Source organism: Erythrolamprus reginae, chromosome 1 (assembly GCF_031021105.1).
Source record: "Erythrolamprus reginae isolate rEryReg1 chromosome 1, rEryReg1.hap1, whole genome shotgun sequence".
Classification (NCBI taxonomy): Eukaryota; Metazoa; Chordata; class Lepidosauria; order Squamata; family Dipsadidae; genus Erythrolamprus; species Erythrolamprus reginae.
Window position 1 is genome coordinate 229343425 of NC_091950.1, and position 128014 is coordinate 229471438.

General features: G+C 43.3%; 3 protein-coding genes across 4 annotated transcripts; all 3 read right to left on the reverse strand.

Annotated features, from left to right (window-relative positions):
* Window positions 1–466: 466 nt before the first annotated feature.
* On the reverse strand, window positions 467–35984 carry LOC139156615 (cytochrome P450 2K1-like). Of its 2 annotated transcripts, XM_070732469.1 has the most exons (9): window positions 35670–35984; window positions 32936–33098; window positions 24622–24771; window positions 22372–22532; window positions 17379–17552; window positions 12988–13132; window positions 6074–6258; window positions 1841–1982; window positions 467–1645 (listed from the first exon to the last, which is right to left on the reverse strand). In XM_070732469.1, the coding sequence occupies exons 1-9, from the start codon at window positions 35850–35852 to the stop codon at window positions 1461–1463; spliced, it is 1488 nt and encodes a 495-aa protein (XP_070588570.1). In that variant the 5' UTR covers window positions 35853–35984; the 3' UTR covers window positions 467–1460. The 2 variants fall into 2 exon arrangements, with proteins under 2 accessions (XP_070588570.1, XP_070588571.1); XM_070732470.1 differs by lacking the exons at window positions 32936–33098; window positions 35670–35984 and adding an exon at window positions 27098–28141.
* Window positions 35985–48283: 12299 nt separating this feature from the next.
* On the reverse strand, window positions 48284–88130 carry LOC139156625 (cytochrome P450 2K1-like). The gene is made up of 9 exons (XM_070732480.1): window positions 88080–88130; window positions 86445–86607; window positions 83007–83156; window positions 80520–80680; window positions 75608–75781; window positions 71350–71491; window positions 66616–66800; window positions 48661–48802; window positions 48284–48468 (listed from the first exon to the last, which is right to left on the reverse strand). Exons 1-9 carry the CDS (start codon window positions 88113–88115, stop codon window positions 48284–48286), a joined length of 1338 nt encoding a protein of 445 aa, XP_070588581.1. The 5' UTR covers window positions 88116–88130.
* A 5898-nt stretch (window positions 88131–94028) lies between these two features.
* Window positions 94029–118340, reverse strand: LOC139156619 (cytochrome P450 2K6-like). The gene is made up of 10 exons (XM_070732473.1): window positions 118310–118340; window positions 117735–117868; window positions 116319–116481; window positions 113381–113530; window positions 111523–111683; window positions 107350–107523; window positions 103050–103191; window positions 97577–97761; window positions 94496–94637; window positions 94029–94308 (listed from the first exon to the last, which is right to left on the reverse strand). The coding sequence occupies exons 2-10, from the start codon at window positions 117849–117851 to the stop codon at window positions 94124–94126; spliced, it is 1419 nt and encodes a 472-aa protein (XP_070588574.1). The 5' UTR covers window positions 117852–117868; window positions 118310–118340; the 3' UTR covers window positions 94029–94123.
* Between the last annotated feature and the right edge of the window lie 9674 nt (window positions 118341–128014).

The following is a 128014-nucleotide window of genomic DNA, read 5'->3' on the forward strand; positions in this document are numbered from 1 at the left end:
ATCGTTCAGGTCAGCGAATTCGCAATACAATGCCGCTCGGCGAAGGGCGGCCACATAGTCGTTTATAGACTCCCCCTCGGCTTGGTTCCGCTGATAAAATTTATAGCGCCGTGCACACCGTGAGGGAGCTGGGGCATAATGGTCCTGCAATGTTTTTAAAAAGTCATCCCACGAAATGTCGTGGATCGAAGTAGGGGCAAACAATGCGCGGGCAGTTTCAAACATCTCGGGGCCACAAAACCCCAGGAAATATGATCTTTTCCTATCACCGGAAATTTCCGTGTACCCATTGGAGATTAAGAAGCAATCGAAACGGGCGACATAGGAGTCTCACGTCTCCCCTTGGGGATTGAAGGGGGCGAAAGTAAGCTGCACTGACATCTTCACTTATTTATAGAGTCCGAGCATAGAATTCTCCGAAGAAATGGCTAGAATCCTCGTCGCCAGTGAAACAGAGGAGGCCTTAGATAGCTGATAGATTTAATACGGAATGCATGCCAGCAAGGCAGGTACAGGCTTAGAGAGAACATTCAAATACATACAGAGTTATATAGCACCGCAGGCTGAGGCAGGAACCAATCAATACACAGTAACTTTCCCGCTTACAAAGTAACTATGGAAAGCGCCCTATCAGAACCTTGGATAGGGACGCCAATCGCACGGCTCTAACCGGCCGGCTGTTTCTAAGTAAACACAGCATATGGCAAAAAACCTGCTTTTTAAAAAATTAATTAAAATACTCAAAAGTAAAAGAAACAACAATCTCTAAACAGAAATAGAAAGAAGAAAAGATAGTAAAAACCAAAGGAAACAAATACCCCCCCCCCAATAATTCAATAATAATGATACAAAGCAGTTTGTTTTTCATGTTTTCCCACTGTTCCTATTCATATCAGAACCTATATTTTTTGTTTCTATATATTATTACTATTTGTCCTCTAGGCCAGTGTTTCCCAACCTTGGCAACTTGAAGATATTTGGACTTCAACTCCCAGAATTCCCCAGCCAGTGAATGCTGGCTGGGGAATTCTGGGAGTTGAAGTCCAGATATCTTCAAGTTGCCAAGGTTGAGAAATACTGCTCTAGGCAATGCATGAAACCTAAATAATAGATAGATTTGTTTACTGGTTAAGACACTAGCCTTGAAAATAGGAGATTGTCAGTTCAGGTCCCACTTTAGCAATGAAATCCAGCTGGGTGACTTTGAGTTAATAACCAGGAAACTGGGCCAGTCTCTCTTTTTAGCCCAAGGAGCTTTGGGAAAATAAGGATAGAATAGTGTATTGGATATGTTCACTTCCTTGAGTTATTTGTAAAAATAATAAAGCTGGAATCCAAATAAAATAAAAATAATGAATATCATGTAATATGGAATCAGGTTGTCAGATTTTGCCTGTCTTTCAAAATAAAGCTATTTAAAAGATGAGAAAACAGCTTATTATGAGTTTTTTCCTGTCAGATCAAGATAACACAGCACAGGTCTTGTAAGGCAGTGGAGGGGTGGAAAGTCCAAGAACAGGAGTCAGGTCCAGATCATCTCTTGATGTTCCTGAAGGTGGCTGGAAGGTAAATCTCTGGAGGAGGTTGGTAAAGAAAAGGAAGAGCTCCATTTTGGCAAGGGTCAAACCAATACACACTCTCTGACCTGTAAGAAAGCAGAGATGGCAAAAAGGTGGATGTGGGTATTTTTGGCTTCTTAAATTACTTTACATGGCTTTCAGTAGTCACATTTCCTCAAAGGAATAATTATAATCTTAAAGAAATAATGTATCTTCCCAACTATCCCGTTGCACTGAAACTCTTTCCAGGACAGTTTTTCACACATACAGAGTGATTTTACCTGCAGAGAAAGGCATGAATGCATCCCTCTTCACAAATTTTCCTTCAGAGTCAAGAAAATGCTCAGGGTAGAATTCATGAGGTTTCTCCCACTGAGATTCATCATGGAGCACAGAGGTCAGCAATGGAAGTATGTACATACCCTAAACATTGAAATTACATAAAGAATAGTATTTGCCATTTAACACATTGTTGTAGAAAATATTATAAGGAAATTTTATACCATTGTTTTAAAGATAAATCAATTGACAACATCAGTATAGTTTGAAATAAAAATAACATCCTGAATTCATTTTAATAACAAAAAGTCTACTCAATAATGACAGAAATTTGTTTTGTAACATCATTCCTAGTTTAACACATTTTCTAAACCCTGGTCGCCAATGTTAGATTCAAAGAATTGGAAAGACACGTTGTAGCCAGCTTTGTTTTTATTAGGAATCAGCTAGACAGTAACAAACTTGCAACAATATATTTACATGGTGTGGTAAGGGAAAGTTGGTGCGGCATGGCTGTGCTGTCCTTTTTAAAATGTTTTCCGGCAGGGGCGAGGCTTTGACAGCCACTTGAATTTCTCAGCCACGGTAGATATGCTATATTTACATATACACTATTTACATACACAACAGCTAGTCTAGTGAAGAGAGGGACCAGGGAAGACATGATAGCAGTGTTCCAATATTTGAGGGGCTGCTACAGAGAGGAGGGGATCAAGCTATTTTTCAGATCAGGAATAATGGATGGAAATTGACCAAAGAGAGATTCAGCCTAGAAATAAAGAGGAACTTTCTGACAGTGAGAAAGTTGAACAATCACCAGTGGAACAGCTTGCCTTTGGAAGTAGTGAGAGCTTCATCACTTGAAACTTATAAGAAGAGATTGGATTGCCATTTGTCAGAAATGGTGTAGGGTCTCCTACTTGAATGGAGGGTTGGACTAGATGATGTATAAGATTCCTTCCAACTCTGTTAACCTGTTAACCTGTTAATAAATGCACTTAAACATACTATAGTATTATATACAGTGGTACCTCTACTTAAGAGGTTTTCTAGATAAGAACGGGGTGTTCAAGATTTTTTTGCCTCTTCTTAAGAACCATTTTTTACTTAAGAACCTAAGCCCAGAAAAATTTCCCAGGAAATTTGAGAGCGGCACGAAGGCCTGGCCAGTTTCTTGCCATTCCCCCTTTAATCCAGGCCATCTTGGGCTTTTCTGGGCCGCCAGAGGAGCATTTCGGTGGCAATTAAGGAGGCTTTGGCAGTCCAGAGAGAACAAAGAATTTTCCTTTCTCTGGGTGCTTGGACTTCTGCCAGCGCCCAGAGAAAAGAAATGCTCCCTTTGCTCTGGGCAGCCGAGGAGTCACAACAGCGAAGGAAAGGCGCCAGCCACAAAGCAATCAAGCGAGAGGAGAGGGCCGTTCAGCATGGGAGGGAAGAGGCACAGGTAGCAGCAGCAGAAGCCAGTGTATTGGAGGCAGTGTATGGGAGGCAGCCTCCCGCCTGGTATATGGGAGGCATGTGCTCCTTCTTGCCGCCTCAGAGTCCCTCTTTGATTTTTAAGCCTTAAAGTTTTGGATTTTTTTGATTCCCCTTACCTCACCTTCCTTCGGCAGTGACTCTTCTCTTCCTCTTCTTCCTTCTCCTCCTCCTCCCACCTAAATTCCGAGCTTTTATTTCTTTCCTAATGAGTTTTCACACATTATTTGTTTTTACATTGATTCTTATGGGAAAAATTGCTTCTTCTTAAGAACGTTTCTACTTAAGAACCTGGTCACAGAACAAATTAAGTTCTTAAGTAGAGGTACCACTGTACTTAACCCTGCTGTTCTGTTTAAGAAAAGTAACAAATCTTATGTTCCCGGGTCACCCTGACCCGGACCGAAAACTCTTCATTTGCAGTGCTTATGTTTGGTCAATTTGAATACTTTTTTCACTTGGAAAGTAGTCTGAACATTTCTGCACACAATGATATGAAAATTGAACTGAAGAAATTAATCCTTATTGGTTTATTTTGCACATAAATATGCCCCCCCCCATTTTTGTGAATTTTCTTTAGGTTTATTGATAATTATGCCTGCAAAATACATTCTATTTTACTAAAGTTGGTATGGGATTGGTAGCTTGAACATTTCTGAACATAATGATATGAAAATTGAACTGGAAAAATTGATGCATATTGGTTTATTTTGTTGATGAAATGCACGCCCCCCCGGTTTTTTTTAAATAGTCTTCACTTTATGGATAGTTTTGCTAGCAAAATACATTCTATTTTACTAAAGTTGGTGTGGGATTGGTAGCTTGAACATTTCTGAACATAATGATATGAAAATTGAACTGGAAAAATTGATGCATATTGGTTTATTTTGCACATAAAGTATGCCTCAATTATTTCAATTTATATAAAAATTATGCTGTTAATTTCAAACTTACATACTTTTTTTTAGTAAAATGGATTTGTTTCATAAAATTAGTTCTCTGGCTACAATGTGGTTGATTTTCAAAAGGATATTCCAAATATTTCTAGACAAATATGTATAAACAGTGACAATAATGGCACACAGCAAGGCCGAGGGGGGGTGGCTCTTTTGTGGCAAAAATAAACCAATAAGAACCATTTTGTTCAGTTCATTTATATTTTTCTTATATTCAGAAATGTTCAATTTAGTATATCAAACCTTTTGGGGGAAAATTCCTTAGGGATTTGTAGCCTTAAAAAATAGAAATTGACACAAAATTAAAAAAGGATGGGGGGAGGGGCTTTTTGATCAAAATAAAAATATAAGTCTCAATTTTTCCAGTTCAATTTTCATATCATTATGTTCATAAATGTTCAAACTAGTTTTCCAGTTGAAAAGGTTTTCAAAAAGACCAAATTCAAGTGCCTAAAAAAAATCATTTTGGTCCGGGTCTATATGACCCGAACAGACTAAGTGTGACTTTTTTTTTGCCCAGAAAAAAAAATTTTCCCCCACCCCCACAAATATTTTTTTGATGGTCAGCATTGTTAAATTGAGTAAATGAATGCCTAAGATTTTAAAGAATATTTCGGATTTGGAGCATAAAAAAATAAAAAGTGAAAATGGTTGCAAGCAGCTGAGGGGGGGGGAGGCCTTATTTCTGATGTTAAAAAACCAGTAAGAATCATTTTGTTCAGTTCCTTTATATTTTTCTTATATTCAGAAATGTTCAAGCTACCAATCCCACACCAACTTCAGTAAAATAGAATGCATTTTGCAAGCAAAACTATCCATAAATTGAAAAAACTTTCACAAAAATGGGGGGGGCGTGCATTATATCAGCAAAATAAACCAATAAGAATTACTTTTTTCATTTCAATTTTCATATCATTGTGTGCAGAAATGTTCAGACTACTTTCCAAGTGAAAAAAGCTTTCAAAAAGACCAAACATAAGCACTGCAAATGAAGAGTTTTCGGTCCGGGTCAGGGTGACCCGGGAACAGAAGATTTGTAACTTTTTTTGCCCAGCAAAAACTAAGCCCCCCACCCCCCAAAAAAAATTCTCATAGAGAGAACCCCTGAAATGATGAAACTACATGAAATTTCAAGTTTCAGATATGCAGGGAAAATTTTTTACAGGGACTCAAACTTGGCTTCGGGTCACATACGACCCGAACAGAACAGCAGGGTGTTAAATATACTAGTGTTAATAGTATGATAAATACTATGCATGGAGAAACATACCAGTTCAAAAAGGTTTCAAAAAAACCAGGCAAATCAATTACCAGCTACATTTAGGCTCCAACAGGATTTAAAACTGAATTCCACTTACTGAGAATCCTGGATTTACTAATGATCAGTTAGCAACTGGTTGCACTCACAACAGAGTGAAAAACAACCCAGATTTGAAGTTCCAATGTCCTGGGCTTCCCACCAGTATGGTCATGTAGCCATATTTGTCAACCAGCCCACATTTATGATTGTTTGCATCCTCCCAGGTTCATATGACTGCAATTTATGTTTTTGCTATAAATCAGCATTTAATTTCAATTTGTGGCCAAAAAGTGCTACAGTAAATACTGGGTTCACTTAATGACCACATCATTCACTTTATGACCTTAAAGTTTGGTCATACCTGTATACTGATGCACTTTAATTTTAATGATTAAAATTTAACTTAATGATTAAAATTATGAACTCAATTGTGGCCATAAATTGTTTATACTGTACAAAGAAGGATTGGAACATTAACAAAGGAATTATTTCACGGCAATCACCTTGGGAATGAAGAAGCTTTTGAAAATGATATCTTTGGTGGTTGCGTGGGGCAAATTGGTTGGAATAATATCAGCAAACCTTTGAATTTCATGAATTACTGCATTGGTGTAAGGCATTTTGACTCGGTCTTCTGTCCTTGGCTGACGAACCCCAATCTCTTTTGCAATTTCTTCTTGGACTTTCCCTGGGAGAATAGAATCACATCAAGATGATTCCAATTTTGCATTAAATGGAAGTACTGTATATGCAAAGGTTCCAAAGTTCATTTATAGTACAGATTTGTGATCTATGCTTGTAATTTTTTTCCAATACTTTCTCCCCATAATTATTCTATGATTATGCCCATGGAGAAAAATATTGATTATTCACTATTTATTTATATATTTATTTATTTATTTGTTTGTTTGATTTATATGCCACCCCTCTCCGAGGACTTGGGGTGGCTTACAACATATGAAAATAGCAAATCCAATTAAATTAAAACTATACAAACTATCTAAAATCCCCAGTTGTGTTAAAAATCAGTCATGCCCTTTCAAACAACAGCCATACAAACATTTTGTCGGCCAGAGGGCTGAGATCTAATCGCCCCAAGCCTGGTGGCTTAAATGAGTCTTAAGACACTTGCGAAAGGCGAGGAGGGTGGAGGCAGTGCAAATCTCTGGTTGGGGAGCTGATTCAGGAGGGCTGAGGGCCACACAGAGAAGGGTCTTCCTCTAGGCCCCACCAAGTGACATTGTCTAGTTGACGGGACCTGGAGAAGGCCAAATCTATGGGATCTCAACGGTCACTGGGATTCATGTGGCAGAAGGCGGTCCTGCAAGTAATCCAGCCCAATGCCATGTAGGTCATAGGTCATTACCAACACTTTGAATTGTGTCCAGAAACCAATCGGCAGCCAATGCAGTCCACGGAGTGTTGGAGAAAGATGGGCATGTCTAAGAAGGCCCATGACCACTCACGCAGCTGCATTTTGCATGATTTGAAATTTCTGAACACTCTTCAAAGGTAGCCTCATGTAGAGAGCATTGCAGTAGTCGAGGTGATAAGAGGTTGAGCAACTATAAGTAGAGACTCCCAGTCCAAATAGGGATGCAACTAGTGGAAAGTCGTGGAAATCCCCCCCCAGAGTAATGGATGGACAGATAGAAGTGTCCTTGGGAGGCAGAACCCACAGCCACTCCACCTTGTCAGTGTTGAGTCTGAGCCTGTTAACACCCATCCAGACCTTAACAGTCTCCAGACACCGGCACATTACTTCCACTGCTTCACTGAGTGGACACGGGGTGGAGATGTATAGCTGAGTATCATTAGTATACTGATGGTAACTCACCCCGTGCCTTCAGATGATCTCACCCAGCAGTTTCATGTAGTTATTAAACAATAGGGGGTAGAGGACCAAACCCTGAGGAACCCCACAAGGGAGGGACCTTGGAGTCGACTTCTGACCCCCTGCTAACATCAACTGCAACCAACTGGAGAGATTGCAGGTGACCAACCATAAAAGGGTGCCTACCACTCCCAATCACTCCAGCAGGTGCAGAAAGATACCATGGTATTGAAAGCTGCTGAGGGGATAGAGGATAAACCCCTATCCGGGGCCCACCAGAGATAAACCCCTATCGTGGATGCATCAGCGCGACCAAAGCAGTTTCCATGCTATAGCTGGGCCTGGATCCTGACTATTGAGGGCCCAGATAATCAGCTTCATCCAAGGACCGTTGGCGCTGGAGTGACACTACCTTCTCAACAACCTTCCCCATGAAGGGAAAGTTGGAGACTGGATGACAATTATTGAATACAACTGGGTCCAGGGAAGCCTTCTTGAGGCTTCTTGAGTGCCTCCTTGTAGGGAGCTGGAAAGGACCTCTCTCTCAAAGAAGCATTGACAATCTCTTGGACCCAGTTCTGTGTCACCTCCCTGCTGGCCAAGACCAGCCAGGAGGGACAGGGGTCCATCAAACAGGTGGTGGAACTCACAGCTCCCATGGCCTTGTCCGTTTCATCAGGTGTTACCAGGTCAAATTCCTCTCACACAATAGGACTAAGATGAGTCCCTGTCACCTGAACTGACTCGTTGCCAGTCGACACTACATTCCAATTAGAGTCAGTCTGTCCGAATCTGAACAATTTTATCTGAGAAAAACGTATTAAAGTCCTCAGCACTAACCTGCAAGGGTTCATCAACACCCCCCTCCGGATTAAGGAGGGAGCGAGTCACCCTAAACAGGGTGGCTGGGTGGGATTCCGTGGATCCAATCAGGGTGACATTATAGATGCATTTTGTTGCCCTGGGTGCCACTTTGTTAATCTCTATATGAGCTTTTATTTATTTATTTGACTTCTATGCTGCCCAATCCCGAACATTTTATAAGTTCGGTCAGATTCAGATTTACTTCTCCAACTTTTCTCTAGACATCTCTTCTGGCATTTAATCCCCCAGAGTTTCTCAGTGAACCAAGGAGTTCTCCAGTGTCGACTGCCACAGAGAGGTCACAAAGGCACAATCTGGTTAAGAGCCCCCGCTGCTGCCATATTCCAGGTTGCAGCAAGGGACTCTGCCGAACTGTGTACAAGTGAATCCAGCAAAACCCCAAGCACCCTCTGAAAGCCCTCTAGGTCTATCAGGCACCTGAGGCAGAACTGCCTAATCAGTTTTGCCTTCCTGTGGGGGACAATTGGAGCCTTGAAATCAAGCCATAGCAGAAAATGATCTGACCATGACAAAGGCAAGGTATCTAAGCCCCTTAATTTCAGATCATTGCTCAACTGCTCTGAGAGGAATACCATGTTGGGAGCATGACCCCCCCCCTCATGAGTTGGATCCTGAATTACTTGGGTCAGGTCCATGGTTGCCATGAACTCCTGCACCTGCACCAACCCAAAGGATTTGCTGAGCGATGGTAGGTTAAAGTCCCCCAAGACAATAAGCTTGGGGAACTCCACCGCCAGCCCGGTTATCTCAAGTAGTGCAGGCAGAGCTGTTGACATGCAGTTGGAAGGCAAGTATGTGAGGAACAAATCCACCTGAACCCCAAGATCCAACTTCACAAAGAGAGACTCACAACCTGCTATCTCAGGAGCAGCGAGCCTGCGTAGGCTGAAGGTCTTCTTGGCTATAATAGCCACTCCCCCCCTCTCTGGGGTCATGGCTAGTGCCACACCTGAAACCCAGCTGGGCACATTTCAGAGAGAGGAACGCCTCCCTCTGGGCCCAGCCGGGTCTAAGTCACACATGCCACGTCGGCCTCCTCATCCAGGAGTAAATCCTGGATGAGGGGAACTTTATTTACAACTGACCTGGCATTGAGTAGCAACAGCTTGAGTCCAGAGTCTGGGATTTGCTTGTCACCAGTACCCTGGGCTGAGCTAATGAGGCCAGAACAAGGGATCGCTTTCAAGCGGCAAGCTCTTGTTCCCCGACAGCAGCCTATGTTCCCTATGCCTCCCACCATATCTGTCTCTCTCCAGCAAAACCGGGATATTCATTTAATGGAGGATTGTGCTTGAAATGTATAATTCTTCAGAAAACTCTCTTCAGTCTTAGCTCATATTCAGCAGTAATGAGAGTTGATAGGTGCATAACAACATTCATCACACACACATTTTAGAAATCTCAGAAATTAAACATGTGAACCCTTCATATAGTGATCTTGTAATAACTCCCACAACACATTAATTCTTTCAAATATAAATAGATGGGGCAACCCTACTTCCGGTTCCGGTGAAAGCAGTGGCAGGATGGAGGTAGAGCTGCTGCTCTGCTGAACTACGGTTTAACATTAAAAAAAACATCAAAAAGTTCAATTCAGGTCAGAATTGTGCTACCCCCCTGACTAGCTGAAGCTTCCTTGCTTTTGGAGATCCCAATATGGTTGCTTTTTGTGACTTTTTGGGGGATCTGAGACAGTGACACAGAGAATCCAGATCAGCTAGAATGTGAAAGATGGCGGTTGCACTTGAGATTTAGCCCAACACTGGAGGTAAATGAGTCAGAGGTGACCAAGCGTTGGAGAACTGAATGTCCCTTGTGGCAGCAGTGGGTAAGAGCCACTGATGCCGAGGTGCCGGAGTAATGGGGAGCAGAGAGTGAAGGCCGGGACGAGCTGGAGCTGCTGAACAGTGCTGAGGATGCTAACTGGTCGGAGCGGCCGGCGCTGGAGGGAATGTTTGGCAGAGCGCCGAGTCAAGCAAGTAAAGGAAAGGAAGCAGAGGCTGGAGAAGGCTGGAGTTGCCAAATAGAGCCAAGAGTGCTGGCTGGTGAGACCGAGGACGTTATGAGGCAAGAGGCGGCACCAAAGGAAAGATACTAAGCTACTGAGACGCTGGGACACTTGGACATTTGAGGAATGTGAGGTGAACTGATTATACTAGGCAGAGGCCCCTGGCATGAAACCAGGCTTGGAGGCTGGTGAGAGAGGCTAACAACAGAGGGGATGTGAGAGAAGGCCTGAACTGCCTAGGATTAAACTTGGAGTTTGATCGAACTGTGTATGCTGGCCATGGGGGTGATCAGCAGAGAGGCATTCGTGTGCCCCCTCCTCAAGAAGCCTTCCCTGGATCCAGCTTCCTTGAGGGAGAGGTACTTTCCAGCTCCCTACAAGGAGGCACTCCTATGCCCCCTCCTCAAGAAGGCTTCCCTGGACCCAGTTGTATCCAATAATTATCATCCTGTCTCCAATCTTCCCTTTATGGGGAAGATTGTTGAGAAGGTGGTGTCGCTCCAGCTCCAACAGTCCATGGAGGAAAGCCGATTATCTAGGCCCTCAACTGTCAGGATTCAGGCCCTGCTACAACACAGAAACTGCTTTGGTCACGCTGATGGATGATCTCTGGCAGGCCTGGGATAGGGCTTTTGAGACCATCGACCATGGTATCCTTCTGCACTGACTGGAGGGGTTGGGAGTAGAAGGCACTGTTTTACAGTGGTTCTTCTACTATCTCTCTGGTCAGTCTCAGTTGGTGTTAGCAGGGGGTCAGAGGTCGACTCCGGGGTCCCTCCCTTATGGGGTTCCTCAGAGTTCGGTCCTCTCGCTCCTGCTGTTTAATATCTACATGACACCACTGGGTGAGATTATCCAAAGACATAAGGTGAATTACCATCAGTATGCTGATTCCACTCAGCTATACATCTCCACTCCAAGTCCACTCAGTGAAGCAGAGACAGAGACAAGACAGAGTGGCTCTGGGTTTTGCCTCCCAAGGACAATGGCATCTGTCCATCCCTCACCATAGGGGGCAGAGTCCTTACCCCTCTAAGAAAGGGTCTGAAACTTGGGTGTGCTCCTCGATCCACAGCTGACTTTAGAACATCATTTGTCAGCTGTAGCGTGGGGGGCATTTGCCCAGGTTTGTCTGGTGCACCAATTGTGGTCCTATCTGGACAGGGAGTCTCTACTCACAGTCACTCATGCCCTTATTACCTTGAGGTTCGGCTACTCTAATGCTCTTGAAATGAGGCTACATTTGAAGCATGTTCAAAAACTACAAATTGTGCAGAATGCAGCCATTTAGGCAGTCATGGGATTACTCAGACATGTCCACATCTCTCCAACACTCTGTGGTCTGCACTGGCTGTCAATTGGTTTTTGGACTCAATTCAAAGTTTTGGTTATTACCTATAAAGCCCTACATGGCATGAGACCAGATTACGTATGGGACCGCCTCCCGCCGCATGAATCCCAGCGACCAGTTAGGTCCCACAGGTGCTTTCTACAGATCCTGTCAACTAGACAATGCTGCTTGGTGGGACTTAGGGGAAGAGCCTTCTCTGTGGGGGCTCTGGCCCTCTGGAATCAATTCCCCCCGGGAATTTGTACTGCCCCCACCCTCTTCGCCTTTCGTAAGAGTGTGGTTCTGTCCCCTGGCCAATGAATGTATATTGGTTTAGTTGATTGAATGGATATGTGTGTATTTTAATTTGTTCTTTTGTTTTTAGATGTAACTTCTAATTTTAATTAATTGGATTTTGATGTATATTGCCTTTTTATATGTTATAAGTCACCCCGAGTCCTCTGAGAGGGGTGGCATATAAATCCAAACAAACAAACAAACTTATTCTTGCTTCTCCACCCACGGAGAGGGGCGGCATGCAAATATAATAATAATAATAATAATAATAATAATAATAATAATAATAATAATAATAACTCAGCTGCTGCAAAAAGATCGCACAGACTGACTACAAGCATAGACATGATGCTGTGGCACAGATGATCCACTGGAACTTGTGCTGGAACTACCATTTACCAGTGGCAAAGAACTGGTGGGATCATAAGCCCGAAAAAGTAGTTGGAAAAGAGGAAGCAAAACTACTGTGGGACTTCTGACTTCAGACTGGCCAAATTCGGAAGCATAACACACAAGACATCCTAATTGTGGAGAAAAAGAAAGGATGGATCATCGACATCGCAATCCCAGTGGACAGCAGAATTGAGGAGAAGCAGCTAGAGAAATTAGTGAAATACGAAGATCTAAAAATCGAGCTGCAACGACTCTGGCATAAGCCAGTGAAAGTGGTCCCAGTGGTACTTGGCACGCTGGGTGCAGTGCCAAAGGATCTCAGTGGACGTTTTAAAACCATCGGAATTGACAAAATATCCATCTGTCAATTGCAAAAGGCTGCTTTACTGGGATCGGCAAACATAATTTGCCGCTACATAATTCGCTGCTACATCACGCAGTCCTAGCTGCTTCGAAAGCGCCCGACTGGTGATGAAATATGAAATCCAGCATAGTGATCTCGTTTGCTGTGTTGCATTGACATAATAATAATAATAATAATAATAATAATAATAATAATAATAATAATAATAATTATTATTATTATTATTATTATCGTCATCCTACCCCTTGTTATTTGGCAGATAATTATATACTTTTATTGAAAAGCAATCAAATAAAAACTGCTTACTCTGAACTTCTGGATACTTCATCATTAGGAGTAAGGTCCAGTATAAAGTGTTTGAAGTTGTATCCATGCCAGCAATAAATAGGTTTTCCACAAGACCTATAAGATTATTATTATGGAAATAGCTATCTGTTGACTTCTTATTCTCCTGAAGAATATAAAGAAAATATATCAAGGACATTCAATGCATTTCTATAATCTACATACATGAACAGATGTTACAGTGGTCTCCAAATTTCCAGTGTCAGGAGACAGAGTTGTAGTTCAGAAGAAGAGGAGTATACTATGTGGTTTATCTGTAATAAATATTAGGATTAATATCTGCAGAGGGCTATCAAACTATATATTAATAGTGACCATGACTGATTATGACCATGATTAAATCCAGACTGTCAATTTCTGCTTATATAAAGCATTGGCCTCCAAATTTCCAATGTCAGGAGATTGTGAGAGTTGTACTTCACAAAACTGGAGTACAGTGTGTTGCTTATCTGTACTAAATCTTAGGAATATTATTTATAATGGGCTATCAAGAGATTTACAGCATTTATGAGCATGATTAAATCTAGACTGTAGATTGTTTGCTTATATAAAGCCTTATTAAACAAACTTAAGCAAAATGTAAGCATCCAGAATATGTCATTTATGTTCCTCCTAGAGATTGTCTTTAACTCATGACCATTCATTCTAGGAGAATTTCAAGTTAAAATGATAGCAAACTAACGGTGGTTGTAATCTATTCTTAGAGTTCCAATCATCTGAGCAGTTCTACAATTACAAGATCCTGCTTTGGGTGCTTGGTAACCATTTAGCACAGTGGTTCTCCACCTTTCTAATGCCTTGACTCCTTAATACAGTTCCTCATGTTGTGGTGACCCTCAACCAGAGCTTTAAGCTGATTGACAGGAAGTTTAGAGGGACACCCCCACTGTGAATGCCTGATTGGTTGAATTATAAAAATATGTTCCAAGGTGCCAGAATAGAAGCTTTAGTTCCTAATACTATGGGAAATTTGTCTTTTCCCATGGTCTTAGGCGACCTCTGTGAAATGGTCATTCGACCCCCAAAGTGGTCCTGACCCCCAGATTGAGAACCACTGCTCTAGCACTTATTATAGTTCAGTAGCTGTGATTACGTGCTTGCCTTTTGCAATCTTCCTTGCTGTTTCTTCCATAAAAATAGCGGGGAGCCAGCAGGCATTTTCTGGGGTAAATCTCTCCACTTGCCCCTCTGCGCAACACCACACTCCTTCCCAAGCCTTAATACCCCCTCCCTTGCACCCTTGTGCACCGTACAATTACATGCACACCTTCAGTCTCTCTCCATCTGGAAGCAATCATTCCAAGTCATTCTGTGCTATGCTGCTCCAGCCACTTACATACCCCTACACAGGGTTGGGCATTTCCACTGGTGGAAATGGACATGTGCATGTAGGTCCATCAGTGCCGGGCATGCATGCATATGCATATGTCGTGCACGTGAGATTCAGCATCTGCGCATGTGTAGACTCTGAATCTCGCCATCTCAGCTGTCAACAACAGTGCCCCTCTTATTCCCAGAGAGCGCAGCACTCGTCTAGCAAGTGTGAGGCACTGCTGCTGCTGCTGCTGGGGCCAGCCGGTGGCCGTAGGGTTAGGTCCTGCAAGGCGTGGTGGCTGTCAGTCCCAGCTGGCTAAAATGTGTCCAAAGTGCTGGGTTTTGTGTTCAATGTTTAGCAGGGAGCCCTAACATTCCTATCCTGCCACAAATACTCCATGTCAAGGTCTTAATTGACCAAAAAACTGATGGAGAGTAGGGTTTATGTAAGCATCTGTTTATAGCTAGGGCTAAAGAAGACTGTAATTTCTGATAGTGAGGAATATATGGTAAAGACCATGAATTACTGAATGAACTGAAATAAAGAAAAATAAAATGTTTTCTCCTTTGAAATTTAAGAGAAAATGGGAAAGGAATTTGATCTAAATGAAGACAGCTTGACCTTGTAGATTGGCATGCCCGGTCAATGCTTTCTTTCATAAAGAGTGTTTTTTTAAAAACTAACATGAAGAGTTCACCTCCACTTTTTCATGGATTTCCTTAGACTGCAATTTCTAAAAAAGGGGGGAATGGCTTTTCTCTTCTTCTGCACTAATCAGTTTCTAGACCAATAGGCTAAGCATTCACCACATATCCCACCACATATCATAATAATTGATATTCCAACGTTTATAAATAAAGATGAAAAGATTGCTTCCAAAGGGATCACCTAACCATCTCCCTACTAGAATTATCTCTCCATGAGAGACAACAGAAGTGGTACTACAGATAATTTTTGACTTATGACCATAATTGGACGTTGAGAAAAGTGGTTGTTAAGCAAGACTGCCTCACTGGACTGCTACAAAAAACAGTGTTGCTTTTCACAGGGAAAAATTATATTTAAAGGTGTACTGTACAAGCATTGCAGTAGCTTTAATAGATAAACAAAGAATAAAGACATCACATGAACAGTGAATTTGTTGGCCATCAATGATGCGCCTAGAAGACTTGCTGAGGGCCACCTCTCAGGAATTCAGGAAGATGTGGAGTTGCCAAATAATGGGAAATCTTATACCCTGGAGGTGCTTATGGCTCCTCTTTAATGTTGTCTCATAAGGTTTTAAATAAGGTCTCTGTTTTAATCAGCCTTGTTGGTGGAGGTTATTAAATTTTTTATTATTTTTGTTTCAAGTTTATATCCCCACAGAACCTTATAATGAGATTACACAAATTTCAGAATATACTCATGTATTCACTCCTTGCTTTTACTCCGATAAATTGTTTTCCTGGACATTTCTAAAGCAATGATTTCCCCCAGCTGCATGTATTCCGGAACCAGCCAGAATATTTTAAAAACGTGAAAACCCCCCCATCAATTACAGTTCCTCACATACTTAAAATGCTTTACAGTGATCCCCCGCTCGTTGCGAGGGTTCCGTTCCAGGACCCCCCGCAACGAGCGGGTTTTCGCGAAGTAGTGCTGCGGAAGTAAAAACACCATCTGTGCATGTGCAGATGGTGTTTTTACTTCCGCAGCGCTAGCGAGGAGCCGAAGATTGGGGGCGGCGCGGGTGTTTTAAAACGTCGCCGCCGACATGGGGGGCTCGCTAGCACCCCCCTAACCCGGGTTGGGGGTTGGGGGGGTGCTAGCGAGCCCCCCATGTCGGCGGCGACGTTTTAAAACACCCGCGCGGCTTTCCAATGAGTCCCGAAGACAAACGTCAAACTTCCGCGTTTGTCTTCGGGACTCATTGGAAAGTGGCGCGGGTGTTTTAAAACGTCCCCGCCGACATGGGGGGCTCGCTAGCACCCCCCCAAACCCGGGGGTTCGGGGGGGTGCTAGCGAGCCCCCCATGTCGGCGGGGACGTTTTAAAACACCCGCACGCCTTCCCAACTGAGCCCTCAAGCCAAGCGCAGAAGTTCGCCCTGGCGCTTGGCTTGAGGGCTCAGTTGGGAAGGCGCGCGGGTGTTTTAAAACGTCCCCGCCGACATGGGGGGCTCGCTAGCACCCCCCCGAACCCCCAACCCAGGTTTGGGGGGGTGCTAGCGAGCCCCCCATGTCGGTGGGGACGTTTTAAAACACCCGCGCCACTTTCCAATGAGTCCCGAAGACAAACGTCAAACTTCCGCGTTTGTCTTCGGGACTCATTGGAAAGCGGCGCGGGTGTTTTAAAACGTCCCCGCTGACATGGGGGGCTCGCTAGCACCCCCCCGAACCCCCAACCTGGGTTTGGGGGGGTGCTAGCGAGCCCCCCATGTCGGCGGCGACGTTTTAAAACACCCGCGCCGCTTCGCAGCTGTCTCCTGAAGCCGAACGCGGAAGTTAGCGTTCGGCTTCAGGAGACAGCTGCGAAGCGGCGCGCGTGTTTTAAAACATCGCAGCCGGCCTGGGGGGGCTTTCCAGCAACCCCCAAGCCCGGGTTGGGGGCTCGGGGGTTGCTGGAAAGCCCCCCCAGGCCGGCTCCGATCGTTTTAAAACAGGCGCGCCGTTCTCCGCTGACTCCTGGCGAACTTCTCCGCTTTAGGAGTCAGCGGAGAACGGCGTGCCTGTTTTAAAACGATCGGAGCCGGCCGGCTCCGATCGTTTTAAAACAGGCGCGCCGTTCTCCGCTGACTCCTGGCAAACTTCCCGGGTGAAGGGCGAAGGGCGGGCGAGCGGGTGCTGGGGGGGGGCTTCGCCCTTCCGCCAGCAAGAGGGGGAAGACCCAGGGAAGCCGCCCAGCAGCTGATCTGCCCGGCGCCATCTACGCATGCGTGCCCATAGAAAAAAAGGGCACGCATGCGCAGATGGTGTTTTGACTTCCGGGTTCAAAAATCGCAAATTACCCTGTTCACAATGGTTGGGGACGCAATAACCGGGGTATTACTGTATTACCTTTTTCTGCCGAACAAGAAATGTATCAATAAAAGTCATCTGGGTATTTTCATCAAACTCTTTGAGATTTTCAAGGAATGTGGCCTGTATGAATTCATGAAACTCTTTTCGGTTATTTATTATTTTTTTCCGAGCATCCAAAAAGAATCCCAACTTGGGAAACACATTGTATACCTGAAACGGTATGGAATAAGAGAAGTAGCATATAAGAGTGCTGAATGCTGGAAGCCATTGCTTAGAATTGTATAGATATGCATTCCATATTGAAAGATTAATGGAGCTGCAAGTATCTGAAATAAATGGATTAAGTTTGAAAGAGATTAATGGGATAAGGAATAGAGAGTTAATATTTACAAGCTGGAATAAAAGTGATTTGGATAAATTAATAGGCCCTCTGAAAGGCACCTTAGAAATTTGGAAAAAGTGGCAGGGAAAGTTAGGATTAAATAAATCAAAGCTGTCAACGTTGTATGTTATAAATAGAGACAATGAAACAAACCTAAACAAGATAATAGGTGAGCTAAAGAGCAGGGGGATAAATAGTATAGAACAGCTATAGGAGAACAATGGATAGTTAGTAGAAATCAAATAGAATGGTGGTTGCAAATAAATGCAATATGCACATACTGTACTTGAATGAAAGAGAAAATAAAGAAGCACTATTAAGGGAAGAGACAGAATTAGAGAAAAAAGTGACAGTACAAAGGAGCAGGCAGGTAATATATACAGGATGTTAACGCAGGCAGATGGGTGTGTGATCCAGGGACTAACCAGATGGTGGCAAAATGAATTGCAAAGAGCCAAGCATATAGTAGAGAATATAACGAAAATTAAGAATACAAGGGTTATAGAAATGAGGAGAAACATTTTACATAAGCAGTATCATACACCTGCACAACTTGCGTATATTTATCGGAATGTTAAGGGTGCCTGTTGACATGGATGTCAGGAGAGAGGGGTGTTCATGCATATGTTTTGGGAGTGTTTGATAGTGCAGAAATTCTGGAAAGAGTTTCCAAGACGAAATTAATAAGATGTTAAACATAAAATGGGTGATTACAAAAGAGATGGCAGTATTAGTAGTAAGAAGTAATATGGGTGAATTTAGAGAAATTAAAGAAGCAGCTATATAAAGTGCCCAAGCAGTAATAGTTTTAGGTTGGAAGGATGCAACAAAATGAACAATACAAAATTGGTACCGGTACATGATGGAAGACATTCAGTTTGAAATTATGGATACAAAGATGAATATGATTAATGAAAATAAAGTGAAAGAACTGATGGGAAGATGGGACAGGGTTAGAGATTTTATGGTTACTAGAATCAGAGACCAAATTATAAAGAATAAACTGAAATCACTCTATAATTTGTAAATATGGTAATGTTCTTGATTTAAAATAATATAAGAGTATACCCTTATTTTGGTGGAAGGATCCGAATGAATGATGTTGGGTGGTGGGAGCACAAATAACTGTGCACATTTATGTCTTTTATGTAGTGTATTTGTTGTTATAATTATTAAAAATTAATATATATATTTAAAAAAAAGAATGCTGAACACTATGAATATATTTTCTGGTATACCTATCAAAGCATTTTTATCCAAATAGGTTTGTTCCGTAGTCTCCAATCACCATTATTATCAATAATTATCCCTCTCTGAGGGGGTCAGTGATTTCCCCCCCAAGGGTAATGGATGGACAGATGGAATTGTCCTTGGGAGGCAAAACCCACAGCCACTCCGTCTTATCAGGGTTGAGTTTGAGCCTGTTGGCACCCATCCAGACCCTAAAAATAGTACAGGGTCCGACTCATGAAGGGGGGACACACCCGACATGGTATTCCTCTCTGGGCAATTGAGTAATGATCTGAGACTAAGGGGCTTAGAAGTGTTGCCTTTGTCATGGTCAGATCATTTTCTGCTGCAGCTTAACTTCCTGGCTCCAATCCTTCCCCGCAGGGAGGCGGAACCGATTAGGAGGTTTTGCCCCAGACCCCTGATGGATCCAAAGGGCTTTCAGAGGGCACTTGGGGTTATTCCAGATACACTCATCCACAGTTTGGCAGAGTCTCATGCTGAGGCCTGGAATAAGGCAGCAGCGGAGGCTCTTGACCGGATTGCGCCATTGCGACCTCTCCACGGCACTGGACCCCGTAGAGCTCCATGGTTCAACGAGGAGCTCCAGGAGTTGAAACGCCAGAAGAGACGTCTAGAGAAGCGATGGAGGAAGAGTAAGTCAGAATCCGATTGAACACTTGTAAGAGCTCATATTAAGACTTACAAAGTGGCGCTCAAGGCGGCAAGATGCGCGTACCATGCCGCCTGGATTGCATAAGTGGAATCTCGCCTGACTGCTCTGTTCAGGGTGACCCATTCCCTTCTTAACCAGGGGGGAGTTGGGGAGCCCTTGCAGAGTAGTGCCAAGGAATTTAATACATTTTTCGCTGATAAAGTCGACTCCGATTGGATCGCAGAGTTGACTGACAATGAGTCAGATGAGGGGACTTGGGACCGTACTTGTCCACCTGTCTTGGAAGAGTTTGATCTGGTGACACCTGATGAAGTGGACAAGGCCATTGGAGCTGTGAATTCCGCCACCTGTTTACTGGATCCGTGTCCCTCCTGGCTGGTTTCGGCCAGCAGGAAGGTGACACGGAGCTGGGTCCAGGAGATTGTCAATGCTTCTTTGGGGAGTGGATCCTTCCTGACTCCGTACAAGGAGGCACTTGTGCGCCCCCTCTTCAAGAATCCTTCCCTGGACCCAGCCGTACTTAATAACTATCGCCCAGTCTCCAACCTTCCCTTTATGGGGAAGGTTGTTGAGAAGGTGATGGCGCTCCAGCTCCAGTGGTCCTTGGAAGAAGCCGATTATCTAGGTCCTCAACAGTCGGGTTTCAGGCCCAGTTACAGCACAGAAATTGCTTTGGTCGGGTTGATGGATGATCTCTGGTGGGCCCAGGACAGGGGTTTATCCTCTGTCCTGGTGCTTCTTGACCTCTCAGGGGCTTTTGACACCATCGACCATGTATCCTTCTGTGCCGGCTGGAGGGGTTGGGAGTGGGAGGCACTGTTCTTCAGTGGTTCTCCTCCTACTTCTCTGGTCGATCACAGTTGGTGTTAGTGGGGGGGTCAGAGGTCGACCTCAAGGTCTCTCCCTTGTGGGGTGCCTCAGGGGTCGGTCCTCTCCTCCCTGCTATTTAATATCTACATGAAACCGCTGGGTGAGATCATCCAAGGACATGGGGTGAGGTATCATCAGTATGCAGATGATACCCAGCTTTACATCTCCACCCCATGTCCAGTCAATGAAACAGTGGAAGTGATGTGCCAGTGTCTGGAGGCTGTTGGGATCTGGATGGGTGTCAACAGACTCAAACTCAACCCTGATAAGACGGAGTGGCTGTGGATTTTGCCTCCCAAGGACAATTCTATTTGTCCGTCCATCACCCATTATTATTATTATTTATTAGATTTGTATGCCATAGACTCGGGGCAGCTCACAACAGTGATCAAAAACAATACATGGTAACAAATCTAATATTTAAAAAATGTAAAAATAACAATTTTACATTAAAAAGTCTAAAAAAACCCCAATATATAAAAACATACACCCAATCATATCATACAGAAAAACTACATGGGCAAGGGGGAGATGTTTCAGTTCCCCGATGCCTGACGACAGAGGTGGGTTTTAAGGAGTTTACGAAAGGCAAGGAGGCAATACATAGTACAAATCTAATGGTTAAAAAGGACAGCTTAAAACTTGTATTATAAAAACAGTCATGCATCCCAGACAAACCATACATAAAATGAAACAACCCGGGGGAATCAATTCCCCCATACCTGACGGCAGAGGTGGTTTTTTAGGAGTTTGCGAAAGGCAAGGAGGGTGGGGGCAATTCTGATCTCCGGAAGGAGTTGGTTCCAGAGGGTCGGGGCCGCCACAGAGAAGGTTCTCCCCCTGGGCTCTGCCAGACGACATTGTTTCGTCAACGGGACCCAGAGAAGGCCAACTCTGTGGGACCTAATCAGTCGCTGGGATTCATGCAGCAGAAGGCGGTCCCAGAGATATTCTGGTCCGATGCCATGAAGGGTTTTATAGGTCATAACCAACACTTTGAATTGTGACCGGAAACTGATTGGCAACCAATGCAGACTGCGGAGTGTTGGTGTGACATGGGCATACCTAGGGCAGCCCACGATTGCTCTCGTCACTGCATTCTGCACGATCTGTAGTTTCCGAACACAGATCTGTAGTTTCATCCAAGGACCTCTGGAGCTGGAGTGACACCAATTTCTCAGCAACCTTCCCCATGAATGGAAAGTTGGAGACCGGATGACAATTATTGAATACAACTGGGTCCAGGGAAGCCTTCTTGAGGAGAGGGCATATGAGTGCCTCCTTGTAGGGAGCTAGAAAGGTCTTCTCCCTCAAGGAAGCGTTGACAATCTCCTGGACCCAGCTCTGTGTCATCTCCCTGCTGGCCAAGACCAGCCAGGAGGGACATGGGTCCAGCAAACAGGTGGCAATGCTCACAGCTCCCATGGCCTTGTCCATTTCATCAGGTGTTACCAGGTCAAACTCCTCCCACACAATAGGACTAAGACAGGCCCCTGTCACCTTGACTGACTGATTGTTAGCCAACACTGCGTTCTAATTGGAGTCAAGGTCCGTCCAAATCTGAGCAATTTTATCAGCGAAAGGCTTATTGAAGTCCTTAGCACTATCCCGCAAAGGTTCCCAACTCCCCTTGATTAGGAAGGGAGCAGGTTACCCTAAACAGGGCTCCTGGGCAGGATTCCACTGATGCAATCAAGGCGGCATGATACGTGCATCTTGCTGCCTTGAGCACCACTTTATAACTATGAAATATGTGGGTGCTAAAGATATGATAAATCATGTTTACTAATTAATTAAGATCCAAATCTCACAAATTAAACCTTAATAAATTGTAGGGATGATGTTTTTGTTCATATGAAAGATTACATTACCAACACAGCAGGGGTTCCGAAAAGGTGTATAATTTCTTCAATTAATTCCAGTAGTCTTAGAAGTGTAGCATCTTCATATTCAAACCTCTTGCCAAGTAAAAAATAAACTATGATATTGACGGTTGCAGCTTTCAGAATTGTTGCTGGGTCAAATGGCTTTCCTGGCCGTGAGCAATAAATGTAAAACAGAATTGTGAAAGAATCCCAGATTTAAACATGTTCTCCATTACTTTAAGATTAGGGATAAGATTACATGCATTTATCATGGAAGCTAGTTTGTACTCTGGGTAGAAGATAGGAAGAGAACACAGGTTTATGAACTAAAAATCACTAACAATAAGACAAAGAATTATTCTATAACCCAGTGATGGCGAACCTTTTTTTTCCTTGGGTGCCAAAAAAGTGTGTGTGTGTGTGCACGCTCTCATGCATGTATGAGTGCTCATACCCATAATTCAATGCCTGGAGTGGGCGAAAATAGCTTCCCCAGCCCCCCAAAGGCCCTCTGGTGGCCAGAAGCAGCCTGTTTCCCAACTTCTGGTGGGCCCAGCAGGCTCGTGTTTCTCTCTCCCCAGGCTCCAAACACCCTCCCCCATCCCCCATCAGCTCTCTGGAAGCCAAAAACACCACCTCAGAGCTAAAAATCAGCTGGCCGGCACACACATGCACATTGGAGCTGAGCTAGGGCAAAACACAAGTGCTATATGTTCCCCATCACTGCTATAACCTATCCTACCAAAAGTAGTTACATGCCAATGTAGTACTAGAGACATGCATTATTTGGAGTGAGAAACAGTTACATTTCTGATGACAGGTAAAATGCAGCAGCAGCATTCTAGTCCCTGTGATCAGTATGGAAATGGAAGAACAGACCATGTTTCTGGCAGCATGAAAAATAAAATGAGCAACACAAAAGTTTTAATAAATAAACCTAAGGCTTCAGAGAGCAGTTTCCCTCTCTGTAGTGAAGGACAGAGTCCAATCTCTTTCTATTAGAGAGGAAGCTAACTTTTATCTACAATTTGTTTCTGATGTTATTTATGTTATTTGTAATGATTGCATTCCTTGCAAAATTTGAAACTGTTAGAATAAGATGTTTTAAGGACCAAATTTGATTCATTCCAGAATTGAGTTAACAGAGTGTCTTGTAATCTGGAATAGAGAGTACTGGACCATAAAGATAAGGTGAAATTATCAACAGAACTAACAGACATTAGACTATAAAACATGTACAGGCAGTTTGATAAGTTAAGTTTAATATATTCCTCAGAAGGTTTTGCATCCACTGTTTGTCACTCTTTCCTAATGCAGTCTCCACAACCTAATTCCTAAAGCAGATGGTGATCATGCCCAATGTACGGTATTTTCAAACATCATATGGAAATATTTTGGATTCCAGAAAGGTTTTGGCAAGTTTAATTCATCTTTGTCATTTCATATTTATTTATTGCAAGCAATGAATTGTTGATGAGAAAAAATGTAGTATTAAGGTGGAAGCTACCATAATAATTTAATTAAATATGGAGAAAGATGTTGATAATTTTTATTAGCCATATTCATTCTTAATTTTTTCAAATTTTGCTATGCTGATTGTGGGATCAAAATAGAAGTTTATATATTGGTGATAGTTGCAAATTATGTTCCAAGGAATGAAGATAATAGAATCCTGAGCCATGAGTTTAAGGTTAAATTGTGCAATAATCTCAATGTGATCTTGTGGTGATAGGGAGAGTGTTAAAGGACAGGAATGCTTGGGAGGGATTGGCTACAGGAAAGTGGGCCATTTGGAGAGCCAGGAATTGTGGTGAATGGTGTTGGTTTAGAGCTTAGGTTTTTAACATATTCTGCTTAATTTGATAACATGAATATTACTGACTCAAAGCCTGGAGGAAGTCCAATTCCTGACACTTTTTCATATACAAAAGCAATGTTCATATTGGAAATGATTTATCTTTCTATAAAATTCAATAGCTAATTTAATATAACAATTCCTCATAAATAACACTTATTGGCATATTTTTCTGAAAAGATTCTTCTAGATCTTCTATATATAGATTGCCTTGAAACAGCAGAGGGGTGCTACTGGTATGGTCCTATTCTACTAACCGCTAGCGGCTGCGGTGGAAGGCTCCGCCCACCCACCTTGGACACTTCTGCGTGCATGCAAGTGCGTGCATGAAACAGTAGCAATGGGATACAGAATGTTTTGAAAGATAACTGATAAATCTCTAGGACAGAATACCAACTCACCTTCATAAGTCTCACATATCTTTATCAAGACACTGCACTCTTCACTAATTTTGTCTTCAACAATCCTCTTGCCCATTCCATAATCCCGTAATGCAGATATTGAAAACTGCCGCATCTGTCTCCAGTTCTCACCATTAGTAAAAACAATACCTGGAGAGGTAATAAGAGTCAAATTAGACATAAGACTTCAAGTTGAAGATCAGTTTGAATCAGGAAAATTCCACCATTATAATGAATATGTCTGAAGAGTATAAAAATTGAAGGGCATAGAAAGAATTTATTTACTTCTAGCATAACAAATGCACTATTCATACTCTTATCAGATGGTTACTTAAGTGTGATGTTTAAAGTTTAAGCTGCCTGTGATAATTAAGAATTGCAGTTTAGCATCTAAAAATACCCCTGTTCAGCATGTTTACTGTATATGCAGTTCAGCATATAAAAATATCCCTGATGTCTCTTATAAGGAAAAATATTAGGAGATAATCCAAATTGAAGTCTGGGAGAACAGCCCTGCCTTCCTTCCTTAGACAGTGGGCCAGATAATTCCAACATTTAGTACTGACTTGGCTGTGCAAATTCTCAGGTACCATAATTTGGGGCAACTGAAGAACAATGCATGCACGATACTGGGGTTTCCTGGACCCCAAATGTGCAAACAAGTAAAATAAACATGTTCGAAGATTGGATTCTTACTGTTAGTACAATTAACAATTACAAATACCCCGAGTTTGCCGCCCCGAGTTTGCGGAGAGGGGCGGCATATAAATCCAATAAATCTAATCTAATCTAATATCTGTAAGGATATAGAGTTATCCTGTAGTAAGATGGGTGGCCATTAAATGTAATAAATAAAAATAATTGCTATATCTTTTGTTCTCTGGATGCCTCTGTTGGCACTGAGGGATTAAATCAAATCAATCTGTTGTGATTTCCAGAAGCTGCCCAAATTCTCTGATGTTACCCTCTATGAAAACTTTACATGAAACATTCCACATGTAATCCTTATTTATCAACTGTAAATAATTCTGGTGAAAAGGTTGTTGGCCTCCCCTCCCTCCTTTCATTTGCGTTGGACTGTTCCTGCGGCACTGCTGAGCAGCTCCTGGGATTGGGTTGTTCTCGGGAGCGGCTTGACTCATTTCTGGCTGCAGCGCGCCGCTTTGTAACCCCCGTGATCGGGCCATTCCCCGGGGGCGGCTTGTTTTGCTTTCATCTGGGGCTATGTGTTAGGGCCTCCGCTTGGCGGTCCCCTTCCCCCCCTTTTCTCCGTGGCGTGGTGCAGGCCTTTCTGCATCCCGAGCCTGTTCGTGGTTAAAGAGCGGTGCGAGGGCTGTGTGGCAAGTGTAGGAATCCCCCCTTCTGATACTCTGTCTCGTTACCTGGCCAAATTGGGGCCGTATTTCACTCGCCTTGGGCTTGGGCCTTGTTTAAGCTCGTACCTGGGCGTTAAATCCCTTCATGTTAAAACGATCTTTGCATTCCAACTGTTTCCTTCCCATTTTGAAACGCAATGCCCCACTGATTAAAACTGTCAGGTGTTACCTATTGTGGGATGGGGGATGGTATAGCTTGGCTGAATCTCATTGCCATCGTGAGGGGATCAGCGGCTTGAATGGGCCGGCCTCGCTCCCCGAGGAGGCACTGGCTCATTGTCCCTGAATATATTACATATAAGTCATTTTATACCTTGGATGATCAGTTCTGATAGATTATTTCCAGCTGCTGGAAGACCTAATCTATCTGGTGTTTTCAGCCCACATGAGTGGTTTGGTGTGGACGGGGAGCATGGATTGATTTAATGAGATCTATTTAATTAGTCTCCATTAATTATAATTGAGGGTGACAATTTGTAATTTATTTATTGCCAATAATGAACTATTCCTGATTTGTTCATGCATATACAGAACTGGAGAATTCAATTTATTTATCAACTATGCAATTTTAATTATAGATTATTTATTACACAATAATAAATTATGGGAATAATTAATTCATTGAGTTAAAATCAAGGGAGGTGGGTAGTAGGACTAACTAACTTTAAGGGGGAGGCCCACCTCTTATTTGTTTTAGGGATTGTGGTATTAGTAATACCACATACGCATACTATTGGATCATACAGGATTGAGGGATTTTGCTTATTTAGCACTCATTATCAAGCAGAATCATTACAGAGAGCTCTTTACATCAATTTAAGGTAACCTTTGGCTGGTCAAATGTTGGTTAATTATACCTCTGGGTTCAGTATTATTTAATCTATTATCAACCCATTTATGGGTATGTTCCTACAGGCGCATATGTGTGTGTATGCATGTGTGTGTATGTCCAGGGCCGCCGATAGGGCAGTATTACTGGGAGTGGCGTCACAGGCCTGGGGAATTTGGAAAATGGGGGGGCCCGGCGCCCGCCAAAAACTCCCCAACCCAGATTGCGATGGGGAAAAGCGCGCCAAGGAAAGCAAAAGGACCAGAGACACCTCGCCAAACTTCGCCTCTGCGGAGCTTCTCTGACCGCGGCCCGCACCTTCTTCCCACCCCCATGAGGAAAGAAGGCAGGGAGGCTGGCAGACAGGCAGGGAGCCCCGATCGCAGCCACGGAAGAAAGCGCAGGGGTGACTTGGCCCTACGGAAGCCAAGCTGCGCTGCTGGGGAAGCCGGGAAATGACTGAGCCTGGCCAGCTTCTCCGCCGGCCTTCTATGTCCCCCAAGGATTGTGAGGGCAAGAGAGCAGCGCCTTTCGGCCTCTGGAGGTGCTGGGCCGGGGATTCGGGGATTCCCCTCCTGGAAACCGGGCAGGGGGCGGAGTGGCTGTCTGAGCCCCCTTGGACTCTCTTGGGCTTTTTTCGGCCCCACTTGAGGGGAAAAGCGGTCCAGGCCCCGGGGCGTCCAGGGATGGAGGGCGCTTCATTCAGCCCGGAAGGGTTGCGGAGGTTTCCCAGGGAAAAGCTCTCTGCCCAGCGCGAGGAAAGAAGGGGCGCCTGTCTCGTTCTGCCACTCTAGGAAGGAGCAGTTGTTGGTCCAGACTCTCCAAGGCAGGTGGTGGAAATTGTGGCGGAGCGGTTTGCAGCTGGGCAGAAGGTCTGAAGCAGCCAAGGAGCCCCGTTTCTCCCCCCCTGGAAACTGGGGCAGTCGGGGTGGAGTGGCTATTTGGGACACCTTGGACTCCCTTAGGCCTGTTTCGCCTCCCCCCCCTCGAGCAGGGAAGCCATCCAGGCACCGGGGTCTCCCGGGATGGAGGGCGCTTCGTTCAGCCCGGAGATCCACTGGCGGTACTTCCGCGGTTTCGATGGCTTCTTTTGGGCGGGCGCTAGCTTATTCGCTCGCCTTCCTGCTGCTGGCGCTGGTGAGGGCTGGGTTCTTTTTCACTCTTTCTTTCTTTCTTTCATTTCTTTTTCTTTCTTTCTCTTTCTCTCTTTCTCTCTTGCTCTTTCATTCTTTTTTTCTTTCTCTTGCTTTCTCTCCTTCCTTCCCTCCTTCCATTTCTTTCATTCCCCCTCTCTATTTTTATTTCTCATTCATTCTCTTTCTTTCTTTTCTCTTTCTTTCTTTCTTTCCTTCTTTCTTTCTTTCTTTCTTTCTTTCTTTTGTTTCTTTTTCTTTCTTTCTCTCTTGCTCTTTCATTCTTTTTTCTTTCTCTTGCTTTCTTTCTTTCTCTTGCTTTCTCTCCTTCCTTCCCTCCTTCCATTTCTTTCATTCCCCCCCTCTCTTTTTATTTCTCTTTCATTCTCTCTCTTGCTTTCTTTCTTGCTCTTTTTCTTTCTCTCTTTTACCTTCCCTTCCTCTATTTCTTCTTTTCTTTCTCCTTCCTACCTTCTTCCCTCCCTCCCTTCCTTCAGTCCTTCCTCTCTTACTCTCCCCTTTCATAAGTTTCCTTGCTTCCTTCCTCTGTTCCTGTCCCTTCTCCCTTTCTTTCCTTCCTTCCCTCCCTCCATTTCTTGCTTTCCTTCTCCTTCCTCCCTTCTTTCACTCCTTCCTCTCTTACTCTCCCCTTTCACCTTTCCTTGCTTCCTTTGCACCCTTCCTCTGTTCCTGTCCCTTCCCTCTTTCCTTCCTTCCTTCCCACCCTCTGTCCATTCATTCACCCATTCCTCTCTTGCTCAACCCTTTTACCCTTCCTTCCTTCCTTCCTTCCTTCCTTCCTTCCTTCCTTCCTTCCTTCCTTCGTAGCTCTCCCTCGCCTTTCTTCCCTTCCTTCTAGATGGGAGTGCCCCCTCAAGACACCCGCCTGACTGCTGGTACCCTGCTTTTTCTCTCCCCTCGTCCTTTCCAGCTCCTCGCCGGTGGCTGCCGGGTGTGGGATCCCCCTCCCCTCTCCCCTCGCTAGAAAGCACATGTTTTTTTGTCAACAAGAAGGGAGAAGTGCCAAGGAGCCGTAAATAAGCCTCGCTCCGCCTGACCAATGCCAGGAGGATCTTTCTTTCCCTTGTCACTCCCGCTTCTTTCTTTCTCCTGGACGAGTCCACACAATCGGCTTAACCCAGTTCCTGAAATAACCTATGTCAGTGCTTCCCAACCTTGACAACTTGAAGATATCTGGACTTCAACTCCCAGAATTCCCCAGCCAGCATTTGCTGGCTGGAGAATTCTGGGAGTTAAAGTCCAGATATCTTCAAGTTGCCAAGGTTGGGAAACACGGGCCTATGGGACCGCCTCGCTTGGCGTGAAGCGGGAAATGATCCCCGGGGGATGGAGTGGCTTGGCGACTTAAAATAGTTTTAAAATGGCGGGGGGGGGGCAGACACTTAGGCTGTATGAGGCCCCAAAATTCCTGATGGTGGCCCTGCGTATGTCTATATATTTACGTATATATAATTTAATGTATACACTTACACATGTAAAGTTTCATAATACATGATAATGATATAGTTGTGATGGATGTGTGATTCTGTGTATGCTTCATTGTCTGTACATTTGTATGTGCGTATTGGTATATATGTACATATATGTATATTGCATAAATCAACATTCCGGTCAGGAGTTTAGCTACCCCCTTTTGCTCATATTTACTTTCGCTGGGCAGAAGTTGGCTTAATACAATATAAGATATAAGAATATAAGATAAAAGGTTTAACAATATGTCTAAAGTTATTTTAGAGGTGTTTGATTACAATAAAAGAAGGAATAAGAAAAAACAAATAGGGAGGAAGAGATTCAAGAAGGGAAGGAAGCAACAGGCCTAAAAATGAAAAGGCACAAGAAATAACTATTTTGGAAAACTATGGTATAGCAATTATATGAGGGATTAGAACAATGAAATAATGTGATAGAGAACTCAAAAGACAAAACTAGATTTTTTTACCAGAGGTAGTTTCTTTGTGTTTTGTCATATATACCTAGATTAAAGTTTTGGATTTTTTAACCCTGCTGTTCTGTTCGGGTCGTATGTGACCCGAAACCAAGTTTGAGTCCCCTGTAAAACATTTTCCCTGCATATCTGAAACTTGAAATTTCATGACTTTTCATCATTTCAGGGGTTCTCTCTATGAGAATTTTTTTTGGGGGGTGGGGGGCTTAGTTTTTGCTGGGCAAAAAAACTTCCTAATGTTATGTTCGGGTCACATACGACCCGGACCGAAAACTCTTCATTTGAAGTGCTTATGTTTGGTCAATTTGAAAACTGTTTTCACTTGGAAAGTAGTCTGAACATTTCTGCACACAATGCTATGAAAATTGAAAAGAAAAAAGTAAATCTTATTGGTTTATTTTGTGGATATAATGCACCCCCCCCCCATTTTTGTGAATTTTTTTCAATTTATGGATAGTTTTGCTTGCAAAATCCATTCTATTTTACTAAAGTTGGTGTGGGATTGGTAGCTTGAACATTTCTGAATATAAGAAAAATATAAAGGAACTGAAAAAAATGATTCTTACTGGTTTTTTAACATCAGAAATAAGCCCCCCCCCCTTCGGCTGCTTGCATCCATTTTCACTTTTTATTTTTTTATGCTCCAAATCCGAAATATTCTTTAAAATCTTAGGCATTCATTTACTCAATTTAACAATGCTGATCATCAAAGAAATATTTGTGGGGGTGGGGGGAAAATGTTTTTTCTGGGCAAAAAAAAAGTCATGTTTACTCTGTTCGGGTCATATAGACCCGGACCAAAATGATTTTTTTTAGGTACTTGAATTTGATCTTTTTGAAAACTTTTTCAACTGGAAAACTAATTTGAACATTTATGAACATAATGATATGAAAATTGAACTGGAAAAATTGAGACTTATATTTTTATTTTGATCAAAAAGCCCCTCCCCCCATCCTTTCTGAATTTCGTGTCAATTTCTACTTTTTAAGGCTACAAATCCCTAAGGAATTTTCCCCCAAAAGGTTTGATATACTAACTTGAACAGTCCTGAACATAAGAAAAATATAAATGAACTGAAAAAAATGGTTCTTATTGGTTTATTTTTGCCACAAAAGGGCCACCCCCCTCGGCCTTGCTGTGTGCCATTATTGTCACTTTTTATACATATTTGGCTAGAAATATTTGGAATATCCTTTTGAAACAATCCTGAACATAAGAAAAATAGAAATGAACTGAAAAAAAATGATTCTTATTGGTTTATTTTTGAATATAAGACCATATTGTTTTATACTCGAGTATAAGCCTACTCGAGTATAAGCCTATTTGAGTATAAGCATGGGGGCCCATTTATGTGCAAAATAAACCAATATGCATCAATTTTTCCAGTTCAATTTTCATATCATTATGTTCAGAAATGTTCAAGCTACCAATCCCACACCAACTTTAGTAAAATAGAATGGATTTTGCAAGCAAAACTATCCATAAATTGAAAAAAAAATCACAAAAACGGGGGGGGGCATGCAATATATCCGCAAAATAAACCAATAAGATTTACTTTTTTCATTTCAATTTTCATATCATTGTGTGCAGAAATGTTCAGACTACTTTCCAAGTGAAAAAAGTTTTCAAATTGACCAAACATAAGCACTTCAAATGAAGAGTTTTCGGTCCGGGTCGTATGTGACCCGAACATAATATTAGGAAGTTTTTCGAACAGAACAGCAGGGTTTTAATGAATGAATTTTATAAACAAATTTTCTTTTGGAAGAGTTAGGGGTAATTTTTAAATTTGAATATATACCATCAATCTGCTAATTATGAGTTGAGTTAGGATGGGAGAAACTCAGGAAAGGTTAAAGAGGGTAGAAGAGGAAGTAGAGGGGGAGGAAGAGAAGGAGAGAGAGGTGGTAGAGGAGGAGTGAAGAAGTTAATAGGGAGGAGGAAGAGATGGAGAAAGAGAGAGAGAGTGCAAGAAAAAACAAGAAGGGGGCAGATTGGTGATGGATTAAAAAAAATTGAATAAGAAGTGGATTCTGGAATAATAGACTAAATTGTGTAACTATATATGATGCTTGTAATATTGAAAGGTATGTATATAATGCAAATTTATTTGTGAGAAGATGGAGAAAAATAAAAAAAAATTGCAAAAAAGAGAATAAACTTTTGCTATAGAACAGGGGTCTGCAAACTTGGCAATTATAATACTTGTGGACTTCAACTCCCAGAATTCATCAGCCAACAAAGCAAAGGGAGTTGAAGTCTACAAGTTTTAAAGTTGCCAAGGTTGGAGATCTCTGCTCTAGTGGATCACAGCCACTGAGATGCACTGAAAATTTGCCTTCTGCAATCCCAGCTGGCTTCTAACACACACACACCCAAGAAAATTTCAAAGGAGGTTTTACCTGTTCCCACAGCTCTCAACCAGCATGCAACATGCTCTGCAGGGAGGCCCTTCAGCTCCAATGGCTGAACATTTGCATAGATATTGCCAAAGTTGCTCTGCACAGAGAGCAGCCATCAAGGTTGCTAAAGAGACCAATGCTGTGACGTTTATCTAAAACATCATCAATCAGCATTCTAAAGAATCAAAGCACAGTTTAGGAGGGAGGCTAGGCTTCTCCACAGGTAGCAAAGTCGGAGGAGCAGAAAGTTCCCAGATAAAGGGAACAGCTGAGGAGGAATTAGAGAGGAAACAATGGAGGTCTGCTTAGAGGGAACAGTGGAGGCAATCTGTTTATCTTTGTGTCAGATTTTCTGAGGTGGGAGGGAAGAGGAGGGGAGGGCAGAGAGAAGGTCGCGGGCTACCCACAAAATTGGGACTTTTTAAAAATGCCACAGGATGGGGGACAAATGATTAAAAATTGGGACTGTCCCGCCAAAAGCGGGAGGTCTAGTCACCTTAGTTTACTACCATTTATTACCATCATATTTTCATTGTATTTCTGAGTACATGATATTGATTAGAGTTTTGCAAGGAGTGTCAACTGCAATCCAGAACAAACAACTTACCAAACCCCTTTGAATAGTCCTTATAAATGGGGATGATGGGCCTCTCTGCAAATGCCTCTGCCTGGTTCACCAAAGCCTCTTTGACCGTCTCATATCCAGTCAGAACCACCATTTTCTGGCATCCCATTTGAAGACGGAAAACAGGACCATATTCTTTTGACAACTGGAATTCAGCCGATGAAAAATGAGAGGCAGATATATGATCAACAATTAGTCTCACATGAGGGAAATCATGCCTCACAAATCCAAGGCTGAAGTATTTCTTCCTATCTTTTCTGGTATAAACTAAGAATTTAAAGGCATCTAGTGCAAAACCCCATGTGTATATGTATATATATATATATACATATACACACATATATATATATATATATATATATATATATATATATATATATATATATATATATATATATGTTTTTTATGTCGGATCACCCTGGTATATTGAAGGAACTTCACAGCTCCTTTTTGCCTCTAGGCCCAACCCAGGGCCATTTCAAGGCAATTTCCGCAAAAAAACATGTGATACATACATACATATATACATACATACATACATACATACATACATACATACATACATACATATATATATGTGTGTGTGTGTGTGTGTGTGTGTGTGTGTGTTTTTGTAGATTTTCACGGGTACAGGTATGACGGTCTTGGCATATTCGGGTTTCTTCCCATGTAAGATTCAGAGATTTGTCATGAAATTTCGACGAGGTCACACTCGTCATCTTCAGGCTGGTGCTTCTGTCCTTGTTCTAGGGTGAACACAGCGAGACCTGAGCTGCCTTCCCTCTATGGTGGGTGGGTGTGGTTTGATGGCTCAGCAGCTGCATGCTGTGTTGAAACTTCCTGGTGAGTCATTGGGGTAACACCTGAGGTCGTTGATGTAACCAAGGTATGCTGATTAGTTAATGTTTGTGGATTGGGGGTGATATCCTGAGTAGTTGGAGCTTGCAGGCTACTTAGTTGTTTTGCAATGCTCCGCTTTCCTGCGCTGCTTTCCCGGGCAGCTGGCTTTACTGGCTGGCGCAAGGCAGCCACCGCGGCGACAACAACAACAGCACCGTGGCAGCTGCTGATGCCGAGAGCTCCAAGCCCACTCTCAAACATCAACGCCAGGCTTTGGGTGAGCAGAGCTGTGCGCCGTGGCAGGAGCCGGCGGGGAGGCAGATGTGGCACCTCTGCCGGAAAGGCTGTCAAAGAGGCCCTGAAGGGGGACAGGGCGGTCCTCAACGCCTGTGTCAGCGACAAGGTGGCTGTGCCGGCCGGGGCGGGAGAGGGCTGTAGTTGCACGGGAATGTGCCGCTGGTGGGGCCTGGTCCGAGAGGAGCTGCCACTATCGCTGCACCAATGGCAGCTGTCGGGGCAGAGCCAAGGGGAGGGTGCAGCAGTGGTGCCCACCGGAGAAGCGGAGAGAGAGAGAAGTGGACTGAAAGAAAGAAAAGGGAAAGAGAGGGAGTGAAAGAGAAGTGGACAGGAAGGAAGGAGGGAGAGAAGGAAGGAAGAGAGAGAAAGGGGGGAGAAAGGGAGAGAGAGAGAGAAAGGGGGGAGAGAGAAAGGGAGAGAGGGAGAGAGAAAGAAAAAGAGGGACAGAGAAAGAAAAATGAGAAAATAATGGAGGGAAAGAACAAGGGAGAGGAAAATGAAACAGAGAGAAGGAAAAAAAGGGAGAGGGAACAGAAGTGGAGAGGAAAGAGGGAGGGAACGAAGGAAGGAGAAATGGAGGGAGTTTATTGATTTAAGTTTAAATAAAGAAGTAAACATTACTTTATTACTTCTTTATTTTAAATATATTTTTCCCATTTTGTTTTTTTACTTTAAATAAGGTATGTGCAGTGTGCATAGGGATTTGTTCATATGTTTTTTTTATAGTCCGGCCCTCCAACAGTCTGAGGGACAGTGAACTGACCCCCTGTGTAAAAAGTTTTGGGACCCCTGCTCTATGGCCTCCCCAAGATACACAAAAAGGAACACCACTCAGACCCATAGTCAACTCCATAGGTTCACCCCTACAGAATCTTGCCAAACAACTCCAGCTCTATGCAGAATCCATCATGTCTCATGTACAAAACTCATTCCACTTCATAGAAATGATAAAGGAACAAAACCTACAACCCAGTGACCTTTGTAAGTTTCAATGTCATATCTCTCTTCACCCAAGTGTCTATTAAAGAAGCCCTTTAATATATAAGATATACTGTATATACATACTGCTCAACAAAATAACACATCCTAGATCTGAATGAATGAAATATTCTCATTAAATATTCCATTTGCACAACTATTCCATTTGCACAACAGCATGTGAAAAAGACTGCCAGTGTTACTTCCTAAGAGGACCATTTGATTTCACAGAAGTTTGATTTTCTTGAAGTTATATTCTGTTTTTTAAGTGTTGCATTTGTTTTTCTGAGCAGTGTGTGTGTGTGTGTGTGTGTGTGTAATTATTTCAGATAAACAATTAGAAAAATATACATCCTATTAACATCCTATTAATAAATGTACATTCTATTAATATTTTTGTTTGTATAATCCTTGCAGCATATATAAACAAATGCAAAAACAAAGTTAAAGTCATACATTTCCATAGACTCCTTAGAACCAACAGGGAGTGTATCAATCTTATTCCAGTTAACGGGATAACCTAATAAATTGCCAAACTTAATAGCAGCATCAGTACAAATTTGGCAAAGAACATTCATAGTTCTTAATGATTAGTTATTACCTTTAGCATTGTCTTATAAGGCCTCTTCCAATCCATTATGTGCAGATTTCCTAAAATGGGTATGGTCCTTGGTCCAGGTGGAAGGTTTTGGGAACTGTTACTCTGGAAACAACCCATTTTGAAAAGTAATAAAACTGTAAAAATAAATAATAGTAACAATAAAACAAGTCCTGTCCAAGCCATTTCCTTTCAGAAGGAGTTTTCAGTAAAAATTAAAATGAAATCTGCAAACAGAAATGATACGGACATGCATTTCAATCTATTGCACTAAGCAGAAGCTTAGCTAGTTTTTGTACTGAATCATCAGACTGCCCCTTATGCTAAATCCCTTTGAACCTTGCTCTATATTTGATTGTTTACCATTCACTGTGATACTTGTAAGGATTGTGCCCAGTGAAGGGCTACCAATTTTTTTACTACAACACTGTGGGCTTGGCTTATGCATAAGGTGACCAGACTGTAACATTGCTAAAGAGGGACACCATTGACCAGGGGCGGAGGGAGCGGGGAGGGGGCGTCTTGCTTATATTTTGCTTATAACCCAAGAATCTTCAGTTCTAATGATCAGCTTCTCATGCATGAGAAATGAAGCATTTCCAAAGGGAAAAAACCAAGAAAGTCACATTGTTGGGGTTTTTTTTTTGAAAAAGCAGCTTTGGCACAACAGTGTCACTTCTCTTGAATAGTAGGCAGAGTTCTGCTGGCTCTTAATGAATAGGCTCAACTTCAGAGGTTTCCAGTGTGGGAATAAAAGTATACGGTTCCCTTCTTCACAGAATCTTAAGCAGACCATGATTAATGCTATAATTTTGTCTGGGGTACCTGACAAACTAGCTCATTTCATAATTCATCAAACAGTCCATCCTTGAACTAGTCAATTACAGTAAGTCTCTTTCATTCCAATCAATAACTGAAATTTCGTAATTACTCTGACACCAAACACCCTGTCTTAGATGGTGGATCTCAAGGGCAATTGTTACCTGCCTGAAAGAATCCTTGAAATTAGTTTTGAGAGGGAGAGAGAGAGAAGAACAGAGGGAGGGAGGGAAGGAGAAGGAGAGAGGGAGGGAAGGAGGAAGGAAGGAAGAAAGGAAGGAAGGAAGGAAGGAAGGAAGGAAGGAAGGAAGGAAGGAAAGAAACCAAATCAGAATTGGTCAGAATCAGAAGTACACTTACTCTCATTGTAGCTCTCTTAGCTCATCAAAAATCCTACATGGGCATAATTGGGTTGTTCTTTGGTTTTCATATAATTTTGACAGTAAATTTGCTTGATTTCCCATTGTATTAGTCTGACATGAAAATTGAAGTCAGCATCATATGGCTATCATGATGGGAGCTAAAACAACTCATCATTTGCTCTCTCTTTCTCTCTCTCTTCCTCCCTCCCTCCTTCTCATTCTTTCTCTCCCTTCCTTCCTCTCTCTTTTTTCTCTCTCTTTTTCCCTCCATCTCTAATTCTCTTTCTTTCTCTCTCTCCCTCCTTCCTCCCCTCTTGCTCAGTTTCTTTCACCGGAATCTTGCCCAATATGCGGTTCAATTCTCGCCAGTTTAATTCTCAGCTAGTTCCAAGGAGGTGATTTAAATGCCCCAATTCCTGAGGCAAAACTCTGACCGGCCAGTACGGCCACCCGATGGCAGGCTTCACATGCAAGGAGGAGCAGCCCAAGCGCACATCCTCTTTCCCAAGACCAGCGACCGAGGAAAGGGCCCAGGTGCTACTTGAAGGCACTGCCCTATAGCCGCAAATGGGCAAGTGGTGGTGGCTGGGAAACAGGGGGCATGGCGACCCAGAGTTGGAGTCCCAGTCCCGGGAGGGAGGAGGAGGAGGCTGGCGGCATCAGCATCACACTGACCCCACTCCCATCTTCTCTTCCTCCCCCTGCCTCCATCTCCCCCTCCCTTTCCTTGTAGCCTGAGCGGTAGCGGGCGGCAATGCCAGTAGTAGCAGTATTGACCACAATAGCAGTAGCAGCACACAACGGGGAGTGTGGAGAGGCGAAGGAAGAAGGGGAACTTCCTGAGCTGCCGAGACTTATCAATAATAATAATAATAATAATAATAATAATAATAATAATAATTTATTAGATTTGTATGCCGCCCCTCTCCGAAGACTCGGGGCGGCTCACAACAAATGCCACTCTCTGTTAAAATTGGGACATCTTGGAAACCCGGTGGGATGCAGAACAAATGATTGAAAAGCGTGACTGTCCGGCTGAATGCGGGATGTCTGGTCACCTTACTAAAGTAACCAGATTTTAAGATTGGGAAAGAGGGGCACCATTGAGCGGGGGAGGGGGGCTCTCTTTCTCTCCCTCTTTCTCTCTCTCCATCCCTCTTTCTTCTTTCCTCTCTTTTTCCTCTCTCTTTCTCTCTCTCTTCCTTCTTCCCTCTATCTGTCTTTCTTTCTCTCTCCCTCCTCCCCTCCCCTCCTCTCTCCCCCTTTCTTTCTGTTTCTCTCTTCCTCTTTTCTCTCTTTCTCTCTTCATCCCTCTCTTTCCCTCTCTTTCTCTCTCCCTCCATCTTTCTTTCTCTCTCTCCCTCCCTCCCTCTTTATTTCTTTTCTTTCTTTCTCTTTCTTTCCCCCCCTCTTTCTTTTTCTCTCTCCCTCTTTCCCTCCCCCTCTTTCTTTCTCTCCCTTCCTTCCTCTTCTCCCCTCCCTCCTCCCCCCCACAAACCCAGCCCTTCCCTGGAGCTCACTAAGTGCTTCGGCCCAGGAGCAGCTTTACCTGGAGAGAGAGGGCAAGGGCTTCCATCCCTCCTTCTGGCTCAGAGGCCGATGGGTGGGATGTCTGCAGTGCAGGAGCGGCCTAGCTTCCCTGCCCCGATGGTGCCCGGGTGGAAGTGAAGGCGGGAGAAGAGGCAGAGTGGGGAAGCGGGCCCAAAGACTCAGCATGTGCTTCCCTTCTCCCACAAAGTTTCTGCCCATGGACCCGGACAGCCACCTGACTTGCACTCCAAGTTGTCACATCCACTGCCCATTCACCACCACCACCCCGCCCGGCTCAAGACCGAGATAGAAGGCCAGCTGTGGGGGGATCAAAGGATGACACCCCAGTTCTGATGCCCCATTACTTATGAACGCAGCCGGCATTCCTCTTTGGAGGGGGGGGGGGTTGGGAAGGAAGAGCCCGGCCAGCCCTCAAGCTCCTCCTGGGTCGCAGCAAATCCTCCTGCCTGCTGTTCCCTCTTCCACAGGAGTGCAACACTGGGACATGACTGGGCCTGTCTGGGGGTGGGGCAGGGGAAACGGGCAAGCAAAGACCCTGCACAGCTGGTCGGAAGTAAGCACAGAGACCTCCGGCAAAGCTGGGTTGGGGCAGGGGGGGCCAGGCAGCAGCGGAGAGCTCAGAATCCCCTCCCACCAGCCTCTTCCCAAGGGGGTTGGTTGGGAGAAAAAACAAAGTGGGACATTTTTCAAAGGGTGTGGGATGTGAGACAAATGATGAAAAAGTGTGACTGTCCTGCTGAAAGCGGGATGTCTGGTCACCTTATACTACTCAAAGAAAACCCAGAAGCTGGGCAGAAGCTAGGGAAATAACGGGAGCTCACCCCATTATGCAGCACTAAAAAATTGAATAGCTAAACTGCTGACCTTTCAGTCAACAAGCTTAGCCAATGAGCCACCCCATCCCTATATACTTGTACTATATAATAATTAATTATTCTGTGTGAGGTTTCAGTTTTATCTGAGTGTTATGCCAATGTAAACTGATGTATTGCAATGAGATTTGAATTACTATTTAGAAATCCAACTTTTCACATCTGATTAGATTTTAAAGAGAACTAGAAAAAATAGGTTTTAATCAAAGAAATGGTATAGTAGTTGCTGTAGTTACTTGGAAAGCAATCTCATTGTTTTCAGTTGAATATGATTGAATGTTTTAAAGTGTTTTAGGATTTTAATTTTTTAAAATTGTATTAATTGGATCAATTGTATTACTATGTTTTCTATATTTGCTGTGAGCCGCCCCGAGTCCACGGAGAGGGGCGGCATACAAATCCAATCAATCAATCAATCAATCAATCATTAAATGTGATGCAGGAAGCACTGGGAATAGCAATCAATTAACGAAAGCATCAAGGTAATGATACACTTTAATCTGTCCCAATATATTTGAACCAAATGGGATTATTAATGTTTTGAGTAAAATAAGTTATAGGCTAAATTAGTACAGCAGCGAAATATTTAGATTTTAGTAAGGCATTTCACAAAATAGATCACAACCGACTTCTTGGAGAGGCAAAGGAAGATTCCTTTGAAATTGCTTTCCTTCTGTCCTTGCCAAGTTCCCATGTGAACTCAGATTTCAAATACACAATGAAGGTAATGGAAGCAACAAGGAAGAAGAGGGGGAGAGAGCAGGTGGAGTGGGTGATGTAGGAGATTATCAGTCTGAGCCTAAGGGTGGGGTCAAATGAATCATCAGTCCCAAATCTCTTCATGCCCACAAGAGATTTAAACCCAGTCCACCTTTAACTCCTTTAACTCTTATCTATCACCAATTTGTTTTGACCATTAGTAGTTCAGAAACTTTTACAGAGCATAAGCTTGATAAACACCTTTATATTCATTTGAATTGCATGGACTTCTGATTTTTCTGTGGTTGACAGTTCTTCCTGTTAGCTATTTTGTCATATAGTTTAATAACTTGCAAATAGAATTATTATTTAATATAAATAATGAATAAATTCATAAAATAATAATAAATATTTTAAAATTTCGGGGACTGGTTTTGCAAGGGATAGGAAACTAATATGTTTTAATATATTAAGTATTCAATATACTTCATATAATTCATTCATTGCAGCAATGCAAAAATTTAAATGGATTTAAGTCCTGGAGAAAATGGTTAACATAGATATTATCTAATCTCCCTACAAATTTCTCTAATAGTAGGAGAATGTACATTGATCTGAGGTCCCTGTAGAACTTGCAGTGCAATAAGACACGTGAGATACATTCAGAAAGAAGAATAGAATAGAATTATTTATTGGCCAAGTGTAAGTGGACACACAAGTAAATTGTCTTGGTGCACATGCTCAGTGCACATAAAAGAAAAGATACGTTCATCAAGAATCATAAGGTACAACACTTAGTAATAGCCATAGGGTACAAATAAGGAATCAAATCAAATCAGGTTCCCCATTATCACATGTACATGTTCATTCGGCTAGTGGATTTTATCATAACCATCATGAGTGCTGAGGGGAGGATATTAAATCTGAGTCTAAAAATGTTTTTGTAATCTTAGGAAAGGTCAGGTCTTTCTGATACCTTGCTCCTTCCCACAGACTCCATTTAATCCAATTTCTGATGTGGAGAGGTATCCTTTTAACTTCTAGTTGGAATTCCATGACTCTTAATTTATTAGTAACCACTTGTTTGGCTTGATCATGACTTAAGGAGATTAAGAACAATGAAGAGTCCCTAGTGCTATCTGAACCTAATTGTTTTCTTGCAGAGGTTTTATTACCCAAATTAGGTAACATCATTGGTGGTAGTAAGATTAAGAACAATGGGGAAATCCCATAAAAGGCAAGCTTGTGCTCTATCCTTTGTTTCCAGGGAGACAAGTTACCTATCATTTCTAAAGGTATCAAGCCTTCTGGGGAAAATGGAATTTTCCACCAACAAATCATTATCATCTTCTTGATCCTAACCTGAATTTGAGGCATTCCTGTCTCAATTCTCAATTGAGCATTATTTGATATCCCAATAGGTATAGCTAAAATTGATCACAGGAATTTGTTTGTACAAATGTGAGATATCTTTCTTCGAAAAAAATATTGTTTCTCTCCTGTAAATAATTTGCATCAATGTTTTAGCCTCAAAATGTTTTAAGGCTGTGGAGACTAATTATCCTTTGCCTGTTTTTTTTAAAACAATATTGCTGGAATTTGAGGACCTAAGGGCTGATTGCATTGTGGGATCTAGATGTGCCTTCCAACTACATTTCATATGGAAAACAACCCCAAGGTACTTAAAATAGACTGACCTGTTGTACATTCTGTCCTCCTAATCTACAGGAGTATTGAATAGCTATTTTGGCAAACACTAGTATTTTCAATTTATCAAAATTGAGGACCAGGTTATTTTGTCTGTAGTACTTTAATGTTGTTGCACAGTTTTCTTTAATCCAATTGAGGTTTGAGAAATAATAGTGACATTTTCAGTGTAAAGAGGTGTTTGGATTTTGCATTATGCTAAATTGGGAGGATACAAGTCTTTACATGCAAAAGGTCAAATAATTAAAGATTGAAAAGAAACAAGACCAAGATTCATCCATGGCATATCATGGCTGCCCTGAGTCCGAAGAATAGAGCGGAAATCAACAAACAAACGTGTTCTGTCTGGGTTTTCCCAGACCTCAACACCAACTGAAAAAACAGCCAGACACTCTGGTAAAAGCCAAAAGTATTTTATAGCTGGAAAAAATAAGCACAAAGGAAAACCTGTCTTCACAACAGACAAGCTATAATACGTTACAGCAGGGTCCTGATGTCCAGTCAATACCATAAGCTTCTTGCTGGCACCCCCCCCCAAGGTTTCAATAGTCCAAGGCACAAACCAGGATTGTAAGCCACCAAAGTTCACAGACAGGTCTCACGAATCTCCAAGATAAAACTCCACAAGCCAGGAAGGGTGGGTCCGCCTTTTATCCTTTCCCAAGAGCACCACACCCAAACCCAGCTGTGACCTCTAATGCTGGAAATACTTAGCCAATTGAGTCCATCTCTGATTAGCTCTCCTTTGTCGCATATCTATGATGTCTTGAGCATTTTCCCCTAAGGAATCCAGGCTGCTTGCTGGGGAGAGCTCCCCCTGGTGGGACTCTGGCTGTCCTTCTTCTTCAGCCTGGGATTCCTCTTCCTCGTCAGTCTGCACCTCCTGTTCCTCAGCCTCTCCCTCTGAGCTGGAAACCGACAGAAGGTCAGCCATTCCCGGAGGGGTCCCAGACTGAACCACAACACAAACGTAAGTAAGTAATTACTCCTTTTTGAGCATTTATTGTGCCAGATAAAGTTACACTCCAGTTTTAAGGTGGAGTTGGAATATAATTTTTGTATGTGATAGAGATATCTATCAATAGTGGTACTTTTGAATTTATCCCAGAGCTATTCTGGCTATTGAGTCAAAGGTTTGTTTAAAATTGAGGAAAGTCACAAAAAGAGGATTTTCATATGTATATTTTTGTGCAAGATGGTGAAGTACCAAGATGTGGTAGAAGAAAAAGGAGAGAGGAAGAAAGAAAAGGAAAGAAAGAAAGAGATACAGAGAAACACACATACATGGAGACAGGGAAACACAGAGACACACAGAGAAAAATAAAGAAAAAGAGAGAAAAAGAAAAAAAGAAAGAGGGAGAGAGAGAGAGAGAGAAAAAAAAGTAAGAAGAGAGAGAGAAAGAGAGAGACAGAGACCGAGAGAGAGAGAGAGAGAGACAAAGAAAGAAAGAAAGAAGGAAAGAAAGAAAGAAAGAAAGAAAGAAAGAAAGAGACAGAGAGGTGAACACTAGTGTTGGGCGAACTGAACTTGCATAGTTCGGGTTTGGGTTCAAGTTTGGCATTCAAACAAACTCTGTGATGCAACATTATCAACAGCCTTGTTGTAAGCTGAAGCCATGCTGTCTCCGGACATGAAACGCAAGGACTGGCTGTGATTGGACGTGTGTCCTGCTGACCAATGATTGGCCAGCCAGATGCATGGCTGAGATTGGTCCGGAGGGACACCTGACCTGTCTGTATAAAAGGCAGGACAATGCGGTGCATCACCATTAAAAGAGCTATTAGTTAATTAGGGACAGTGCTGTTGCTGCTGCTGACAGGGAGAGATAGGTTGGGGAGATTTCTAAAATCACCTAGGCTGCATCTGGTGGCTGCTGCCACTGAAAGGGAGATTTCTTAACTGTGCAATTGTTTTCAAAAGGTCAGATCAGCTAGGCATCCAAGGCAAGAAAAGAAAAAGACTTCTGTGTGCAGGGGGCAGTTCTTCTGTCCCCAAGTTGCAGTTCTCCAGTGTGCCAATTTGTTCCTTTGGGCAAAGCCACCTAGCCATCAAGCCAAGGCATTGTTGAGAAAAAATGGGGAGGAAATGGGCTCCCTGCAACTCCTGCCGGTGCTGGTCTCTCTGCCACTTTCTGGGGAAGAGGAGGAGGATGGGAGGGGGGATGGTCAGCTGGAGCTGGGCACACAGCTTCATTTATGTTGTCCTCAGAGAGGGGTGGCATACAAATCAAATAAGTAAATAAATAAATTTCCATTGATGGAATTGCGTTCTACCCCCTCCTGCCTGCTGCCCACCCCTGCTGCTAGGGTAGCTGCTTTCTTCATGAGGGTGAGGGAGACATCAAAGGGGGGGGGAGAGAAAAAAAATGAAGCAGTAGCTTTGCATATGCTCAACAGCCAGTGAGTGAGAGAGGGAGAGAGGGAGAGAGAGAGAGATTGGAGGGTTTCTACTGCAATAAAAGGGCCAGACTGGGAAACAATATACAAAAACAAATGCTGAGGGGTTTCTTTTTCAGATTTTCAGTTATCTGTCACCCCACCGCCCAAGGGTGTCCTGCTTTATCAAAGTTATAATATAGTCACCTTACTCTAAGGTGATGATGGCCTTGGAATCAGGCTGGAACCAGCTGAGGGGGAGTCTGCTCCATCTCTGAGAGCAACACCTTCCCTAATTCCCAAGCGGTTATAGCAAAAGCGAAAGCATTTGAAAGATGCCAATGAGTATTCCTCTCCCCCCTCCAAAAGAATGGCAGGACACAGTGCTGGACCTGACAATCCATTTACAACTCTCTAAAGCAGGGGTATCAAACTCATGGCCTGTGTGCCAATTGCGGCCCTTAGGACAATATTTTGCAGCCCCACCTCAATATCAAAGTTTAATGTTAATGCACCCTGAGTTTGATATGAATGGCACTTTTCAGTGTTGTGTGCAAAGCTGAATGAACCTACCAATCATGGTGGGGTATATTGCTCTCAAAGGCGGGACATCAGCCAGGCATATTGCGAACTTGCGCCATTATCCGGGCTCAGAAGCGGAGGCGGAAATTGCTACTCAGCAGGACAGAAAAAATGCGGAAAAGACACATTGGCTAAAGTTTAGCTGCTAAACACTGAAACAGTGACACCAAGTGGAATTATATATTACACAGCCCCAAACATGTCTTTTTCAAAGCCTGCAGTGAAGAGAAAGTTTGGTGATGAGCACAGACAATTTCAGGAAAAGTGGGAGGTGCAATATCTGACATAATCTTTGTTTGTGAAACATGGCTGAATACATCCTATCCTGACTCCATCATCACACCAAGTAACTACCTTGTTTTCTGGTCTGACCGTGAATCCCGCAGAGGAGGTGGTGTAGCTATATTTTATAAAAATTCACTCAATCTAAAAAACATCCAAGTTGCACATGACCTTATCCTTCCTGAAACCATTTATATGATCTTTCCCTCAATACCACACTCCACTTCCTACTTTGCTACAGAGCTCCAGACTACGACATTACCCATGCAACAATTTTTTTTGAAAAATAGTTTATTGAGTTTCACACATTAAAAAAAGGGGGGAGAGAAGGGGAGGAAAGGGGTCCATGGGGTCAGAGAGATACAAAATGGTAAACAAATAGTTACATCATAGTACAAAAATTTTAAGATATACAGAAGGTTGTCAATGTCATTGAGTAATTGTCTTGTAAGGAGGATTACATTTCTTTAAAAAATATAGAATATATATACATAGTCCATAATAATGAGTAAATGAGTAAATGAAACAAATAATGAGTAAAGGACCCAGGAAAGGGGGAAAAAATTGAAAGATCAGAAAAGAAATATAGGGAAGAAAGAGATAGAGGGAGGTATGGGAGATAAGGAATGGGGTGAGGGAGATCTGCACAATCGCACATGTTTGCAGGGTATGCGACATAATAGTAGGATAGAGTAGTAGGTGTATATAATAAAAAGATATAAAAATTAATATGAAATTAAATCCATAATGAATAATTGTATTGAAATAATGTGGTTTAATTCTTAATTCGGGTTAGTTTAGAAATGGATAGAAAAGAGAAGAATTATGTTGCAAAAATTTTCAAAGTCGAGTTAGTTGTCGGTATTTGGATTTCTTATATTAGTATATAATATTTTCATTTAGAGCGGTCGAAGATGAGGTGAATTTACTAGTTTTAAGAAATAAAGGATTGGTATTTTTTTGCTGCGATCCATTGATACCAATTGTCCCATATCTTATAAAAATCAGATTCTTTTTTGTTTTGGATTTCCATAGTAATTTTAGTCATCTTGGAACATTCCATAATTTTGGTGATAACTGTAACGTAGCCCCCCGGTCGCGCATCGTTTCCCTATGTGGAACTTTGTCTCTCTGACAAAACCTCCATATGAGCCACTCCGGGACTCTTCCACTCGTCACCTTACTCAGAAAGTGGCCTTTCTTGTGGCCATCACCTCGGCCAGAATTTCTGAATTGGCCGCCCTGTCTATGCACAAGGACCTCCTTCGTCTAGATCCTTCCTTTCTTCCTAAAATAAACTCATTGTTCCATAGATCCCAGGAACTCTCCCTTCCTTCCTTTTGCTCTAGGCCTGTACATCCTCTGGAACGAAAGTGGCACACCTTGGATGTCAGGCGAGCCTTACACATTTATTTAAAGTGCACAGCAAAATGGAGGAAATCCGAGGCCCTTTTCATCTCTTATCCCCCGGCCTCTATGGGGAGGAAAGTAACTCCAATACTATTGGCAGATGAATAAGGATGGTCATAGCTAAAGCCTACAATATATCTACAGCTTCTCGTCCTAAGGGTATTACGGCCCACTCTACCAGGAGCACAGCTGTCTCTGCCGCCTGGTCTAAGTAGGCTTCTCTAGAAGAGGTTTGCAAAGCAGCCGCCTGGTCAGCGCCTACTACTTTCATCAAGCCTCTTCTACCTGAATGGTGATTCTCAATCGATTGAGTAGTCCACAGTCAGGCCCTCCCTTGTAATCTTCCTAGGAAGGTTCTACAATTTCTGTCTTCTGACCTTACCTTTCTCACCTAAAGCAAATCTATATCTATTCTGGTGTCCTACTCTACATGTCTCGACTATATGTTATTTCTGTCAGTCTTGTATATTTGTTGACCACACTGAGCCCAAGCTTCGAACTTCGAAAAAATGCAGGAAGACTAATAGAACTTGAGCTTTTATAACATGGGCTCCGTCTTGATTGGTTGATGGACGGAGGTCAACCCACTGACTGTGGACTATTCAATCAATTGAGAATCACTGTTGAAGTAAGGAAGTTCAATGGTTGAATTTACAATTAAGACTGGCAAAAAGACTGTTTTTTTTAAAAAAAAAATTAAAATACTCAAAGTAAAAGAAACAAAAATATCTAAACAGAAATAGAAAGGAGAAAAGATAGTAAAAACCAAAGGAAACAAATGGCCCCAAAAGAATAATTCACTAATAATGATACAAAGCACTTTGTTTTTCATGTTTTCCCACTGTCCCTATCCCTATCAGAACCTATATTTTTTGTTTCTATAGATTATTACTATTCATCCTTTAGGCAACACGTGAAACCTAAACAATAGATATATTTGTCTAGTGGTTAAGACACCAGCCTAGAAAATAGGAGATCGTGAGTTCAGGTCCCACTTTTGCAATGAAATCCAGTTGGGTGATTTTGGGTTAATAACCAGGAAACTGGGCCAGTCTCTCTTTTTAGCCCAAGGAGCTTTGGGAAAAGAAGGATGGGATAATGTATTGGATATATTCACTTGCTTGAGTTATTTGTAAAAATAATAAAGGTGGAATCCAAATAAAATAAAAATAATGAATATCTTGTAATATGGAATTAGGTTGTCAGATTTTGCCTGTCTTTCAAAATAAAGCTATTTAAAAGGTGAGAAAACAGCTTATTATGAGTTTTTTCCTGTGATGCTGCAAAGTCCCTGATCAAGACAATGTCTTCACAGGGGCTAAGAGCAACCCAGCCAAGGGGGGGGGGGGGGGGTCACTCACGAACATGAATCCTAGAAAGAAGACTTGGACACATTTTCTCTCTGGGTGAAGTGACACAGAATGGAGCTGTGTACCTCTTTTCATTAGGGAGCATAAGCAGATGGGGATAATTACACGTACATGTCAAGTGATATACAAACATCCAATAACATAACTTCAAACATGACATATCTTTGAGTCCTTCCTTTCCCCAGATATCACAAACCAATTTCCTCGAAACATTTCCTTTGAGCAAATGTTTCTTACACCTAATTTCTCTGAAACCTTCTGCCTTATCACAACCAATCTCCTTTATCACAGTGTCGTCCCTTTTTGCTTCAGGCAATGTAAATTTCCCCCTTTGATCGTATAATGTCCTGTTTGGAGTGATGTATATTTGTTTATCAGTGAGATGTTTATTGAACCCTTTTATGGTCAGTTGTCTTCCTGTTGCAAATTCACCAGAAATGCAGACTTAAGCAAGTTAATACCATCCTATCCTGGCTATAATAGAATCAGGGTAAGCAGAGCATTTTTATGCTAGAGGTCCAGATATATATAATATGATATATTCCTATTCTAACATTTATGCTATACTGCAATATTTTCCTGTCAGATCAAGGTAACACAGCACAGGTCTTGTAAGGCAGTGGAGGGGTGGAAAGTCCAAGAGCAGGAGTCAGGTCCAGATCATCCTTTGATGTTCCTGAAGGTGGCTGGAAGGTAAATCTCTGGAGGAGGTTGGCAAAGAAAAGGAAGAGCTCCATTTTGGCAAGGGTCAAACCAACACACACTCTCTGACCTGTAAGAAAACATAGATGGCAAAAAGGTGGATGTGGGTATTTTTTGGCTTCTTAAATTACTTTACACGGCTTTCCATAGTCACATTGCCTCAAAGGAATGATTATAATCTTAAAGAAATAATCTTCCTAACTATCCTGCTGCACTGAAACTCTTTCCAGGACAGTTTTTCACACATACAGAGTGATTTTACCTGCAGAGAAAGGCACGAATGCATCCCTCTTCACAAATTTTCCTTCAGAGTCAAGAAAATGCTCAGGGTAGAATTCATGAGGTTTCTCCCACTGAGATTCATCATGGAGCACAGAGGTCAGCAATGGAATGATGTGCATACCCTAAACATTGAAATTACATAAAGAATAGTATTTTCCATTTAACACATGGTTGTAGTAAATATTATAATGAAATTTTATGCCATTGTTTTAATGACATCATTATAGTTTGAAATAAAAATAACATCCTAAATAAGACATTCATTTTAATAACAAAAAGTCTACTCAATAATGAGAGAAATTTGTTCCATCTCACTATGTGTTTCATAACATAATTCCTAGTTCTCTGTACTGAAAGAGCAGGTCCAGCAGTCACATGGGTTGCTCGCTGTCCAATCCGTGGAGGACCGAGCCTAGTCTTTAAAAAGCCTGCTGGATCCGCCCCCTCCCCAGAATTCACTCGGTCCTGCGATCCAGCAGGACATGTGGTGGCTCGTTCCTCTCTTAAAACACCTTCCCTTCGTCCTTCTTCAATTCAGATAAGTAAAATTTGCTATTGCCTTTTACTTTAAAGCCTTGTTTTCGTGCCAGCATTACAGGGCTCGACGCCAAGGGAGAAGCCATGGCGCAGCTATAGCTGTTTTTTTCTCAATGCCCTACTTGCACTGCTGCCGGATTGTATTTTTTTTTAACAAAATCTAATCGGCTAGGAGGTTTATCGGCAAGCTAAGGAAACAGTACAAAAAGAGGCACTTTACCTCCTGCGGTGTGGGACACTTTAGCAAGTTCTCTTGACTGTCTCCTGTACTTTAGTTTTCCCTCCGGTTTCAAAAAATAGTGGAGCGGTTTATTGTGGTGCGGAGGCCCTAAGCACCCAGTAATTCTGGCACTTGCGGATTGCCCACGGGCGTCCCGCCTGGTGCCATTAAGTCCGCCGCTTGGCCCTGGAGTAAGCTGTGAGACCCTCAGGCTTTTTCTCCCTGGCTAGGCCTCCAAACCAGTGTGGCTTGGTTTTACTTTTTTAAGGTTAGCGAGGCCTGCCCTTCTGCACTCACTGGCACAAACTCTGGTACCGACCAGATTGACCTTGAATTGCAGACACTCCTGGTCCTAGGAGCAGTATTAAGGAGCTTATCTCCCAGATAAGATCTCTGAGAAGGACTACCATCGTCACTGAAGAATACTCGAGACAGGCAGGTTCAAAGACGGTTCCTTTATTAAGCTCTTTTTGGAAAGTGACATTCAGCAGGGAACGCGTCTGGCTGTCAATGAGAAAAGCCGCTCTATTTATACATTTGCGGCTCGCGCCAAAAGGAACTGTCATGCGTCTGAACCAATCAGACGCGACCTCTTGTTATTTACATTTTCTGCCCAGAGACAGCTTCGTACAAGGTTTTAAACTATTTACATGGACTCAACACCCCTCCCTCCTTAGTTCAGAATATGTCAATCAGTTAACCATGTGATATAGTCCTCCAATCTGCTTGGTCTACGCGAGGCTCTCTCCGACCTGCGCAGATCAGTTGAGTCCTCGCTTTCAACGGTGGAGGTCGGTTCGCCTGTACCTCCCCAATGCGGCTGGGGCCGAGTTTGAGCTCCGGCCCGCTGGGTTGAGTGGGCAGGCATAACACCGACCTCCGAGGACGAAGATGGCTCGGCGTCGCTGGAGGACCTTTCCTGGCTCGGTAAGTCCATTTGTAATTCCAGTAATTCGGGTTGTGAGTAAGATTCTGATAGGGGGGAAGAGTTTTCATTAGCGGTTTGTCCCTGGGAGGATTCAATGCGTCCTCTTAAGTGATCAATGTGCCGCTTCCACATGCGGCCATCCTCTAATTGCACATAATACGTTTTGGGAGCAGTTTGCTGCACAATCTTGCCCTTAATCCAGTTTAACCCCCCATCAAAGTTTTTAGCAAAAACATTTTGTCCCAGGTATAAATTCCTTTCAGGAGTTACATACATATTATCAAGACATTTATTATTACAATATCGTGGGTGTAACCTGTCCAGAGGTGATCTGAGTTTTCTCCCCATTAAGATTTCTGCAGGACTCTTGTGTGTAAGGGAATTGGGTGTGATGTGCTGCATTAATAAGAATTTGTCCAGATGTTGCTGAACTTCTCCAGGGCCTGCTCTGCGCAAGGCCTCCTTGGCCACCCTTACGTAGCGTTCCGCCAGACCATTAACCCATGGCGAGTAAGGTGATATGAGTGCATGTCTGACCACCAAGTTACTTAAAAATATTTCAAATTGTCTGGCTGTCAATTGGGGCCCATTGTCTGACACCAAGATGTCAGGACAACCATGAGTAGCAAACAAATGGTATAAAACCTTTATGGTGGCACAAGTAGTTACATTACTCATTGGAATTATTTCTACCCACTTTGAGAAAGCATCTACCACAATCAAAAAATACTGAGACCCTATTGGACCTGCGAAATCAATGTGTATCCTGGACCAAGGCCCCGCAGGTTTCTCCCATTCTACTGGAGCTGTTTTGGGGGGATTAGGTCGTGACTCCTGGCATGTGTCACACTTGGCTACCCACCGTTCAATGTCTGTGTCCAGACCTGGCCACCACAAGTGCCCCCTGGCTAAGCTCTTCATCCTGACAATCCCAGGATGGCCCACATGTAACATAGTGAGTACTTTGGTCTTCAGGCTTTCAGGAATGATTACTCTATCACCCCACAATAGACAACCCTTAATAAAAGACAATTCTAACCTTTTGGTTTTAAACTCACTTAATTTTACCTCCTCGGGGTCTCCGTGCCATCCCTTTAGTACACAATTTATAACTTTTTGTAGAGTTGGGTCTTGCTGGGTGTGCGCTGCCACCTCCTTTGCTGTGGTTAGTGAATTTTCCTCAACATCTATTATTAACACATCTGCAGATGGGGCTGGGTCCTCCACTAATTCTGACATAGGACACCTACTTAGACCATCAGCGTGGTTGATGGTTTGCCCCCTTTGTGAATCAGCTCATACTGATACCCTGACAGAAATAAGGCCCACCTAATTAATCTGGGGGACATAAATGGAGGTGTTGGCTTGTTAGAAGCCAGAAGGCCCAATAAAGGCTTGTGGTCAGTGATTAATTCAAACCTCCTTCCAAACAGATAGTTATGGAACTTTTTAACACCAGCCACTAAGGCTAAAGCCTCTTTATCTAGTTGGCTATAATTTCTTTCAGTGCTGGTCATTGTTCTGGAAAAGAAAGCGATTGGGGCTTCAGTATTATTGGGCAGTACATGAGCTAAAACCCCACCTACCCCATAAGGTGATGCGTCGCACGTAAGCCTGACAGGTAGTACTGTTCTATATTGAACCACCACGCTTTTGGAGGTTAATAGTTGTTTAATTTGAAAAAAGGCTTCGTGCTCAGTTTTGCCCCAGGTCCAGGGAATTCCCTTCTGAAGTAGCCGGTGTAGGGGTTCTGCTGCCGTTGCCTTCTGTTTTAGAAAGATAGAGTAAAAATTAAGAAGGCCTAGAAATGCTTGTAATTCTGTTTTATTTGTTGGCTCTGGCGCTTCCCTGATTGCTTTTAATTTTTCAGTAGTGGGGTGGATGCCATTCCCATCTATTCTATATCCTAGGAATTCTACACTCTCAGTTCCCCACACGCATTTGTCAGGTTTGATCCTCAGCCCTTTAGATTGCAGCCTGTACAATACTTCTCTTATTCTTTGGTTTAGTTGTGATTGGTTTTCCCCAAAAATAATTATATCATCAAAGTAGGGAATAGTTCCCTTAACCCCAGACAATAAACATTCCATTATGCTTTGAAAAATCCCAGGGGCTATGCTTACCCCAAATTGTAGTCTGGTGCATTTAAAGGCACCCCTGTGTGTGACGATGGTCTGTGCCAGTGATGTTGGTTCATCGACTGGGAGTTGCTGGTAAGCCTGTGCCAGGTCGATTTTTGCAAACACCCTCCCTTCCCCCAGGGAGTGAAGGATTTGTTGTACCACTGGAATGGGGTAAGGGTGATGTTGTAGGGCTTTGTTGAGTGTGGATTTATAGTCCGCACAGACTCTTAAGGAGCCATCTGGTTTTAGCGGGGTGACTATGGGTGTTTCCCAAGGCCCTTGCTCTACGGGAACCAGGATGCCCTGGGCGATGAGTTTATCGAGCTGTAGGTCAAGCTTGGGAAGAAGAGGTAAAGGCACTCTTTGGGGCTTGAGTCTGACAGGGGGAACCTTAGGATCAATAGAGAACGATATAGGGGGCCCTTTATAAGTACCCAAGGTGGGGCTAAAAACCTCTGGAAATTCCTGTAAGAAATTTGGAATGTTATCAGAGTTAATCGTACAGATACCCAAAATTTCAATGCCCAATGGTTCCATCCACGTTAAACCTAGAAGAGAGTGTTTAGCCCCTGCAACCACAACCAAAGGAAGGGAACATTTAACATGTTTAAAGTTAATAGGTACAGATACTTTCCCCAAGACAGGTATGATGTTCCCTTGAAAATCTCTTATTACCAATGTGGTTTGCGATAGATCAGATTTTAAGAGGTTAGGCATGTAAATCTTAAGTTTTTCCCATGGCATAATAGTATATTTAGACCCCGTGTCCAGTTCCAGATTGCATGGTCTGTTGTTTAGGAGCAGCGAGATTACGATTTTGCTCCCATTTTTCGTTGTTGTGCTATTCACAGAAAATTGTTCGTTACCTCTTGAGTAGTCGCGGTTAGCGGTTGAGTAGTTCCTGCGGCTGGAACCTCGGGGAAATCTGTAGTCTCGTGGTTGGGGTGTTTGGTTGGAAAATCGCGGAGGACGAGGAGTGGAGAAGGATTCCCCGAGCAGGGGGGCTCTGCAGGCCTCAGCGATGTGGCCACGGCGATTGCAGCGGCAGCAGATGGCATCCCGGAAGGGGCAGCATTGGCGCAGATGGTTCCCTCGGCAGCCGGAGCACGGGGCAGTGGGGCGAGGGTATCTGGGCTGTCTGGATTGGTCACTCTGCAGTAGGAGGCAGTTGTCCTCGGCGATGGCAGGTGGGCTGAGGTCGTCTGGGGCCTCGGTGCGGGAAACAGAAGAAATGATTTTGGAGACAGTTTCTCTCTTGTCGTGTTCTTTCAGCTCTTTGGCGGCAGCATCGGCGACCTCGGCGGTTTGTGCCAACTTGATTACCGCCTGGAGAGTAGGCTCGTCTTCGGTGAGGAGCTTGTTGCGGACTGTGGAATTTTTCATCCCGAAGATGAGTGCATCGGTGAGGCGAGCTTCCGGGCTGTCAAACTTGCATTTTGACAGCACCGTTCGAAGTCGCGTGGCGAATTGGTTGATCGTCTCGGAGTCAAGTTGTGTCATTCTGGAGAACTAGTGCCTGAACACGATGGCTGGCTTCGTGGGTTTGAAATGGTTGGTGAGCCTTGTTTGTAGCTTGTCCCACGGAACGGATTTCGCTGGCAGCGGGTCGGTTAGAGTCTGGGCGAGGTCAAAAATTTCTGGACTGCAGTAATTCAAGAAGATTGCCCGCTTTCGGTCGGCGTCGGCGTCCCGCATTCCGGCGGCTTCGAGGAAAATCTCGAACTTGGCCATGTAGGTGTCCCAGGATGACTTCTCCGGATCGAAGAATTCAGGAGCCCGGCCGATTTGAAGGTTGTTCATCTTGCACGCGTGGTTCCTCCGTCCGTCATCGCCAGTGAAGAATACTTGAGACAGGCAGGTTCAAAGATGGTTCCTTTATTAAGCTCTTTTTGGAAAGTGACATTCAGCAGGGAACGCATCTGGCTGTCAATGAGAAAAGCCGCTCTATTTATACATTTGCGGCTCGCGCCAAAAGGAACTGTCATGCGTCTGAACCAATCAGACGTGACCTCTTGTTATTTACATTTTCTGCCCAGAGACAGCTTCGTACAAGGTTTTAAACTATTTACATGGACTCAACAGTCACCCTGTCTTCCCTAGTGGGAAAGATGGTGTCCTGCATTGGTGTTGTCCCTTGTGCCCGTGTTCACGCCAGGGATCTCCAATGGCTTTTGTTACCGTTCCAGAGATCGGGAAACGGCAACTCAGCATGCCTCATCACCGTTCCAACCACAGTCTTAAGATCCCTCACATATAGTAACCAAGGCCTTATTATAACATTGCAGTTTATTAAACAACGTGCCAGCAGAGGCAGGTACAGGCTTAAAAACAATCATGAATACACAGGCTTTTATACAGCTTGCTGCCTGAGGCAGCTACCAATCCAAACAGTGGAAAGTTCCCGCTTACATTGTAACTGGGGCTTACGCGCCCAATCAGCACCCTGGAGAGGGACGAGCGCGCGCGGCTCTGACAGTCGGCTGTTACTATGCGGACACAGCACTCCTATCCCCTTGGCTAACACAAACATAATCTTTTAAATATGACGGTCTGTGGCAGATTCTTTCAGAGCGCCGGGGCTCTGCGGAATGCCCTAAACTTGGTTCCAAGGCCAGTACCGTTTGGCTAAGTTGGGGAGTCTGAACCACCTCTGCTTCCTCGCTGTCTGCCGCGGCTAATTCCCCGGAACTCCTGGCTGCAGGGGGCGGTCCCTGGAAACTCTCCCCATGAATCTCAATGGCCCCCAGGTCTCCACAAATCCCTCCTTTGTTCAGCCTGATCTGATCCAGGTGCCTTCTCCATATTCGTCCATCCCGTAACTCCACCTTGAATGAGCGGGGCCCCAGTTCCCTGCACACCGTACCTCTTTCCCATGTCTTTTGGCCGGAATAGGCATGGGCAAACACCGCATCTCCCACTGATACCTCTCGCCCTGCAGATTCTGGCCATTGCACCGCCGCTGTGTACCCCGGGTGCAGCCTATCAAGGATTATTCTTAGCTTGCGACCCATCAAGAGTTCCGCCGGGGTCCTACCTGTAGTTACACATGGGGTAGTGTGTTGGGCCAGTAGTACATCAGATAACTTCTCTTTCCAAGAACTCTGGGGCATTCTTTTGAGAGATTCCTTTACTGAACAAACTGCCCGTTCTGCCTGACCATTTCCGGCCGGATGCCAAGGCGAGGTCAAGGCATGCCTGATGCCCACTGCTGCTAAGAACGACTCGAAGAGGACAGATGTGAATTGCGGGCCATTGTCCGAGACTAATAGGTCCGGAAATCCATGTGTGGCAAAAAGGGCCATCAGGGAATCAATAACTGCCTGAGACTGAGTGGACTGTAAATGGGCCACTTCCACCCACTTGGAAAAGGCATCCACAGTTATCAAAAAGGTTTGCCCCATGAAGGGGCCAGCCAAGTCTATGTGTAAGCGCGTCCAGGGGCCAGATGGCGGCTCCCAAGCCAAAGGCTCAGCACGGGGGGCATAGACCTGCTCTCCTGACACACAGCGCAGTCAGTAACCCGCTGTTCCACCTCCTTATCCATACCTGGCCACCATACGTAATCCCTTGCCAGGCCCTTCATTCTCACAATGCCAGGGTGACCCTTGTGCAAAAGAGCCAACACCTGGTTCCGCAGCCTGCCTGGTATAACTACTCTGCCACCCCTCAAAAGAATTCCCTTCTCAACTGAGAACTCACTGCGACAACGAAAAAAAGGAACGTAAAGATCAGCTGGGGCAGAGACTGGCCACCCCCTCAGGACCCATTGCCTTACCTGGGCTAAAATCCGATCCTTCCCAGTCTCCCTGGCCACATCTGGAGTGGCCAACACCAAAGGTCCTTCTGATAATGCTAAAACGGAGCTAGCGGGAGCGGGGTCTGCTAATTCTTCGGCTACCGGGCATCTGCTGAGAGTGTAAGCGTGCGCGATGTGGCGACCTGGTTTGTATGTCAAGGTATAGGTGTAATTGGCCAGAAAAACGATCCAGCGCGTCATACGCGGGGACAACACTATTGGGCTCTGGCGGTTACCAGCTAACAACCCCAATAATGGCTGGTGATCGGTCACTAACTCGAATTTCCTGCCGTACAAATACTCATGGAAACGGCGGACTCCCGCTACAAGTGCTAATGCCTCCTTATCTATCTGCCCGTAGTTCCTTTCTGCCTTGGCTAGGGTTCGGGAAAAGAACGCTAATGGGGCTTCAGCTCCGTTGGGCAACCGGTGACTAAGGACTGCTCCCACACCATATTGGGAAGCATCGCAAGTGAGGACTAGCAGCAAACTTGGGGAATATTGGGCCAGGACATTGTTTGAGGTGAGTATCCGTTTAACCGCACCAAATGCGGCTTCCTCCCGCTCACCCCAGCGCCAAGGAGACCGCCTGTCGAGTAGCCGGTGTAAAGGTTCTGCCACAAAAGCCTTGTGCAGGATAAAAACCGCATAAAAATTCAGAAGCCCCAGGAAGGCCTGTAGTTCCACCTTTGACTGGGGTCTGGGGGCATCCCAGATTGCCCTTGTTTTCTCCGGGGTGGGATGGATTCCCTTCCCATCCACCCTGAATCCCAGGAAGTCAACCTCTGGCACCCCAAAAACACATTTTTTTGATTTAAGTTTCAAACCCGCCTCTTGAAACTTGGTCAGAACTTTCTTAACCCTCCATAACAATTCATCTTTGGAACTCCCCGAGACCAGGACATCATCAAAGTAGGGCACAGTTCCATCCAGCCCATACAATAAACGTTCCATCAACCCCTGAAAGATCCCAGGGGCAATAGAGACCCCGAACTGTAATCGATGGCATTTAAACACCCCCTGTGGGTAATAATCGCCTGGGCCTCTGCTGTAATGGGGTCGACGGGGAGCTGCTGGCACGCTTGAGACATGTCAAGCTTGGCAAAAACTCTGCCATTACCAAGGGTGTGGAGTAACTGCTGCACCACAGGCAGCGGGTACGAGTGGTGGGCTAGTGCCTTATTGACAGAACACTTGTAGTCTCTGCATAACCTTATGCCCCCATCCCCCTTGAAAGCGATGACCAGCGGGGTCTCCCATGCCGCTTGGTCAACCGGCTCCAACACCCCCTGAGCAATCAGCTGGTCCAATTCAGTGTCAACCTTGGGTCTGAGGGGAATGGGAACTCGGCGGGCTTTTAGCCGCACTGCGGGCACTTGGGGGTCGAGGCTAAAAGAAATTGGGGTCCCGGTGTAACAGCCCAAATCATTATCAAACACTGAGGGAAATTCCTTAGCCAATTTGTCAAAAGCAGACCCCCCCCATCACTGCATTAACCCCCGAGACAGACAGACCCAGAGACTTAAACCAGTCTAGCCCTAAAAGGTTGGAAAATGGCCCATCTACTACGATCAGAGGCAAGTTGCCCACGAAAGTCTTAAACCTAACTGGAAATCTACCCTCGCCCAGGACCGGAATCGGGGCTCCTTGGTAGTCCCTTAAAGTCAAATTACATGGTTGCAGTCTACCCTTACTCAGTCGAGGAACACACCGCTTCAGGGTGGCCCAGGAAACCAATGAATGTGCCGAGCCGGTGTCCACTTGCATGGCACACGGCGCTTTCCCGAGACGAACTGTCACTGAGATCTTCTCCGTCGAATCAGACGTCTCCCTGACAAAAGTGGTCGCTGGGCGCGGACAGCTGTAGACAGCGTTGCAATCTTCCCTCCTGTTTGAGGAAAATCTCCTCTGCCATCGGGGATTGAAACCTTGGGACTCCCTCTGCTCTCTTGATGGGGCAGGTGGAGATCTGCGGAAATGGCAGACCCGAGCAATGTGGCCTTTGGCACCACAACGCCGGCAAGCTGCGTCCCTAAAGGGGCAATTCGACCTAAAATGGTTGCCCCCGCATCCCCGGCATGGCGACAGAGGGGGACGGGGACGAGCGGCCGGTGGATCACGACCCCGGGAAGCCCCCAGCCGGCAAACTTCCTCCTCCTCAGCCTCACTGTTATCCTCTTTCTCAACAGGGGTTTTTTGTTTGTCAGGCAAGGCAGGCCCTTTTGCCGTAGCATTCACGGAGCTGTCCATGGCCACCAAAGACTGGGTTGACAGCTCAAAGGCACGAGCCTCAGCCAGAGCTGCCTGAAAAGTTAAGTCCCGGGTGGCTAGAAGGCGCCGCTTCAGGCGACCATCTTGCACTCCAAACACAAGTCTGTCTAGTAAATAGTCATTTAAATTGGAGAATTCGCAATATAAAGCCGCCCGGCGGAGAGCGGCTACAAAGTCATTAATGGACTCTCCTTCAGCCTGATTCCTTTGGTAAAACTTGTATCTTCGTGCACAGCAGGAAGGGGCCGGGGCATAATGGTCCTGCAGAGTTGACAGAAAAGTCTGCCATGGCACGTCATGTATTGAGACTGGGGCAAACAAGGCTCTGGCCATCTCAAACATCTCGGGACCGCAGAACCCGAGGAAATAAGACCTTTTCCGGTCCCCAGAAATCTCAGTATACCCATTGGAAATTAAAAAACAGTCGAAACGGGCGACATAAGAGTCCCACGTCTCCCCTTGTGGATCGAAAGGGGGAAAAGTAAGTTGCACAGACATCCTCACTTACTGTAAATATATAACAAGAGATCCGTAATGGCAGGCTCGAATCCTCGTCGCCAGTATAGTAACCAAGGCCTTATTATAACATTGCAGTTTATTAAACAACGTGCCAGCAGAGGCAGGTACCGGCTTAAAAACAATCATGAATACACAGGCTTTTATACAGCTTGCTGCCTGAGGCAGCTACCAATCCAAACAGTGGAAAGTTCCCGCTTACATTGTAACTGGGGCTTACGCGCCCAATCAGCACCCTGGAGAGGGACGAGCGAGCGCGGCTCTGACAGCCGGCTGTTACTATGCGGACACAGCAGTGGACCTCCCCCACTCTGGACAAGGGATCCCTCTTCCAGATCAATTTACCATTACCATGGATGCCAGCTGGGGAGCCCATGCTCAGGGCTTGATAGCCCAAGGCACGTGGTCAGCGGAGGAGGCTTCCAGATCTATCAACTGGCTGGAATTGAGAGCAGTGTCATTGGCCCTCAAACAATTCAAACCACACATCATCAGTCAACATGTCCTGATTCTCACGGACAATATAGCTACAAAGAGTCATATTTGCAGACAAGGGGGCACCAGGTCCGAGGCCCTGATGAGAGAAGCCCTGAAACTGGGTCTCTGGGCAGAGAGACATCTACAGTCCTTATGGGCTGACCATATATTGGAAGTTCTCAATGTGCAGGCGGATTGGCTTTCCCGGTTGACTCTGGATCTAGGAGAGTGGAGCCTTTATCTGGCTCTGTTCCAGCACACCTGCCTCAGATTTGGTCACCCATCAGTAGATCTATTTGCGACCGGGACCAATGCTCAACTCCCTCAATTCTACTCCAGGTTTCCATCCCCGGGAGCAGAGGCGACAAATGCACTCAGAATTCCTTGGCCTCAAGGGCTGCTTTACGCCTTCCCTCCAATTCCAATTCTCCCAGATGTGATCCACAAGATCATCCTCGAGAAGGCCCAGGTGATTCTCATAGCCTCTCACTGACCACGCCGTCCCTTGTTCGCGGACCTACAACATCTGTCCATCCAGGACCCCTGGCGACTCCCCATTTTGGAGGATATGTTGCAGCAGGGGGCCTCTCACCACCCAGATCCGGAGTGGTTCCACCTCACCACTTGGCTATTATCCGGCAAGACCTAGATCTGCAAGGCTATGACCCGGACACTATAGAAATAATCCTGAAAGCCAGAAGACTTTCCATCAACAGGATTTACAACCATACCTGGTCCAAGTTTCACCAATGGTGCTCACAGGAGGATCTATCCCCCCTGTGCATTCCCATTCACAGGATCGTAGCCTTCCTCATGAAAGGGTTCCATCAAGGCCACTCATCCAGCACCATTCAACATCATCTAGCTGCTTTATCTTCTGTCCTAGCAGGGCCTTGCAAACAACCACTCCGTTCTTTCCTGGAAATTCAAGAATTTCTAAGAGGTATTTCGAACCTCAGGCCTTCCAAGGTCCACAGATACCCATCCTGGGACTTACCACAGGTTCTCCATTCCCTCACTCAGGCACCATACGAACCCCTAAGATCAGCATCCTTCAGGCACCTATCTTACAAGGTAGCATTCCTGGTGGCGATAACATCTGCCTGACGCATCTCAGAATTGGCAGCCCTTTCCATTCGGCAGGATCTATGCCAGTTCCATATGGACAAAGTAGTCCTGCGCCTGGACCCCACCTTTCTTCCCAAGGTCAGTTCCATGTTCCACAGATCCCAGGACATCTTGTTACCTTCTCTTTGTTCCAATCAGAGCCATCATCTTGCGGTCAGATGGCACACCTTAAATCTCACCAGAGTGCTGAGAATCTATATCCAACGGACAAGACCCATTCAGAGGTCTGACCTATTCGTGGCCTACCATCCCAGATCCCTGGGATCCAAGGTATCCTCAACTGTAATAGGTCATTGGATCTGAGGGACTATCTCAAAGGCCTATGAGTAAGCTTCCCTCAGCATACCTAGAGGATCACGGCACACTCCACAAGAAGTGCAGCCACATCTGCCACATGGGCAACTCAAGCAGTGCAGCCACTTGGGCCTCTCCAAACTCTTTCATAAGGCATTACAAAATTGACTCTTATGCTTCAGCGGATGCTGCCTTTGGCAGAAGAGTCCTCCAATCCATTATGTCTCACAATAGCGAACTAATCCCTCCCTAGGGACTCATATATTGGGTATGTCCCACATGACTGCTGGACCCGCTCTTTCAGTACAGAGAATAGGCATTGATTGCTTACCTGAACACCTCTTCTCATACACTGAGTGGGTACAGCAGTCACTTCTCTATTTCCTTTCTAACTATGGTTATTCCTTTAACCTGTCTCTTTTCCTATAATGAGAGTTGAACACTATTGAGCCACCACACTTGAGCCTAAGTCTACGGATTCGTGAATTCTGGGGAAGGGGTGGATCCAGTGGATCATTTTTATTAAGAATCGGCTAGACAGTAACAAACTTGCAACAATATATTTAAATGGCATGGTAAGGGAAAGTTGGTGCACCGTGGCTGCACTGTCCTTTTTAAAATGTTTTCCTGCAGGGGCGAGGCTTTGACAGCCACTTGAATTTCCCAGCCATGGTAGATATGCTATAGTTACATATACACTATTTACATACACAACAGCTAGTCTAGTGAAGAGAAGGACCAGGGGAGACATGATAGCAGTGTTCCAATATTTGAGGGGCTGCAACAGAGAGGAGGGGGTCAAGCTATTTTTCAAAGTGCCTGTAGGTAAGATCAGGAATAATGGATGAAAACTGACCAAAGAGAGATTCAGCCTAGAAATAAACAGGAACTTTCTGACAGTGAGAAAGTTGAACAATCACCAGTGGAACAGCTTGCCTTTGGAAGTTGTTAGAGCTTCATCACTTGAAACTTATAAGAACAGATTGGACTGCTGTTTGTCAGAAATGGTGTAGGCTTTCCTACTTGAATGGAGGGTTGGACTAGATGATCTATAAGATTCCTTCCAACTCTGTTAACCTGTTAATCTGCTAATAAAAACACTTAATCATACTATACCATTGTATATAGTGGTACCTCTACTTAAGAATGCCTCTACTTAAGAACTTTTCTAGATAAGAACCATGTGTTCAAGATTTTCTCCCCTGCACTGCTCGGAGAGTCCAATGTGGGCTATTGTTCAGCCTCATTGGCAGGGACTGAGTTAAAAATTAACATATTTATTATGTCCCACCCACCACTGCCCCTTCAGGTCAGTCTTAAAAACTCAGTCATAGTGTAGGGACTATGAGTTTTCTTCTCTAGAGAGAGAGAGATAATTTGTCTTATTTTTCTCTAACTAATAATCTTTTCCCTTTTTCTACAGGAGGAAGAAGATATTCCAGGAATTATAAGAACCACTGCCCTCTGGGGTATTGCTCTCCAACTCTTCAATCCCTGAGTAATGGTCTGAGACTAAGGGGCTTAGAAGTGTTGCCTTTGTCGTGGTCAGATCATTTCCTACTGCGGCTTAACTTCCTGGCTCCAATCCTTCCCCGCAGGGAGGCGGAACCAATTAGGAGGTTCCGACCCAGACGCCTGATGGATCCAGAAGGCTTCCAGATGGCGCTTGGGGTTATTCCAGATACACTTGTCCACAGTTCGGCAGAGTCTCTTGCTGAGGCCTGGAACAAGGCTGCAGGGGAGGCTCTTGACCGGATTGCGCCGTTGCGACCTCTCCGCGGCACTAGACCCCGTAGAGCTCCATGGTTTAACGAGGAGCTCCGGGTGTTGAAGCGCCAGAAGAGACGTCTGGAGAAGCGATGGAGGAAGAGTAAGTCCGAATCCGATCGAACACTTGTAAGAGCTCATATTAACACTTACAAAGTGGCGCTCAAGGCGGCAAGATGTGCGCATCATGCCGCCTTGATTGCATCAGCGGAATCTCGCCCGGCCGCTCTGTTTAGGGTAACCCGCTCCCTTCTTAATCAGAGGGGAGTTGGGGAGCCCTTGCAGAGAGTGCCGAGGATTTTAACACGTTTTTCGCTGATAAAATCGCCCGGATCCGAGCGGACCTCGACTCCAATTGTGAAACAGAGTCGACTGACAATGAGTCAGTCAAGGTGACTGGGGCTAAACGTCTTTGTCCATCTGTCTGGGAGGAGTTTGACTTGGTGACATCTGATGAAGTGGACAAGGCCATTGGAGCTGTGAGTTCCGTCACCTGTTTACTGGATCCGTGTCCCTCTTGGCTGGTTTCGGCCAGTCGAGGGGTGACACGGAGCTGGGTACAGGAGATTGTCAACGCCTCCTTGGGGAGGGGGTCCTTTCCGCCCCTTTATAAGGAGGTGGTTGTGCGCCCCCTCCTCAAGAAGCCTTCCCTGGACCCAGCCGTGCTTAATAACTACCGTCCAGTCTCCAACCTTCCCTTCATGGGGAAGGTTGTTGAGAAGGTGGTGGCACTTCAACTCCAGCGGTCCTTGGATGAAGCCGATTATCTAGGTCCTCAGCAGTCTGAATTCAGGCCCGGCTACAGCACGGAAACTGCTTTGGTCGCGTTGATGGATGATCTCTGGCGGGCCCGGGACAGGGGCTTGTCCTCTCTCCTGGTGCTCCTTGACCTCTCAGCGGCTTTCGATACCATCGACCATGGTATCCTTCTGCGCCGGCTGGAGGGGTTGGGAGTGGGAGGCACTGTTCTTCAGTGGTTCTCCTCCTACCTCTCCGGTCGGTCGCAGTCGGTGTTAGTGGGGGGTCAGAGGTCGACCCCGAGGTTTCTCCCTTGTGGGGTGCCTCAGGGGTCGGTCCTCTCCCCCCTGCTATTTAATATCTACATGAAACCGCTGGGTGAGATCATCCAAGGGCATGGGGTGAGGTATCATCAATATGCCGATGATACCCAGTTGTACATCTCCACCCCATGTCCAGTCAACGAAGCAGTGGAAGTGATGTGCCGGTGCCTGGAGGCTGTTGGGGCCTGGATGGGTGTCAACAAACTCAAACTCAACCCAGACAAGACGGAGTGGCTGTGGGTTTTGCCTCCCAAGGACAATTCTATCTGTCCGTCCATTACCCTGGGGGGGGGGAATTATTGACCCCCTCAGAGAGGGTCCGCAACTTGGGCGTCCTCCTCGATCCACAGCTCACATTAGAAAAACACCTTTCAGCTGTGGCGAGGGGGGCGTTTGCCCAGGTTCGCCTGGTGCGCCAGTTGCGGCCCTATTTGGACCGGGAGTCATTGCTCACAGTCACTCATGCCCTCATCACCTCGAGGCTCGACTACTGTAATGCTCTCTACATGGGGCTACTTTTGAAAAGTGTTCGGAAACTTCAGATCGTGCAGAATGCAGCTGCGAGAGCAATTATGGGCTTCTCCAAGTATGCCCATATCACTCCAACACTCCGCAGTCTGCATTGGCTGCCGATCAGTTTCCGGTCACAATTCAAAGTGTTGGTTATGACCTATAAAGCCCTTCATGGCACCGGACCAGAATATCTTCGGGACCGCCTCCTGCCACACGAATCCCAGCGACCGGTTAGGTCCCACAGAGTTGGCCTTCTCCGGGTCCCGTCGACTGAACAATGTCGTCTGGCGGGACCCAGGGGAAGAGCCTTCTCTGTGGGGGCCCCGACCCTCTGGAACCAGCTCCCCCCTGAGATTAGGATTGCCCCCACCCTCCCTGCCTTTCTTAAACTCCTTAAGACCCACCTTTGCCGTCAGGCATGGGGGAACTAAAACACCTCCCCCTTGCCCATGTTGTTTTGTTGATTGATTGACTGTGTGCCTGTTTTTTATATATACTGTTTTTATGAGATTATTAATTTAAATTGTAACTAGATGGGTGGGCATTGGATTTGGTATTATGTACTGTACTGTTTTTTATTATTGTTGTGAGCCGCCCCGAGTTTGTGGAGAGGGGCGGCATATAAATCCAATAAACCTAACCTAAACCTAACCTAACCTGTCGGAGCTCTGATGGCATAAAGTAGACGTTCATAGAGCATTGAAGATATACATACACTGTACAAACACCTTCAGGAAATCGGAGGCATTGTTTGTATCATTTCTCCCAGGATCCATGGGTAACAAGGTATCAGCCAAGACAATCAGTAGATGGATCTGCTCTTGCATTATAGAGGCATACAAGGCACGTTCTACACCTTTACCAGATCGTGTCACAGCCCACTCTACTAGGAGTGCAACCACGACATAATAAATATGTTCAGTTCCTGCCAATGAGGCTGAAGAATAACCCACATTGGACTCTCCTCACAGTGCAGCGAGAAGACCGTTCAGGTCTTTTGCCTCTTCTTAAGAACCATTTTCTCCTTAAGAACCCGAGCCCAGAAAAATTTCTCAGGAAATTTGAGAGCGGCATGAAGGCCCGGCCAGCTTTCTGCCATTCCCCCTTTAATCCTGGCCATCTCAGGCTTTTCTGGGCTGCCAGAGGAACCTTTTGGTGGCAATTAAGGAGACTTTGGCAGCCTAGAGAGAACAAAGCATTTTCCTTTCTCTGGGCACTTGGACTTCTGCCAGCGCCCAGAGAAAAGTAATGTTCCCTTCTCTCTGGGCAGCTGAGGAGTCACCACAGCGAAGGAAAGGCGCCGGCTACAAAGAAAGCAAGCGAGACGAGAGGGGAGCCCTTCAGCATGGGAAGGAAGAGGCAGCAGGTAGCAGCAGCAGCAGCCAGTGTATGGGAGGAAGTGTATGGGAGGCAGCCTCGTGCCGGGTGTATGGGGGGTGCGTGCTCCTCGCTGCCTCAGAGTCCCTCTTTGTTTTTTTAAGCCTTAAAATTTAGGATTTTTTTGATTACCTTCACCTCAGTGACTGTCCCCCTACTCCTCTTCCTCCTCCTCCTCCCACCCAAATTCTGAGCTTTTATTTCTTTCCTAATGTGTTCGCACACATTATTTGCTTTTACATTGATCCCTATGGGAAAAATTGCTTCTTCTTAAGAACGTTTCTACTTAAGAACCTGGTCACAGAACAAATTAAGTTCTTAAGTAGAGATACCACTGTACTTAAATATACTAGTGTTAATAGTACGATAAATACTATGCATGGAGAAACATACCAGTTCCAAAAGGTTTTTAAAAAATCAGGCAAATCTATTACCAGCTACATTTAGGCTCCAACAGGATTTAAAACTGAATTTCACTTACAGGGAATCCTGTATTTACTAATGATCAGTTAGCAACTGGTTGCACTCACAACAGAGTGTGAAAAACAACCCAGATTTGAAGTCCCAAAGTCCTGGGCTTCCCACCAGTATGGTCATGTAGCCATATTTCTCAACCAACCCACATTTATGGTTGTTTGCATCCTCCCAGGTTCATATGACTGCAATTTATGTTTTTGCTATAATTCAGCATTTACTTTCAATGTGTGCCCCAAAAGTGCTACAGTAAATACTGGGTTCACTTAATGACAGCATTCACTTTATGACCTTAGAGTTTGCTTAATGAGTGCCACAAAAAAGCTCATAAAATTGGGCATGGTCATATACTGATGCATTTTAATTTTAATGATTAAAATTTAACTTAATGATTAAAAGAATGTACAAAGAATGATTGGAACATTAACAATGGAATTATTTCACAGCAATCACCTTGGGAATGAAGAAGCCTTTGAAAGTGATGTCTTTGGTGGTTGCATGGGGCAAACTGGCTGGAAGAATATCAGCAAACCTTTGAATTTCATGAATTACTGCATTGGTGTAAGGCATTTTGACTCGGTCTTCTGTCCTTGGCTGACGAACCCCAATCTCTTTTGCAATTTCTTCTTGGACTTTCCCTGGGAGAATAGAATCACATCAAGATGATTCCAATTTTGCATTAAATAGGAGTATTGTATATGCAAAGGTTCCAAAGTTCATTTATAGTAGTTTTGTGATCTATGCTTGTAATTATTCTATGATTATGCCCATGGAGAAAAATATTGATTAATCACCATTCATTCATTCATTCATTTATTTGATTTATATGCCACCCCTCTCCGAGAGGTGGCTTACAGCATATAAAAACAACAAATACAATAGCAAATCCAATTAAATTAAAACTATACAAACAATCTAAAATCCCCAGTTATGTTAAAAATCAATCATACCTCTTCAAACAACAGCCATACAAACATTTTTTCAGCCAGAGGGCTGAGATCTAATCACCCCAAGCCTGGTGGCATAAATAAGTCTTATGATTCTTGTGAAAGGCGAGGAGGGTAGAGGCAGTGTGAATCTTTGGGAGGGAAGCTGATTCCAGAGAGCTGGGCCCCCCACAGAGAAGGGTCTTCCCCTAGGCCCCACCAAGTGACACTGTCTAGTTGACGGGACCTGGAGAAGGCCAAATCTGTGGGATCTCAATGGTCACTTGGATTCATGTGGCAGAAAGCGGTCCTACAAGTAATCCAGCCCAATTAGGGATACATAGGTCATTACCAACACTTTGAATTTTCTCCAGAAACCAACCAGCAACCAATGCAGTCCACGGAGTGTTGGAGAAAGATAATAATAATAATAATAATAATAATAATAATAATAATAATAATAATTTTAATTTATTAGATTTGTATGCCGCCCCTCTCCGAAGACTCAGAGCGGCTCACAACAATAATAAAAACAATATTATAGCAAAACAAATCTAATATTAAAAAAGAAGCATATCATATTTTAAAACCAAACAACACATACATACCAAACATAAAATATAAAGAGCCTGGGGGAAAGGTGTCTCAACTCCCCCATGCCTGGTGGTATAGATGGGTCTTGAGTAGTTTACGAAAGACAAGGAGGGTGGGAGCAGTTCTAATCTCTGGGGGGAAATTGGTCAGCAACCAATGCAGACTCCGGAGTGTTGGTGTAACATGGGCATACCTTGGGAAAGCCCATGATTGCTCTCACAGCTGCATTCTGCACGATCTGAAGTTTCCAAACACTTTTCAAAGGTAGCCCCATGTAGAGAGCATTACAGTAGTCGAATCTTGAGGTGATGAGGGAATCCACTGTCAGCTGGCAACGAGTCAGTCGAGGTGACCAATGCTCGTCCTAGTCCATCTGTATGTGAGGAGTTTGACCTGGTAACACCTTCTGAAATGGACAAGGCCATGGGAGCGGTGAGTTCCGCCACCTGCTTATTGGATTCCTGTCCCTCCTGGCTGGTGACATGGAGCTGAGTCCAGAAGATTACCAATGCTTCGTTGAGGGAAGGGTCCTTTCTGGCTTGTGTGCCCCCTCCTCAAGAAGCCTTCCCTGGATCCAGCTGTATTTAACAACTATCATTCTGTCTCCAATCTTCCCTTTATGGGGAAGGTTGTTGAGAAGGTGGTGTTGCTCTAGCTTCAACAGTCCATGGAGGAAATCTAGGCCATCAACAGTCAGAATTCAGGCCCTGCTTCAACACAGAAACTGCTTTGGTATCATTGATGGATCCTCTCTGGCAGGCCTAGGATAGTGCTTTCAAGACCACCAACCAATGTTCCCTCTAAATTTTTTTTGGTGTGGGCGGAAAAGTATAGTGTCTGAGAAGCAGTCCCTTTGGGACTGGGCAGCACAGAAGTAAAAAAAAATATAAATAAATAAATAAATAAATAAATACATACATACATACATACATGCATACATACATACATATTTCTTATTTCTCTTATTTCTCTCCTTTTTGCTTTCATTTCTTTCTGTCTCTCCCTTCCTCTCCTTCTCTCTCTCTCTCTATCTCTTGTTTTCTTTCTTTCTCACTCACTCTCTTTCTTTCTCTCTTGCTATCTCTCTCTCCCCCTCTTGCTCTCTCTCTTTCTCACTTTTTCTCTCTTTTTCTCACTCTTTCCCTCTCTTTTTCTCTGTCTCTTGTTCTCTGTGTCAACCTTCGCTATGCTGCTGCAATCTTTCACTTGGTTGTCATAGAGTACGGGGTGTGTTAGAGAAGAAGGGGGTTGGGAACACCACAGGAGAAGAGTTAAGTTTCATTTTCCTAGGTACCAGGAGGAGACCGTTAGAGGGAAAAATCCTGAAGAGTGACGTGAGAGGCAACATGTGCCACCTGATGATTATGGACAATGAGGAATGGGCAAAGATCCCAAAAGGGGGTGGAAAGGGGTTTTTGATATATGCTTGTATCGTGCCATTTTCACAGACTTTTATTTCTCTGAATTCTGACACTCTGTCTCTCTTGCCTTCTCTCTCTCCCTCTCCCTCTCTTTCTCCTCATTTCTTCTCTCTCTCTCTTCCTCTCCTTTTTTCTCTCTCTCTTGCTTTCTTTCTCTCTTTCTCTCTCCTCTCCTTTCTCTCCTGTGCACCATGCCATCAACAGGGAGAGAAAGAGAGCGAGAGAGCGGAGGGCGGCTTGCCGGTCCGCAGCCCCCTGGATGAGCAGCCCCGTATGGCCCCAGCGCCAGACTCCACCGTCGCCTCTGCCCCCATCTGGCTCTCCAGCTAAGAGGCAGCAGCCACGTCCACCCCTTTGCCCTCCCAGTGTCCACGGCGCCTAGCACCTGGCCCTGCACCACCTCTGCCTCTCGGTAGCGTGACCGACCTCTACCTGCAAGAAAGGGTGGTGGGGCGCTGGGAAGGGCCGCGCTTGAAGGCCACCATGGTGTCGTTGTTGCTTTCATTGTCGTGGCACAAAGCCACACAGTCCTGGATCGCTCGCTTCTCCAGCCAGCAAAGCCAGCTGCCCGGGAAAGCAGCATGCTTTTTAAATGTGCGCTTTTTAAATGCGCTGCTTTCCTGGGCAGCTGGCTTTGCTGGCCAGTGCAGGAAAGTGGCGCATTTGAAAAGCGCACATTTAAAAAGCGCGCTGCTTTCCCGGGTAGCCAGCTTTGCTGGCCGGCGCAGGGCAGTGCTCACCTTAGCGATCATAGGCAAGAAGAAGCGAGTGATCCAGGACTGTGTGGCTTTGCGGCACTTCAAAAATCTGCGCAGGAGGGTTCTTAATGGCTGTGCAGGCACGCACCCACGCAGTTTAGAGGTAACAGTGCCACCGACCATGGTATCCTTCTGCACCAACTGGAGGGCTTGGGAGTGGAAGGCACTGTTTTACAGTAGTTCTTCTGCTATCTCTCTGGTCGGTCACAGTTGGTGTTAGCAGGGGGTCAGAGGTCGACTCCGAGGTCCCTCCCTTATGGGGTTCCTCAGGGTTTGATCCTCTCCTCCCTGCTGTTTAATATCTACATGACACCACTGGGTGAGATTATAATCTCATATATAATTATAATTATCCAAAGACATGAGGTGAGTTACCATCAATATGCTGATTCCACTCAGCTATACATCTCCACCCTGAGTCCACTCAGTGAGGCAGTGGAAGTAATGTACCAATGTCTGGAGGCTGTTGGGGTCTGGATGGGTGCTAATGGACTCCAACTCAACCATGACAAGACAGAGGGGCTCTGGATTTTGCCTCCCAAGGACAATATCATCTGTCCATCCATCAACCTGGAGTGAGGGAGACCTTACCCCCTTTAAGATAGGGTCTGCAATTTGGGTGTCCTCCTCGATCCACAGCTGGCTTTGGAACATCATTTGTTGGCTGTAGCGAGGGGGGCATTTGCCCAGGTTTGCCTGGTGCACCAGCTGCGGCTCTATCTGGACAGGGAGTCTCTACTCACAGTCACTCTTGCCCTTATCACCTCGAGGTTCAGCTACTGCAATGCTCTCTACATGAGGCTACCTTTGAAGCGTGTTCAGACTGCCGCTTGGGCAGTCATGGGATTACTCAGACATGTTCACATCTCTCCAACACTCTGCAGTCTGCACTGGCTGCAAATTGGTTTCTGGACTCAATTCAAAGTGTTGGTCATTACCTATAAAGCCCTACATGGCATGAGACCAGATTACGTATGGGATCGCCTCCCGCCGCATGAATCCAAGCAACCAGTTCGGTCCCACAGAGTCGGCCTTCTACAGGTCCTGTCAACTAGACAATGTTGGTGGGACCAAGGGGAAGAGCCTTCTCTGTGGGGGCTCTGGCCCTCTGGAATCAGCTCCCCCCCTGAGGATTTGTACTGTCCCTACCCTCTTCACCTTTTGTAAGAGCGTAAAGACTCACCTATGCTGCCAAGCTTGGGGTCATTAGATTCTGTCCCCTGGCAATTAATGTATATTGGGTTTGTTGATTGAATGGATATGTGTATATTTTAATTTGTTCTTTTGTTTTTAGATGTAACTTCTAATATTAATTAATTGGATTTTGATGTACATTGTCTTTTTATATGTTGTAAGCCACCCCGGGTTCTCAGATATATAAATACAAACAAACAAACTAACTTATTCTTGCTTCTTATTCTCCTACCCCGTTATTTAGCAGATAATTATATACTTTTATTGAAAAGCAATCAAATAAAAACTGTTTACTCTGAACTTCTGGATGCTTCATCATTAGGAGTAAGGTCCAGTATAAAGTGTTTGAAGTTGTATCCATGCCAGCAATAAATAGATTATCCAGAAGACCTATAAGATTATCATTATGGAAATAGCTAACTGTTGACTTCTTATTCTCCTGAAAAATATAAAGAAAATATATCAATGACATTCAATGCATTTCTATAATCTACATACATGAACAGATGTTACAGTGGTCTCCAAATTTCCAGTGTCAGGAGACAGAGTTGTAGTTCAGAAGAAGAGGAGTACACTATGTGGTTTCTCTGTAATAAATATTAGGATTAATATCTGCAAAGGGCTATCAAATTATATATTAATAGTGACCATGACTGATTATGACCATGATTAAATCCAGACTGTCAATTTCTGCTTATATAAAGCATTGGCCTCCAAATTTCCAATGTCAGGAGATTGTGAGAGTTGTACTTCACAAAAACTGGAGTATAGTGCGTTGCGTATCTGTACTAAATCTTAGGAATATTATTTATAATGGGCTATTAATAGATTTACAGCATTTATGATCATGATTAAATCTAGACTGTAGATTTTTTGCTTAAATAAAGCCTTATTAAACAGACTTAAGCAAAATGTAAGCATCCAGAATATGTCATTTATGTTCCTCCTAGAGATTGTCTTTAACTCATGGCCATTCATTCTAGGAGCATTTCAAGTTAAAATGATAGCAAACTAATGGTGGTTGTAACCAGTTATTGGAGTTCCAATCATCTGCGCAGTTCCACAATTACAAGATCCTGCTTTGGGTGCTTGGTAACCATTTAGCACAGTGGTTCTACACCTTTCTAATACCTTGACTCCTTAATACAGTCCTCATGCTGTAGTGACCCCCAACCATAAGTCTAGCACCAATTCTCCCAACAGAGCTTTAAGCTGATTGGCAGGAAGCTTAGAGGGACATCCCCACTGTGAATGCCTGATTGGTCAGATTATAAAAATATGTTCCACTTTTTTAGTACTTCAGTAGCTGTGATTACGTGCTTACCTTTTACAATCTTCCTTGCTGTTGCTTGCATAAAAATAGTGGGGAGCCATCAGAGATTTTCTGGGGTAAATCTCTCCACTTGCCTCTCTGTGCAACACCACACTCTTTCCCAAGCCTTGATTCCCCCTCCCCTACGCCCTTGTGCACCCTACAATTCCATGCATAACTTCAGTCTCTCTCCATCTGGAAGCAGTCATTCTGTGCTACGCTGCTCCAGCCACTTACATACCCCTACACAGGGTTGGGCATTTCCACTGGTGGAAATGGACATGTGCTGGGCATGCAAGCATGTGCATATGCCGTGCATGCGAGATTCAGCATCTGTCCATGTGCAGAAGCCGAATCTCGCCATCCCAGCCATCAACAACAGTGCCCCTCTAAGTCCCAGAGAGCTCAGCACTTGTCTAGCAAGTGTGAGGTGCCACTGCCGCTGCTGGGGCCAGCCGGTGGCCGCAGGGCTAGATCCGGCAAGGCGCGGTGGCTGTCAGTCCCAGCTGGGAACCACCAAGAGGAAAAAATCCTCCATGGTGGGCCTGGCAGGTGGGCATGGTTAGTAGCAACCAACTCTCTGAGCTGCTTCTCACGCTGACTCGACTAGGAGATGTGCCTGCCACCCCACCAGCTCAAACTGCCCCACTCCCACTCTGGCTGTGGTGGGGCAGCTCGAGCAGGCAGGGTGGCGGACGCCTCTCCTGGCTGAGCGGCTTGAAGAGGTGGCTGATGTAGCAGATGGCCAGAGAGCGAGGCTGCCGCCCCGCTTGCTCAAGCCACCCTACTCCCTCTTTGGCTGAGGGAGGGGGGTGGCTTGGGCAGGTTCAGTTGTGGGCATGTCTCCTGGTTGAGCCAGCACAAGAAGCAGCTCAAAGAGTTGGCTGCCGTCAGCCATGCCTGCCTGCCAGGCCCACCCTGGAGGATTTTTTTCCTGCTGGTGGCTCCAGGCTAAGTCTGACAGCTGCTGCTGCGCCTCACAGAACCCAGCCCCATGGTTGCTGGCTGGCCCCAGCAGCAGCAATGGCAGAGGCATCCCAGTCAGTCCCTCCCAGGAGCCACCATTGGGAAATATCCTCCAGGAAGGAGAGCAGCTCATTGGTGACACTCTAGCAGGCGGGCGAAGTGGGAGCGATGTCATCTCCCCAAGGAGCTGCTCTCCTTCCTGGTGGATTTCTTCCCACTGCTTCTGGCCATGACTCTGTGCCTGCGCAGGAAATTAAGGGTGCGACTGCGTGTGTGCATGTATGCTCGCTCCCTCCCTCCCCCCCAGAGCATTCCAGTAGGGCCCTTTACTGCCCCATATGTCATCCCACAGCCAGCAGCAACTTTGCCTCACTGGACTGCTACAAAATACAGTGTTGCTTTTCACAGGGAAAATTTCTATTTAGAGGTGTACAAGCATTGTAGTAGCTTTAATAGATGAACAAAGAATAAAGACATCACATGAACAGTAAATTTGTTGACCATCAAGAATGCTCCTAGAAGACTTGCTGAGGGCCACCTCTCAGGAATTCAGGAAGATGTGGAGTTGCCAAATACAGTCATACCTCGTCTTACGAACCTAATTGGTTCCAGGGGGAGGTTCGTAAGATGAAAGGTTCGTAAGACGAAACATTGTTTCCCATAGGAAACAATGTAAAGTCAATTAATCCGTGCAACCCCCCCAAAAAAACCACAAAAAAACACTGCCGCCCGGCTGCCACCTTTTAAAACAGCCTGGGGGCTTCTCAGTGACCTCCCGAATGCCGAAAGCCAAACCCGAACTTCCGGGTTCGGCATTTGGGAGGCCGCCGAGAAGCTCCCAGGCTGTTTTAAAAGGTGACAGCCGGGTGGCGGGGCTTCCCAGCAGCCTCCGAACGCTGAACGCGGAAGATCGGGTTTGGCGTTCGGCTTCGGGAGGCTGCTGGAAAGCCGCCCGGTTGCTTTAAAAGGTGACCGCCAGGCTGGGGGGCTTCCCAGCACCCCCCCGAACCCCGAACCTGGAAGTTCGGCAAAAGTTCGGGGTTCGGGAGGTTGCTGGGAAGCCCCCCAGCCCGGCGGTCACCTTTTAAAACAGCCGGGCGGCTTTCCAGGAGCCTCCCGAAGCCGAACGCCAAACCCAAACTTCCACGTTCGGCGTTCGGAGGCTCCTGGAAAGCCGCCCGGCTGTTTTAAAAGGTGACCGCTGGGCTGGGGGGCTTTCCAGCACCCCCCCAACCCTGAACCTGGAAGTTCTGCAAAAGTTCGAGGTTCAGGAGGTTGCTGGGAAGCCCCCCAGCCTGGCTGTCACCTTTTAAAACAGCCGGGCGGCTTTCCAGGAGCCTTCCAAAGCCGAACGCCAAACCCAAACTTGCGCGTTCGGCATTCTGAGGCTCCTGGAAAGCCGTGCGGCTGTTTTAAAAGGTGACCGCTGCACTGTGGGGCTTCCCAGCAACTCCCCGAACCCCAAACCTGGAAGTTCGGCAAAAGATTGGGGTTCGGGAGGTCGCTGGGAAGCCCCCCAGCCCGGCGGTCACCTTTTAAAACAGCCGTGCAGCTTTCCAGCAGCCTCCGAACGCCGAACGCGAAAATTCAGGTTTGGCGTTCGGCTTTGGGAGGCTGCTGGAAAGCCGCGTGGCTGTTTTAAAAGGTCGCAGCCGGGCTGGGGGGCTTTCCAGCAGCCTCCCGAACTGAACCCGGGGTTCATAAAAATTTTGCCTCTTCTTACGAACTTTTTTCGAGTTATGAACCGCCGTTCGGAGGCTGCTGGGAAGCCCTACCGCCCGGCTGTCACTTTTTAAAACAGCCGGGGGGCTTCCCAGCAGCCTCCCGAACGCCGGTTCGTAACTCGAAAAAAGTTCGTAAGAAGAGGCAAAATTTTTGTGAACCCCGGGTTCATATCACGAGTTGTTCATAAGACGAGGGGTTCGCATCTTGAGGTACCACTGTAATGGGAAATCTTATACCCTGGAGGTGCTTATGGCTCCTCTTGAACGTTGTATCATAAGGTTTTAAATAAGGTCACTGTTTTAATCAGCCTTGTTCGTGCAGGTTATTACATTTTTGTTACTTTTGTTTCAAGTTTACATCCCCACAGAACCTAAGAATGAGATTACATAAATTCCAAACTATACTCATGTATTCACTCTTTGCTTTCACATTTCTAAAGCAAGGATTTCCCCCAGCTGCATGTATTTTGGAACCAGGCAGAATATTTTTAAAATGGGAAAGAAAAAAACATCCATTACAATTACTTGCATACTTAAAATGCTTTATTACCTTTTTCTGCTGAACAAGAAATGTATCAATAAAAGTCCTTTGGGTATTTTCATCAAACTCTTTGAGATTTTCAAGGAATGTGGCTTGTATAAATTCATGGAACTCTTTTTGGTTATTCATTATTTTTTTTCGAGCACCCAAAAGGAATCCCAACTTGGGAAACACATTGTATACCTGAAGCGGTATGGAATAAAAGAGAAGTAGCATATTAAGAGTGCTGGAAGCCATTGCTTAGAATTGTATAGAGATGCATTCCATATTGAAAGATTAATGGAGCTGCAAGTATCTGAAAATAAATGGGTTATGTTTGAAACAGAGATTAACGGGATAAGGAATAGAGAGTTAATATTTACAAGCTGGAATAAAAGTGATCTGGATAAATTAATAGGCCCTCTGAAAGGGACCTTAGACATTTGGAAAAAGTGGCAGGGAAAGTTAGGATTAAATAAATCAAAACTGTCAACGTTGTATGTTATAAATAGAGACAATGAAACAACCCTAAACAATATATTATATTGTTTAGGGTTGTTTCATTGTCTCTATTTATAACATACAATAATAATAATAATAATAATAATAATAATAATAATAATAATAATAATTATTATTATTATTATTATTATTATCATTTATACTTGTATGCTGCCCTTTTACGAAGACTCGGGGCAACTCACTGGGTAGAATATAAAACAATGTGTACACAAATCTAACTAATTAAAACTATAGGCTAAGATCCCACTACAGTGATCCCCCGGTTATTGCGTTCCCGACCATTGCGAACAGGCTAATTTGCGATTTTTGAACCCGGAAGTCAAAACACCATCTGCGCATGCGTGCCCTTTTTTTCTATGGGCACGCATGCGTAGATGGCACTGGGCAGATCAGCTGCTGGGCGGCTTCCCTAGGTCTTCCCCCTCTTGGCGGGCATCAGCGAGGAGTTTCCCCACTGCCCACGCAAACTCCTCGCTGCTGCCGCTTCACTCGGGCCGCTTCCCAGCTGAGTACTCAGCTGGGAAGCGGCCCGAGCGAACGGCTTGTGCGCAGCCTGCCTGCCCACGCGCCCGCGGCTCGCGTGCCCTTCTCCCGCCCATGCCGTTCGCTCAGCTGGGAAGCGGCCCGAGCGAACGGCTTGTCCGCAGCCTGCCTGCCCGCGCGCCCGCGGCTCGCCCGCCCTTCTCCCGCCCACGCCGTTCACTCGGGGCGCTTCCCAGCTGAGTACTCAGCTGGGAAGTGGCCCGAGCGAACGGCTTGTCCGCAGCCTGCCTGCCCGCGCGCCCGCGGCTCGCGCGCCCTTCTTCCGCCCACGCCGTTCGCTCAGCTGGGAAGCGGCCCGAGCAAACGGCTTGTCCGCAGCCTGCCTGCCCGCGCGCCCGCGGCTCGCCCGCCCTTCTCCCGCCCACGCCGTTCGCTCGGGCCGCTTCCCAGCTGAGTACTCAGCTGGGAAGCGGCCCGAGCGAACGGCTTGTCCACAGCCTGCCCACGCCGTTCGCTCCCCCTCTTGCTGGCGGGAGGGCGAGAAGCCCTCCCCAGCACCCGCTCGCCCGCCCTTCGCCGCTCGCCCGCCCTTCGCCCGGCCACCCGCCGTTCGCTCGCTGCTCACCCGGGTTCGGGGGGGTGCTGGCAAGCCGCCCATGCCGGCGGCGACGTTTTAAAACAGCCGCGCGGCTTTCCAATGAGTCCCGAAGACAAACACGGAAGTTTGACGTTTGTCTTCGGGACTCATTGGAAAGCGGCGCGGCTGTTTTAAAACGTCGCCGCCAACATGGGCGACTTCCTAGCAGCCCCCCAAACCCGGGTTGGGGGTCCGGGGGGGTGCTGGCAAGCCGCCCATGCCGGCGGCGACGTTTTAAAACAGGAACCCCAATCTTCGGCTCCTCGCTAGCGCTGCGGGAGTAAAAACACCATCTGCGCATGCGCAGATGGTGTTTTTACTTCCACAGCGCTACTTCGCGAAAACCCGCTCGTTGCGGGGGGTCCTGGAACGGAACCCTCGCAACGATCGGGGGATCACTGTATATTAAAAACAGTCAACCAACTCAGTCATAACCACACATCACATTTGATAGTAAGGGGTGGCTTAATCTAATTGCCCCATGCCTGGCGACAATATACAAGTCTTAAGACTCTTGTGAAAGGCAAGGAGGTTGGATGCAGTGCAAATCTCTGAAGGCAGCTGATTCCCGAGGGCCGGGGACGCCACATAGAAGGCTCTTCCTCTAGAGCCCACCAGATGATATTGTCTGGTCGACGGGACCTGGAGAATGCCAACTCTGTGGGACCTAACCAGGCACTGAAATTTATGGGGCAGTATGTGGTCCCATAAGTAATGTGATCCGATGCCATGTAGGGCTTTATAGGTCATCACCAACACTTTGAATTGTGTCCAGAAACCATTCGGCAGCCAATGCAGCCCACATAGTGTTGGAGAAACATGGGTATATCTAGGAAGATCCATGATCGCTCGTGAAGCTGCATTCTGCACAATTTGAAGTTTCCGAACAATCTTCAGAGGTAGCCCCATGTAGAGAGCATTGCAGTAGTCAAACCTCGAGTGATAAGGGCATGAGTGACTGTGAACAGGGACTCTCTGTCCAGATAGGGTCGCAACTGATGCACCAGGCAAACCTGAGCAAACATCCCCCTCGCCACAGCCGAATGGTGATGTTCTAGAGTCAGCTGTGGATCAAGGAGGATGCCCAAGTTGCAGACTCTCTCTGAGGGGGTCACTGATCCCCCCAAGGTAATGGATGGACAGATGGAATTGTCCTTGGGAGGCAAAACCCAGAGCCACTCCATCTTATCAGGGTTGAGTTTGAGCCTGTTGGCACCCATCCAGACTCTAAAAGCCTCCAGGCACCAGCACATCACTTCCACTGCTTCGCCGAGTGGACATGGGGTAGAGATGTACAACTGGGTGTCATCAGCGTACTGTGTCCTTGGATAATCTCACCCAATGGTGTCATGTAGATATTAAAAGCAGGAAAGGAACCTAGGGGTCAACCTCTTATGCCCTACTAACACTGACTGCAACCGACCAGAGAGGTCAGTGAAGAACCACCATAGAATGGTGCCTCCCACTCCCAAACCCTCCAGTCGGTGCAGAAGGATACCATGGTCGATGGTATCGAAAGCCGCTGAGAGGTCAAGGAGCACCAGGATAGAGGATAAAACCCTATCTCGGGCCTGCCAGAGATCATCCATCAGCATGACTGTTGTGATTCAGCCTGAGGCTCCTCAGGGAATGGCTGGAACTCTGCCGGATCCATGCTCAGAGGGGGAGGACGATGCACAGGAGGGGGAGGACCAGGCAGAAGAGGAAGAGGAGGAGGGAGAGCAGCCTGAGACCCCCGGGGGGGGGCTCTCCCCAGCGAGTAGCCTGGATTCATTAGATGCAGACGTCCAGGCTATCAGAGATATGAGGCAGAGACGGGCAGCCCAAAGAAGGGACCAATTAGCAAGGTATTTCCATCCCTGAATTGGTAACAGCTGGGTTTGGGTGTGGTTCTCCTCAGCAGGGTTGAAAAGGCAGGCCCGCCCTGACTGTATTGTGGAGAGTTATCAATTGGGAGTCCTGTGACCTTGCTTCGATTCTTGGCGTCTCTGATCCTGGATTGTGGCTTCGAAGGCTGAAGACTTGGGGGAGGCGTGGGTTTTATTACAACCAGTGTTGTTTTTGCCAGCAAGAATCCTGTTTTATTGCCTGGCCGTCGTGAAACCTCCGTGAAGCTTCATAACGTTCCTGTCTGTAAGAACAGTTTTTGTTACCTGTGTTTGCTTTCAAATATATAAACTGCTTTTGTTTTGTACCAGTGTGTCTGGCTACTCTTTTTAGTTGGTGTTGGCGTCTGGGGGGACCCAGACAGAACAATGACCAAAGCAGTTTCCGTGCTATAGCCAGGCCTGAATTCTGACTGTTAAGGGGCTAGATAATTGTCTGGAGCAACTGGAGCAATACCACCTTCTCAACAACCTTCCCCATGAAGGGAAGATTGGAGACTAGACAGTAGTTATTGACTATGACTGGGTCCAGGGAAGTCTTCTTTAGGAGGGGGTGCACAAGTGCCTCCTTGCGGGGAGCCAAAAGGATCCCCTCCTCAGAGAAGCATTGACAAAAAGCAGTTTCTGTGCGATAGCTGGGCCTGAATCCTGACTATTGAGGGCCCAGATAATCAGCTTCATCCAAGGACCGTTGAAGCTGGAGTGACACCAACTTCTCAACAACCTTCCCCATGAAGGGAAAGTTGGAGACTGGATGATAATTATTGAATACAACTGGGTCCAGGGAAGCCTTCTTGAGGAGAGGCCATATGAGTGCCTCCTTGTAGGGAGCTAGAAAGGACCTCTCCCTCAAGGAAGCGTTGACAATCTCCTGGACCCAGCTCTGTGTCATCTTCCTGCTGGCCAAGACCAGCCAGGAGGGATACGGGCCCATCAAACAAATGGTGGAACTCACAGCTCCAATGGTCTTGTCCACTTCATCAGGTGTCACCAGGTCAAACTCCTCCCACACAATAGGACTAAGACAGGTCCCTGTCACCTCGACTGACTCATTGTTAACTGAAACTACGTTCCAATTGGATTCAAGGTCCATCCAAATTTGAGCGATTTTATTAGCGAAAAACTTATTGAAGTCCTCAGCACTACCCTGCAAGTGTTCCCCAATTTCCCCCCCTCATTAAGAAGGGAGCGGGTTACCCTCAACAGGGCTGCCTGCCGGTATTCCGCCAATGCAATCAAGTTGGCTTTATACACGCATCTTGCCACCTTGAGTGCCACTTTATAACTATGAAATATGTGAGTGCTCAAGTTATGATAAATCATGTTTACTAATTAATTAAGATCCAAATTTCACAACTTAAACCTTAAAAAATTGTTGGGATGACGTTTTTCTTCATATGAAAGATTACATTACCAACACAGCAGGGGTTCCTGCAAGGTGTAAATTTTCTTCAACTAATTCCAGTAGTCTTAGAAGTGTAGCATCTTCATATTCAAATCTCTTGCCAAGTAAAAAAGAAACTATGATATTGACGGTTGCAGCTCTCAGAATTGTGGCTGGGTCAAATGGCTTACCTGGTCATGAGCAATAAATGTAAAACAGAATTGTTAAAGAATCCCAGATGTAAACATGTTCTTCATCACTTTAAGATTAAGGATAAAATTGCTAATACATTTATCATGGAAGCTAGTTTGTACTCTGGATAGAAGATAGGAAGGGAACACAGGTTTATAAGCTAAAAATTACTGACAGTAAGACAAAGACTTATTCTATAACTCAGTGATGGTGAACCTTTTTTTCCTTGGGTGCCGGAAAAGTGTGTGTACATGCTCTCATGCATGCACGAGTGCCCACACCCATAACTCAATGCCTCAGGAGGGTGAAAATAGCTTCCCCAGCCCCCCAAACACCCCCTAGAGGCCAGAAGCAGCCTGTTTCCGAACTTCTGGTAGGCCCAGCAGGCTCATGTTTCTCCCTCCCCAGGCTCCAAACACTTCCCTGGGAGCCAGGGGAGGGTAAAAACACCCTCTCCCATCGGCTCTCTGGAAGCCAAAAAACACCATCCCAGAGCCAATTTTTAAAAATTTTTTATTTATTTATTTATTTTGTCCAATACACAATGCACATTGAAGAGAATAGACATGTAGTAATATACAGTATATGAAGAAAAGGATAGAAGAAAAGATATAAAATAGAGGAGAAGATATATGAAAGTAAGAAAATATAAATGAGATAAGGAGAGACAATTGGACAGGGGATAGAAGGCACACTGGTGCACTTATGCACGCTGGCCAGCACACACATGCACATTGGAGCTGAGCTAGGGCAAAGACACCCATGCCATAGGTTCACCATCACTCCTATAACCTATCCTATTAAAACCAGAAGTAGTTACACATCAATGTAGTACTATGACATGTATTATTTGGAGTAAGAAACAGTTACATTTCTGATGACAGGTAAAATGGAGCAGCAGCATTCTAGCCCCTGTGATCAGTATGGAAATGGAAGAACAGACCTTGCTTTTGGCAGCATGAAGAATAAAATGAGCAACACAAAAGCTTTTAAGAAATAAACCTAAGGCTTCAGAGAGCAATTTCCCTCTCTGTAGTGAAGGACAGAGTCAAATCTCTTCCTATGAGAGAGGAAGCTAACTTTTATCTACAATTTGTTTCTGATGTTATTTATGCTTTTTATGATTATTGCATTCATTGTAATAGTTTGAAACTGTTACAATAAGATGTTTTAAGGACCTAATTCCCCATCCATCATTCCAGAATTGAGTTAACAGAGTGTCTTGTAATCTGGAATAGAGAGTACTGGACTATAAAGATAAGATGAAATTATCAACAGAACTAACAGACATTAGACTATAAAACATGTACAGGCAGTTTGATAAGTTAAGTTTAATATATTTCTCAGAAGGTTTTGCATCCACTGTTTGTCACTCTTTCCTAATGCAGTCTCCACAACCTAATTCCTAAAGCAGATGATGATCATGACCAATGTATTTTCAAACATCATATGGAAATATTGCTGACTCCAGAAAGGTTTTGGCAAGTTTAATTCATCTTTATCCTTTATCATTTCATATTTATTTATTGCAAGCAATGAATTGTTGATGAGAAAAAATGTAGTATTAAGGTGGAAGCTACCATAATAATTTAATTAAATATGGAGAAAGATGTTGATAATTTTTATTAGCCATATTCATTCTTAATTTTTTCAAAATTTGCTATAGTGACTTGTGGGATCAAATTAGGGTTTTATATATTGGTGATAGTGACAAATTATGTTCCACAGAATGAAGATAATAGAATTCTGAGCCACGAGTTTAAGCTGAAATTGTGCAATAATCGCAATGTGATCTTGTGGTGATAGGGAGAGTGTTAAAGGACAGGGATGCTTGGGTGGGATTGAATGAGAGGCTACAGGAAAGTGGGCCACTTGGAGAGCCAGGAATTGTGGTCAATGGTGTTGGTTTAGAGTGTAGGTTTTTAACATATTCTGCTTAATTTGATAACATGAATATTACTGACTCAAAGCCTGGAGGAAAAATTAAGTCCAATTCCTGACACTTTTTCATATACAATATTGGAAATGATTTATCTTTCTGTAAAATTCAATAGCTAATTTAATATAACAATTCCTCATAAATAACATTGGTATATTTTTCTGAAAAGATTTTTCTAGATCTTCTATATATAGATTGTGTTGAAACAGCAGAGGGTTGCTACTGGTATGGTCCTATTCTACTAACCGCTAGTGGCTGCGGTAGAAGGCTCCGCCCATCCACCTTGGACACTTCTGCGTGCATGCAAGTGCATGAAACAGTAGCAATGGGATTTAGAATGTTTTGAAAGATAACTGATAAATCTCTAGGATGGAATACCAACTCACCTTCATAGGTCTCACATGTTTTTATCAAGACACTGCACTCTTCACTAATTTTGTCTTCAACAATCCTCTTGCCCATTCCATAATCCCGTAATGCAGATATTGAAAACTGCCGCATCTGTCTCCAGTTCTCACCATGAGCAAAAACAATACCTGGAGAGGTAATAAGAGTCAAATTAGACATAAGACTTCAAGTTGAAGATCAGTTTCAATCAGGAAAATTTCACCATTAAATTGCATATGTCTAAAGAGCATAAAAATTGAAGAGCATGGGAAGAATTTATTTACTTCTAGCAGAACAAATGCAGTAGTCATACTCTCATCAGATAGTTACTTATTTACTTATTTATTTATTTGTTTGTTTGTTTGTTTGTTTTTTGTCCAATACACAATACACATTGAAGAGAATAGACATGTAGTAATATATATAAAGAAAATGATAGAAGAAAAGATATAAAAATAGAGGAGAAGATATATGAAAGGAGGAAAAGATATATGAGATAAAGGAGAGACCATTGGACAGGGGACGAAAGGCACACCGGTGCACTCATGTACGCTCCTTACTGAGCTCTTAGGAACCTGGAGAGGCCAATCGTGGATAGTCTAAGGGAAAATGTTGGAGGTTAGGGGTTGACACTACTGAGTCTGGTAATGAGTTCCACGTTTAGAAAACTTGATTGCTAAAGTCAAGTTTGGAGCGGTTAATATTAAGTTTGAATCTGTTGCGTGGTCTTGTGTTGTTGCAGTTGAAGCTGAAGTAATCATTGACAGGCAGGATGTTGCAGCACATGATCTTGTGGGCAATACTTAGATCATGTTTTAGGCTTTGTAGTTCTAAGCTTTCTAGACCCAGTATTGTTAGTCTATTTTCGTAGGGTATTCTGTTTTGAGTGGAGGAGTGAAGGGCTCTTCTGATGAAGTATCTTTGGTCATTTTTGAGGGTGTTGATATCCGAGATGTGGTATGGATTCCAGACAGATGATCTGTATTCAAGGATGGGTCTGGCAAAGGTTTTGTAGGCTCTGGTGAGTAGTGTGAGATTGCCAGAACAGAAGCTGCGTAGGATCAGGTTAACAACTTTAGAAGCCTTTTTGGCGATATTGTTGCAGTGAGCTTTGGCACGTAGGTCATTTGATATTAGTATTCCAAGGTCTTTTACTGAGTGGGGGTTGGCTGTGAGATTTTGTTTATTCAGCTTATATATGAGGTTCGGGTTCTTTTTGCCGATGTGAAAGGTAGAGCCTTTGTTGGTTGATATTTGAAGTTGCCAGGTGTTAGACCAATCTGAGACAAAGTCGAGGTCTTTTTGGAGAGTAGATGTGTTGTCCGTTGAAAAGTTTTACATCATCGGCAAAAAGAACACAGTTGCTTGTGATGTGATCACAGAGGTTGTTGATGTAGAGAATGAAGAGAGTAGGATCTAGTACGCTGCCCTGGGAAACACCACTTTTGACAGGGACGGTGTGTGTGGAAATGGCGCTTCCAATTTTGACAACTTGTTGCCTCTTTGAGAGGAATGCAGTAATCAAGCTGCGGAGAAATCCTGAGATGCCATAGGATTTGAGTTTTAGGAGTAGTTTGTCGTGGACCACTGAGTCAATATAAATTGAATCAATGGATTTTGCTTGATCTAGCTAGGTAGTCCATATGTTTTTGCATTGAAGTACTTGTAGGTTGCAGGATAATTTCTTTCTGAATCCAAATTGTTTGTTAGAGAGTAAGTTATTAGATTCTAAGTAAAGGGTGATAGATTGATTTAAAACTTAAATTGTGACTTTTAAAGTTTAAGCTGCCTATATGAATAAGGATTGTAATTCAGCATATAAAAATATTGCTGATGTCTCTTGTAAGGAAAAATATTAGGAGATGATCCAAATTGAAGTCTGAGAGAACAGCCCCACCTTCCTTCCTTAGAAAGTGGGCCAGCTAATTCCAACATTTACTACTGACTTGGCTGTGCAAATTCTCAGGTACCATAATTTGGGGCAAATGAAGAACAATGCATGCACGATACTGGGGTTTCCTGGACCCCAAATTTGCAAACAAATAAAAAAAAACATGTTTGAGGATTGGATTCTTACTGTTAGTACAATTAACAATTTCAAATAAAATTAATTCATCTGTAAGAATATAGAGTTATCCTGTAGTAAGATGGGTGGCCATTAAATGTAATAAATAAAAATAATTGCTATATCTTTTGTTCTCTGGATGCCTCTGTTGGCAGTGAGGGTCAAATAAATCTCTTGTGATTTCCAGAAACTGCCCAAATTCTCTGATGTTACTCTCTATGAAAACTTTAGATGAAACACTCCACATGTTATCCTTGTTTATCAAGTGTAAATAGTTCTGGTGAAAAGATTGTTATATGACATGGTTGCTAAACAAACCATGACACACAGGGAGTGAGAAAGGAAAGGGGAGATAGAGCTGCAAAGATCTAACACTACTGGTTGCTGCCATCTCATTTAGACAAAGTTCTCTTGGACAGCAACACCAGCATTACTCTTAGTTTGGTGTAAGACGTTTGGGTGTATGTGCATGCATTGGTTTACAAATGTTCTCTTTAAATACTGTTTAGTATAAGGTGACCAGATTTTAACATTGGTAAAGCAGGACACCATTGACTGGGGTGGGGTGGAGTGTCTATGAAATAAATAAATAAATTAGTTATCTAAATTATCTGAGATGAGGAGAGCGTGTTTATGGGAGAAAACTGGCTAGTACTTTTCTCTGGGCTGAATCAATGAATTTTGATGTTACTACATGATTTATGCAATTAATATGAATATTTGGTTTAGAACCTGGTTCTTTTTTTATATATGATAAATATGATGTAATAGAACAGAGGTAGGATTATGCAATCTATGATTAAGCAATTCTTGATTTAATACGTATCGAGACAGCTTCCAAAGCCGGTCATTTGCATAGATATTGCCTAGGTTGTTCTGCACAGAGAGCAGCCACCAAGGTTGCTAAAGAGATCAATGCTGTGATGTTTATCTAAATATCATCAATCAGCATTCTAAAGACCCAAAGCACAGTTTAGGAGGGAGGCTAGGTTCTCCACAGGTAGCAAAGTCGGAGGAGCAGAAAGTTCCTGGATAAAGGGAACAGCTGAGGGGGAATTAGAGAGGAAATGATGGAGGTCTGCTTAGAGGGAACAGTGGAGGCAATCTGTTTATCTTTGTGTCGGATTTTTCTGAGGAAGGAGGGAAGAAGAAGGAGGGCTAGCCACAAATCGGGACTTTTAAAAAGTGCCACGGGACACGGGACAAATGATTAAAAATTGGGAGTGTCCCGCCAAAAGCGGGTCATCTGATCACCTTAGTTTACTACCATTTATTACCATCGTATTTTCGTTGTATTTCTGAGTGAGTTGAATATGATATTGATTAGAGTTTTGCAAGGAGTTTCAACTGCAATCCAGAACAAATAACTTACCAAACCCCTTTGTATAGTCCTTATAAATGGGGACGATGGGCCTCTCTGCAAATGCCTCTGCCTGGTTCACCAAAGCCTCTTTGACCGTCTCATAGCCAGTCAGCACCACCATTTTCTGGCATCCCATTTGAAGATGGAAGACAGTACCATATTCTTTTGACAACTGGAATTCAGCCGATGAAAAATGAGAGGCAGATATATGATCAACAATTAGTCTCACATAAGGAAAATCATGCCTCACAAATCCAAGGCTGAAATATTTCTTCCTATCTTTTGTGGTATTTAAAGGAATCTAGCGCGAAACCCCATGCAGTTATTTTTAACAAATATTTCATACACTTTTGTAAAAACTTCAAAATTTTAAAGCAGCCTGCAAATCCTTCATGAGACAGGGGGAGGGAAGACATTTCCAATCCTTTAATTCTTTGTACCTTGTCATATTTAAACTGGAATTAAAATCCTGTGAGTAAGGTTCAAAATTATGTTTTTCACTCAGCTGTTTTAGAAAAATTATCAGGAACAGGAAATATAGTTAAAGTTTTTGAACAATGATCAATAATAATATATCACACACAAACACACACGCATGATGTCAGCATTAATATAATAATCCATAGATTAACATTATTGTGTTGCAGGTTCAAGTCCCAGTGAGGGTATGGCTAGTTGAGGAGGCCAAAATAAGGCTGAAATAGATCTATCCTAGTCTCCCTTAATTTTCAAATTCAGCAAAAAAACGTGACATATACAGATAGAATTGTCGGCTATCAATCAAATTAACTGCCTTGGAAATGGCCCTGGGTTGGGCCTAGAGGCAAAAAGGAACTGTGACGTTCCTTCAATATACCGGGGTGATCCAACAGAAAAAACATATAGCCCCTCCCTGGTACAAAGCTGAAGGGATGATGTCTGGTGGCCTAGAGGTTAATTCAGCTGCCGGATCAAATCCCTTTAAGGGTATGGCTAGCTGATGAGGCCAGAACAAGGCCGAAATGGTGTCATCCTAGTCTCCCTTAATTTTAAAATTTCAGCAAATACATGTGCATACAAATCTAATAAATAATAATAATAATAATAATAATAATAATAATAATAATAATGTGATACACACAGTATACAGTATAATAAGATATATTGCTCAAAAAATAAAGGGAATACTCAAATAACACATCCTAGATCTGAATGAATGAAATATTCTCATTGAATATTTCATCTGCATGACAGCATGTGAAATTGTCTGTCAGTGTTGCTTCCTAAGAGGACCATTTGATTTCAAAGAAGCTTGATTTACTTGAAGTTATATTCTGTTTTTTAAGTGCTTCCTTTGTTTTTTGAGCAGAATTGTTTCAGATAAACAATTAGAAAAATATACATTCTATTAACATCCTATTAATAAATGTACATCCTATTAATACTTTTGTTTGTATAATCCTTGCAGCATATACAAAGAAATGCAAAAACAAAATTAAAGTCATATTTATACATTACCATAGACTCCTTAGAACCAAGAGGGAGCATTTCAATCTTATTCCAGTTAATGGGATAACCTGATAAATTGCCAAACTTTTATAGCAGCATCAATACAAATTTGGCAAAGAACATTCATAGTTCTTATTCTTAATCATTAGTTATTACCTTTAGCATTGTCTCATAAGGCCTCTTCCAATCCATTATGTGCAGATTTCCTAAAATGGGTATGGTCCTGGGTCCAGGTAGAAGGTTTTGGGAACTGCTACTCTGAAAACTGCCCATTTTGAAAAGTAATAAAACTGTAAAAATAAATAATAGTAACAATAAAACAGGTCCAGTCCATGCCATTTCTTTTCAGAAGGTGTTTTCAGTAAAAGTTAAAATGAAATCTGCAAACTAAAATGATACAAACATGCATTTCAAACTATTGCACTAAGCAGAAACCTAGCTAGTTTTTGTACTGAATCATCAGACTGCCTCTTATGCTAAATCCCTTTGAACTTTGCTCTATATACGATTGTTTACCATTCACTGTGATGGGTTGTGCCCAGTGAAAGGCTACCATTTTTTTTACTACCACACTGTGGGCCTGGCTTATGCGGGACACCCTACATTTTCTTTCCACATCTTTCAATGCAAATTGGGTGCTCTGGGGTGGAGCTTCATTTTTGTTACCCACTGAGGTCCCCTCACCCCCCATCCAAGCATAAGCCCACCCTTGGCTGTGCCTATCCTTAAATGAAAATATTGCAAAACAAGTCAAAATACATTTGAACTGTGCAGCATTCCAATCCTTGGAACATCTTTTAAAGAATAAGGTTGAATTATGAAATCCTCTTGCTTATTAACAACACTTCAGATAAGGAATCCAGCAAATGGAATCTTTTAGTCTAATAATGTACAGAGTGAGTCAGTGTTGAAGGGTAAAGAGCACCAACCAAGACCAGAAGTAGCCACTCACTGTTTGCTGCTGCAGAGAGGGAGAGAGATGGAGAGGGAGGGAGGGGGAGAGAGGGAGGGAGAGAGAGAGAGAGAGAAAGAAAGAAAGAAAGAAAGAAAGAAAGAAAGAGATTTTCAGCTTGATTTGTCTCCATCTGCTCCTCTCTCTTGGTCTTTGCACAGTTTTGCAAGGATTCAGTGACATTGCCTTGGTTATGGGTAGGGGGTCTGTCCTGTATTTTGTCTGCCAAGTGTTTTGGGGGGCATCAAGGGACTATACTTACTGGCCACTTTGGACTGAGTTGCAGAACGCATATCTGTGTCTGTGTGAGTGAGCTGCTATGTCAACCTTCGCTATGCTGCTAGAGATGGGGTGGCGTTAGAGATCAAGGTGGGGGGGGTTGGGAAGTGTGCAGGAGGAGAATTACGTTTCGATTTCCCAGGTGCCAGGAGGAGACCGTTAGATGGAAAATTCCTGAGGAGTGACGGGAGGGGCAACATGTGCCAACTGATGACTCTGTCTGCAATTTATCTTTATCTTGTTCATTAGAAGTTACAACTGCATTATATCTCCAAATTCTTTGATTACTTTCCTGACCTATTTCCAGTTCTGCCAATAGCGGAGCATGATCTGACAACCAAATACTTTTTGTATCTACTTTTTAAGCTTGTATATTGCCCACCCTATTCATTAATATATTGTCAATGAAACTAAATGTATGATATCTTGCTGAATAGTAAGTGCCTCTATTAGGTATATTTGCGTGGAGATCCACCATATTAAGTCTATTTAAATGTAACATCCTGCTATTTCCGATCCCATTTGTTAATTGCATATTGAAATCTTCTGCCAAAAACGTTGTTCCCTCCATAAAGTTATCCAACTTCCTCTTTGTATTTATTATAAATTGTTTTGTTTTTGCATTCGGGGCATAAATTGCCACCAGTGTCAATTTCTTTTGATTAATTTTCCCTTTAACAAATAACCACCTCCCTTCTCTATCTTTCTGAACTCTAACCTCCTCAAATAGAACACTCTGATGAATAAGAATCATGGTACCTCCACTATTTTGCATTCCTTGAGATTCATATACCTATTTTCAATTCCTATTATTAACCAATTTATCCCTTCCTCCCCGTCTTTTATGTGTTTCTGTCAAAATCATAATATCCCCCTGTTTTGCTTAGCCACCCTCAATATCCAGTAAAGTTTCAAATCCGATCCCAAACCATTCATATTTAAAACCATTATAGTACATTCTTTCATAATATACAATAATAACCCTTCCCCCCTCTTGTTTTGCTCTTGGTTTACTTATTTTCCCATTCCTCACCCCAATCACCCCCCAAAGTGCCTCCCCCTCTTGTCCAATCATGAGGCACTTCTACTGATTACATTCCTACACTGCTGAGCTCCACTTGCAACCACTTTTTAATATATTTAGAGAAAAAATCCCCTCCCAGCCTCCTTTATTTAACCATTGAACATTCTTTTACTTTTTTCCCATTTCCCCCCAACAAGAATAAAAATTAACAATAGTTTCCAGAACCATCTCCAAGAGGGGGGCAGCAGAGTCAGTTTCAACTCTTCACTTCTTCGCTTTCCTCTCACGCTGGGCTCTTGTTCTTCTCTGTTCTTTTCTAATGGCCTCCACCTGCCCCGTCAACTCCTTCAGCTGCTCCTCCCTTTGCCTTTCCTCCTCATCTGGGATACTGTGACCGCTGGAATAAACTTGTTCTTCTGTTCCTTGTAGCTCTCCAACTGCTCCGCTCTCTCCTCCTTCTGTTCCTTGTGACTCTCCATCTGCTCTGCTTTCTTTAAACTCAATACCCAATTGGTTCAATAGTGCCTTTCCCTCCTCCAATGATTGTGCTCTAAACATCTTATTTTCCTGGAACACCAAAATGGCAGCTGGAAAACCCAAGGTAAACTTTTTTCCACTTTGATATAGATGGCTTGAAATTGGGCGTAAAGCAGCTCTCGCTCTCAAAGTTTCCCAGGAGAGATCTCTAAGAACTCTTATCTTCTTTCCATCTTGATTAACTTTTCAAATATTTATAGAGCATTTCAGCTTTCTTCTCACTGGCCAAGGCCATAACAATGTCTCTTTGTCTCTCCCGGTTCCTACATGGAACGCTCCAATGAATGTGCTCTATGTCATCAAAAACAATTTGAGTGCCCTGCGCCTTCACCCAACCAAAAAGTGCTTCAGCTCATTTCAAGCCTGGAACAAAATCTGGTCTAAAACCATGCAGACGTAAATTTCTTCTCCTTTGACAATCCTCCAAATTGGCAAGGCTATAATTATATAGCCTTGGCTTGGCTATTAACTTGTTGCTCAAATTCTGAATTTTTTCAGCTGATTCATCTGCTCCTTTTTAAACTATTTTAATATCATGGGAAAGATTTTCCAACACACCTTCCAGTCGCTGGAATCTTTGTTTAAAGCTGCCAACAATCTGAAGTAATTTATACAGGTTCATTTCAATTTTCCCGAGGCTAGGGTCAGCCCCTTCAGCCATTTAATTAAGATTTATTGTACTCACTACGTGATAGCGAAAGAAGATCCATCTTCCCTTAAAATTGCAAATCTTAGATTCTCTTTGAACTTCTGTAATTGCTCTACAGCTCTGCTTATCTTCAAGAAAAAATTATGATGTTTTGAGGGAGATTTTCCACTTTTTTCAATTCCTCATATTGGAGCTCGCATAGGTGTGTCCAGAAATATTTGTTATGCATGCGTAATCCACATTTTTACTTTTTCTGGACTCATTAGGTGCTGTCTTTACGTGTACACAATACTGTCCAAACAATTTTTATTCTTTATAATCTGATTTCTGGATGATGAGAACTATTTTATTGAGAACTATTTTCAGGTTGACAATTAAAGTTTCAAATCCATCTAAATATTTTCTTTGAGGTTTATTTTCTAAGAGATGTTCACAAGATTCTAGAATTTACGAATTTAGCATCCATTTAGTATCATAACTATTAAGCCTTGATGAGTAGCTCTTAAAAATTTCCAGTTGAGTGTCAGCATTAGATTTACACTTTGTTGTAAATCTACCTCAAAAATTAGTATAGATTTTCTTCCTGGCTCCCCTCCCCAATAGTGTTTTCTGCTGGTGGTCTGCACTTATTAGAAACACATGGGTTCAGATGTGATCCTAATAAATTATCTTGTATATAATTTAATTTAATTTAGTTTATTTGACTTCTATGCCGCCCAATCCCATAGGACTCATATAGACTTGTTCGGTTGGCTTTTAGGTCTTTAAATTCTCTAAAATACAAGTTTCCTCTAATACAATCTCCTCATAATGGATCTTAAATTGGTGAAATAATTGGGTGATTATTTGGTCCCATCTTAGCATTTAAACCCCCACCTATTATCCCCACAAGCAGCTGTCGGATGCTTGTCAAACAACTAAGGATAATTATTTTTATGTGCTCCAAAATATTGTTGACTAGATTGTTCTTATTAAGAGGAGGAATATAAATGTTAAAAAGCATAATGTTCTCTGATTTGGATGAGGGCAATGGCTGTAAAGAAGGTAATGAGACACTTGAGGCAATGAATGGCAAGGCTGTACTAACTAGGTTCATAATACCACGTTTAGATATCCCACCTGCTTTGCTCAGGAAAGTGGAGATAGAGAACCCAGAAACCATCTAGCTTCACCTCTGAAGAAACCCAAGTTCCTTGTAGAAAGAGGACAACAAATAGTGATCTATAGTGGGGTTTTTTAAAGTTCGTCTTTCAATGAGATGACCAGTTGTCAATATTTCAGGTTAGAAGTGAAAGAGGGGAGTCATTTGAGGCCCTTCTGGAGGTATGATTTGACAAGATGAAGCTATGAGGTTATTAAATTAGACTAGGAGATCATCATCAGCAAGCATACATCCTGCATACTGGGGTATGTCTCATATAAGTCCTGCATCAGCTCCTGGAGGGGGTGTCTTGTTTAGAAGGGATGACAGTGACACCATTTAAAGAAGCTTGTCTTGTGGGAACTCCCCCAGAGGTGTTGGGCAAAGAGATGTTGGGTCATGCTGCATTCAGCTCTGTGTCATTGGTTTTGGCAAAAGCCTCCCCCCATACCCTGATTTGTTGCTGGTGGCCCCATGGAATTCCTTGATGTAAAATATTATTTTATTTGTTTTTGAAGAAACAAAATAAATGACAACTAGGTTTATAAAGCAAATATATAAATTTACAATCAGGACTATGGAACACCCCCCCCCTGTTTTTTTTAAAAAAATAATTAAAATACTCAAAGTGAAAAAAACAAAAATCATCTCTCAACAGAAATAGAAAGGAGAAAAGATAGTAAAAACCAAAGGAAACAAATGGACCCAATCAAATGGTTTTTCATGTTTTCTTATCCCTATGAGAACCTATGGTATATTTTTTGTTTGCATAGATTATTACTACAGTGTTCCCTCGATTTTCGCAGCGGATGCGTTCTGAGACCGCCCGCGAAAGTCGAATTTCCACGAAGTAGAGATGCAGAAGTAAATACAACTTATTTAGCTATGGACAGTATCACAAGCCATCCCTTAAAACTTTAAACCCCTAAATTACCATTTCCCATTCCCTTAACAACCATTTAGTTACCATTATTACTGGTACTCACCAGTGAATAAGACATTTAGTGATCCTGATATTTATAAACATAATTATTTATTAACAATAATTATTTTGTTGTTATTTATTTGCAAAAATTATTAATTTGGCGATGATGTATGACATCATCAGGCGGGAAAAAACATGGTATAGGAAAAAAACCCCGCAAAGTATTTTTAATTAATTTTTTTTGAAAAAAGTGGTACAGTATAGGATATTCGCGAAGTTCGAACCCACAAAAATCGAGAAAGCACTGTATTCATCCTTTAAGCAACGCATGAAACCTAAACAATAGATAGATTTGTTTAGTGGTTAAGACACCAGCCTAGAAAATAGGTGATCGTGAGTTCAGGCCCCACTTTAGCAATGAAACCCAGCTGGATGGCTTTGGGTTAATAACCAAGAAACTGGACCAGTCTTTCTTTTTAGCCAAACGAATTTTGGGAAAATAAAGATAGGATAATGTATTGGATATGTTCACTTCCTTGAGTTATTTGTAAAAATAATAAAGGTGGCATAAATAAAATAAAAATAATGGATATCATGTAATATGGGATAGGGTTGTCAGATTTTGACTGTATATCAAAATAAAGCTATTTAAAAGGTGAGAAAACAGCTTATTCTGAGTTTTTTCCTGTCAGATCAAGATAACATGGCACACGTCTCGTAAGGCATTGGAGGAGTGGAAAGTCCAATAGCAGGAGTCAGGTCCAGATCATCTTTTGATGTTCCTGAAGGTGGCTGGAAGGTAAATCTCTGGAGGAGGTTGGTAAAGAAAAGGAAGAGCTCCATTTTGGCAAGGGTCAAACCAACACACACTCTCTGACCTGTAAGAAAGCATAGATGGTAAAAAGGTGGGCGTGGGGATTTGGGCTTCTTAAACTACTTTACATGGCTTTCCAGTCACCTCAAAGGAATAATTATAATCTTAAAGAAATAATGTATCTTCCTAACTATCCTGTTGCACTGAAACTCTTTCCAGGACAGTTTTTCACACATACAGAGTGATTTTACCTGCAGAGAAAGGCATGAATGCATCCTTCTTCACAAATTTCCCTTCAGAGTCAAGAAAATGCTCCGGGTAGAATTCATGGGGTTTCTCCCACTGAGATTCATCATGGAGCACAGAGGTCAGCAATGGAATGATGTGCATACCCTAAACATTGAAATTTCATAAAGAATAGTATTTTCCATTTATCACATTGTTGTAGAAAATATTATAATGAAATTTTATACCATTGTTTTAAAGATAAATCAATTGACAACATCAGTATAGTTTGAAATAAAAATAACATCCTGAATAAGAGATTCATTTTAATAACAATAATTAAAGTAATTTGTTCCATCTCGCTAAGTCTTTTGTAACATCATTCCATAGTTTAACACATTTTCTAAAACAACATATAGTTCCTATTGATCAGCGTGACCCCTTGATCCATGATGGTGAATGTACAGCACGTGTGCTAAAAGTGGCATGCGGAGCCATTTCTCCTGGCACACTGAGCCATCACTCGTTGCTCTTCCAGGTTCTGGTGCATGGTTAGCTGGTTTTCATGCACATGCCAGAAACTGAAAGAGCAACTGCCCATTGCACACATGTGCTCCAGGAAGATTATCTTTCTGTTTCCAGAGTTCACATGCGTAAAGGCCAACTGGTCTGATTTAGGTTGCTTCTTCAGGGAGCAGAGCAAGGTAAGTCAGGCTTCTTTTGTGTCCCCAGGGGGTCCGGAGAACTGGTGGACCAGCAGCCAGAAAGGTTGGGGTAGGAGTGGTGGGCTGTGTGCACAGATGATCCCATGCCCTGAGCTGCTCCCTGCTGGCCACTGTTCCCTGGGCCCCGCCACCTTGAGTGGAGCCTCTTGGCTCGCTTCTGGTCCCCAGGGCTGTGGCAATAGTCCTGTCCCTGTGGCCATTATTTCCCTCCCTCCCTACCAGAGGCCTTTTTCCTTTCCAGACCAGCTCCAAACAAGTGGTGCACAAACTTTAACAGCTCTTGCACTGCTCCTTGCGCTGTTTGCTTGGCACTGGTCTGGAAAGAAAAAAAATGCAGCTGAATTAGGCATATAGTTCAATGGGGACGTTACCGTAGGGAGACCCATTTAGAGGGACCTGGGTGGGCTGAGTCCTGCCTATTCACCCCCCTGGGATTGCCAGCTTGCAGCAGGGATTGTTGATGAGAATTCTCCAGTTACAGCATGCAGGTAGAGGATAAGCAGGAAGTGTTTTTCATTCTACCCAGCTCATTTGCTACTTGAAAATATGGGTGCTTGGGATATGTAGTTCAATGATATATAGGGGGACCCATTTGGAGGGACCTGGGTGGGGTGAGTCCTGCTTATTCACTTCCCTGGGACTGCCAGCTTGCAGCCAAGGTTCTGGAGGATAATCCTTCAGTTGCAGCATGCAGGTAGAAGAGAAGTGGGAAGTGCTCTATGTACCTGGTCTGGAAAGAAAAAAACTGCAGCTGAATTAGGCAGGATTTGCCCTATCCAGGTACCTCCAAGTAGGTCTCCCTATTTGTTCAGCCTCTCTGCTGAACTATGTCACCCAAGCACCCTCTTTTTCCTGCAGCAAATGAGTTGGGAGGGGGAAAATGAAAAGTGCTTCCTGCTTCTCCTATAACTTCATGGTGGAAATGGAGGATTGTCCTACAGAATCCTCGCTGGAAGCTGGAGGCCCCAGGGGGCTGATTTAGATGGGACTCGCCCCACCCAGGTCCCTCCAAATGGTTCTCCCTACCGTAGCTTCCCCATTGAACTACATGCAGCAGGATGGCCTCAGCTAGCGGTGTCTTGTTGGTATTGAGGGGGTGCAAAACCAGTAACAGAATGCAAGTAGAGGAGAAGTGAAAAGCACTTTTCACTCTCATTTGCTGCAGGAAAAAGCAGATGCTCAGAAGAGCAAGCTCCGTTTGGGTGGGGGATCACTGTTGGGTAGCATAGTTTGGAGAGGCACCTTCTGCCCAATTGAACCTCCTGGAACTGCCAGCTTGTAGCCATGATTCTGGAGGAGAATCATTACAGTGTGCAGGTAGAGGAGAAGCAGGTAGTGCCTTTTGTGCCCCCACTATGGGAAAAAGAGGGCACTCACAGGGCAGGCTCTGCTTCAGTGGGCGATCAGTTTAAGAGTGCATAGTTCAGCCCAGAGGCTACCACAGGGAGACCTATTTGGAGGCACCTGGGTGGGGTGAGTCCTGCCTAATTCAGCTGCGATTTTTTCTTTCCAAACAAGTGATCCTGGCAGCAGCACAAGAGTTGTTAAAGTTTGTACACCAGTTGCTTGGAGCTGGTCTGGAAAGGAAAGAAGCCTCTAGAGGGGAGGGAGGAAAATGATGGCCACAGAGACACGACTATGGCCACAGCCCTGGGGACCCACATGGCTGGTTTGGAGCTGGTCTGAAAAGGTAAAAAGTGCAGAGCTGCTTGTTTTGGTGGCAGACAAGCAGAAGGAGTGGCCTCCCACTTGCATTTGGGATTCTGGAGGAGAAACCCCCGCTCCTCACCAGTCACTGAGAACAAGCAATGCTGCCATAGTAGCTGAGTCTGCACCGGAGCATCCGGTGGCAGGGTAAGAGATGTGCTGGCCTGAAGGAAACTTGCCAGGCCCATAAATGGGTGATGTGTGTCTGCGTGTATGTGTGTGTGTGTGTGATGCACTTTTGTGGGTGTGGGTGTCATGCACACATGTGACAGGGGAGCTTGGGAATTGCGCATGCATTTGGAGGTGGGGAGTGTGTGGGCATTGCATTATGAGTGTGGGCACGTATGCATGCATCCGCCCATGTTCATATGCCTGCAATTTATGTTTTTGCTATAAACAGCCATTTACTTTCGATTTGTGCCCAAAAAGTGCTACAGTAAATACTAGGTTCACTTAATGGCCACAGCATTCACTTTATGACCTTAGAGTTTGCTTAATGAGTGCCACAAAAAAGCTCATAAAATTGAGCATGGTCACATGGTGATGCACTTTAATTTTAATGGTTAAAATTTAATTTAATGATTAAAATTATGGACTCAATTATGGCCATAAATTTTTTATACAGTACAAAGAATGATTGGAACATTAAAAATGGAATTATTTCACAGCAATCACCTTGGGAATGAAGAAGCCTTTGAAAATGATATCTTTGGTGGTTGCATGGGGCAAACTGGCTGGAAGAATATCAGCAAACCTTTGAATTTCATGAATTACTGCATTGGTATAAGGCATTTTGACTCGGTCTTCTGTCCTTGGCTGACGAACCCCAATCTCTTTTGCAATTTCTTCTTGGACTTTCCCTGGGAGAATAGAATCACATCAAGATGATTCCAATTTTGCATTAAATGGGAGTACTGAATATGCAAAGGTTCCAAAGTTCATTTATAGTACAGATTTGTGATCTATGCTTGTAATTTTTCTTTCAATACTTTCTCCCCATAATTATGCTATGATTATGCCCATGGAGAAAAATATTGATTAATCACTGATTATATTTTAAGATATAGAAATTATTAAATGATTAGTGAGATATAAGATATTTGTTTGTTTATTTGTTGGATTTATATGCCACCTCTCTCCAAGGGGCGGCTTACAACATATAAAAATAACAAATACAATAGCAAATCCAATTAAATTAAAACTATACAAAAAATCTAAAATCCCCAGTTATGTTAAAAATCAGTCATACCCTTTCAAACAACAGCCATACAAACATTTTGTCGGCCAGAGGGCTGAGATCTAATCACCCCAAGCCTGGCAGCATAAATGAGTCTTAAGACTCTTGTGAAAGGCGAGGAGGGTGGGGGCAGTGCAAATCTCTGGGGGGGGGAGCTGATTCCAGAGGGCTGGGGCCGCCACAGAGAAGGGTCCTCCCCCAAGCCCCTCCAAGTGACATTGTCTAGTTGATGGGACTTGGAGAAGGCCAAGTCTGTGCGACCTAAATGGTCACTGGGATTCATGCAGCAGAAGGTGGTCCTGCAAGTAATCCGGCACAATGCCATGTAGGAATTCATAGGTCATTAACAACACATTGATTTGTGTCCAGAAACCAATCAGCAACCAATGCAGTCCACAGAGTGTTGGAGAAAGATGGCCATGTCTAAGAAGGCCCATGACCGCTTGTGTGGCTGCATTTTGCACAATTTGAAGTTTCTGAACACTCTTCAAAGGTATTCCCATGTAGAGAACATTGCAGTAGTCGAATCTCGAGGTGATAAGGGCATGAACGATGGTAAGTAGAGACTTCCAGTCCAAATAGGGATGCAACTAGTGCATCAGACAAACCTGGGCAAATGCCCCCCTTGCCACAGATGAAAGATGATGTTCCAAGATCAGCTGTGGATCGAGAAGGACACCCAAGTCGTGGACCCTCTCTGAGGGGGTCCAAAGTCCTCCCACAGAGTAATGGATGGACAGATGGAAGTGTCCTTGGCAGAACCCACAGCCAGTCCGCCTTGTTAGTGTTGAGTCTGAGCCTGTTAACACCCATTCAGACCCTAACAGTCTCCAGACACTGGCACATTACTTCCACTGATTCACTGAGTGGACACGGGGTGAAGATGTATAGCTGAGTATCATCAGTATACTGATGGTAACTCATCCCATGCCCTTGCATGATTTCACCCAGTAGTTTCATGTAGATATTAAACAGCAGGGGGGAGAGGACTGATCCCTGAGGAAACCCCCAAGGTAGGAACTTAGGAGTCAACACCTGACCCCCTGCTAACACTGACTGCAACCAACTGGAGAGATAGGAGGAGGACCACCATAAAACTCTGCCTCCCTCTCCCAACCCCTCCAGCAGGTGCAGAAGGATACCATGGTTGATGGTATTAAAAGCCGCTGAGAGGTCAAGGAGCACCAGGATAGAGGGTAAACTTCTATCTTGGGCCCACCAGATACCATCCATCAGCATGACCCAATCAGTTTTTGTGTTGTAGCCAGGCCTGAATCCTGACTGTTGAGGGCCCAGATAATTGGCTTCATCCAAGAACCGTTGGAGCTGGAGTGACACCACCTTCTGAACAACCTTCCTCATGAAGGCTGACACACAGCTGGAAGAAAGGTACATGAGCAACAAGCCCACCTGAACCCCAAGATCCAACTTCACAAAGAAGGACTCACAAACTGCAATCTCAGGAGCAGTGTATGCTGAAGGTCTTCTTGGCTGTAATAGCCACTCCCCCCTTCCCTAGGGTCATGGCTGATGCTACAGTTGAAACCTAGCTGGGCAGATTTCAGAGAGAGGAACTCCTCCCTCTGGGCCCAGCCAAGTCTCAGTCACACATGCCAGGTTGGCCTCCTCATCCAGGAGTAAATCCTAGATGTGGGGAGCTTTACTTACAACCGTCCTAGCATTGAGTAGCAACAGACTGAGCCCAGTGTCTGGGATTTGCTTGTCACCAGTATCCTGGGCTGAGCTCATGGGGCCGGAACAAGGGATCGCTTTCAAGCAGTGAGCTCTTGTTCCCCGACAGCGGTCTACCACATGTCTCCCACCATATCTGCCTCACCCAGCAAAACCAAGATATTCATTTAATGGAGGATTGTGCTTGAAATGTATAATTCTTCAGAAAACTCTCTTCAGTCTTAGCTCATATTCAGTAGTAATGAGAGGTGATGGGTGCATAACAACACATTTTAGAAATCTCTGAACCCTTCATGTAGTGAGTGATCCTATAATCACTCCCACAATACATTAATTCTTTCAAATATAAATAGATGAGGCAACTCTACTTCTGGTTCCGGTGTGAGCAGCGCCAGGATAGAGGTAGAGATGCTTCTCTGCTGAACTACATTTTAACATCGAAAAATACATCAAAAAGTTTAATTCAGGTCAGAATTGTGGTACCCCCCTGACTAGCTGAAGCTTCCTCACTTTTAAAGACCTCGATACAGTTGCTTCTTGTGACTTTTTTGGTGTTCTGAGATGGTGACACAGAAAATCCAGATCAGTTAGAATGTGAAAGATGGCAGTTGCACTCGAGATTTAGCCCAAATGCTGGAGGTGAATGAGACCAAGGCGACCAAGCATTGGGGAACCGAATGTCCCTTGTAGCATCAGTGGGTGAGAGCCGCTGGTGCTGGGGTGACAGGGAACAGAGACCAGAGAGCTAAAGCTGCCAAACAGAGCTGGGGATACTGGCTGATGGGAGCGGCCGACACTGGAGGGACTGTTGGGCATAGTGATCAGCACCGAGTCAAGCAAGTAAAGAAAAGAAAGCAGAGGCTGGAGTAGGCTGGAGTTGCCAGATAGAACTGGTGAGAGCAGCCAATGCCGAGAACATTATGAGGCAAGAGGCAGCACTGAAAGAAAGATATTAAGCTACCAAGACGCTGGGTCACTTGGACATTTGAGAAACGTGAGGTGAACTGATTATACTAGACAGAGGCCCCCAGCATGAAACTAGGCTTGGAGCTCATGGGAGAGGCTGACAGCAGAGGAGATGCGAGAGAAGGGCTGAACTGCCCTCATCACCTCGAGGTTCGACTACTGTAATGCCCTCTACATGGGGCTACCTTTGAAAAGTGTTCAGAAACTCCAGATCGTGCAGAATGCAGCTGCGAGAGCAGTCATGGGCTTACCTAGGTATGCCCATGTTTCATCAACACTCTGCAGTCTGCATTGGTTGCCGATCAATTTCCGGTCACAATTCAAAGTGTTGGTTATGACCTTTAAAGCCCTTCATGGCATTGGACCAGAATATCTCTGGGACCGCTTTCTGCCGCACGAATCCCAGCGACCGATTAGGTCCCACAGAGTGGGCCTTCTCCGGGTCCCGTCAACTAAACAATGTCGGTTGGTGGGCCCCAGGGGAAGAGCCTTTTCTGTGGCGGCCCCGGCCCTCTGGAACCAACCCCCCCCTGAGATTAGAACAGCCCCTACTCTCCTTGCCTTTCGTAAGCTCGTTAAAACCCACCTTTGTTGTCAGGCATGGGGGAACTGAGACATCTCCCCCGGGCATATACAATTTATGAATGGTATGTTTGTATGTATGTTTGTTTAGTAAATGGGGTTTTTAAATATTTTAAACTACAATTTAGATTTGTTATGAATTGTTTTATTCTGTTGTGAGCCGCCCCGAGTCTGCGGAGAGGGGCAGCATACAAATCTAAATAATAAATAAATAAATAATAATAAATAAATTAAACTAGGAGTTTGATGAAACTGTGTATGCTGGCCGTGGGGGTGACCAGCATTAAGAACAATGCCTTATTATACCCCCTTCCATTTCTAGCACATGGAGAGCTTAGGAAGACCACCTTTAAGACAGTGTCTCTTTCAATGGGTGGTAGGAAAGGGGGGTTATGGATGTCAACACTCCCTATTATACCTACTATTATTTTCATTATAAAAGCTAGAGACATTAAATTCATTATAACAGCTAGAGACATTGAACTAAGAGGATTTAGAAAATAACTCTCATAGGCTTCCCATTTTAGAACTCACCTGTGTGAGAACTGCCCCCCTCCAGAAGAGCACAGGATGAATTTATGTACTGGAGTTATGGAAGACTTATTGAAGAGGGGACAATTTATATCCCCAATGTAAGATCTTGTGGCTTGGATGACCTGGGGGTTATATCTGTTTTAGGTCCTGGCCCAAATTAATGAATTAATTAATTGTTTATTCATTTATATAGGGTGACTCACTCCCTCCTTAATCAGGGGAAAGTTGACGAACCCTTGCAGGTAGTGCTGAGGACTTTAACAAGTTTTTTTCAGATAAAATCGCTCAGACCCGGACAAACCTTGACCCTAATTGGAATGCAGTGTTGGCTGACAACGAGTCAGTCAAAATGACAGGGGCCCATCCTAGTCCATCTTTATGGGAGGAATTTGACCTGGTAACATCTGATGAAGTGGACAAGGCAATGGGAAATGTGAGTTCTGCCACCTACTTATTGGACCCGTTTCCCTCCTGGCTGGTTTCAGCCAGCATGGAGGTGACACAGCACTGGGTCCAGGAGATTACCAAAACCCTACATAGCATGAGACCAGATTACCTATGGGACTGTCTCCTGCTGCATGAATCCCAGGACTGCATGAAGTCCTCACCTAACAACCATTTCAATTCAGATAACAATGGCAGTTAGTGTCACAGAGTTGGCCTTCTACAGGTGCTGTCAACTATACAATGTTGCTTGGCAGGACCTAGGGGAAGAGCCTTCTCTTTTGGGGCTCTGGCCCTCTGGAATCAGCTCCCCCTGGGGATTCGTTCTGCCCCAACTCTCTTCGCCTTTTGTAAGAATGTATAGACTCACCTATGCCGCCAAGCTTGAGGCCATTAGATTCTGCCCCCTGGCCGATGAATGTATAGTGTGTTTGTTGATTGAATGGATATGTGTGTATTTTAATTGGTTCTTTAGTTTTTAGATGTAACTTCTAATTTTAATTAGTTGTATTTTGATGTACATCATCTTTTATATGTTGTAAGCTGCCCTGAGTTCTCAGAGTGGGGCAGCATATAAATCCAAATAATAAATAAATAAATAAACTCATTCTTGCTTCTTATTCTCCCACCCCTTGTTATTTGGCAGGTAATTATATACTTTTATTGGAAAGCAATCAAATAAAAACTGCTTACTCTGAACTTCTGGATACTTCATCATTAGGAGTAAGGTCCAGTACAAAGTGTTTGAAGTTGCATCCATGCCAGCCATAAATAGGTTATCCACAAGACATATAAGGTTTTCCTTATGGAAATAGCTATCTGTTGACTTCATATTCTCCTGAAGAATATAAAGAAAAGATATCAAGTACTGTACATTCAATATATTTCTATAATCTACATCAGAACAATTGCTCTAGCACTTATTATAGTGTTCAGTGGCTGTGATTACATGCTTGCCTTTTGCAATCCTCCTTGCTGTTGTTTCCATAAAAATAGTGGGGAGCCAGCAGGAATTTTCTGGGATATGTCTCTCCACTTGCCCCTCTGTGCAACACCACACTCTTTTCCAAGCCTTGACTCCCCTTCCTTTGCCCCCTTGTGCACCTTAAAATCCTATGCACACCTTCAGTCTCTCTCCATCTGGAAGCAATCATTCCAAGTCATTTTGTGCTATGCTGCTCCAGTCATTTACATACCCTACACAGGGTTGGGTAGCAAGTGGAATGGCATGGAATGCCATTCAACCGGCGGAAATGGACCAACATGCACAGATCAATCACTGCTGGGCATGCAGATGTGTGCACGTGCCTTTCACGCGAGATTCAGCTTTTGTGCATGTGCGGAAGCTGAATCTTGCCACCCCAGCCAGCAGCAAGAGTGCTCCCCGTGGGCCCAAAAAGCACGGTGCTCGCGCCACTCACACTGTGGCTGCCGTGGGGCAGCTCTAGCAGGCGGGGCATTGGCTGCATCTCCTGGCCGAGCAGCTCAGAGACATGGCGGATGTAACACATGGCTAGGTGGTGTACCTGCTGCCCTGCCTGCTCTAGCTGCCCTGCTCCCACTCTGGCTGTGGGGGGGCAGCTTGAGCAGGCAGGGGGCAGACATGTCTCCTGGCTGACCCAATGCAAGAAGCAGCTCAAGCCAGTCAGGCCCACCCTGGAGGATTTTTTCCTGCTGGCGGTTCCTGGCTGGGCCACGGTTCTGTGCCTGCACAGGAAATTGAAGGATGTGCATGCACACATGCACTTGCTTGCTCCCCTAGGATAGTTCCAGTAGGGTCGCGAATGGCTGCACTTTACTGCCCCTACATGTCATCCCACAGCCAGCAGCAGCTATTTGCCAACCTGCTGACTGCTTGGAATGGCAACCACCTGGGGTGGCGACCTCCTGGCTTTGGTTATGGGAAGCCAAAGGAGGTTGTGAGAAAGTCCTCACCTAACAACCATTTCAATTCAGATAACAATGGCAGTTGGAAATTCAGGGATTCCCATCACTAAGCAATTCATTTGTGTTTCGCAACCATTGCTCAGTAACAGAGATTCCAGGCTGAATTGTTGTCATAATTCAAAAATTATCTGTACTGACTTGCAGGTAATAGTAATTTATTAATAGTAATAAATTATTATTATTATTATTATTATTATTATTATTATTATTATTATTATTATTAAGACTTGGGGCGGCATACAAATTTACATACAAATTTTAGATCCTATATGCAGCAAAATTAACCTTTGGTTATGTTTGTGGCGTGCTGGCTAAAATGTGTCCAAAGTGATGGGTTTTGTGTTCAATGTTTAGCAGGGAGCCCTAACATTCATATCCTGCTACAAATAATCATGTCAAGGTCTTGATTGACCAAAAAACTGATGGACACTAGGGTTAATGTATGCATCTGTTTATGGCCAGGACTAAAGAAGACTGTAATTTCTGATAGTGAGGAATATATGGTAAAGACCATGAATTACTGAATGAAATGAAATAAAGAAAAATAATTTTTTTCCTCCTTTGAAATTTAAGAGAAAATGAGAAAGGAATTTGATCTAAACGAAGACAGCTTGACCTTGTAGATTGGCATTTATCAATGTATGCATGGGGATTAATTGAATTTATATTATTGTTCTGTTTTTGTATATGCTGTGAGCCACCCCGAATCCTCCGAGAGGGGCGGCATACAAATCCAATTAAATAAATAAACAGATAAACAGATAAACAGATAAACAGATAAACAGATAAACAGATAAACAGATAAACAGATAAACAGATAAACAGATAAACAGATAAACAGATAAACAGATAAACAGATAAACAGATAAACAGATAAACAGATAAACAGATAAACAGATAAATAAATAGATAAATAGATAAATAGATAAACAGACAAACAAACAATTAAATAATTAAAATTAGGATTAATTACCACAGAAAGAGCAGAAATGTAATGTCAGGATACATGAACTCAAGACATTTTTTTGCTGTTGCTGTGTAGAGAACTGCATATGCCGAGTGACTGCCACACATTATGTCCCAGTGAATGGTCAAAATGGAAGGACCAAGAATGAGTTTGGAGACATTTTTTGATTAACTTCCCCCACCAGTCTCTGCCAGTTCTTCTCAATACATGCCAGGTCTATGCTTTCTTTCATAGAGTGGTTTTTAAAAAAACTAACATCAAGAAGAAAGACTTCAGGTTTCAGAGCTTACATTTCCATGGATTTCCTTAGACTGCAATTTCTAAAAAAAAAGGGAAAATGGCTTTTCTCTTCTTCTGCTCTAGTCAGTTTCTAGACTAATAGGACAAGCATTCATCAAATATCCCAACACATATTTATTTATTTATTTATTTATTTATTAGATTTGTATGCCGCCCCTCTCCGAAGACTGGGGGCGGCTAGCAACAATATAAAATGACAATGTAAACAAATCTAATATTAAAAATAATCTTAAAAACCCCAATTTAAAGAACCACTCATACATACAAGCATACCATGTATAAATTTTAAAAGCCTAGGGGAAAGGGAAATTTCCCCCATGCCTGACGACATAGGTGGGTTTTAAGGAGCTTGCGAAAGGCAAGGAGGGTGGGGGCAATTCTGATATCTGGGGGGAGCTGGTTCCAGAGGGTTGGGGCCACCACAGAGAAGGCTCTTCTCCTGGGTCCTACCAAATGACATTGCTTAGTCGACGGGACCCGGAGAAGGCCAACTCTATGGAACCTAATCGGTCGCTGGGATTCGTGCAGCAGAAGGCGGTCCCGGAGATATTCTGGTCCGATGCCATGAAGGGCTTTATAGGTCATAACCAACACTTTGAATTGTGACCGGAAATTGATCGGCAACCAATGCAGACTGCGGAGTGTTAATGTAACGTATGATTGCTCTCGCAGCTGCATTCTGCACGATCTGAAGTTTCAAAGCACTTTTCAAAGGTAGCCCCATGTAGAGAGCATTGCAGTAGTCGAACCTCGAGGTGATGAGGGCATGAGTGACTGTGAGCAGTGTGTCCCGGTCCAGATAGGGCCGCAACTGGTGCACCAGGCGAACCTGGGCAAATGCCCCCCTCGCCACAGCTGAAAGATGTTTCTCTAATGTGAGCTGTGGATCAAGGAGGATGCCCAAGTTGTGGACCCTCTCTGAGGGGGTTAATAATCCCCCCCGGGGTTATGGACAGACAGATGGAATTGTCCTTGGGAGGCAGAACCCACAGCCACTCCGTCTTATCCGGGTTGAGTTTGAGTCTGTCGTATCATAATAATTGATATCCCAATGTTTATAAATAAAGATAAAAGGATTGCTCCAAAAGGGTTCACCTAACCATCTCGCCACTAGAAGTATCCCTCCATGAGAGACAATAGAAGTGGTACTACAGATAATTTTTGACTTATGACCACTTGGACATTGAGAAAAGTGGTTGTTAAGCAAGACTCCTATATTACTTCCTCACTGGACTGCTACAAAAAAACCTGTTGATTTTCACAGAGAAAAATTCTAGTTAGAGTTATACAAGCATTGTAGTAGCTTTAATAGATAAACAAAGAATAAATATATCACATGAACAGTGAATTTGTTGGCCATCATTGATGCTCCTAGAAGAGTTGCTGAGGGCCACCTGTCAGGAATTCAGGAAGATGTGGAGTTGCCAAATAATGGGAAATCTTATACCCTGGAGGTGCTTATGGCTCCTCTTGAATGTTGTCTCATAAGGTTTTAAATAAGGTCTCTGTTTTAATCAGCCTTGTTGGTGGAGGTTATTAAATTATTATTTTTTTTCAAGTTTATATCCCCACAGAACCTGACAATGAGATCACACAAATTTCAGAATATATTCACCTATTCACTCCTTGCTTTTACTCCGGTAAATTGTTTTCCTGGACATTTCTAAAGCAAGGGTTTCTCCCAGCTGCATGTATTCTGGAACCAGCCAGAATATTTTTAAAACGTGAAAGAAAAAAACATCAATTACAATTCTTTGCGTACTTAAAAGGCTTTATTACCCTTTTCTGCCGAACAAGAAATGAATCAATTAAAGTCCTCTCGGTATTTTCATCAAACTCTTTGAGATTTTCAAGGAATGTGGTATATATGAATTCATGGGACTCTTTTCGGTTATTCATTATTTTTCTCTGAGCATCCAAAAGGAATCCCAACTTGGGAAACACATTGTATACCTGAAATGGTATGGAATAAAAAGAGAAGTAGCATATTAAGGGTGCTGAATGCTGGAAGCTCTTGCTTAGAATTGTATAGAGATGCATTCCAAATTGAAAGATTAATGGAGCTGCAAGTATCTGAAAATAAATGGGTTAAGTTTGAAAAAGAGATTAATAGGATAAGGAATAGAGAGTTAATATTTTCAAGCTGGAATAAAAGTGATCTGGATAAATTAATAGGCCCTCTGAAAGGCACCTTAGAAATTTGGAAAAAGTGGCAGGGAAAGTTAGGATTAAATAAATCAAAGCTGTCAACGTTGTATGTTATAAATAGAGACAATGAAACAAACCTAAACAAGATAATAGGTGAACTAAAGGGCAGGGGGATAAATAGGATAGAACAGCTATAGGAGAATGATGGAAGAGTTAGTAGAAATAGAACAGAATGGTGGTTGCAAATAAATGCAATATAAACATACTGTACTTGAATGAAGGAGAAAATAAAGAAGCACTACTAAGGGAAGAGACAGAATTAGAGAAAATTTAAGAGAAATAATGACAGTACAAAGGGACAGGCAGGTAATATATACAGGATGTTAACACAGGCAGATGGGGCTGTGATCCAGGGATTAACCAGATGTTGGCAAAGTGAATTGCAAAGAGACAAAGCATATAGTAGAAAATATAAGGAAAATTAAGAATACAAGTGCTTAAAGTGGTTAAAGGCCTCAGTTATTATAACAAGGGTTATAGAAATAAGGAGAAATATTTTACATAAGTGGTAATATACACCAGCACAACTTGCATATACTTATCGGAATGTTAAGGGTGTCTGTTGACATGGATGTTAGGAGAGAGGGGTGTTCATGCATATGTTTGGGGAGTGTTTGGTAGTGTAGAAATTCTGGAAAGAGATACAAGACGAAATTAATAGGAGTTAACCTGTCTGGGAGGAGTTTGACCTGGTGACACCTGATGAAGTGGACAAGGCCATTGGAGCTGTGAGTTCTGCCACCTGTTTGCTGGATCTGTGTCCCTCTTGGCTGGTTTCGGCCAGCAGGGAGGTGACATGGAGCTGGGTCCAGGAGATTGCCAATGCTTCTTTGAGAAGGGGGTCCTTTCCGGGTCCCTTCAAGGAGGCACTTGTGCACCCCCTTCCTCAAGAGGCCTTCCCTGGACCCAGCTGTTCTTAACAACTATCATCTAGTCTCCAACCTTCCCTTTATGGGGATGATAGTTGAGTAGGTGGTGGGGCTCCAACTCCAGCAGTCCTTGGAAGAAACTGATTATCTAGGCCCTCAATAGGCAGGATTCAGGCCCGGCTACAGCGCGGAAACTGCTTTGGTCATGCTGATGGATGATCTCTGGAAGGCCTGGGACCGGGGCTTGTCCTCTGTCCTTTTGCTTCTTGACCTCTCAGCAGCTTTCAATACCATCAACCATGGTATTCTTCTGCGCCGGCTGGAGGGGTTGGGAGTGGAAGGCACTGTTCTGCAGTGGTTCTCCTCCTACCTCTCCAGTCGGTCGCAGTCAGTGTTTTAATGGGGGTGTCAGAGGTCGACCTCTAGGTTACTCCCTTGTGGGGTGCCTCAGGGGTCAGTCCTCTCACGCCTGCTATTCAATATCTACATGAAACCGCTGGGTGAGATAATCCAAGGGCATGGGGTGAGGTATCATCAGTACGCTGATGATACCCAGCTGTACATCTCCAGCCCATTTATTTATTTACTTACTTACTTACTTACTTACTTACTTACTTACTTACTTACTTACTTACTTATTTACTTATTTATTTATTAGATTTGTATGCCACCCCTTTCCGTAGACTCGGGGCGTCTCACAACACAATAAAAACAGTTTATAACAAATCTAATAATTTACAATTTAAAATATTAAAAAACTCCATTATTGAACACACAAGCATACCATACATAAATTGTATAGGCCCGGGGGAGATATCTCAGTTCCCCCATGCCTGATGACAAAGGTGGGTTTTAAGGAGTTTGCAAAAGGCGAGGAGGGTAGGGGCAGTTCTAATCTCTGGGGGGAGCTGGTTCCAGAGAGTCGGGGCTGCCACAGAGAAGGCTCTTCCCCTGGGGCCCGCCAACCGACATTGTTTAGTTGTCTAGTCAGCAAAGCAGTGGAAGTGATGTGCCGGTGCCTGGAGGCAGTTGGGGTCTTTATGGATGTCAACAGGCTCAAGCTCAACCCTGACAAGACGGAGTTGCTGTGAGTTTTGCCTCCCAAGGACAATTCTATCTGTCCGTCTATCACTCTGGCGGGGGGGAATTATTGACCCCCGCAGAGAGGGTCTGCAACTTGGGCATCCTCCTCGATCCACAGCTAACATTAGAGCACCATCTTTCAGCTGTGGCAAGGAGAGCGTTTGTTCAGGTTTGCCTGGTGCACCAGTTGCGGCCCTATTTGGATCGGGAGTCACTGCTCACAGTCACTCATGCCCTCATCACCTTGAGGTTCAACTACTGTGACGCTCTCTACATGGGGCTACCTTTGAAGAGTGTTCGGAAACTTTAGATCATGGAGAATGCGGCTGCGAGAGCAATCATGGGCCTTTCTCGTTATGCCCATGTCTCATCAACACTCCATGGCCTGCACTGGCTGCCGATCAATTTCCGGTCACAATTCAAAGTGTTTTTTATGACCTCTAAAGCCCTACATGGCAATGGACCAGAATACCTCTGAGACCCCCTTCTGCCGCACGAAAACCATCGGCTGATTAGGTCCCACAGAGTTGGCCTCCTCCAGGTCCTGTTGACAAAACAATGTCATCTGGCGCGATCCAGGGGAATAGCCTTCTCTGTGGTGGCCCTGGCCCTCTGGAACCAACTCCCCATAGAGATTAGGACTGCCCTCCTCGCTTTTCGTAAGTTATTAAAAGTTCATCTTTGCCGCCAGGCATGGGGAAATTAGCACACACCCCAATTATCAAGGTTGGTGTATGGTTTGATTGGATTGTGTGATTATTTTATTATGAGGGTTTTAAACTGTATTTTTAAAAATTGGATTTGTACACTGTTTTTTGTTGTGAGCTGCCCTGAGTCTTCAGAGAGGGGTGGCATACAAATCTAATAAATAATAATAATAATAATAATAATAATAATAATTATTATTATTATTATTATTATTATTATTAACATAAAATGTGTGATTACAAAGGAGATGTCAGTATTAGTAGAAAGAAGTCATATGGGTGAATTTAGAGAAATTTGGAGAAGCAGCTATAGAAAGTGCCCAAGTGGTAATAGTTTAAGGTTGGAAGGATGCAGCAAATGGACAATACAAGTTTGGTACCAGAACATGGGGGAACACATTCAGTTTGAAATTATGGATACAAAGATGAATATGATTAATGAAAATAAAGTGAAAAAACTAATGGGAAGGTGGGACAGGGTTAGAAGTTTTATGGTTAGTAGATTTTGAGATCAAGTTATAAAGAATCACTCTATAATTTGTAAATATGGTAATGTTCTTGGTTTAAAATAATATTAAAAAGTATACCCTCATTTTGGTGGAGGGATCAGAATGAACGATGTTGGGTGGTCGGAGCACAAATAACTGTGCGCTGTCTTTTATGTAGTGCATATCTGTTGTTGTTGTTATTATTAAAAAATAATTAAAATTATTTTTTTTAAAGAGTGGTGAATACTGCGGAGAGGGGCGGCATACAAATATAAATAAATAAATAAATAAATAAATAAATAAATAAATAAATAAATAAATAAACAAACAAACAAACAAACAAACAAACAAACAAACAAATAAATAAATAAATAAATAAATAAATAAATATTTTCTGGTATACCTCTCAAAGCATTTTTATCCAAATAGGTTTGTTTCATAGTCTCCAATCTCCATCATTATCAGCAACTATGAAATATGTGGGTACTAAATATATGATAAATCAAGTTTACTGATTAATTAAGATCCAAATCTCACAAATCAAATCTTAATAAATTGTAGGGATGACGTATTTCTTCATATGAAAGATTACATTACCAACATAGTAGGAGTTCCTAGAAGATGAAAAGTTTCTTCAATTATTTCCAGTAGTCTCAGAAGTGTAGCATCTTCATATTCAAATCTCTTGCCAAGTAAAAAAGAAACTATGATATTGGCAGTTGCAGCTTTTAGAATTGTTGCTGGGTCAAATGGCTTTCCTGGCCATGAGCAATAAATGTGAAAGAATAAATAAATAAATCAATAAATAAATAAATAAATTGTGAAAGAATCCCAGATTTAAATATATTCTTTATCACTTTACGATTAGGGATAACATTACTTATACATTTATCATGGAAGCTAGTTTGTACTCTGGATAGAAGATAGGAAGAGAACACAGGTTTATGAGCTAAAAATTACTGACAATAAGACAAAGAATTATTCTGTAACCTATTAAAACCAGAAGTAGTTACACGTCAATGTAGTACTAGAGACATGCATTATTTGGAGTGAGAAACAGTTACATTTCTGGTGACAGGTAAAATGGAGCAGCAGCATTCTAGGCCCTGTGATCAGTATGGAAATGGAAGAACAGACCATGTTTCTGGCAGCACAAAGAATAAAATGAGCAACACAAAAGCTTTTAAGAAATGAACCCAAGGCTTCAGAGCACAGTCTCCTTCTCTATAGTGAAGGACAGAGTCCCAGCTTTTCCCAATAGAGTGGGAGCTCACTTTTATCTACAATTTGTTTCTGATGTTATTTAAAATGATTGCATTCCTTGCAAAATTTGAAACTGTTACAATAAGATGTTTTAAGGACCTAGTTCCCCATCCATCATTGCAGAAGTGAGTTAACAGTGTCATGTAATCTGGAATAAGAGTACTGGACCATAAAGAAAAGCTGAAATTGTCAACAGAACTAACAGACATTAGACTTATAAAAGATGTAAAGGCAGTTAACTTCGTTATATTTCTCAGAAAATTTTGCATCCACCGTTTGTTACTCTTTCCTAATGCAGTTTTCACTACCTAATTCCTAAAGCAGATGATGATCACGATCAATGTATTTTCAAACATCATGTGGAAATATTGCTGACTCCAGAAAGGTTTTGGCAAGTTTAATGCATCCTGATCATTTAACATTTATTCATTGCATGCAATGAATTGTTGATGAGAAAAAAATGTAGTATTAAGGTGGAAGCTACCATAATAATTTAATTAAATACGGAGAAAGATGTTGATAACTTTTATTAGCCATATTCATTCTTAATTTTTTAAAAAATTGCTGTGCTGACATGTGGGATCAAAATAGGAGTTTATATATTGTGGATAGTTGCAAATTATGTCCCTGAGCCATGATTTTAAGAGGAAATTGTGCAATAATCACAATGTGATCTTGCAATGATAGGGAGAGTGTTAAAGGATAGGAATGCTTGGGTGGGATTGAAAGAGATGCTATAGGAAAGTGGGCCACTTGGAGAGCCAATAATTGTGATGAATGGTGTTGGTTTAGAGATTAGGTTTTTAACATATTCTGCTTAACTGGATAACATGAATATCACTGACTCAAAGTTCCTGACACTTTTTCATATACAAAAACAGTGTTCATATTGGAAACAATTTATCCTTCTGTAAAGTTCTATAGCTAATTTAATATAACAATTCCTCATAAATAACAATTATTGGCATATTTTTCTGAAAAGATTCTTCTAGATCTATATATAGATTGTCTTGAAACAGCAGTGGATTGCTACTGCTATCCTACTAACCGCTAGTAGCTGTGGTGGAAGGCTCCGCCCACCCACCTTGGATGCTTCTGCGTGCTTGCAAATGCATGCATGAAACAGTAGCAATGGGATTTAGAATGTTTTGAAAGATAATTGATAAATCTCTAGGATGGAATACCAACTCACCTTCAAAAGTCTCATATGTTTTTATCAAGACACTGCACTCTTCACTAATTTTGTCTTCAACAATCCTCTTGCCCATTCCATAATCCCGTAATGCAGATATTGAAAACTGCCGCATCTGTCTCCAGTTCTCACCATGAGCAAAAATAATACCTGGAGAGGTAATAAGAGGTCAAATTAGACATAAGACTTCAAGTTGAAGATCAGTTTGATTCAGGAAAATTCCACCATTATATGGCATATGTCTGAAGAGTATAAAAATTGAATGGGATGGAAAGGATTAATTTACTTCTAGAATAACAAATGCAATATTCATATGGTTACTTAATTAAGCTGTTCTGTTCGGGTCGTTCCCTGCATATCTGAAACTTGAAATTTTATGACTTCGCGTCATTTGAGGGGTTCTTTCTATCAGTATTTTTTTTTGGGGGGGGGTGTATTAGTTTTTGATAGGCAAAAAAAGACAGTTGTATTGTTCCTGGGTCAATTTGACCCGGACTGAAATAGGTTTATTTTAGATACTTAAATTTGGTTTTTTTAAAAACATTTTTCACTGGGATACTAATTTGAACATTTCTGAACACAATGAAAGGAAAATTGAAATGAAAAAAAAAAATATTTATTTTTTTTTGCTCAAAAAAGCCACCACATTTTTTGCAATTTTGTTCATTTTTATCTAGATTAGGCTGCCAGTTCCAACTTTTTTGAAAACATTTTGCATTGGATTATTAGTTTGAACATCTCTGATCATAAGAAAAATAGAAATTAAATGAAAAAAATGATACTTATTTGTTTATTTTGTTCAGAAATAGGCCCTCCCCCCAGCTATGTGCAATCATTTTCACTTTATATTTTTTTAGGCTCCAAATCCCAAATATTTTTAATACCTTTGGCATTGATATACTAAATTGAACATTCCTGATCACAACCAAATGAAAATTGAACTGAAAAAATTGATGCTTATTTGTTTATTTTGCTGAGAAACGCCTCCCCCCAGCTGTGTGCAATTTTTTCAATTTATATATATTTTAGGCCCCAAATTCAAAATATTATTAAAAATATTGGCATTGGATTATTAGTTTGAACATCCCTGATCATAAGAAAAATATAAATGAACTAAAAAAAATTATGCTTACTTGTTTATTTTGCTCAGAAAAAGGGCCTCCTCCCAGTTTGAACATTATATTTTTTAGGCTCCAAATCTCAATTATTTTTAATATCTTTGGCATTGATATACTAAATTGAACCTTCCTGATCATAAAAAATATATAAATGAACTGAAAGAAATTGATTCTTATTTGTTTATTTTGCCCAGAAAATACCCATCCTCCCAACCTGGCTGTGTGCAATTATTTTCACTTTATATATAGATTAGGCTGAAAATATTTGGAATATCCTTTGCAAAGTAAGTACATGATACCCAGACAACTAATTTTATGAAAGAAATCCATTTTACTAAAAACAAGGATGTAATTTTGAATTTACAGCATAATCTATATATAAAGTGAAAAAATTGCACACAGCCTATTGGGGGGGGGGGGCTTTTCTGAGCAAAATAAACAAATAAGCATCAATTTTTTCAGTTCATTTTTTTATGACCAGGAATGTTCATTTTAGTATATCAATGCCAAAGTTATTAAAAATATTTGGAATTAGGAACTTTAAAAAAATATAAAGTGAAATAGCCAGGGTGGTGGTGGTGGCCTTTTATGAGCAAAATAAACAAATAAGCATAATTTTTTTTCAGTTCATTTTTCATTTCATTATGTTTAGAAATGTTCAAACTAGTAATCCAATGCCAAAAGTTTTCAAAAAAGTTGGAACTGGCAGCCTAATCTAGATAAAAATGAACAAAATTGCACAAAAACGGGGGGTGGCTTTTATGAGCAAAATAAAAAAACAAGCATTAATTTTTCATTTCAACTCTCCTTTCATTGTACTCAGAAATGTTCAAATTAGTATCCCAGTGAAAAACATTTTCAAAAAAGCCAAATTTAAGTAGCTAAAATAAACCTTTTTTAGTCTGGGTCAAATTGACCCAGGAACAGTACAAGTGTGACAGGTTCACAAACAGAACAGCAGGGTGTGACGTTTAAAGTTTAAGCTGCCTATGAGTAAGGATTGCAATTCAGCATATAAAAATACCCCTGATGTCTCTTGTAAGGAGAAATATTAGGAAACAATCCAAATTGAAGTCTGAGAGAATAGCCCCTGCCTTCCTTCCTTAGACAGTGGACCAGCTAATTCCAACATTTACTACTGACTTGGCTGTGCAAATTCTCAGGTACCATAATTTTGGGCAAATGAAGAACTTTGAATGCACAATACTGGGGTTTCTTGCACCCCAAATTTGCAAACCAGTAAAACAAACATGTTCAAGGATTTGATTCTTACTGTTAGTACAACTAATGACTACAATTAATTCATCTGTAAGGATATAGAGTTATCCTGTAGTAAAATGGGTGGCCATTAAATTTAATAAATAAAAATAATTGCTATATCTTTTGCTCTCTGGATGCCTCTGTTGGCACTGGGTTTAAGTCAAATCATTCTACATGTTATTCTTGTTTATCAACTGTAAATAGTTCTGGTGAAAAGGTTGTTATGTGACATGTTTGTTAAATAAACCATGACACACAGGGAGTGAAAGAGGAAAGGGGAGATAGAGCTGCAAATATCTAACACTACTGGTTGCTGCCATCTCCTTTAGACAAAGTTCTCTTGGGCAGCAACACCAGCATTACTCTTAGTTTGGTGCAAGAAGTTTGGGTGTAAGTGCATGTATTGGTTTACAAATGTTCTTTTTAAATACTGCTTACTTTTAAATACTGCTTACCATTCATTACCATCATATTTCCATTGTATTTCTGAGTGAGTTGTACATGATATTGATTAGAGTTTTGCAAGGAGTGTCAACTGCAATCCAAAATAAACAACTTACCAACCCCCTTTGTATAGTCGTTATAAATGGGGATGATGGGCCTATCTGAAAATGTCTCTGCCTGGTTCACCAAAGCCTCTTTCACCATCTCATAGCCAGTCAGCACCACCATTTCCTGGCATCCCATTTGAAGACGGAAAACAGGACCATATTCTTTTGACAACTAGAATTCAGCCGATGAAAAATGAGAGGCAGTTATATGATCAACAATTAGTCTCAGATAAAGAAAATTTTGTTAGAAATCATATATCCAAGGCTGAAGTATTTCTTCCTATCTTTGTGGTATAAACTAAGAATTTAATGGAATCTAGTGCAAAAACCCATGCAGTTATTTTTAAATAACTGATAGGTTGGGTTTTTTTTTTTACAAATATTTCATACACTTTTGTAAAAACTTCAAAGTTTTAAAGCAGGCTGCAAGTTCTTGACGGGACAGGGGAAGGGGACACATTTCCAATCCTTTAATCCTTTGTACCTTGTCATATTTAAGCTGGAATTAAAATCCTATGAGTAAGGTTCAAAATTATGTTTTTCACTCAACTGTTTTGGAAAAATTAGCTGGAACATGAAATAGAGTTTTTGAACAATGATCAATAACAAAGAACAATAAGAATATATCTTATTAAAATATGTTAACCTATGGATTATTATATTAATGCAGATATCAATACAGTGGTCCTTCGATTTTCGTGGGTTCGAACTTTGTTAAACGGCTATACCACGGTTTTTCAAAAATATTAATTAAAAATACTTTGCTGTTTTTTTCCCTATACCAAACTTTCGTCCGCCTTTAATAAATATATTTTTTAATAAACTTTAATAAATAAACATGTTGAGTAATAATCTAAATGGTTGCTAAAGGAATGGGAAATTGCAGTTTAGGGGTTTAAAGTGTTAAGGGAAGGCTTGTGATACTGTTCATAACCAAAAATAGTGTATTTACTTCTGCATCTCTACTTCGCGGAAATTCAACTTTCGCGGGCGGTCTCGGAACGCATCCCCCGTGAAAATCAAGGGAACACTGTATAAGATTTTTACATTTTCCTTCCTCTACATAGTCATAGACAATTTTAACCACCCATTCAAGTTTCAGAAAAACAATTAGAAAAATATACATCTTATTGACCAATATTTTTGCTTGTGAGCCGCTCCAAGTCTTCGGAGGATAATAATAATAATAATAATAATAATAATAATAATAATAATAATAATAACAACAACAACAACAACAACAACAAATGCAAAAACCAAGTTAAAGTCATATTTATCCTTTTCCATATACTCCTTAGAACCAACAGGAAGCATATAAATCTCACTCCAGTTAACGGGATAACCTGATAAATTGCTAAACATTTATAGTAGCATCAACACAAATTTGGCAAAGAACATTCATAGTTCTTAATGATTAGTTATTACCTTTAGCATTGTCTTATAAGGCCTCTTCCAATCCATTATGTGCAGATTTCCTAAAATGGGTATGGTCCTTGGTCCAGGTGGAAGGTTTTGGGAACTGTTACTCTGGAAACAACCCATTTTGAAAAGTAATAAAACTGTAAAAATAAATAAAAGTAACAATAAAACAAGTCCAGTCCAAGCCATTTCCTTTCAGAAGGAGTTTTTAGTAAAAATTAAAATGAAATCTGCAAACTGAAATGATACAAACATGCATTTCAAACTATTGCACTAAGCAGAAACTTATCTAGTTTTTGTACTGAATCATCAGACTGCCCCTTATGCTAAATCCCTTTGAAACTTGCTCTATATGTGATTGTTTGCCATTCATTGTGATACTTGCATGGGTGGTGCCTATCCTTAAATGGAAATATTGCAAAACAAATTTAAATCCTTTCCAATCCTTGGAACATCTTTTAAAGAATAATATTGAATTATGAAATCCTCTTGCTTATTAACAAGATTTCAGATAAGGAATCCATGAAGTGGAATCTTTTAGTCTATTAATGTGCTAGATCTCAAGAGCAACATTGATATACCTTCTTGAGTAATTATTCAGCTGATATTTCCCCATCACTGTGCAATCAACTAAGAAGGAAGCGAGTACTTCTCCCCTGTCTTCTGCTTTATCTGTTACTTTTGCCAGTTTCCTGAGATGCAATTCCTCTTAGCTTGTACCACTCTGATTTAAAGGGATTTTCTAAGGTGTTCTGCTACTCAAGGAAAACCCAGTATTTGAATTAGTGGCTTATTGGCTGTTTGCATAGGAATGGCCACCAAATAGTGGAGGGGCATTTTGAAGCATCATAAATGGCCCCTTTAGAGAATTCTCCAAGCATGTAAACAGAAGCAATATAACTCCCTGTATCCACCTTACCTGCTTTCGAACTGCTAAGTTGGCAGAATCTGGGCAAGTAACAGGAGTTCACCCCATTATGCAACACTAAGAATTTGAATGGCTTAGCCACTGAGCCACCCCACCCCTATATACTTGTATTATATAACAATTAATTATTTTGTGTGAGGTTTCAGTTTTATCTAAGTGTTTTGGCAATGTAAACGGATATATTGGGATTTGAATTATTTAGAAATCCAACTTTTCACATCTGATGTGATGCAGGAAGCCCTGACGATAGCAGTCAATTAACGAAAGCATCAAGGTAATATACACTTATCCACAATTTAATCTGTCCCAATATATTTGAACCAAATGTGATAATGTTTTAAGTAAAAGAAGCTATGGGCTAAATTAGTACACCAGTGAAATGCAGTGGTACCTCTACCTAACGCCTCTACTTAGGAACTTTTCTAGATAAGAACCAGGTGTTCAAGATTTTTTGCCTCTTCTTAAGAACCATTTTCTACTTAAGAACCGGAGCCTAGAAAAATTTCCCAGGAAATTTGAGAGTGGCATGAAGGAAAGGCCAGTTTCCTGCCATTCCCCCTTTAATCCTGGCCATCTTGGGCTTTTCTGGGCTACCAGAGGAGCCTTTCGGTGGTGCTTAAGGAGGCTTTGGCAGGCCAGAGAAAAGAAAAGCATTTTCCTTTCTCTGGGCACTTGGAGAGGGAATAAATCTCTGCCAGTGCCCAGAGAGAATGGAGCATTTTCCTTTCTTGGGGCGCTTGGAGAGGGAATAAACCATTTCGCTGTGGTAACTCCCTCATGCTGCCTCCCATACCCCCAGTGTGAGATTGCCTCCTGGAGCATCTTGGTGCAGAAAGGCAAAAGGGGGCACTTTGCTCTGGCTGGATCAACTCGGCTTCAGCCAAACCGAGGAGTCACCACAGTGAAAGAAAGGCACTGGCTACAAAGCAAGTGAGTGTGATGAGAGGGCAGCTCTGCAGCATGGGAGGGAAGAGGAAGCAGGTAGCAGCAGCAGCCATCGCCGCCTTTTGGTCAAAGGAGCGGTAGGTTCCCCCCTCTTGCCCACCTGGGTTTCTCTCTCTGGTGCAGTGTATAGGTGTAGTATTCCTTGTGCAGGTCAAAGGTCATATGGATGGGCATGAAGCAGATATGGTGGGAGCCACAGAGCTAGCCGTTCCAGGGGAATGAGAGACCGCTGCTTAATAGCGATCCCAAGTCCCAGCTCCGTGAGCTCAACCCAGGGTACTGGTGACGAGTGTAATCCTGGCCCTGGGCTCAGGCTGCTGTTACTCAATGCCAGGTTGGTGGTAAATAAAGCTCTCCTCATCCGGGATTTGATCCTGGAGGAGGGGGCCGACCTGGCATGTGTGACTGAAACCTGGCTGGGCCCAGAGGGAGGAGTTCCTCTCTCTGAAATCATCAGCCTCGACCCCAGAGAAGGGGGGGGGAGGAGTGGCTATTATAGCCAGGGAGAGACTTTGCCTGCGTGGACTCATTGCTCTAGAGATTGTGGGATGTGAGTCCCTCCTGGTGAAGTTGAACTTAGGGGTTCAGGTGGGCTTGTTGCTCATGTACCTGCCTCCCAGCTGGGTGTCAATAACCCACCTGTGCTGCTCAAGGATGTAGCCGGGCTGACGGTGGGGTTCCCAGACTTATTGTCTTGGGGGACTTTAGCCTACCATCGCTAAGTGAAACCTCTGGGCTAGTGCAGGAGTTCATGGCCACCATGACAGCGATGGACCTGACTCAAGTAGTACAGAGTCCTACTCACAATGGGGGGCACACACTCGACATGGTATTCCTCTCTGAGCAATTGAGCAATGGTCTGAGACTAAGGGGCCATTTTCTACTGTGGTTTGACTTCCTGGCTGCAATCATTCTCCACAGGGAGGCAGAACCAACTAGGTGGTTCCGCCCCAGACGCCTGATGGACCCAGAGGGCTTTCAGAGGGCGTTTGGGGTTATTCCAGATGCACTTGTCCACAGTTCGGCAGAGTCTCTTGCTGAGGCCTGGAACAAGGCTGCAGTGGAGGCTCTTAACTGGATTGCGCCGTTGCGACCTCTCCGTGGCACTAGACCCCGTAGAGTTCCATGGTTCAATGAGGAGCTCTGGGAGTTGAAATGCCAGAAGAGACGTCTAGACCTAGAAGAGAAGAGATGTATCATGATTCATTGTATCAGCAGAATCTTGCCCGTCCACTCTGTTTAGGGTGACCCGCTGCCTTCTTAACCAGGGGGGAGTTGGGGACCCTTGCAGAGTAGTGCTGAGGATTTTAACACATTTTCCGCTGATAAAGTCACTCGGATTCGAGCAGACCTTGACTCCGATTGGATAACAGAGTTGACTGACAATGAGTCAGTCGAGGTGACTAGATGACTTGTCCATCTGTCTGGGAAGAGTTTGATCTGGTGACATCTGATGAAGTGGACAAGGCCATTGGAGCTGTGAGTTTCGCCACCTGTTTACTGGATCCGTGTCCCTCCTGGCTGGTTTCGGCCAGCAGGGAGGTAACATGGAGCTGGGTCCAGGAGATTGTTAATGCTTCTTTTGGGGAGGGAGTCCTTCCTGGCTCCCTACAAGGAGGCACTTGTGCGCCCCTTCCTCAAGAAGCCTTCCCTGGAACCAGCCATTCTTAACAAATATCATCCAGTCTCCAACCTCCAGCTCCAGCAGTCCTTGGAAGAAGCCGATTATCTAGGCCCTCAACAGTCAGGATTCAGTCCCAGCTACAGCACGGAAACTGCTTTGGTTGCGTTGATGGATGATCTCTGGTGGGCCTGGGACAGGGGTTTATCCTCTGTCCTGGTGCTTCTCAGCCTCTCAGCGGCTTTCGATACCATCGACCATGGTATCCTTCTGCGCTGGCTGGAGGGGTTGGGAGTGGGAGGCACTGTTCTTCAGTGGTTCTCCTCCTCCCTCTCTGGTTGGTTGCAGTCAGTGTTAGTGGGGGGTCAGAGGTTGACCTCTAGGCTTCTCCCTTGTGGGGTGCCTCAGGGGTCAATCCTCTCCCCCTGCTATTTAATATCTACATGAAACTGCTGGGCGAGATTATCCAGGGGCATGGGGTGAGGTATCATCAATACATTGATGATACCCAGCTATACATCTCCACCCCATGTCCAGTCAACGCAGCAGTGGAAGTGATGTGCCGGAGCCTGGAGGCTGTTAGGGTCTGGATGGGTGTCAACAGACTCAAACTCAACCCTGATAAGACTGAGTGGCTGTGGGTTTTGCCTCCCAAGGACAATTCCCTCTGTCTGTCCGTTACCCTGGGGGAGAATTATTGTTTTTAGTATAGCTGTGAGTCACCCCGAATCTATGGAGAGGGGCGGCATACAAATATAATAATAATAATAATAATAATAATAATAATAATAATAATAATAATAATAATAATAAATTACTATTAATAAATTACTATTACCTGCAAGTCAGTACAGATAATTTTTGAATTATGACAACAATTCAGCCTGGAATTAAATGCCCAGATATGCAGGAAACCACACATGGGATTCTTATTACTTCACATTATGCTGTTAGTATAAGTTAGCATGTATTCTGTACAGACTTTGCAATTATGTACTTCTGGGTAGACCTGGAAGGTTCAGGGAAAGTTCACGTTCTCAGGAACAGACAGTATTATATGAGCTCATAAGAAAAACATGGGAGTACTGGCTGGTACCATTAAGCACATTCTTTTTACCTAGCTTCTCATAAGCTTCCTGTAAACATCTATTGCTATACCTGCAGCGTTATCTGTGATGTTGGCTGGCTCATGAATTACAGCCTCATTTAAAACTGTGCATGTGTATTAGCTGCATTAGGTCATAAAAAACAGAGAATTATAAAATGGTGCTGTGTGAAATTAGTTAAAATACATTGAGGATAAATTTAGACTTAGTTAGGATAAGTTAGGATAAGTTGATTCTTTTACTTCTTTTGCTTCTTTTGGCTTCATGGCCATAGTTCCCTCTAAGCTGAGCAGTGAGCAATCACTCACTTAAAAATCATCATCAACTCAGAGTTTTCCAAACCTGCCCAGAAGCCGAGAGGGAAAGAGTGAGAGGGAAGGAGAGAGAGAGGAAGAGAGGAAGAGAGGAAGAGAGAGAAACAGATAGAAAAAAGAGAGGAAGGAAAAGAGAAAGAAAAAGAATGGGAGTAAGGAAGAGAGAAAGAAAATCAAAATCTAGTTTGAAACTAGCTCAACTATTTAAGTGGCATTTTGATATTGATAGAGTTGCCCTATTATGACCTCACTATTATAGACACACAGTACAGTATTTTATTTTGAAATTCTCTGAGGTAAAACAGGGTGGGTTTTTTATTTGTTTGTTTGTTTGTTTGTTTGTTCGTTCGTTCGTTCGTTCGTTCGTTCGTTCGTTCGTTCGTTCGTTCGTTCGTTCGTTCATTCATTCATTCATTCATTTATTTATTTATTTATTTATTTATTTATTTATTTATTTATTTATTTATTATTTCTGTGCCGCCCAGTCCCGAAGGGACTGCCGCTCAGACACTATACTTTTCCGCCCACCCCCCAAAAAAATTAGAGGGAACACTGTTCATGGCCCTTTTCCACTAATAAAGTAAGGCTTTTGGCTTTTTTCACCCTGCGATGCTCTTTGTTTATTTCTAAATCTACTGCGATTCAGCATATGGGAGGCAGCCTCACACCGGGTTATGGGAGGCACGTGTTTCTCCACACTGCCTCAGAGTCCCTCTTTTTTTTTTAAAGCCTTAAAGTTTTGGATTTTTTTGAATCCTCTCACCTCACCTTCTTCCTTCGGCAACAACCGTCCTCCTCTTCTTCTTCCTTCTCCTCCCACCCAGATTCAAAGCTTTTATTTCTTTCCTAATGGGTTTGCATGCATTATTTGCTTTTACATTGATTCCTATGGGAAAAATTGCTTCTACTTACAAACTTTTCTACTTAAGAACCTGGTCACAGAACAAATTAAGTTCTTAAGTAGAGATACCACTATACTTAGATTTCAGAAAGGTATTTCACAAAGTAGATCACAACCTACTTTTTGGTGAGGCGAAGGAAGATTCCTTTGAAATTGTTTTCCTTCTGTCCTTGCCAAGTTCCCATGAGTACTCAGATTTCAAATACACAATGAAGGGAGGGAAGCAACAAGGAAGAAGAGGGGGAGAGAGCAGGTAGAATGGGTGATAGAGGAGATTACCAGTCTGAGCCTAAGAGTGGGGTCAAAGGCATCATCAGTCCCAAATCTCTTCATGCCCACAAGAGATTTAAGCCCAGCCCACCTTGAACTCCTTTAACTCTTATCTACCACCAATTTGTTTTGACTGTTCGTAGTTTAGATTCTTGTAGAGAGCATAAGCTTGATAAAAACCTTTATATTCATTTGAATTGAAGGGGCTTCTAATTTTTCTGTGGTTGATAGTTCTTCCTGTTAGCTATTTTGTCATTAATATTGTATATAGTTTCATAACTTGCAAATAAAATAAATAAATAAATAAATAATAATAATAATAATAATAATAATAATAATAATAATAATAATAATAATAATAATAATAAATATTTTAAAATTTTGGGGACCTTTTAGTTTAAACATATAGCTAACTGTTAACAAGGAAATGGAAAGTACTGAATTATTACAATAGTTTCTGATGTATCAGAATGAATATCTTCCTCCTGTGCAATCATTCCTTCCTTTCATGTTCTGTTAAACCATAATGATTATTTTAATTTATTCAGTCAACATAAAGTAATAAAAAGAGAGATAAAAGACAGCAATTAAAATAAGTATTTATATATTGGCAGCTAAAAAATTAAAACAAACACTAATATTACCTAGTTTGGGTAATGAAACATCTGCAGAGAAACAATTAGGTTCAGATAGCACCAAGGACCCTTTATTGTTCTTAATCTCCTTAAGTTATGATCAAGCCAAGCAAGTGGTTACTAATAAATTAAGAGTTATGGAATTCCGACTTGAAGTTAAAAGGATATCTCTCCACATCAAAAATTACCCAAATTAGGTAACATCATTGGGTGTAGTAAGATTAAGAACAATGGGGAAATCCCATAAAAGGCCAGCTTGTGCTCTCTCCTTTGTTTCCAGGGAGAGAAATTATCTATCAGGACTAAAGGTATCAAGCCTTCAGGGGAAAATGGAATTTTCAACCAATAAATCATTATCATCTTCTCGATTATAACCTGAATTTGAGGCTTTCCTGTCTGTTTATTATGATAGCCTAATCTCCAGGAGTATTGAATAGCTATTTTGGCAAAAACTAGAATTTTCAATTTATCAAAATTGAGGACCAGATTATTTTGTCTATAGTACTTTAATGTTATTACACAGCTCTCTTTAGTCCAATTGGGGTTTGAGAAATAATAGTATTGGGATTTTGCATTATGCTAAATTGGAAGGGTACAAGTCTGTATTATGCAGAAGGTCAAAGAATTAATATAAAGATTGAAAAGGAAAGAGGCCAAGATACATCCATGGCATATCATGGCTGCCCTGAGTCTAAGGAATAGGGTAGCATAGAAATCAATCAAACAAACAAACGTAAATAAGTAAGTAAGTAAGTAAGTAAGTAAGTAAGTAAGTAAGTAAGTAAGTAAGTAAATAAGTAAGTACGTACGTACGTAAGTATGTAAGTACTTCTTTTTGTGCATTTATTGTGCCAGATAAAGTTAGACCCCAGTTTTAAGGTGGAGTTGGCATATAATTTTTGTGTGCAATAGAGATATCTATCAATAGTGATAATTTTGAATTTATCCCAGAGCTCACTTCTGGCTATTGAGTCAAGGGCTTGTTTAAAATTGAGAGAAAGGATTTTCATATGTATATTTTTGTGCAAGATAGTGAAATACCAAGATGTGGTCAATTGTTGAGCTCTCTTTTCTGAATATAGCTGTTCATTTTTAATTATGCCCTTTAATTATCCAGTCTTGAAGTTTGGGGTTGCTAACAACATTCAATAGACTGTTTCAACTCCTACCTACAAAACGTTGCTACAGAGCACTGCACACCAAGACAACTAGACACAAGAACATTTCCCCCCGAACTCCACCACTCTGCTAAACAAATAATTCCCTCAACACTGTCAGACTTTTTACTAAATCTGCACTTCTATTTCTACTAGTTTTTCTCATCATTCCTATCATCCTTTCCCTCCCACTTAGGTCTGTAAGACTATAACTTGTTGCTTGTATCCTAAGATTTTTATTAATATTGATTGTTTCTTCATTGCTTATTTGACCCCTATGACAATCATTAAGTGTTGTACCACATGATTCTTGACAAATGTATTTTTTTTCTTTTATGTACGCTGAGAGCATATGCACCAAGACAAATTCCTTGTGTGTCCAATCACATTCTATTCTATTTCTATTCTATTCTAATCTATTCTATTCTAATCCATTCCATTCTATTCTATTCTATTCCGATGGCCCTGTGGTTACATGGGTCATTTTTATTGCTCTTTTTGTAAATTGATACAATGATTGCCATTCCCCAATCTCTTGTCATATAATCAGTCTGATCTATCAATGTGAGGCGAGATACTGTGCTTACCAGTTAGGGTTCTTTTTAATTATTTCTGACAAAAGACAATTGGCACTGGTAGCCTTAGTAAACTTAAGGGAATCTCCTGAGCCAGGATATCTCTTGTGTTTGGTCCAGATTAATCTGGAACTCATTCATTCCAGAGGCAGAGTTTGCCTACAACCCGCTAAATCGGCTGTTGGCAACCTATGGCTCTGGAGCCACATGTGGCTCTTTCAGCCCTCTGCTGTGGCTCCTGACACGGCTACTGTTGCCGCCTCCATGGCCTGCCCATTGCCCTTGCAGGGCTTTGATCAGTGGTGTTGGCTGTGGCGCAGGTCAGAATGAGTCAGTGTCGAAGGGTAAAGAGCAGGTGGTGTGTCCAGCACCAACAAAGACCAGAAGTAGCCACTCAGTGTATCCTGCTGCAGAGAGAGGGAGGGCGGGAGGGAGGGACAGAGAGAGAGAGAAAGAGATATTCAGCTTGATTTGGCTCCATCTGCTCCTCTCTCTCAGTCTTTGCCCAGTTTTGCAAGGATTCACTGATATTGCCTTGGTGATGGGTGGTGGGGTTTGTCCTGTATTTTGTCTGCCAAGCATTTTTTTGGGGGGGGGACACAGAGACTGTACTTTTTGGCCACTTTGGACTGAGTTGCAGGAATCATATGTGTGTCTGTGTGAGTGAGCTGCTGCTTGGGATAATGCTTTTCTGAGGTTTGTGTGGTGATCTATTATGGCAACCTCATGGTGCTGTGATGTAACAGCCTGACAGTCACTCCTTTTGCAATGAAATGTTTATTTTTATATCTTTCCCGAGACAGAGAATGTGGCTGAATTTCCTAACAGTTATTCCCTGTGTGTGTGGTTTGGAAAGTGGGGGTGTGTAGTGGGGGAATGAGAGAGAGGGGGGAAGTTGGGGAGAGAGAGAGTGGGGGGGAGAAACACATACACACAACATAGAGAGAGAGAGGAAAAGAAAAAGAGAAAGAAAGAAAAAAGAGAAAGAAAGAAAAAGGGAGAAAGGGAGAAAGAGAAAGAAAGAGATACAGAGATGCATAGAGAGACACACACACATAGAGAAAAATAAAGAAAAAGATAGAAAGAGAAAGAGAAAGAAAGAAAGAAAGAAGGAAAGAGAGAGAGAGAAAAGAGACAGAAAAATAGAGAGACACCAAAAGATGTGTAGAGAGAGAGAGAAAAGGTGAGAAAGAGACAGAGAAAAAATAGAAAGAGAGAAAGAGAAAAAGAGAGAAAGAAAGAAAGGAAGGAAGGAAGGAAGGAAGGAAGGAAGAAAGAAAGAAAGAAAGAAAGAAAGGAAGGAAGAGACAGAGAGGTAGAGGTGGGCTATTACCCAGAATGGCAAGAATGCCATTCCAGCAGTGGCAACGGAGCGCCTAGGCCTGCTTTGTTGCTGCTGGGCATGTACGTGCCGTGCACGTGTAGTCAGTGCGATTTTGGTAAAAATTACCGGTTTTTTGCTTCTGTGCATGTGCAGAAGCAAAGAAACGGCAATTTTTATCCAAATCTCACTGCTGGAAGGACGTGAATGCGTGATTTCGGCTGCTGCACATGCGCAGCAGCCAAATCTTGCTGCGGCACCTAGAGCGGCAGCTGGGGCCAGCAAGCAACAGCTACCCGCCCGAGCTCCAGCCGGGTTCCTTGCTCTCTGTTGTCCCACACCACAGGTATCTCTCGGTGCACGTGGGAGAGCAGAGAGCTCAGGGCCGCCCTACCTGCTCCACGTGCCATGGCCCATTAACCAGGAGATCGAAGGTAAGAGCCGTGGTGCAGTGGAGTGGACAGGCAGCTTGTGGTAGTGTCAAAGGGCAGGGCCGGCATGGTGGCGGCTGGC

Coding starts and splice junctions, on each gene's coding strand:
- LOC139156615 (XM_070732469.1), bottom strand. CDS start 35,852: ATGGCTTGGACAGGACTTGTTTTATTGTTACTATTATTTATTTTTACA. Junction 33,099..35,669: donor CTTATAAGACAATGCTAAAG/GTAATAACTAAT, acceptor GCTGAATTCCAG/TTGTCAAAAGAATATGGTCC. Junction 13,133..17,378: donor TTCTTGTTCGGCAGAAAAAG/GTAATACAGTAA, acceptor TATATTCTTCAG/GAGAATAAGAAGTCAACAGA.
- LOC139156625 (XM_070732480.1), bottom strand. CDS start 88,115: ATGGATTGGAAGAGGCCTTATGAGACAATGCTAAAG. Junction 75,782..80,519: donor CAGGAACCCCTGCTGTGTTG/GTAATGTAATCT, acceptor ATACCGCTTCAG/GTATACAATGTGTTTCCCAA. Junction 71,492..75,607: donor TTCTTGTTCAGCAGAAAAAG/GTAATAAAGCAT, acceptor ATTTTTCAGGAG/AATAAGAAGTCAACAGTTAG.
- LOC139156619 (XM_070732473.1), bottom strand. CDS start 117,851: ATGGGTTGTTTCCAGAGTAACAGTTCCCAAAACCTTCCACCTGGACCA. Junction 116,482..117,734: donor CTTATAAGACAATGCTAAAG/GTAATAACTAAT, acceptor GCTGAATTCTAG/TTGTCAAAAGAATATGGTCC. Junction 94,309..94,495: donor ATTCATGCCTTTCTCTGCAG/GTAAAATCACTC, acceptor GCTTTCTTACAG/GTCAGAGAGTGTGTGTTGGT.